Genomic DNA, 121,896 nt, shown 5'->3' on the forward strand with positions numbered 1-121,896 from the left:
TACTGCGAACTGGCCCTATTTGACTAAGCTTCTCGGAGTTTAAAAGATGGTGTTAGCAGCTTTTTCCTCATTGTAAAGGCTCCTCCTGGGCGATAGACGGGGAGCCAATACAAATGTTAGGGATACCACTAACTAGTTTGACCAGAACCTGTTGCCAGGATACCAAGAACTCTGCTATTATCAAAACATCCCTCCTGCCCTGTATACCGATCACATAAATCACCGCACCCGCTAGGTCATCTGTTGGGTGCTGCTTAATTATTGGATGAATGGATACTTGCGCACCTCAGCCTTGCTCCTGAAATTCCCCAGACTCCTACCTCTGGCCGCTCGTCCCTGTGAGCCGGTCTAGTAGCAGAATCGCTGAGAAAACCCAGCTTACTATCTGTGTGTTCCTGTTAGAACTTCTCCACCGAGACAGACACTTTTCTGAAGTGCTGTCCCGGCTCCTGCAAAATATTAAATAGCGCCGAAAACTCTGAGGGTTATCGATAACTGATCCTGACTCCTGAAAGTGGCAGAAATGGGGAACTTCCCAGAAAAAATAGGGCACACAGGGGCGCACACAGGGGGGGTTTCTGGTTCTCAAGAAACCCCTCCCCTGCGCGAAGAACGGGAGCTAAACAGCGCCCCTACATAGCGGCACTGTACTGTACAGCAGCCGCGGCGCTGTCAAAGAAGCGTGCTGTATTGTAGTACAATACAATACATGTGCATATCCTGCAATGTGTTCTCTCTGTCTACGTATCGCCAGAGCATTCTAATATCCATATTCAAATGGAAACGTATGCTGAGATCTTCTTGTATTTGAATGCGGGTGTGTAATATACGTGCATGTAAAAAAAAAAAAGCAATTTGAGCTCACATTGCGTTCGTAGATGAATCAGACCCTGCATGTCCCCCCCCCCCATATAGAGGGATATTTCTACATAGTGTATAACTTACCGCCCCCACAATATCTGTTCTTCTTTAAAAGTGGGAAAAACTTGACTGTGATAAAATAAAAAGCCCAAGAACAGGTGGAAATTAGCAGCAGGTAACCTGATCCAGTTAATGAGTGGTAGGAACTGATATATGTGGTCTGATCGTGTTAAGCGTGAAGTTCTCTGAGGAATGGGCTCAGATGGAGGCCCTCAGATGTATGTTCCATCACACGTGCAGCTTTAACAATGTGACCTGACCTACAACATTAGGACCACTCTGCAGCAGCAACAACCACCCGATATGGATTTATTGACGTCTGGTCCCCCCTTCCACACACAGCCCGGGCTGCCTGCTCCTTAGATCTTCAGATTCTTTCCCCTGACCTCTGACGTCACGTACCGTCCTAGAGAAGCACAAAGAGAACCTATAAAATTGGGGATAAGCAGTTTACATTACCGTTATGATCGTGTTCTCAAGCAATTATGTGAAATTAGGATGTTTAATAACCCGTATCACACACGCAGTTCCTGTGTTTATCCTGCAGAGGTTCAAGGCTAACACATTAACCAGTTCTTGCTGGCTGTACTTTATATATCTTGTCCTTTCTGATTCCCAAAGGGTTAAGAATGAGAGGCGGCGAAGGAAGAGCGGGGTTCACTGCGAATGCCGGGGGCCGCAGAAGTCTACACCCTGTGAAGGCAGCCATTTTGTCAGATGAATGAAAAGTCATGAGATTATAGCATACTTGCCAACTCTCCCGGAATGTCCAGGAGACTCCCGAAATTCGGGTAGGTCTTCCGGGCTCCCGCATATAGCAACATGCTCCTCAAAATGACGCAATTGTTTGCAGGTCGCTCGTCATATGTGGTGTATTTATTTGCTGTTCTTCTGCAACAGAATTTAAAATATCAACTGTTAGTTTGAGTTGAACGTGCTCATCGAATGTCAAACAGGATGGAACTGTGGTCAAATATTTCAAACTTGCAAAAGATTAGAGACTTTGCAGATTTTTTTTGATTTTTTTTAATAAAAACATGCATGATCTAGTAAAGGCAGCATCTGATTGGTTGTGTAGCTCACAACCAATCAGACATCACCCACTACAGCACTGAACCATCCTCCTAAATAATAATAAAAATAAATCATAAATAATAGCAATACATATAAATACATTTTGACAACACATATATTTCTCCTGTTCCTAATAAGTTTTGAGTATTACGTGAATAAGATCTTTGAGTGTTTTCTGACAAATTTCTGAGCTTAATTTGGTGGCATCTACCTGGAAGACCAGATTAGGTCATTACTACTTCCAGTGCACTCACAATACCCAAGGGGCACCGTAAAATCTACTTAATGCACTGTTCTCACAGATGGGACCATTTCTGTGATCGCTGTGAGTGTAATAAGTAGATTTGCTCATCTCTTAATGAATTAATGCATTTCTGAAGATGAGGTCATAAATGAAACTTGTACAATCACACATAGCAAACGGCAATTTAAATAAATCTGGCAGAAGACTCACACAGCATAGAGATAATACATCTCACTGTATTGAAATTTATTTTTATTATATTAGCCAATGAATCATTTTCTGCATACATTTTTTACATTTTATATATATATATATATATATATATATATATATATATACATACATACATACATATATATATATATATAAATATATATATAAAATCACAAAGCGGTCACAGTGTCACTATGAAAGTCAATACATTTTTCACACAGCGTTTATGAGCAGGGACGATTAATGCCCCTCAGATGTCCAGAGCTAGTTATTATGGCCATCTTTGATGTGGTGATTTTGTATTCCAGTCCAGTAGCGAGCACTTGAAGCTCGCAGTAATGTATAGGATTTGAGTTGTTTTCATTCCACAAAGGGATATTTTCATCGGACTGTTAAAACATTAGTGATCGATCGATCAAACGTTTCACTTATCTATGTGGGGCTTTGTGCAAAAAAAATACATAGTTCTGTGTCAGCTCCGAGCACTGTCGTCTGTGTGTAATTTACACAGCAATTTGGCAGAATTGACACCATTTCATGACAATCTTCACTCTGTTGTCATCCCCTCAGCTGCTTCCCCTGATACTGAAATCAATGGTGTGTTCTTGTTAGGAGGGGACAAATAGTCAGCGGCTGCCTGGGATGTGCTCACCCCGGCTGCCATTAACGAAAAAACTCTGGTACGGCAGCGTGCCATTTGTCTATATTCATTTTGCACAACACGATTGTCCTTTCCTTGTCATGCATTCATTATTGACACGTAACTATTCTGCAATCGCACCGTGAACATGGGAGCAGCCATTTTGAGAGCTAAATCAGCCTTCATGAGAATGTAAACGATTAATTTACTAGGAAACAGTGACATCCCTGAGGGCTGAAGTGGTGGCCATTTTGTTGCGATGATGGAAGCTTCATGGTTTCTGTGAATGGATCCTGGTTGAATATTGGCTCAGTTCACAAAACGGCTGCCTCCACTGTGTAAGGTGCTCTTTAAACAAAAATTAATCACCACAGCACAATTCTTTATAATGTTCCAAATGGAAAATAATATATATTGCATTAAAAAAAAATGACCCAGTGGATGAAATGGTTGGAGTCATCAATGCGTAAAGAATCACATACATGGTATGAGACGAGACTTGATAGAATAGGAATAGGTTAGAGATTGCCAAAAAAAGACAACAAAAATAATATTTACCTTAATATTAGACATATACCCCTTATACAAATTATATTCCTAAGATCATAATTCACAACAAATACATCATATAAGGTTACGATGCTAATTAAATGTGGCCACACTGGGAACGCATGTCAAAAACTGTGCTCAATCTACAAGAATATTGATCTGTATATGTAACCTATTGATATTTTGGTTACTGTTGATAGTATATTGCTCATCCATTCGTTTTGGTCATTGATTATTATTGCTTATTTGTTAATGCTTTATGCTACACTCAGATACATAATCTATTTTTGTATCATGTGATATGCTTTGTGATTTTTGTTGGATTTGTGTTACTCCAATAAAAAGTTGATAAAAAATTAAGATTAAAAAAAAAAGTGATCCAATGATAATGTTTACCTCAGACAAATCGGATCCATTACCACCCCCCTCAGGGGCAAACGCAGAATTTGTAGAGGGGGGGGGTTTCCACACACCACTTCACCAGTGGGCGTGACCAGCATGCATGGGGGCGTGGCTATAATATTAGACAGTGCTTGGCTGCTCTCCAACCTTTCCTATCCCTATAATATACATGGGCAATGCTGCGTGCACTACTGTTAGGTGCACACAGCTCTCCCTATTCAAGCAGAGCTGTGTGAAGCGGGTGAAGGGTCCAGCCACCTCAATTATACTGTGCCCCTAAAGACGATGCCCCCGTGACCACTGCCTCGACCCATCACTCTCTCCCCCACTTCTTAGCTCAGCGACAAGTTCTGTCAGATCGAGAGTGGGTTGGTGGGCTGTGGCATATTACACTCAGTGTGGGGGTACAGTAGGGAAAACCAGCTGGGATCGACTAGTAGTGGCGTCGGCCCTGCCAAAGCCCATGGTTCCAATAAAATGTCCATATAATATTTTACTTAAAAGTGGGTTTTGCCTTTAATAAAATCGCTGCTTTAAATTTGCAATTTGTAAAAACAGGCTGGGCTGGGGAGCTGGGAGTTACCCCCCCCCCCCCTCCAGGGGGCAATTCCCCCTCCCTTCCCCCCAGTTGATCATATAGTGGTCTACCTTGGGCTGGGTCAATGGGCCAGCTACATTTTTTTCCCTTTACAATAGGTTGCTGAGTGGAGTCTTGACCCCCATGGGCTAAAATTTGGCAGCCCTCCCCTGCCTGATGTCTTGTCTATGGTTGGTTGGATTTACCAGCATGTCCTAAAACATCCATCTGAACCCAATTGGATTTTTATCCGGTAAAACGTTTGTTTCGGCACAACGTGCAGAGTGACGTCAGGACAATCTGATGTTCGAGGAGGATGAAACGTAACGGTTGATCATTTAAGACAGGAAATAATGGCAATTCATGACATTTGTGGCCATATCTAGCCCAGTAAAAACCAGGATATCATCATAATCATCACCATTTATTTATATAGCGCCACTAATTCCACAGCGTTGTACAGAGAACTCATTCACATCAGTCCCTGCCCCCATTGAAGCTTACAGTCTAAATCCCCTAACATACACACACACACAGACAGAGAGAGACTAAGGGCAATTTAATAGCAACCAATTGACCTACCAGTATGTTTTTGAAGTGTGGGAGGAAACCGGAGCACCTGGAGGAAACCCACACAAACACATGGAGAACACACAAACTCCACACAGATAAAGCCATGGTCGGGAATTGAACTCATGACCCCAGTGCTGTGAGGCAGAAGTGCTAACCACCGAGCCACCGTGCGGCCCATAGGATATATGTACACATATGAAAATGAGAAATCAATTTTAGAGAATTCTAAATTTCTGGCGTAATATGTTGTTTATTGAGTACAGGCTGTAATATTTATCCATATTATCCCCATCAGTATGTTCCCAGGGATTACATGTAAATCACATAAACCTTTATGGCACATTTCCAAAAATGTTCACAGTGTATTTATTTAGATTCTTTTACAAACCATCTTGCAAACACATGTGTGGCCAGACGTTCAGTATTTATAGCAATATATTCATTCTTTTTTATATAGAGCATATCATTGGACAATATAAAGTAACTGTGGTGCCTTAACATAGGTCACACCAATCACCGCCATGCTCATCCTAGTGTAAAGACTAAAGAAAGCTGATGTCTGGGTTCTTAATGTGTTATCAGGTTGGTCCTTAATGCGATATTATTACTATTCCCACCCTGCGCCCCTTCAGGTTTATCGGCAACCTGCAAAACTAGCCGGATGGCTTTTACAAGGGTGTTTCCAAAGACGGTGGGCGTGCAACTTCAAAAGAACTTTACGCATAATTAGGCTTATTTGCACACATAAAGACATATTGCAGATACGCAGAATTTGTGGTTTACAAAACCTGTTGGCCAGAACTAGCAAATGTAAGAACACTCGGCGTAAAGATTTCTCCAGAACAACAAAAGGGAATGAATATATTGTGTACAGCAAGTGCTAATCACAGTAATATCGATGACCACTCTATCACTAGGAAGCTTAGACTATACCGTCTCTCGCAATAGACTGGGAGATGTTGCAGCCAGTTGAATTATTGATGCAGAGTAAGGCAAGTTACACATAACCATTGGCTGCCAGGGACAACTGTCCTGGGTCCTGGGTGATGGGGTTCTACTTGATACTAAATTGTCGTTCCAATTCTGCAGAGTGCATGCACACTGCAGAATTGGAACAACATTGTTCCATCGTTGAACAAGACTTTCAAGTCAGTTTGAAGATCTCAATTAAGGATTTTATGTGCTTTGGAACGATAATCGTTCATCCCTACAGGGTACACATTACTGTGATATCGGGCCAGTCAGCCATTTATTGTCTGATTGGCCGGATAATCGGTTGAAAAAACACTAGTGTGTACCCAGCCAAACACAGTTCAGAGCGCTGATATTGAATAATTCATGGTCCATTCGCCTATCCAATGAATACAATCATAAGAGTTTTTAAGGTGGGACTCAAAATCACATTTCATGTACAAGTAAAACACTACACAAAATATACTGTCACATGTCACCCACCCTCTAATTAATTCTCCTAATGCTCATTTGACCCTCGTTGATTTTTCATATAACTTTTGAAAGTGAATAGAAATCAGAGTCACCTTAACGTCAAATGCTTTTATTTCCTCTTTAAAATAAATAAATAAACAAACAATGTTTTATGTTTATTGTGCATTATTTGCCAAGTATTTGAGCCTTGATGGAGCAAGGTACAGAGAAACATATTAGAACAGTAATTATATTCTGCTATCTCCTAGGTGGTGTCATTGGTAGGTTAAGGAAAGGTACACACTGAAGGATTTTCCAACCGACATGTTAGCTCAAACGATTGTACTTAAGACTGAAGGTCCGATCAGTCTGATGATTCATCCATACACACTGACACGATTCACCTACAGATCTGCGCTCTTCATCTGGTCCTCTAGTCTTCAGAGAGAGACAGCACAATATTCATTCATTCATTCTTGTCACATTGTCACACTGATTAAAACCGCCTTGTTACAGCCAGGGCTGCCAAGAAGAATTCAGGGCCCGGGTACAACAAATTCATGGGGCCCCCCCTCATAGTCAAATAAGCCCCAAAAATTTTTTGCGCCGCCTTACGGCGGCGCAAGAAAATTGAGTTGTATGGTCATGCATTCAGGGGCGTAGCTAGCCAAACGGCGGTGCAAAAATTTTGGGAGGTGTGGTCATGCATTTTGGGGCGTGGCAAACGTGCCATTGGGGCGTGGCTAACATAAAAACCACTAGGCTCTCAATTCGCCGGAGCGTCACATATGTTCAAGCACTCCTGACTTTCAGGACATCTACCACCACAGTGTAGTATACAAACAATGCAGTGTGTACACAAACAGTTCAGTCTTGGCCTACACCTTACATTGGGCACAACATTCACCAAAAATTGGTATTGTCCCTACTAGAATCACAACATTTCACATACTGTCCTGCTCTCTCCTACCTGTTCTTCTCACTTTCTCCACCTGTGGCTGCATGTTTCTTTAGTTGCGGCTTGTCTGGATCCTGGAATGCTGGGGGCCCTATTTGGAAAAAAATAGCTACATTTAGATAATTCCAAACAACCCTGGCGTTAAATCAATACCATCCACGATTAATAATTAGGCCTTCCTCCAGCTCCAATATTACAATAATGTGCCCCTTCATCATCGCCATGCCTTATGATCACACTGTGCCCTCCATGCTGTTTTTGCCCCCTTCATCTGGCTCCCCTTCATCAGACTATACTATGCTGCTCCCCCCCTTTTTCAATCCCACTGTGCCATGCCTCCCCCCCTTTGTAACCCCACTGTGCCATGCTGCCCACCATTTTTTAACCCCACTGTGCCATGCTGACCCCTGTTTATTAACCCCACTGTGCCATACTGCCCCGTTTTTTAACCCATCTGTGCCCCTCTCATTTTTTCACCCCCTCTGTCATGCTGCCCCCCCCCCCCGTTTTTAACCCCTCTGACATGCTGCTTTCCCATTTTTTAACCCCTCTGTGCTCCCCCTCAATTTTTAACCCCTCTGACATGCTGCTTTCCCATTTTTTAACCCCTCTGTGCCCCCACTCATTTTTTAACCCCTCTGACATGCTGCTTCCCCGTTTTTTAACCCCTCTGTGCTCCCCCTCATTTTTTAACCCCTCTGACATGCTGCTTCCCCGTTTTTTAACCCCTCTGTGCTCCCCCTCATTTTTTAACCCCTCTGACATGCTGCTTTCCCGTTTTTTAACCCCTCTGTGCTCCCCCTCATTTTTTAACCCCTCTGACATGCTGCTTCCCCGTTTTTTAACCCCTCTGTGCTCCCCCTAATTGTTTAACCCCTCTGACATGCTGCTTCCCCGTTTTTAACCCCTCTGACATGCTGCTTCCCCGTTTTTAACCCCTTTGACATGCTGCTTTCCCGTTTTTTAACCCCTCTGTGCTCCCCCTAATTTTTTAACCCCTCTGACATGCTGCTTCCCCGTTTTTAACCCCTCTGACATGCTGCTTCCCCGTTTTTAACCCCTTTGACATGCTGCTTTCCCGTTTTTAACCCCTTTGACATGCTGCTTTCCCGTTTTTTAACCCCTCTGTGCTCCCCCTTATTTTTTAACCCCTCTGTCATGCTCCCCCCCCCGTTTTTTAACCCCTTTGTGCCCCCCTCGTTTTCCTCCCTTCACTTACCTTTTCTCCTCTCTTGGTCTTCTCTGCTGCTCTGTGCTCCATTGCTCCAGACTGACTGAATGCTGGGCATGACATGATGACATCACACCCAGCATTCAGACAGTCTGAATAGAGCACAGAGCAGCAGAGAGGAGGGATGCCGGCTCCGCGATCAGGTGAGTATGTTTTGTTTTTTTTTTAAACTAGCCTGCTCCCCCCACCAACGACCGAGCCCCCCCCCACCCCCCCCCCCCCCCCCCCCCCGCCAAAAAAAAAAAAAAGAAAAGGAAAAAAAACGTTTTGAAAAAAAATATTTGAAAATTAAAAAAAATCAGCAGCGCAAGGGCCCGGGCCGGGCCCCCTGACATGCCGGGCCCGGGTAATTAGTACCCGCTCCCCCCCCCTCTCGGCGGCCCTGGTTACAGCTATCCACATGTCCTAACGAATTTCGTTAGCTTCTGTGACTCTGAAACTAAACATTCTGTCTCAGAACGAACAAATGAATTATTCCTTCTACAGCGCTCTCTACATTTATTCACCGGGACATTCATCGCTAACATCGGCTGAAAAGAGAGCGACTCTGTAACCTCTATGGAGATGGTCAGCATGAGTGTATACACACTACATGATCGGTCGGAAAATATTAAACAGTGCGACCAACCACATGAAACGATGATCAACACTTTGGAACGACTTTCGACCACCGGGTCACTACACACACTCACCCGTCTTCCGACCAAACGGTCGTATGTCGGCTGATTTGCCCGATTATTGGAAGAAACTGCTCCAGTGTGTACCCAGCCTAAGAAAAGGCTGAAAGAAACACACATTGACTTTCAAAATCAGGAACACCTACTTGATCGTCTCTATATCTCACATTGCAAGAATATTGCTTCAGATTCCATCCTGCAACCACTCTATGACCATCCGTTTATCCATTTAAACATTTTTTTTTTATTTCAACTTCTCAATATTTCTCTTTTTTTCCTCATTTATGTCGACAATCATAAGAATGAGGGGACCATGGAACTGTCACTTTTGTTTGTCTTAAAGTTTATTTTAAATTCTCCAAAACCCACTTAGAAATGTGCTTTCCCATATTAAGGTACAAAGGGCTATGTAAGCCTATGCCTGTAATCCACCATCTCTGAGGGCATGGTACATTGTATAAATGGCATTTGCACTATGGGAGGTGCATTTCTGTGTTTTCGTATATATGACCCTTATTTTATTTTATTGAAGCCGGATGTGCGTGCTCCAAGTCGTTGAGTAAGTAGTCTCCTGGACAAAACCATGTTACAATGCAAGGGGTGCAAATTAGTTTTCTATTTTGTACATAAGTTAAATGCTGTCTGTTTTTCATGTAGCACAGACATATCAACTTTAAATTTCACTGTACAAATAAGCTATCAGGTATTTGTGTGCTACATGAAAAAACAGTCAGTATTTAACTTATGTGCAAAATAGAAAACTCATTTGGACCCCTTGCATTGTAACATGGTTTTGTCCAGGAGACTACTTATTCATTTTTTTTACTTAACTTTAATGAATCAGGCCCTATATCTGTAGTAACACCATATATCATTCATTTTCTCACATTTTCTCCCTTGTCAAGCATATACTTTACCAAGAAGTTGAGATCAGATTAATATCTTCACTCTGTACCCAGTCTCATTCTTTACTCAGATTTGAGAATTTGCATAAACGTATTAGGCAAATGTGTCTACCTTGAGCTGCTACTGTTTTGATGTTTGTCATTTGGCTGTTAAGAACAATGGTTGATGTTTAAGAGATTTAAAGCATTAGGACAAAGCCACAAGAATAACGAAGAACAGTAATTAGTAATTTTTTCCTAACACACTTGGAAAGACAACACACTAACTCTTTCCTTTGTTGATTTGAATACCACGTCGTTACAGTAAGCAGGAGTTCTTAATCCTTTAGTATAGTGTCACAGACCGGATATGGGACGGTGCTACAAATTAACACAGTATATTGCTGATTTATCAAAAAGGCTTTATAATCTTGTATAGACTGCTGAAAAAGAGGGGGAGGGGGCAACAGGGTATCAAGCAGCCTCCAGGACGAGATTAAGATACCCTTCAACCATCAGCACTTGGCCAACACAACCTATATTTACAAAACTATAAAACTAAGTATGACTTTTCTTTCCAGCTTCATGATGACCCCTCCATTTAAGTAGACAAGCCCTATGACTCCCTACCTAGTAGCCAATTAAAAATTGAGCACGCTCAAAGTCATCCTGGAAGTGACTCAAGAAGGTGCCCAGCTCAATGTAATTTAAAAGGATCCCGTTATTGCAAATCATGGGGCAGTTATCAGCCTCAGGTGTCTTATGGTGCTCTTTCATTTAGTTTAGGATCTCAAAAGCTTAGATATCTTTGTATTCAGCCCCCTTCTGCTATGTTCATTTGCCTTTGTGTTCTGGGCCCCAATCTAATTCTTTCTGGGGATGATCTCTGTCCACACGAAAATTACTTGGTTAAACAAGAACGTTAAACACTCTAAATCTGCCTTGATAAAACAACTCAAAGTCTTTGAAGGAGCAAACATCATTCCCTCCAGTAATGATCATTATAATGATAGGATCTGCAACTGATGTCCTTCAAGTCCCCACAGAAACTGCAGCCGAGGAAGGCCACAGACGCCACTCATCTGTACATTTATCTGTCATTCATCTGTTAGAATCCCAAAAATGACCCGCCTGCAGGACGAATCTAAGCCTGATGTAGACGTACTGTCTCACCTAGAGACGGGAGGAGAAACAAGGTGATCGGCCATTTTGCCCAACAACTTTGTTCAACTAATCAGCAAAAACAACTTAGTTTTCCTGAGACAATTTAAAACTTTCAGAGAAAAGAAGTTTGAACTCAAAATGAATGTCGAACTGACATGGTTTGGATACCAGACCCAACATGAGGCGCACTGGGAGAAAAGACGGGAGTAGGCCTGGCCTGCAGCAATGGGAGAGACACTGGGCTATAGGCCAGCATCACACATGGAGGAGGGGAAAAACCCCTGTGAGTGGTAGCCTCAATATGAATAATATCCATTGCTTACGGTGAAGGGGGCAGCAGATTGAACTAGCTGATGAGAGACCCTAACTTGACCAGGGCTCATGTGAGCAGGGTCGGCCTCAACCTAACAGGGTTTGCACTAACCATTTTCCTGCTTACTCAGGAACACCCATTCTTAACTGGAGACCAATCACCACCAACATCCAAAGCATTCAACCCAAGCCCCCTCTACAGAACCTATAGTTATCTTATGGACACACTTACTACCAACTTCAATTAAACTAAAATCTTTGTAGCTATGTGGTGCCCACCAACTTAATGCACTAAGCCCCACCCCCCCCCCCCTCAAAAAGCCACCAATCATCAGCCACCATCACATCTCTACTAAGTTTTTGATTTTTGTGAAATCAGGACAGCGTGCACTGGTGCGTACACAAGTAGAGTTTGTGGCCACATCATGTAATGGCGTGCACGTCGCACTGGGGAGGTCCCAGCACATCATCTGAGCTCTCTTGAGTTCCCCTAAAAACCCATCAGCTGAACACACCTTCATCATCATTATCATCTATTTATTTATATAGCGCCACTAATTCCGCAGAACTGTACAGAGAACTCATTCATATCAGTCCCTGCCCCATTGGAGCTTACAATCTAAATTCCCTAACATATACACACACAGACCGAGAGAGACTAAGGGAAATTTAGTAGCAGCCAATTAACCTACCAGTATGTTTTTGGAGTGTGGGAGAAAACTGGGGCACTCGGAGGAAACCCACGTAAATACGGGGAGAACATACAAACTCCACACAGATAAGGCCATGGTTGGGAATCGAACTCATGACCCTAGTGCTGTAAGGCAGAAGTGCTAACCACTAAGCCACCTTCCAACTGTCCTGGAATCAGGACAAAAGCACTGACCCACGGGATGTCGGGACAGCCCCCACAAAGAGAATTATGCCATTAACATTCAGGTCCAGCAAGCCTCCTGTACAGCAGATGAGGGACCTTCCTTAGACAGTCCAGTTCTTTACATAAGAGATATGGGCAAAGATTGATCATTCACCCGTAATGCACCATTCAAGATGATCTTTACATTGTGCCCAGTGTATACACACAGAGGGAGGCATTTTTTGGAATGAACCAATTTTAAGCCTATCAGGCGCAAAGTCACTCTGTTTGGTGTGATGTATAGATAAGTATGGATAAACTTTCATTGTGTTTCATTGCTTAAATTGGTATAGAATATGCTGTGTTATGTATGGTAATTTGTATTGGAAAGTTTGCAATAGTGGTGTGTGTGTGTCTGTGAACGGAATAAAAATGAAATAATAAGTACTTAAAAGATCGTTTATGAAAGTGCACAAAATACAGAGGATGTATAAATGACAGTTTCTTCCTTCTTTGTGACATTGAGTAATACATCTACATTCTGTTTATTCAAAAGTCAAATTACTGGTAGGCAAATGGATTAGTGTGATAAGTTTGGCGAACAATGCAGGGGAGAAAAATGTATCTCCTTTTTATTGGTGAAACTGAGCAGAACAAAGTATTGCAAGAGGTTTCTATATGCGGGACAAGATACTCTATGGGGAGAATTCAATTCCACCGCATACTTCGTAATTCTCCCCATAGAATATTATAGATATTACTGTTATTATGGTAATATTAACCTGGCTTTCTGAGCTGCGAGCAAAAGTTGGCGTTAGAACTACCGTAATAACGGTAATTACGCGCACTATTACCGTAATAACAGTAATAGTTTTAGCACGGTGGTACTTCGGGGGGAATTGAATTCCCCCTTAATTATTTAGGATTTCATAGGGTAGGGATGTTTGCAATTAGGGAGGTGTTCACAGCTGGTATCCGTAGAGCATTTTTAGCCCTCTATGGGGCAGATTTATGTGGCCGCGAGGGTCCGTGATGTGTTCCCGGAACAGTCCGCAGCGACACACCGCTTCTATGTTTTTACTCAAATCTCCCTGCTCATTTTCCCTCGCACCCCATAGAGATGGGAGGAGAAAATGAGTGGAGACTCCTTACAGTATTGGCCGGCAACGTGCGCAGCCGGACATCAAGTTGATGTCTGGCGGCACCTACCGGCCAATTGAATCTGCCCTCTTGTGTCTATGGTCTACTGAAAGCCATTACTTTCAGGGATGCCTTTTGCATAAATCATATTCCCACATAAAGAATTTTAATTAAAACATTAATATATACATATGTGACACATGAAGGACAATACCAATACTTTCTTAGGTCATATATCCACTTGTGTTTTAGTAGCTTTTTTACCATTACTATATCAAACGCAACGCTCTTGAAATGCGCTGTAAGTAGCATTTTTTCTAGCGTTTCAGAGCTCCCTTTTGGCTTCCCGATGTGTGTTTACATTCAATAAATGCACAATATTGCACAATAGCACTATGCAGAGCAATGAAAACACCAGTGGGTATGGTTTCCTGTCATTCATAGTCAAAGATAAAAAAGCGGTTGTATAGCAGAAAAATAGGGACAAATACACAAACTACGTATCTTTCTTTTCTCTGTGTTTTTTTCAGTTCCTAAATGACCAAGTTTTTGCACTTTTTGGGCTAGATTTACTAAACTGCGGGTTTCGAGAATTGGAGATGTTGCCTATAGCAACCAATCAGATCCTAGCTTTCATTTATTTAGTGCATTCTACAACATGACAGCTAGAATCTGATTGGTTGCTACAGGCAACATCTCCACTTTTTCAAACCCGCAGTTTAGTAAATATACCCCTTTGTCTTATTCAGCAAGTAAATCACTACAAATATATATTATTTTCAATTTAAGTTTTGTCCAATCTAATCTCTCTTTAACACAAGCCACAGAAAAACAGAAAGAACCCAAATCGTTTATGCATCAGTAAATGTTCATGTCAAAGTACCTAGAAGCTGAATAAATAATTAATCATTCTTATCTGTTTGAAAGCACAGGGATTGCAACATAGGATACAGTTAATAGTTGTCTGCTGACAAGCAGGCCTCCAGGATTAATTTAGTAGGTTCTAGTAGACCATGAAACTCCTGTTCCTTGTTTGGGGTTATGCAGTGACTTATAACAGACCAGCAGTGAACCGCAGATTAGACAGTTTGAGATAGCACGTTTTAGTAGTTCAACATTTTTCCTAAAATAATGTTCCCTTTTTTGGCATCAAGGCTCAATTACAAGACATATGCCACCTCTCTATGGGCCTGATACAAGTCTGAATGCAACTTGCACCCAATTTGTATTTTAAAAAAAGATCACGGAACTTGAGCGTAACTGAACAGGTTTTAACAATATAATCATTAAAAAAAATATGGTCTTGTAATATTTTTTCTGTAACATTAAATACATAAAGATGCTTTTAATGTGTACTGTGCATACAATGCCTTTTTAGCCTATCGTGCTTGCATACACATGTTCTGTGCTCTCCAGTGGCATGTATATGTCAGCTTATGGCAAGTATGATCCGGGAACTGCCAAGGGAAGGTGGGCTTGCAAGGGGGCGGGGCTCCAAAAATTGCGTCATTACAGGAAGTTTGGCATTTGGAACGCAAACTGGGTTCCAAATGGCGAACTTCCTGTCAGTGGACCGCACATGCGTTCCACGGCGGAACTTAACGCCTGAAGCATCAAACTCTGGTAAGTTATAATCTATCTCTCTTTCCGTCCTCCTACCCCCCCCCCCACACACAATTTTCCTTAGATGGGGGCGCCGTTGCCCGGTCTCGCCCAGGGCACCAAAATGTATAGTTACTGCATTGGCTTGTGTGACTATGAAACGAAACATTCTGTCTCAGAACGAACAAATGAATTATTCCTTCTACAGCACTATCTACATTTATTCACCTGGACATTCATCGCTAGCATCGGCTGAAAAGAGCACGACTCTGTAAACTCTATGGAGATCGTGAGCATGAGTGCATACACACTGCATGATCATTCGGTGATTGGTCAGAAAATATTAAACAGTACGACCAACCAAATGAGCCGACATTCGACACTTTGGAACGACTTTCGACCGTCGTGTCACTATACACACTAACCCCACTTCCGACCGAATGGTCATATGTCAGCTGATTATTGGATGAAAACGCTCCAGTGTGTACCCAGCCTAACTGGCTCTACCAGTTTCTTTAGAGACACTTTGATTGTGATGAGTATACTGGACAGATTAAACTAATGTTTGTTCACTTGATCATATGTTTATTCAGGTACTGATTTGATACTATATTCATACAGAACAAGGGTCGAGCACTTTCCAGTTCCTTTAGGCAAACATTTGTGACCTACCCCAAACCTACACTTTAACCGAAGATCCCTGTCCTTGTGCACTTATTTCCATCTTGAATATTTGTGCATATTTATTTAGGTGGGCTCAGACATGACCCCTGTGGATTGTTGCTGCATCCATACCATCATCATCATCACCATTTATTTATATAGTGCCACTGATCCGCAGCGCTGTACAGACTGAGAGAGACTAAGGGCAATTTCGATAGCAGCCAATTAACCTACCAGTATGTTTTTGGAGTGTGGGAGGAAACCGGAGCACCCGGAGGAAACCCACATAAACACGGGGAGAACATACAAACTCCACACAGATAAGGCCATGGTCGGGAATTGAACTCAAGACCACAGTGCTGTGAGGCAGAAGTGCTAACCACTGAGCCACCATACTGCCCCATCTCCCTATAAAAAAGTCTAGGTCTTCCCCTGTTGCTCTGTAGGTTTACATGTTTTCACTTTTACAAATGACCCTTCCTGTATACTTTTACAAGTCTCTTAAAGTGGATCCAACACTTACACATAGTGGAAGCGACTGTTTTGTTGGCTGAACCACTATATATATAAGAATGGAGCCTATCAATTCCACTAGAAACTAGCTCTCTGCTTTAGTGATGTCATAGGCCTTGTGAATTGATAGGCTGAATACTGGCTCAGCCCACAACACAGCTGCCTCCACTGTGTATAGATGATAGGTCCGAGGGTAGAACTACAGGGGGTATATGGGGTGCAGTCACTACGGGCCTGGGTTTGAGGGGGACACCAGCTCCCCCCCAGGGCCCCGCTCTGGAGGTCAATGTCTGTGCAGTGAACTGTTGAGCCAGACACATGCTCTGAAGAAGCTTCCAATATGTTCATTTCAGAGCAGAGTGTTAGTCCTGGAAGGTTAGAGCCCCTACTTAGATTTCGCTATGGGACCCGGCCTTTCTCTATTCTGTTTCTGGACGTGTCCACTTTCTAAATGACTCATGCCAAAAAGACAATTAAACAGAGGCTGCTGTATCTTTAGTAATTAACCAATTTGCTGCTCTGTGTATTGTAATGCAGAGACAATCAGCCCTACAGGCTTTCCAAGGATTTCAAAGAAATAATGATTGACAGGTCAGCAAATTAGCAGGACATTAAAGGTCCAAAGGGAAAAGTGCTATTTGCTGACACATATTAGCTCTGGTGACCACAGAAACCCCTCTGTCAGTGCACACGTCAAGGAGATTAGTCGTTATCCACAAACCAGGTGATTTGGGTTGGGGAATTGAGTTTCTTCTGTGACCTTGTAACATCCACTGGTAGATCACTATCTCTTCTTTCACTGAAAAAGCTGAACTGTAATAATACGATACTTTTCCATCATATTTCCTGGGCCGATGTCTTCAGCGTGTCCGATCGTAGGGTTTCTGATGATCCGTGAGTCACCACAAGCTGAAAAATTATCTCGAGGATAAGTAAATAAGTTTAATTTTAGGGCTGTTGACACAGAATGGAAACGATCAGCCGGCACCATATAGAGTATCAGGATCACAGAGCGTTCAGAAGATAATGTGAAAAATAAGCCTACAGACTCCTCCACTGAAAACAATTACTCATCCAACCTTCATAGACGTGCTGACATATGTGTACGACATTAGAGAAGAACTATGAAGTGTAGCAACTTCTTACACAAAAATATTAATGTCTTGAAATGTTCCAGGGACAATAAAAACAGTTAGCAAGACAAATGTATCAGAGAGAAAATAATTGGTGTTCCAATTTTCAATGAAGACTTTAAAAAAACCAACAAAGTTCTATGTAGTGCAGGAACTAAACTGAAAAAGATCATAGGAAGATCCTGTGTATTCAGAAAATCTTACCTATATTGTCCCACCAGACAGTTTTCTCTTCCTTCCCCAATACCCAGGAGTAAATATATTAAGCAGTGGATCCGTCAAATCATCGATATTCGGCGATTGTGACGGCCATATTTAAAACGGCAAATTTTATTAAAGGCAAAAGTCGCCTGGGTTTTGCCTTTAATAAAACTGCTGTTTTAAATATGGAAGTCACAAAACTTCACATTTAGCAAAACTGTCTGTTTAGCCCCCATATTTTATTTCTTCTAATAAACATTTTATTAATGGCATTGAGAAAATACGAACATGAGTCCCACGCAGATGACATCAATAAGCGTAAGAATAAACAAAGTATACTATACAGGTGTGTAATAAACAGCATATAAGTGCAAGGCATGAAAAATATCCAATGCCAGAATTTACCTATAGAAATAGGTGTGGTGGGAAGAGTTGAAAGGGGGAAAAATAGAGGTGTGGGAAGAGAAGAGAGAAAGGGAATGGAATACTCACGGGCAAAACAGTAACAATGTCATATAAGTGAGTAGAGGGCAGGTACTATTTTATAAGAAAAGAGGCATTGTTGGAGTGGGATCAAGCACTCCATCATCATCATCATCATCATCATTTATTTATATAGCACCAACATATTCAGTAGCGCTTTGGGGACAAACACAGTAAACTAATAAACAAACTGGGTAAAACAGACAAAGAGGTGAGAAGGCCCTGCTCGCAAGCTTACAATCTATGGGATAATGGGAGTTTAAAACATCAGGTTAAGTCTATATTTTGCATTTCGGCCCAGCCAGACTGCAAAGGTAAAAGTGACTCATAAGCTAAATGATCCTGTCACACAACAATGTTGGTCAGGGGGTAGTTGTCTTGTGTGAAATTGTGTAATGGATGGTAATAGGGTAATGTAGTGAGGTTAAGAGGGTGGTTGAGGAATATTATAAGCTTGTCTGAAGAGGTGGGTTTTCACAGAACGCTTGAAAGTTTCTAGATCTGAGGAGAGTCTTATTGTGCGAGGGAGAGAATTCCATAGAGTGGGTGCAGCCCGAAAAAAAGTCCTGTAACCGGAAATGGGAGGATGTGATGAGTGTGGATCAGAGACGCAGATCTTGTGCAGAACGGAGTTGCAGAGTTGGGAGATATTTTGAGACAAGAGAGGAGATGTATGTTGGTGCAGCTTTGTTGATGGCCTTGTAGGTTAGTAAAAGTACTTTAGATTGGATTCTGCAGAAAACAGGCAACCAGTGTAGAGACATACAGAGTGATTCAGCAGAGGAATAATGAATTGCAAGGAAACACAATTTTGCCGCTGCGTGCAAAATAGATTGTAGGGGTTTGAGTCTGTTTTGGGAAAGACCAGTAAGGAGGGAATTACATGTCCTGTGAAAGGAGACGGCTGAATTTCTCAGAATACTGGTCATCCGTTCCATCTCACAGATGTACCAGATTATTTTCTCAAGGCCAGTCATTGTGGTTGGGCCCTCTGTTTTCCAAAGTCTTGCTATAAGAAAAGTGGCTGCATGCAAAATATGTATGGAAAATTTATAGGGATATTTAAGGGTAGAGGAAGCAGTGCATGCTTCGGCTGGAAGGGAATATCCATATTTATTAGGGATACAATAAGAGAATGAATCTCAGACCACGATGTTGGAATGACAGGACAAGACAACCAAATATGCATACAAGAGACAGACTCCATGCAGCCTCTCCAGCAGAGGGGAGACAGAGGGATGTATTGTATGCAACCTGGGCGGAAAGCGGGTACCGTCGGTACAAGAGTTTGTACATGTTTTCTTTAACACGGATGCTAATGGAAGATTTGGCTGCTCTCAATCAGTCTTCTGCGTCCAAGTGCTCACTTTCCCAATTCTACTCATGGGGGAATCTTAGAGATTCAGTTGAGGTCCACATAGAATGATACAGGGAAGATATGAGTCTATTGAACGTGTGACTGCACAGACTGTGGAGTTCGAAGGAGGTCAGTGGTCTAACAGAGATCCTGGTCAAGATGTTTGAAAAAAAGGTCTTATATGTAGGTATAGGAGAAAAATAGAGTGGGGATTCCATTAGCTACTGAAATGTAGGAAATACTGGTCCTTTGACAAGGTTGTCAACAAAACCTAACAGTTAGGACTTGTGTCTTGGACTGTTCAGTGGTGTGCAGTACCTCTGTTCCACCAGAGGTGGTGCTGTTTTGGACCCTTTATCATCATCATCATTTATTTATATAGCGCCACTGATTCCGCAGCGCTGTACAGAGAACTCACTCACATCAGTCCCTGCTCCATTGGAGCTTACAGTCTAAATTCCCTAACATACACACACACACACACACACACACACACACACACACTAGGGTAAATTTTTGTTAGCAGCCAATTAACCTGTCAGTATGTTTTTGGAGTGTGGGAGGAAACCGGAGCACCCGGAGGAAACTCACGCAAACACAGGGAGAACATACAAACTCCACACAGATAAGGCCATGGTCAGGAATTGAACTCATGACCCCAGCGCTGTGACCCTCATGTGAGTCTCATGACTCTTTGCACTTTACCTGTAAGAAGTTACTCTCCTCTCCCAAATATGATAGCCGCACCTGTTTTCAGGAACTATATACCTTGCTCTCGCTCTGCCTGTTGGAGAGATGGGGGAGATGCATCACGTAAAATCAGATGCAATTGCGCAAAATTTGGTGCATGAGATCACAAAAGAGAAGAGAGCATTTGCTGTGTGATTTTGCACTTTTCGGGCACTAACTAACCTTTCTCTCTGTGATCACAATGAGGGTGGTGGACCGTTCAGCACTGACCTCTCAACACTTTCCCATATGTACAGTCATTGCCAAAAGTTTTGAGAAGGACACAAATATTGTTTTTCACAAAATCTGCTGCCTCAGTTTTTATGATGCCAATTTGTATATACTCCAGAATGTTAAGAAGAGTGATCAGATGAATTGCAATTAATTCAAAGTCCCTCTTTGCCATGGCAATGAACGTTATCCCAGTAACAACAATTCCACTGCATTTCAGCCCTGCCACAAAAGGACCTGCTGACATCAGGTCAGTGATTCTCTCGTTAACACAGATGAGAGTGTTGATGAGGACAAGGCTGGAGATCACTCTGTAATGCTGATTGAGTTAGAATAACTGACTGGAAGCTTTAAAAGGAGGGTGGTGCTTGAAATCATTTTTCTTCCTCTATTAACCGTGGTTATCTGCAAGGAAACACATACAGTATTTATTGTTTTTCACAAAAAGGGCGTCACAGGCAAGAATATTGCTGCTAGTAAGACTGGACCTAAATCAACCATTTATCGAATCATCAAGAACTTTAAGGAGAGAGGTTCAATAGTTGTGAAGAAGGCCTCATGGCTCCCAAGAATGTCCAGCAAGCACCAGAACTGTCTCCTAAAGTTGATTCAGCTGCGGGATCGGGGCACCGCCAGTGCAGAGCTTGCTCAGGAATGGCAGCAGGTAGGTGTGAGTGCATCTGTACGCACAGTGAGGCGAAGACTTTTGGAGGATGGCCTGGTGTCAAGAAGGCCAGCAAAGAAGCCACTGCTCTCCAGGAAAAACATCATGGACAGACTGATCTTCTGCAAAAGGTACAGGGATTGGACTGCTGATGACTGGGGTAAAGTCATTTTCTCAGATGAATCCCCTTTCAGGATAAGGAAATGTGAGTGCTACCATCAGTCCTGTGTCATGCCAACAGTAAAGTATCCTGAGACCATTCATGTGTGGGTTTGCTTCTCAGCCAAGGGAGTGGTCTCACTCACAATTTTGCCTAAAAACACAGCCATGAGTAAAGAATGGTACCAAAACATCCTCCAAGAGCAACTTCTCCCAACCATCCAAGAACAGTTTGGTGATGAACAATGCCTTTTGCAGCATGATGGAGCACCTTGCCTTAAGGCAAAAGTGATAACTAAGTGACTCGGGATCAAAACATCGAAATTTTGGGTCCATAGCCAGGAAACTCCCCAGACCTTAATCCCATTGAGAACTTGTGGTCAATCCTCAAGAGGCGGGTGGACAAATAAAAACCCACAAATTCTGAGAGACTCCAAGCATTGATTAGGTAAGAATGGGCGGCCATCAGTCAGTATGTGGCCCAGAAGTTGATTGACAGCATGCCAGGGCGAATTGCAGAGGTCTTCAAAAAGAAGGGTCAACACTGCAAATATTGACTTTTTGCATAAACTTAATGTAATTGTCAATAAAAGCTTTTGACACTTATGAAATTCTTGTAATTTTACTTCAGTATACCATAGCAACATCTGATATAAAGGTCTAATAACGCTGAAGCAGCAAACTTTGTGAAAATCAACACTTGTGTCATTCTCAAAACTTTTGGCCATGACTGTACACGTTTAACCTACATATTATGAATGTGCTAATGTTATCCAAACAGCTAATTGCTGAAATAAGAGAAACTTCTGTGTCGCTGTCATATGGGTCACTTAGTACTTGGCTTCCTATTAGCGCTGGGTGGAAATCCCAGGTAAACAGTGGCCTTCCCTAATCCCCCCTCCGCAGCAACATCCTGCAGTGTTCAGCTTTGTGGAACATTTTGGGCCTATATATATAAATAATAATTATACTTTAAAAAGAAATATGTTATGTGGTAAAATAATTATGTACTTTTTGGATTTGTGTTTCTCAAACCTCCTTCATTCTCTACAGCAGAAGGTATTTTTGTTCTACATTGTAATCACCAGTGCTACAATTCATTATTGCCTGACCGGAACAGAGATCCTGGAAGAAACTATTTGCAGGAACAAAGACTTGCTGGTTTGGTACTAAGGAGATACAATAATGACAGCTTTGAGGCTATTTATGACTGCTGAGTGTGAACTGCACAGCTCATGATTATCTGTCGTGGAGCATTATTAATCAGATTACTTAAAATAATTAATTTATCTGCAAAGAAATATTACAAAAAAGGCTTGATTATCCAGTAGAACACGAGGCTTTCGGGGGGTGCACAACATTGTTTTGGGTGTATAATTGTGAAAAGGAGAGGTGAAAACTGAAATTCATTTTACAATATAAGAGAATAGTTGTTCTCTAAAGTAAAAAGAAAAGACCAAAGAAAAATGTCGTAAGGTTCTAACGGTGACATATTCCCATGGTATGGGCTGAAGACCATCCTTGGGCCAGCACTTGAGGATGAGCCAGTAGGAGGACGGCGACGGTGCAGGTGTGACAGCCCCTCCCCCTTCACCCTCAGTAGCGCTCGTTACAAAAAAAATTGGTGACCCTTTCAAAAGCGAAGCCGAGTTTCGAAAACACGGGAACATAAACATTGGTGGGGAAGCTGGATTTTATATTAAGGACGTGTTTGACTGTATCTAACGTATATTAGGCTGGCGTAGAAGAGGCAGGGGGTCTTCAAGCATATAAGCCTACTGCAGCATCAATTATGACGATAGAATGGTAAAAGTTCATAGTACAAAATATCCATAAAATGTCCCCAGTTGTCCATCCACTGTTATGCCTATGGAACACTCCATATGTCAATCATATCTGCCAACAGTCCCGATTTTATAGAGACAGTCCTGATTTTTGACTACAAAAATGGCAGCAGCATGTCAACAAAATTGGGCGTGGACTTCCAGGAGAGGGCATGGTTTGGGAAGATCTGGGCTGTTGTCAATTTTGTCCTTAATTTCTAATCGAAAATGTTGGCAGGCATGCTGTATCTTTATTCAGGCATATTAGTCCAAGTGAGCTTACAATCTACATGACAATGAATGGGCCCGTACCTGGGGAAATGTAGCCACAATCTAATCAACCTACCGGTGTGTCTTTGGACTGAAACCTACCCGGATATAGAGAGAACATAGAAACACCACAGCAATGCTAACTACTGTGCCAACATACAGCACCGCAGAAAATACTGACACTCTATAGACAAGTGATAAAATCAGGCTCATGTCAGTGAGAATAAGGTGCATTCCTGTTTTTTCTCTTATTGGACGAAGTTAGATCTGCTAAAGCTAGGTACACACTACACTGTTTTCGTCCAATAATCGTCTCAAACAGCCGACATACGACCGCTCCTTCAAAAGTCGGGTCAGTGTGTGCAGTGACACGATGGTCAAAAGTCTGCTCAAATGGACGATTGTCGCCTCATTTGGTTGGTCGTACCGGTTAATATTTTCGTTCCAATCTCGTTTCCGCTGTGTAGTGTGTATAAACTAGAGATGGTCACTGACCCCCGTGTTTTGGTTTTGGATTCGGTTTTGGATCTGGATTACCGTCGTGTTTTGGTTTTGGTTTTGGTTTTGCAAAACCGCCATTGCGTGTTTTGGTTTTGGTTTTGGTTTTGTTTGGTTTTGTTTTGCTATTTTTTGGGAAAATCCATGTTTTTGGGCCTAAATTAACCCAATTTAGTGCTCCAACTGTTTTAGAGACAAGTAATCTAATTGTTGAGGTAATAAATCATCCAAAAAAACAGTTTAATTCTTCGTTGGTAGGCCTATTCTACACACAAAACAGATTGTCTTCCTCTCCATCTATGCATATTGGCAATGCAGCCATCGTCTTTGAATGTATATTACACCCTACACTTATAGTTAAATATGTAAAGAAATGGAAAAAGCCAGTTTGGTTTCTGTCTCTCAAGGCCCCCCTCCACTTGTATAAAATAGCAAAAAATTCAGCCATTATAGACTGTACAATATTAATTGACATGGAGAAAGCCAGTTTGGTTTCTGTCTCTCTAGGCCCCCCTCCACTTGTATAAAATACTAAAAAATTCAGCCATTATAGACTGTACAATATTAATTGACATGGAGAAAGACAGTTTGGGGTCACTCTGTCTCTCTAGGCCCCCCTCCACTTGTATAAAATACCAAAAAATTCAGCCATTATAGACTGTACAATATTAATTGACATGGAGAAAGCCAGTTTGGTTTCTGTCTCTCTAGGCCCCCCTCCACTTGTATAAAATACTAAAAAATTCAGCCATTATAGACTGTACAATATTAATTGACATGGAGAAAGACAGTTTGGGGTCACTCTGTCTCTCTAGGCCCCCCTCCACTTGTATAAAATACCAAAAAATTCAGCCATTATAGACTGTACAATATTAATTGACATGGAGAAAGCCAGTTTGGTTTCTGTCTCTCTAGGCCCCCCTCCACTTGTATAAAATACTAAAAAATTCAGCCATTATAGACTGTACAATATTAATTGACATGGAGAAAGACAGTTTGGGGTCACTCTGTCTCTCTAGGCCCCCCTCCACTTGTATAAAATACCAAAAAATTCAGCCATTATAGACTGTACAATATTAATTGACATGGAGAAAGCCAGTTTGGTTTCTGTCTCTCTAGGCCCCCCTCCACTTGTATAAAATACTAAAAAATTCAGCCATTATAGACTGTACAATATTAATTGACATGGAGAAAGACAGTTTGGGGTCACTCTGTCTCTCTAGGCCCCCCTCCACTTGTATAAAATACCAAAAAATTCAGCCATTATAGACTGTACAATATTAATTGACATGGAGAAAGCCAGTTTGGTTTCTGTCTCTCTAGGCCCCCCTCCACTTGTATAAAATACTAAAAAATTCAGCCATTATAGACTGTACAATATTATGAAAAATGGACAAAGCCAGTTTAGGGTCACTCTGTCTATAACACCCTACCCTTAAGGATAAATTGCCCTAACAGCAGCCTTTCAAGATGGTATGTGATATGGAAATGCCACAAGTCCCTTTCCTCTTTGGGGGTAGATTGCACCCTACACTTACATAGAAAGTTTTAAAAAGATGTTATCGGCATCATCTTCAGCTTCATCCTCACCCTCATCAGTGTGTACGTCATCATCACAGACTATCAATTCATCGCCGCTTGAATCCGCCATTAGAGAACAGTCAGTGCTTGGATGTCTTGGATGGTGAAGGCCTTCCTCGTGGAAGATGTAGTTCATTTTTATAAACATCATTTTCTCCACATTTTTGGGAAGTAACCTTCTACGGCGATCACTGACTAAGTTCCCTGCTGTGCTGAACACTCGTTCAGAGTACACACTGGAGGGTGGGCAGCTTAGGTATTGCAAAGCAAGTTTGTACATGGGTTTCCAAATGGCCTGCTTTTCTTCCCAGTAAGGAAAGGGACTGTCTGACATTTCCATATCAACTACCTCTTGAAAGTAATCCTCCACCATCCTTTGCATGTTTATACTCATATTGGATGGACTTATGGGCAAAGTGACACATTTTTTTGAAAAATCCTTCAAACCAGCCCAGATGTTAAATTGTTCTCGTCTGCCCCCTGTGTCTTCCCTGCTTCTTTTTTGGAAATTTAATTTTTTACGAGCAACAGCTTGAGAAAGTGAAGGAGGACACGTCGTCAAGCCGAGGCCCAGTTCAGCGGCCAACTTGCTGAGCAATAGCTCCTTGCAAAAGTTCACATCTCGCTCATTTACAAGTAAAGACTCAATGTAGGTTTTAAACCTTGGATCAAGCACAGTGGCCAAAACGTACTGATCCGAGTTCAAGATCTTAATAACTCGAGGATCATTGTGAAGCGAATTAAGTACTTGATCGACAAGGCCAACATACTTTGCTGAATTGCTTGCTTTCAGCTCCTCCTTCATTTTCTCAAGCTGCTTTTCCAATAGTCTAATTAAAGGAATGACTTGGCTCAAACTAGCAGAGTCTGCACTGACCTCACATGTCACAACTTCAAATGGTTTCAGCACCTTGCACAGCACTGAAAGGATTCCCCACTGTGCAAGAGTGAAATACATCCCCCCTCCTTTCCCAATGTCATGACTTGTGCAATATGCTTGGATGGCTTTGCGCTGTTCCTCCATCCTCTGAAGCATGTACAGGGTGGAATTCCACCGAGTTACCACCTCTTGCTTAAGTTGGTGGCAGGGCAAGTTAAACTGCTCTTGGAGCTGCTGTAATCTCCTACATGCTGTGGCTGAATGCCTGAAATGGCCTGAAATTTTACGGGCCACCGAAAGCATCTCCTGCACCTCACGGTTATTTCGTAGGAAGCTCTGCACCACCAAGTTGATGGTGTGAGCAAAACAGGGAATATGTTGGAAATCACCCAGCTGTAATGCTCGCACTATATTGTTGGCGTTATCTGAAATGACATACCCTGGGGAGAGTCCGAGTGGTATAAGCCATGCATCAATCACATCTCTCAGTTTGCGTAACAAATTGTCAGCCGTATGCCTGTTAGTGAAGCCGGTGATACAAAGAGTGGCCTGCCTGTGACAAATGTTACGTAGTGGTGTACATGCTGCTGCTGTTCCTGCTGGTGAAGGTGAATGACCAACCCAGTGGGCTGTCACAGTCATATAGTCTTTGGTTTGGCCACTTCCACTTGTCCACATATCTGTGGTTAAGTGAACAGTGGGCAGAATGGCATTTTTCAGCGCAATCTCTACATTTTTACACACTTTTTGGTATAGTTGTGGAATAGCTTTACGGGAGAAATGGTGTCGCGATGGAATTCTGTAACGCGGACACAAAACCTCAATTAACTGTGAAAAACCAGCTGCGTTTATTGTGGAGATTGGACGCAGATCTAACACTAACATTGCAGCCATGGCGTCTGTGATTCGCTTGGCGACTGGGTGACTGCTGTCATATTTGCTTCCCCTCGCAAATGATTGTTTCACAGTTAATTGCTGAAATGTAGGACTGCTCATTTTATTCACCTGCCTCTGGGATGACGATTCACCCCCAGCAGCAGCAACAGCAGCAGCAGGACTAACGCTTTCTTCAGAGGAATCAATAATAGTGCCGGAGTCATCCAGCCTTAAGTGGGATGCCGGGCTAACTCCGAGCGCTACTGAGGATATTGATGAGGATGGTGTGGTGGGTGTATTTTGTAGCCGTCGGTATGTCGGTGAGCGGAGGGTCTTAGCTGATGAGGGAGTGCTTGTATTCTTTTGGGAAGAACTTTCAGCTTTTCCCAACACTTTGCCATGAACTCTCGTTAGATGGCGTAACATAGACGAGGTTCCAAGATGGTTAAGGTCCCTCCCTCGACTGACTGTGGCTTCACATACACTACAAATGGCTATACAATTGTTGTCTGGATTTGGGTAGAAATAATTCCACACATAAGAAGTGGATTTTTTTGTTTTATGCCCAGGCATGACAATGGCCTTTTTCTTGTCACGTGCCAGAACTGCTGCCACTGGTGCAGGACTTACACAAACAACCTCATCCTCATCAACATCCTCATTAGCGCCCTCGTCGCCTACACAAATCTCCCCCTCATCCTCTTCTAATTCCAAAGTGGCATCCTCAATTTGGGTATCACCGGCTACACTCGGGCTATTAAGGCACACATCAGCAGAATGCTCACGATTAGACATCCCACTGTTGGATGGACTCTCCACAGGGATTGTTGTCATTTGTGAATCAGAGCAAATATTCTCCTGTAATGCCTCACTGGTATCTTGCAGCTCAGCTTTGACGCGTAACAGTAGTTGTGCACCAATTGTAGCCTGGGTAACTTTTTGGGATCTGCCACTAATAGCCAAAGGTGAAGGCCTCATTCTCTCTTTGCCACTGCGTGTGTAGAATGGCATGCTTGCAATTTTTTTTTTATCGTCACTTAACTTTTGCTCAGTTACACTTCTTTTTCGCTTCAATACAGTAAATTTTTTTTTGGTTTTTGTTTTTTGCACTAATTTGAAAACACTCTGTTGTTTGACATCGCCTTGGCCAGATGACGTACTGGGAACACTAACATCAGGACTGGTGACAGAACCTGGTTGCTCATTTAGATCATATGTGGACTGCTTTGAATCCATTCTGAGCGCAAACCACTGAGGAGTGCTAAAAATTATTGAGTAGATACTGCTGACAGATATGACTTTTGACAGCCAGAAATATTAATGCACAATTAGGGAGGACACCCCAAAAACACTGAGGAGTGCTAAAAATTATTGAGTAGATACTGCTGACAGATATGACTTTTGACAGCCAGAAATATTAATGCACAATTAGGGAGGACACCCCAAAAACACTGAGGAGTGCTAAAAATTATTGAGTAGATACTGCTGACAGATATGACTTTTGACAGCCAGAAATATTAATGCACAATTAGGGAGGACACCCCAAAAACACTGAGGAGTGCTAAAAATTATTGAGTAGATACTGCTGACAGATATGACTTTTGACAGCCAGAAATATTAATGCACAATTAGGGAGGACACCCCAAAAACACTGAGGAGTGCTAAAAATTATTGAGTAGATACTGCTGACAGATATGACTTTTGACAGCCAGAAATATTAATGCACAATTAGGGAGGACACCCCAAAAACACTGAGGAGTGCTAAAAATTATTGAGTAGATACTGCTGACAGATATGACTTTTGACAGCCAGAAATATTAATGCACAATTAGGGAGGACACCCCAAAAACACTGAGGAGTGCTAAAAATTATTGAGTAGATACTGCTGACAGATATGACTTTTGACAGCCAGAAATATTAATGCACAATTAGGGAGGACACCCCAAAAACACTGAGGAGTGCTAAAAATTATTGAGTAGATACTGCTGACAGATATGACTTTTGACAGCCAGAAATATTAATGCACAATTAGGGAGGACACCCCAAAAACACTGAGGAGTGCTAAAAATTATTGAGTAGATACTGCTGACAGATATGACTTTTGACAGCCAGAAATATTAATGCACAATTAGGGAGGACACCCCAAAAACACTGAGGAGTGCTAAAAATTATTGAGTAGATACTGCTGACAGATATGACTTTTGACAGCCAGAAATATTAATGCACAATTAGGGAGGACACCCCAAAAACACTGAGGAGTGCTAAAAATTATTGAGTAGATACTGCTGACAGATATGACTTTTGACAGCCAGAAATATTAATGCACAATTAGGGAGGACACCCCAAAAACACTGAGGTGTGCTACAAATTATTGAGTAGATACTGCTGACAGATATGACTTTTGACAGCCAGAAATATTAATGCACAATTAGGGAGGACACCCCAAAAACACTGAGGAGTGCTAAAAATTATTGAGTAGATACTGCTGACAGATATGACTTTTGACAGCCAGAAATATTAATGCACAATTAGGGAGGACACCCCAAAAACACTGAGGAGTGCTAAAAATTATTGAGTAGATACTGCTGACAGATATGACTTTTGACAGCCAGAAATATTAATGCACAATTAGGGAGGACACCCCAAAAACACTGAGGAGTGCTAAAAATTATTGAGTAGATACTGCTGACAGATATGACTTTTGACAGCCAGAAATATTAATGCACAATTAGGGAGGACACCCCAAAAACACTGAGGAGTGCTAAAAATTATTGAGTAGATACTGCTGACAGATATGACTTTTGACAGCCAGAAATATTAATGCACAATTAGGGAGGACACCCCAAAAACACTGAGGAGTGCTAAAAATTATTGAGTAGATACTGCTGACAGATATGACTTTTGACAGCCAGAAATATTAATGCACAATTAGGGAGGACACCCCAAAAACACTGAGGAGTGCTAAAAATTATTGAGTAGATACTGCTGACAGATATGACTTTTGACAGCCAGAAATATTAATGCACAATTAGGGAGGACACCCCAAAAACACTGAGGTGTGCTACAAATTATTGAGTAGATACTGCTGACAGATATGACTTTTGACAGCCAGAAATATTAATGCACAATTAGGGAGGACACCCCAAAAACACTGAGGAGTGCTAAAAATTATTGAGTAGATACTGCTGACAGATATGACTTTTGACAGCCAGAAATATTAATGCACAATTAGGGAGGACACCCCAAAAACACTGAGGAGTGCTAAAAATTATTGAGTAGATACTGCTGACAGATATGACTTTTGACAGCCAGAAATATTAATGCACAATTAGGGAGGACACCCCAAAAACACTGAGGAGTGCTAAAAATTATTGAGTAGATACTGCTGACAGATATGACTTTTGACAGCCAGAAATATTAATGCACAATTAGGGAGGACACCCCAAAAACACTGAGGAGTGCTAAAAATTATTGAGTAGATACTGCTGACAGATATGACTTTTGACAGCCAGAAATATTAATGCACAATTAGGGAGGACACCCCAAAAACACTGAGGAGTGCTAAAAATTATTGAGTAGATACTGCTGACAGATATGACTTTTGACAGCCAGAAATATTAATGCACAATTAGGGAGGACACCCCAAAAACACTGAGGAGTGCTAAAAATTATTGAGTAGATACTGCTGACAGATATGACTTTTGACAGCCAGAAATATTAATGCACAATTAGGGAGGACACCCCAAAAACACTGAGGTGTGCTACAAATTATTGAGTAGATACTGCTGACAGATATGACTTTTGACAGCCAGAAATATTAATGCACAATTAGGGAGGACACCCCAAAAACACTGAGGAGTGCTAAAAATTATTGAGTAGATACTGCTGACAGATATGACTTTTGACAGCCAGAAATATTAATGCACAATTAGGGAGGACACCCCAAAAACACTGAGGAGTGCTAAAAATTATTGAGTAGATACTGCTGACAGATATGACTTTTGACAGCCAGAAATATTAATGCACAATTAGGGAGGACACCCCAAAAACACTGAGGAGTGCTAAAAATTATTGAGTAGATACTGCTGACAGATATGACTTTTGACAGCCAGAAATATTAATGCACAATTAGGGAGGACACCCCAAAAACACTGAGGAGTGCTAAAAATTATTGAGTAGATACTGCTGACAGATATGACTTTTGACAGCCAGAAATATTAATGCACAATTAGGGAGGACACCCCAAAAACACTGAGGAGTGCTAAAAATTATTGAGTAGATACTGCTGACAGATATGACTTTTGACAGCCAGAAATATTAATGCACAATTAGGGAGGACACCCCAAAAACACTGAGGAGTGCTAAAAATTATTGAGTAGATACTGCTGACAGATATGACTTTTGACAGCCAGAAATATTAATGCACAATTAGGGAGGACACCCCAAAAACACTGAGGTGTGCTACAAATTATTGAGTAGATACTGCTGACAGATATGACTTTTGACAGCCAGAAATATTAATGCACAATTAGGGAGGACACCCCAAAAACACTGAGGAGTGCTAAAAATTATTGAGTAGATACTGCTGACAGATATGACTTTTGACAGCCAGAAATATTAATGCACAATTAGGGAGGACACCCCAAAAACACTGAGGAGTGCTAAAAATTATTGAGTAGATACTGCTGACAGATATGACTTTTGACAGCCAGAAATATTAATGCACAATTAGGGAGGACACCCCAAAAACACTGAGGTGTGCTACAAATTATTTAGTAGATACTGCTGACAGATATGACTTTTGACAGCCAGAAATATTAATGCACAATTAGGGAGGACACCCCAAAAACACTGAGGAGTGCTAAAAATTATTGAGTAGATACTGCTGACAGATATGACTTTTGACAGCCAGAAATATTAATGCACAATTAGGGAGGACACCCCAAAAACACTGAGGTGTGCTACAAATTATTTAGTAGATACTGCTGACAGATATGACTTTTGACAGCCAGAAATATTAATGCACAATTATGGGGGACACCCCAAAAGCGCTGGGGAGTGCCAAATATGAAGAAAAAATAATAAACCTCTATCCTCCTCTCTGCACTACCGATTTTGGTTAGAGCAATTGCAAGAACAATATGGTATTCTCTGTCCCTGCTCTAATTAGCCTATGACTACACCCTGCTCTCTCCCTCTGTCAAATGGCGATGGATTGCTGTGGAGGCGTGTATTTATAAAGTTGAAGTATCGCGAGAACCGAGTCCCGAGATCCGACGACGTCACAATGACGTTCGGCCTCGATTTGGATTCGGAATGGGCGGGAGAGTACCGAGCTGCTCAGCTCGGTACTCGGATACCCAAAGTTCGGGTGGGTTCGGTTCTCGGAGAACCGGACCCGCCCATCTCTAGTATAAACTTCCAACCGATCCACAACAGTGAGTACGAAATTACAGTCATTGCTCACGACAACATGGCTGTAAAAAGTCGCTAAAGGGACGTCCGCTCTTCCCTTTATCTTCTAAAACAAGGCTAGTGTGTATGCAGTCCATGGACCGAGCGATCGGAACATCGATCGCATGTAAAATCGCTCGGCATAAAAAGTTGGTCGAAATTTCTGTAGTGTGTACCTAGCTTAAGACTGTTAACATTAAATGGCTGCTCTCTCAGCTCAGCAATGATAAAATCTTCACTGCAAGCTTTACAGCCCTCGTCTACTTTCATCATCTGCACTTTGAACCCAGGAGACCTGACTTTATTGACGTCCGTGAAACCTATATGACTTCCTGTGACTGGCCAGCTGCCTCTGCAGATGTGAGGTGAGCGGGCTTTGGGATGACCTCACAACATATGGCAACACAACCCAAACTGTTCCTGTGCATGCTTTATCATCGTCTCAGGCAATGTGTGGCTCGCCAGCTGTTGTAGAACTACAAGGCCCAGCATGCCCTACCAGCCGAAGGTCACATGTTGCCCACCTCTACAGTGCAACAACATACTTTGCCAAAACTGACACCTCATATATTTCATAAACGTGACCTCATATCAATATACACGTTGTAAGGTTTCCAAGGTCATCATCATCATCCATTATTTTATATTGCGCCAGCAAATTCCGTAGTCAGACAAAATTAACCTTAATATAATCCAGAACCCAGATGCTTTGCACCACACAGCGAAACATCTCAACCCCCATCTCCGTTTTAAATTAATCAAAAATGCAAATCCTTTCAACGGTTATATTTTATTTGTTGTGTACAAATTCTGCATATTATCGCTAATCAACAGAGTAAAAAGTAAAGTGGTTACTTATGCAAAATAATAATATTAAAACAGTAGACTAATGATTAGTTTATTAGTTGGTAGTACTGCAAAAATCGGGACATGGTGACCTAATTTAAATAGCATAATGTGCCATGCTGGGGGTTCCCACCCAGAAGTTAAAAAACTGTTCTAGATACAATTCACTAACAATAGAGAACCAGACAGGAACTGGTAAAAACAGACACACCTATTTTTAAGATACAGTATTACACAATTGTGGTAGGCGCAACACACTGAGTGATAGGACAAGCGAGCAGCACAAATCTAGGTGCTCAACATACAACGCTAGGTACACACTACATGGTTTTCGTCCAATAATTGGCTGAATCAGCCGACATACGACCGCTCGTTCAAAGGTCGGGTCAGTGTGTGTAGTGACACGATGGTCGAAAGTCTGCCCAAATGGACGATTGTCGCCTCATTTGGTTGGTCGTACCGTTTAATATTTTCGTTCCAATCTCGTTTCCGCTGTGTAGTGTGTATAAACTTCCGACCGATCCACAACAGTGAGTACGAAATTACAGTCATTGCTCACGACAACATGGCTGTAAAAAGTCGCCAAAGGGACGTCCGCTCTTCCCTTTATCGTCCTAAACAAGGCTAGTGTGTATGCAGTCCATGGACCGAGCGATCAGACCATCGATCGCATGTAAAATCGCTCGGCATAAAAAGTTGGTGGAAAATTCTGTAGTGTGTACCCAGCTTTAGACAGCATTTCTTTCCTTTAATGCTGTCTTATATATTGAGCACCAATTCTATTGATTTTATGCACACCTATTCTTAACACAGAAAAGATTTTTCATGTACAACATTTATAAAGCTTAGAAAATCTAAATATTGACTATTGAGTACATATTTATATAATTATATATATATATATATATATATATATATATATATATATATATATATATATATATATATATGTGACAATGTAATTTATTTTGTCTTCCTATTTTTTTTTTGCTATTTATGCATTTTTCTTTTAACTCTGTACTCGCCCCTTTCAGTATAAAAGCACAATGACACAATGTAGGTTGAGCTTGTTTTGATCCCTTTACAGAGCCCTGGTTCCTCAGCACTCTTAATATTTGGTCAGCTGGAGCTAGGGGAGGACTGTTCCACCATATCAAACAGGATTGCAGAATGGGCCCATTAAGCTTACTGCCAGGAGACCGAACATGATATTACACTATCGGTTTTCTATAACAGCCCCCTGAAAGGATGGCCTCCACCAACTGCTCAAATAACCGCCATTCAATAGAGCATGCTGCAGCTTGACAACTATACTGCAAGACCCACACAATTATATACCTGGCTGAACCACGGGGAGCAGCTAAGCTCTGGTGCAAAATCTCAGCAAGGGTTCAACCTACACCAGCTCTGTCTCTCATCTGTCCTCCTTGGGGGGCATGAATGAAAGGTTGGGCGCAAGCAAAAACAAGTGCAAAACATACTCCGTATAAAGAAGCAGATTTTTTTTTTGCTTTGCAAACGGCACAACTTTTTTTTTAACTCCTGTCACACAAAGGGGGAGCCACTTGGGTAGAACCTCTCCAACATAGTTTTGAAGCATTTCGAGTCTAAAACAACTCTCCACCAACTTTATTGCCACCATATTACACAGCACTGTACAGAGAATATTTCTCGTTCACATCAGCCCCTGTCCCATTGGAGATTATAGTATACAAGTTAACCCGTGCATGATACTCATGCATTCTAGTCAAATCAAGCTACCTAAGGTGTTAAAAAGGTTCTTGTCATGCTTTTGGGCCATAGCCCAGGCCTCAACCACCAACCACTCCCCACTGTCATCCCCGGCAATCACCAACCACTCCCAACTGTCATTTCTCCTTCAAGAAATATATATATTTTTTTTTAATATCTTTATAAACACTTTTAACACTTAACAAATTAAATTAACAAATTAAAAACATCTTAGTATACCAAATTTCAGCCCTTTCTGATTTTTTTTTTCCACACACACTAAGAATTTAGTAGGTCAGTGTATAACTCCGCCCAGCAGGTGGCGCTGCAGCTTGGTTTTATATTTTCCACACACAGACAGACTAACACACGCCACTAGACATTTATATTATAGATAATTCTGGCTAAGTGGCTAGGACTTCTGCCTCACAGTGCTGGGGTCAACTTGTTGTGGCACAAATATCAACGTGTACTTTCAATTCTTTGCACTCTGTTTAAGATTACATTGTAATGGTATTTGAAATATATAGATACAAATATTATTTTTGATGTGAATGATTAAATATTCTCTGCAAAGTGCATAAATTTTAATAAACAAAAGAAAAATTCCCTCCAGATTCCATCTCCTTCTCCCTTGTTGTTTAAACTTTATGTTGTTATGTTTATTGTTTAAATCCCTACAAGACAGTTTTACAGTCTTTGAATTGTACACATTGGTCTAATAAGTTAATATATTGTCACATAGCCTGAAAACATCTGCAGATCTGATATAAACAGACGACTGTCCTATAAGATCTGCTTTATTCTTTGGATTACATCTAACGTCAGGATTATTGTGACTTTAAAATATCGGATGACATTTGAAGAGCGTTTTTGTCTTCACGTGGAAACATTTCTGATATATTTTGCATTTGGCTGCTAGTTAATATTTTTATTTTTTTCATTTACTTTGCCGTTATCTACTGTTGGAGAAGGAAAGAACAACAAACAGAGTTAGAGTCTGGCTGCTGCCAAGTAAAAAAGACGACACCTTTCATGTTATTGTTTTTGTGAAGATCCAGTAGAGTTTGTGTTGTTGGGGATGGGGTAGAAGGAAAGATGGCGAGAGAACAAGCACTCTTCAAGGACAAGCTTCCATTTGACACGGTTTAAACAATCAACACACAAATGTAAATTGCTCCCTCTCTCTCCCATTTCAACCTGAGAACAAACTGAGACTAAGTAAACGTTCCGGGCTAGTCATATAGACTCTCACAATGAAGTGCTGATTTGGTTGAAGAACTGGAAAGAAAATAACCCAAAACAAAGGTATTAATCGGTTTAATCAGGTAATGATGAACTGTTTGTCAAACAAAATACAGAAGGAGAACGATCTTCAAGGTAGACGTTTGTTCTAAAAGTGTCTGTTGCCTATATCATTATTATATGCAGATATGGAATCTGTATCTGGAACCAGGATAAGTAAAAGGTAAATGATTGCTGTGGCTCAGTGATAATATCATATCATCATCACCATTTATTTATATAGCGCCACTAATTCCGCAGCGCTGTACAGAGAACTCACTCACATCAGTACCTGCCCCATTGGAGCTTACAGTCTAAATTCCCTAACATACACACACACACAGAGTAGGGTCAATTTGTTAGCAGCCAATTAACCTACCAGTATGGTTTTTTTTTTGGAGTGTAGGAGGAAACCAGAGCACCCGGAGGAAACCCACGCAAACACGAGGAGAACATACAAACTCCATACAGATAAGGCCATGGTTGGGAATTGAACTCATGACCCCAGCGCTGTGAGGCAGAAGTGCTAACCACTGAGCCACTGTGCTGCCCATACACAGGCATGATCACTGAGCCCTTCTTCCAACAGTCACTGAGAGGAGCACTGGTAAACAATATAATGAGGTGGGGTCAGTATGGAAAATATAGGGGTATTTATAAATGTAATTTACTAGATTTTGGAGATGGTGTCACAAATTACAGAAAAACTGTTATTCAGATAAAGTCTGAAGCATTTAGAATAGGTAAACAACGAATATTTTGTTTACAATTGTACAATTTGCCAGTGATTACTTGTACCATACTTGTGCCTTCTTTCTGGACCACCTCTCCAGGGGATCCAAAGGGCAAGTGCGGGTGTAGGGAGATTTGGGTAAGGGGGACTGTGACGTCGCGAATCACGCCATCAGGACCCATCTGGCGGAGTTTGGGAGGGTGGGCAATTCTCCTTGGTGTCCGGGAGGATTCCCCAAAATTTGGGAGTCTCCTAGACATGGCGGAAAAGTGGGCTAAGTATCATCATCACCATTTATTTATATAGCGCCACTAATTCCGCAGCGCTGTACAGAGAACTCACTCACATCAGAGCTTACAGTCTAAATTCCCTAACATACACATACACACACACACACAGACACACAGATCAAGAGAGACTAAGGGAAATTTAATAGCAGCCAATTAACCTACCAGTATGCCATTTTCTCATATTGATTACGGTCTAATTCACTTGAACAAAGACACATCACTGAGAATGCAATTTATCAAATCACTAGCAAACACAGCACGAACAGCCCCAGTGACATGGACTAGGTGCACACTGAAGAAATCTCCAACCGTTGTGGTATCTGCAACGATTTCACTAACGACTGAAGGTCCGATCGGTCGGGGGATTCATACGTACGCACTGACATGCTTTACCTTCAGATCTGTGCTCTTCACCTGGTCCTTCATCTGGTCCTCTAGTGTTCAGAGAATGACAGCACAATATTCATTCATTGCTGTCGCACTGATTAAAACTGCCTTGTTATAGCTATCCAGATGCCATAATGAATTTCGTTAGCTTCTGTTGACTCTGAATCGAAATATTCAATCTCAGAACGAACAAACTATTCCATCTACAGCACTCTCTACATTTAGTCACCGAGACAAGTTCATTGCCGGCATAGGCTGAAAAGACCAGGGGTATATTTACTAAACTGCGGGTTTGAAAAAGTGGAGATGTTGCCTATAGCAACCAATCAGATTGTAGCTGTCATTTTGTAGAATGCACTAAATAAATGACAGCTAGAATCTGATTGGTTGCTGTAGGCAACATCTCCACATTTCCAAACCCACAGTTTAGTAAATATACCCCCATGACTCTACGGAGATCGTGATAGCGAGTGCATGCACATTACATGATCGGAAGGTGACTGGAACGAGATTATTACAGTACAACCAACTAAATGAAACGACAATCGGCACTTTGCAACGTCATTCATTGTGTGATTATACGCACTAACGCAATATGTGGCCGAGCAGTCGTTTTATCGGGAGATTGGCCCGATAATCGTCTGAAAAACCTCCAGTCTGTTCCTAGGTTAATTCCTAGTGAATTGACAGACTGCATCCTCATGAGGGCCTGATTCATTAAGGATCTTAAATGAAGAGGATCCTTATTTCAGTCTCCTGGACAAAACCATGTTACAATGCAAGGGGTGAAAATTAGTTTTCTGTTTTGCACATAAGTTAAATACTGACTGTTTTTTCATGTAGCACACAAATATCAACTTTAAAATTCAGTGTACAAATAAGCTATCAAGTATTTGTGTGCTACATGAAAAAACAGTCTTATGTGCAAAAGAGAAAACTCGTTTGCACCCCTTGCATTGTAACATGGTTTTGTCCAGGAGACTGAAATAAGATACCTCTTCATTTAAGATCCTTAATGAATCAGGCCCAAGGATTGCATCAGTTCACAAAATAGCTGCCCTCACTTTGTGTGGGCATTGGGTAAACTTTGATGGGACTCACTGTATGTCCGTTTATAAGTATGTATGAGCATAGATTTAATTAAAAGCAAATACATTATGTTGTATAAAATGATGCTGTCTGTAGAACCCTTTTAGTTACAGACTAAGAAAAATCTTCATGGAGAGCAACGGCAACAGTGACACCTGCAGATTAAGGAACAACACCTTGAGATGTCACTTATTATATTATTATAAGGACATCTTTGGTATCTACCTGCACATCTTTATATCACGCTGCCCTTAACACTCAAACCACTTACCGCACATGTAATGATTGAATCATTAGTTTTGTAACATATTGTACAAATATTGCTAAGGAATAAATTAGCTTAATACAAACAAATCTGTCAGGCCGAATGCTTGTCTACAAGTTTGATAGATAAGTTTTGCTAAGTTTCATACGTCAGCATCGGATTGGTGTATTATATAGAAACTGTTTTCTCGATTGCCTGTTGGGGGTGATTTGATCATTGAATTGATCATTTACAATTTGCTTCTTCTTTGTGTCCTATATTTAGTAGCTGGTCAGCAATCGTATCTTTTAAACAAAATTGAACAAATGAAAGAATGTGCAGCCAGTCAAAGTAGCTTTCAACTAAGAACATATCCTGGATATAGCTAAACTTTTTGGGCCTGATATAGAATTGTTCATAAGGTGCGCAGTTTGCATATGAGTAAAGGATGTGTCTACACAGTTGCGTTGCTGCGCGTCTTAAGATACAGTCAACCTTAACTCTAAAGCTGGACACACACTACAAAAAATGACTTCAGATTAGAGGTGCTCACTGACCCCCGTGAAGTGGTTTTGGATCTGGACTAGCTGCGTGTTTTGGTTCTGGTTTTGGCAAAACCGCCCTCATGTGTTTTGGTTTTGGATCTGTATTTTTTTAGAAAAATTGCAAAAATATGCTAAAGTCACATAATTTTGCTCTTTTTTTGATCCTACATTATTATTAACCTCAATAACACTATTTTCAAGTCATTTGCAGTCAATTTTGACCACCTAACAGATCACAATATTATTTTTATACACTTTCGGACAAATACTGCAGCGATGTAACAATGACGTTTTGCCTCATTTTCGATTCCGAAAAAGCGCGAAAGTACCGAGCCGGCTCGGTACTCGGATCCCGTCAGTTCGGGTGTGTTCAGTTCTCGAGGAACCGATCCTGAGCATCTCTACTTCAGATGCGATTTCTGTAATGATTTTACCAAGGACTGAAAGTCCCGATGATTGTTGCCCGACATTGTTGATTGTGAGTTTTAGGAAGTTTATAAAACCAAATCAAACGGTAGGTGGTGCTTTTGTACGATATAACCTGATCGTGGCAGCGTACACAGTAATGTCCTATCTGACCAAGCAGTCATTTATAATGCCCTCTGCGCGATAATTGCATAAGTTTGTGCCCAGCTTAACTTATAGATGGGTAGGGGCAAAGATGTGACAACCACCAGCATCAACGCCAAACTTGCTCTTGGTTTATGTGGGTGCAAACTTTACCTCTCGTAGATAACATATTTCAAGACAAAATAAGGTACATATCAAAGAGACGTGCTTAATGTGCGACTGCATGCCCTTCATTGCACTGTATTTGCTTTATTAACATACAATAGGCCTGATTTATCAAGAAAAGTAAGCAAAAAAAAAAAGTAGTACGTTTTCTCCTGGACAAACCATGTTTCAATGCAAGGAGTGCAATTTTTTTTATTATTTTGCACATAGTTAAATGCCTGCTACTTTATCCTGTAACACACAAATACTTGATAGCTTTATTTTTACATTGAAATTTAAAGTTGATCTATTACAGGCCCTACCCCAACTATAAATCTGCCATCACATTTTACATTTATCTCCCCCTCCAATGCAACATGGTTTTGCTAAGGTGCAAAGTTGCTCATTTTTTAAATTTCCTTCCCTTAATGAATCTGGCCCAAAGTGTTTATAAGTGTAGAGCGCGTATAAACATTGCGCAACACTCTTTACGTCACGTACTGTTTGTATGAATAAAACATACTCGCTCCATCTATATGTAACATTTACTGCTGTAAAAAATATGGTTTTATCAATTGCTTAGAAATTTCTTTGAAAACTTTTAACATTTCCAAATTGTCCGTTTATTCTCTTCTTCTGCGCAATTTATTATGACATAATGAACTATGTTCCACATATACCACTCGTTATAGTGCCTGTGGGACCCATTCACATAAAATTCACCTACTCTCTGATCATAGAAGTATATCACCCAAAATAGAAGTTTGTGATGTATCGTCATTTCACTTACAACAACTTCAAAGTTTTTGAGAACTTTCGAGAGGGTGAAAGATTGCTGTGTGTTCACAGCATGAGGTCTTTAAAATTACAGTAATTGTGCAGTGAATCATGTTTTTCCCAGTAATTTGTTTATTAGTAATCCATTGGCATCTCAAGCCCATCCACAGTCACCCTCTGAAGCTCGAATCCATTGATAATTGGACCTGCTGTACACCTCTCTCAGCTTTTCCCATCTGTCGGAGGAATGTTAATGATTTTTTCAGATGGGCGCAGGCCTGATGTTAAGAATGGCATTACAATCAGTGGGCTTTTTGGTGAGCGGAGTTGAGTTACGTGAATGTGACACTACCGTTTGTTGAAGAATTACAGTTCTTGCAAATGCCAATATTTCAACCATTTATTACAGAAGCAAAGAGCAATAATTGCAGAGCGATTATTCCCAGCTGCACCTATAAGCATATAGAATGACGACACAAATAAGAGAGTAGGACAGGTGGGCTTGTACCGCGTAATTAACTCTGATTATCCATACTTACAGCGCTAAGGTAATTATGTAAAGAAATAGTGTTTATGGGATACATTTTTTCGGCTAAGTCTGCAAAAGTAGATTGCAAGCTTTGGGAATACTTGTTTATTTGTCAGATAAGTTGTGATTCTGAAGCTGAATTGTTTTATTTGTATTTACTACCTTCATAGCTCTCTGCATATGTAGCTTCATTTTTTTGTAACAACAATTTACAGATTATTAGTTTACTAATCTGCATAGGAATTTACAGAACTTTTGACTGTTCTAATTAACCACTGCTTCATATAGGAGTGTACTGTGCATATAGAATAGTATAGATTATTATTATAATCATATTAGGCAGTGCTCTATAGAATGTGTAATCTATCACATCAGAACCCTGCTCCTTTGGAGCCTTCAATTCCCTAGAACACCCATACAAAGACACAGACTAGAAGCCAATGAACCTTCCAGTATATTTTTGGAGTATGAGAGGAAACCAGAGCACCCGGAGTAAACCACACAAACATGGGGAGAACATACAAACTCCACGCAGATAAGGCCATGGTCGAAATTGACCCCAGTTCTGTGGGGCAGCAATGCTAACTGTGTCACTGCTATATCAAGGTTTTAATTTAAAGAAAAAAGAAAAAAAAAAAAAGGCTTATTATTAAAAAGAATTCACTTACAATGTAATATTCACTTTAGAACATTTTGGGATCTATTTACTAATGTAATTAAAAAGTGACCAATCAACGCAATTTATTAATAAAATATCGCCAGGTCAGATGAGCTTTAATCAGCTGCCTCGGTATATTGGCCTGGAGCGGTAATGGTTAACTCATCGCTTCGCTGGGCCAGTCGGAGAGAATATTTGCACGCGTGAACTTGCTAGCCGGTTCAGCCATGCACAGTGTAAGTGCAAGACCAAACTTTCAGCTCCACTTGTTGTACGAAAGAAAAATATTGTTATGAATAGATCAGAAATATTTTTTAAAACAATTATTACACTGAGATGGCGATAAAAGAACAAATATTACAGCCTACTGCAGTGATCCTTGATAAGTAGACTTCCCCATACAAAGCAAAGTCTCTGGGTGACCTCTTGATGTATAAAGCGAATCCCTAGTACCCAAAAACACCTGTAGACTTTTCTCTCTATGATAAGTATACTCTTTAATCATACTTGCCTACTCTCCCGAAGTGTCTGGGACCCTCTTGGACCTGGGTGAAGGCGGGGCTTAATGTGTCAATCATGTCATCACGCTCCTTCCGGCACTTGCCACCTGACCTCTCCTCTGGGAGATTCGAGAGGGAAGTAACCAAATCTTCTAAAAACATGTTTCCATATGGATAAATGATATTTAACTGAAAATAAACTATTCCTTTCTTTTCAAAACAGGGCAGTAACAACCTCTCTAATCAAGCTGTACCTGTTCAATCCCAAAAGAAGCTGGATTACTATCATGTATCATACTTGCCAACTTTTCCTCATTGGCTTCAGGGAGATCCCGGGGGAGGTGGGCGTGTGGGGAAGGGGGGGGCTTGAGGAATCGCATCATTTTGGCCCTGCCCCTAAACGATTGTCACAATTGTGGCCAATTACAGCAGGGGGTGGGGATAAGGTGGCACAATGTTTGCGTCATTAAGCCCCAACCCCACCACTTATCTATTGCGGGGACGAGAACCGGGAGGTTGCCCTGGTCTCCCAGAAATGCGGGAGTCTCCGGACATTCCGGGAGAGTGGGCAACTATGCGTTAAAGAAAAGCAGCTAATGAATTTCTAGATACTGGAGTGTCTTATACATTTCTGTCTCCATTACTGAAGTCATGTTGTCTTACCTGTCAGTCTTTGATTAAATCTTGGTCTCCATGAAAATGGCCACCTCCATAGGCATCAATACATGGACATAGGACCAGGCCCGGCGCTCCCATTAGGCAAGGTTAGGCACTTGCCTAGGGCGCCGGGCTCTGGAGGGCGCCACAGTATTCTAAAATACTTTAAAACTGTGCGGCGACCGCTGACCATACCTGTCACGGCCGCCGCACAGCATTCAGATGGACGGGGAGGGGGGGAAGAGGCTATTTTGTCACCACCACCGCCGCCTCTCTGCTCCGTCTCCTCCCCTCCACTTACTAGTGTCAGTGAGTGGAGGGGAGGAGACGGAGCAGAGAGGTGGCGGTGGTGAGACAAGGTAAGGAGAGGAGGGAGGAGGGCGGCGATTTTTGCGGGGGGGGGGGTGCCGCTTTTTTAAAAATGCCTAGGGCGCCGTGGACCCTAGCACCGGCCCTGCATAGGACACAATTTCTGAACTGTGTCATCATGCCACAGTCTTGTACTGGCTCAGCATCAGGGAGAATGCCAGACTCTTCAGGGAGTGAGGGAGATCACCCCTATTTCAGGGAGTCTCCCTGACATTCAGGGAGAGTTCCAAGTATGTCATGTACTCTGTTCAAATACTGATCAATTTCATGAGTATTTGTTTTTATTCTAATATGTCTTTGATACTCATATAAGCAGTTGCCAAATTCTCAGATTGTTTTGCCAATATACATTAATCCACATGCCTACCTCCCAACATTTAGATTTATGAAATCGGGACAAAATAAGGCCTATCCTGATCAACTCAGAAACACTTTTTGATGAAACTCTACCTAGTTTTGTGTGAGCCACAGCTCTGTTAAGTTCTGCGAATCTGGAATGTCCCACCAAAAATGGGAGTTGGGTGGTACACACATAAGGACTTTAAAATATAAATAATATATGCATCACAAGAAACAATTTCTCTCACTTTAAAAATGGCCTTACCATTGGATTTTATCAATGAAAAAGTTGCACCACGTTTACATTTGTACCATGTGCAGCAATGGTACAAATGCAGAGGATCGGAAGGACATCTAATTGATGCATGTAGGTAGTTAGAAGTGAAGAATTAATAAAACGCATATTTATTAATTGTTGTACGACTTATTTAGTTGATGTATTAAAATGTCCCGGTTCCAGGTTTAGACCTCCCAAAATTTCAGAATCAGGAATCAGGACAGGCAGGGCCGTAACTAGGGCTGTGCGACAGGGGCGACCGCCCAGGGCGCAACGCTGAAGGGGGGTGCAATTTAGGAATATTTTAGGTTAATTTGGTTAAAATTGAGGGCTGGGGGGGTGCGGTATTTGTCTTTCTCGCCCAGGGCGCTAGAATTCTAAGTTACGGCTCTGGGGACAGGTGTCATGGTTGTATCATGTGAAGGTGTGTCTAGGGCTCATGAAGCGCCATGCTGTCTTTTACCACCTCCCCTGCCCTCCAAATACCCGCACATACCAGTAGCAGATGCACGTAACACCTGTTCCCTGCAGACCAGTGGTGAATAGGAGATACCTCCAAACGTTTCCACCCATTGGACGAAACCGTCCAGATCGGGAAGGTGGGACATAGCCCTCAAATAAATCGGGAGCGTTGTGAGGTATGCAGGCACCACACTGAACATCTGGATCTCACTGCAGACATGGACACCTGTCCTTCTGGATAAAGCGCTAACCACACGCAAAGGCGCCAACTGTGGAAACAGCAGGACAGTCCTCTGAAATTGGTACTGTCCTGTAGGGAGGTATGCATTTGTGGAGTGGGAAGGGCTGTGCGCCCTTCCGCATAGCAAGCAACACCCCTAAAAATTAAACAGCTACACCATTTTTGTTTTACTTAAATAATCTCACTCTGCAAAATTAAATCTAATTTTTTTGCCCTTCTCTACAGAACTAGGCACACTGGTGCACCGACTCCGAAATGCCCTCACTCAGCCAAACTCTTCCTATCAGCAGGCCCAAACTTCTGCTGCTCTGCAAACTCCACCTGGCCACTTACCCCCACGCGTTTTGACAGAAATCTAGGCGCATATGAGTAAATTGAGGCGCACAGCCCCAACCAAGGGGGGTTTTGCTCTGCACTTAGGCAGTTTTGCACTTTAGAAATGACCCCCAAGGTAAATAGAGAGCTGTGCTGTAGGTTAGTATCTCCCCATATCAGTCATGTGCTAGATTTCCCCCATGCTCTGCTCTAATGTCAGGCGGAATCTTATATATCCGGAACTGAAGCTCCCTAGCTGAGTTCCCGCCCGAGCCGTGCTGGTTGCACTCCCCCTCATACGCTGCAGTGTGTCCCAGTGATTACCTTCCCCCTTTCCATTTTCGTGCACGTTGCTGGCGGAAGCCGGGATTTGAGGTTGGTTCGGGACAGTCCGTGACATCTGTCATCGCCATGACCAAGGAGGAGAACAAGGGGTAAGATGGCGCCGGGACCATTATTAACCCCTTACCTGTGGGGGGCATCGATGGCAAACAAAGGGTTAACACCCGGGCACAACCTGGTGCGGAGCAACAAGTCCCAGCATGCCCTGGCAGGTCGTAGGCATGCTTGGACTTGTAGTCCCTACAGCTGCATGGGTGGCCTTTGGAATCTAGTCACTTAATTGCCCCCAGTAGCCATTATCTGCCCTTGTCATCCAGCAACAGGGCAGTTATATATATATAGCCCGTATGGAACTGGTCAGTGGGGTTGTCCCATCCTGGGATGCAGCCCCCCCATAATACATATGTTAATGTATATACCACCACTTTTTATTGATTGCTTTTATAATAGTTTTTAGTTTACAAATGTGCACTGTTCACTCCCTGTTGGTCAAATTACTTTCACTTTTTTTTTTAACTGTTGCTTCCCACCCCGAAGAGATGAATATATATATATATATATATATATATATATATATATATATATATATATATATATATCCCTGTTCCTGGGTGTGTTGTAATGTACATTTGAAGTGTCCCCCATATACATGATTTATCCCAATTTTTGCAGTAGGAGTGTGTCAAGCAGCCTTGGGCAAGTTGCTGGGGATTGCATCATGCTGTCCTCCTGCTATTGGGATAGTGCAGTGAATTTGTGAGAAGCTGATGTCTGCTTCTAGTGGACACGGAAATAAGTGTGTATACAGAAATTGCACTTTTAAGTACTGGCTATAATAAAACGTCAAATTATAGAAATGTAAAAGTAGCTAATCTTAGGTGAAGCATGATTATAGAGCAGAAAATCTGTATAACCCTTCTGTAGTACCTGACAGAGTGACCATGTAATTTCTATGTAGAACCAGGGGTGAGATAAGACAGTGGTGGGTACAGGTTAACATTAGTGGGCACCCAACGGCCCCCTTGACAAACAAGAGAGGTAACTTTCAAACGTATCCTAACAGTAGAGTGTAACAGGTTTTCTCCAGGGAGCTGTATATGTCAAAAGAAATCATATCATGCTGTGTTTTAGTATTGGGGAAGATGAGATCAGGGCTGTGTTATGACTCTGGCTAGTCTTGTAATTTGAGCTAAGTTTGTTTATTATTATTATTATTATTATTATTATTATTAATATCTTTTATTTATAAGGTGTAACAAAACCCAGTGTGATACATGACATAAACAGAAGCAGTGATACATAACATGATACATATAGAACAAAATACAAAGACCAGACATTATTAATAAACAAATGTACAGATAAGACATTAATGCAGATCAAAAATTTTTTAGGACAGAGAGAAAGAGTGATGGTATTGACTAGCGTGACATAAAACAGGGCTAGGGAAGCAGGCCAAGAGGTACAAAGGGTGATGGCATATGAGAAGGAGAACACAAGGAGGGCTCTGCTCATGAGAGCTTACATTCTAAAGGAAAGGGGGAGACACAAATAATGAGGTATTGAGTGGGGGTGAAACCCGGGACAAGGGAGTTAGGAGGAAGGCTGATAGGTTTGAATAAAGAATTGAGTCTGAAGGGCACGCTTGAAGCCGTTAAGAGTATAGGCTAACCTGATAGGGTGTGGGAGATTATTCCACAACTGGAGAGCGACCTGGGCAAACTCCTGGAGGATGGAGTGAGAAGAAGAGGTAATAAGTGAAGTAGTGAGGCGGAGGGAGCAGCAAGGAGTGAGGTTGGAGATGTAAGGGCGGAGAGGATTGATTGAGAACTTTGAAGGTGAGGATGAGCACTTTAATTCAATTGTAGGCGATGGGGAGCCAATGTAGCGACTGGCAGAGAGGGACAGCAGGGATAGAGCGGCAGGAGAGATAAATGAGGTGGACCTCAACACTGAGGATAAATTTAAGAGGGGCAAGGTGAGAATCAGGTAGGCCAGAGAGAAGATGGTTACAGTAATCAAGGCAAAAATTACAAGTAAGGAAATACTGAGTTTAAGAAAGCGCTGGGACATCCAAGATGAGATGGCCAAGATACAAGAGGAGGCACAAGACATAAGGGAAGGGGAGAGGTCAGGGGATGAAAGATAGATTTGGGTATAGAGATAGAGGTGGTACTGGAGGCCAAAGGAGCGGATGAGGTCACCAAGGGAGGAGGTGTAGAGGAAGAAGAGCAGTGGGCCAATAATGGAACCTTGGGGAAAAGGAGCGGTGGGTGAGGTAAGAGGAAAACCAGGAGAGTACAGTGTTACAGAAGCCAATAGATTTGAGAGTTTGCGAAAGGAGGGTGTGGTCAACCGTATCAAAGGCAGCAAAAAGAGGGATAACAGTATCAAAGGCAGCAGGGAGGTTGTGAGGGATAAGAAGAGAGTAGTGTCCTTTAGATTTAGCGAAGAGAAGATCATTAGTGACCTTAGTGAGGACAGTTTTGGTGGAGTGGAGGGGACAAAAACCGTATTGGAGTGGGTCAAGGAGGGAGTGTGTAGATAGCATCGAGATGAGACGGTTGTAGACAACCCATTTGAGAAGTTTGTAGGCAAATGGAAATAGGGCGATAATTAGAGAGGCAGGGTCCAGGGATGGTTTTTGAGTATAGGGGAGGGGATCGGGTCATGTGGAGAGGGGTGAGGAGGAGAGGGGTGCGGACTTTATCTGAGTGAAGTTAGCGAAGGACGGTGGGTTAGGAAGTAGGGAGAAAGAGGTGGAGATAGTGTCTTTGGAGATGAAGTGTGTAGCAAAGTTGACAGCAGAGAGTGGGGGAGAGGAGGGAGTTTGAAGATGGCAAAGAGGAAGTGGGGTTAGAAGATTGGGAGGAAATAAGAGCCTTAAAGAAGGATTGTTTAGAGAATGATAGGGCAGAACTGTAAGAGGTAAGTATGAATTTGAACTGAAGGAAGTCAGTATAATTTTGTGACTTTCTCCAGAGCCGTTCTGCATTACGGGAGCATTTTTGAAGATAGCGGGTAAGCTTGGAGTGCCACGGTTGAGGCAGGGGTCAACAATGCTTGATGTTGATTGCTGGGACAACAGAATCAAGAGCAGTGGTAAGGGTGTGATTATAGAAGGAGACAGCCTCATTGGCGCAGGAAAGAGTGGTAATGGGGGAGAGGGGCGATGCCAGGGAGGAGGAGAACGTGGCTGGGGAAAGTGAGAGGGGTGGAGAGATACTAAAAGAGAGTAGATGGTGGTCAGAGAGAGGGAAAGATGAATTGTTGAGGTCAGAGACAGTGCAGAGATGTGAGAAGACCAGATCCAGGGAGTGGCCACTGTGGTGGGACTGACAGGAGGTCCAATGAGAGAGACCAAGTGAGGAGGAGAGGGAGAGAAGTTTGGAAGCAGCAGGGTCTGAGGGATTGTCTATGAGGATGGAGAATGTGAGGGAGCCAGGCGGCAAAGTGATCAAGGAATTGAGAGCCGGGACCAGGAGGACAGTAGATAACAGCAACATGGAGGTGGGCTGGGTAGAAGAGGCAGATAGAGTGTACCTCAAAGGAAGAGAAAGAGAGGGAGGGTTCAAGGTGAATAACCTGGAAAAAGCAGCAGAGGAAAGAAGTATACCAACGCACCCACCTTGCCGGTCCTCAGGTCTAGTTGTGTGGGAGAAGGACAAGCCTCCGAAAAGAGAGAGCAGCAGAAGAGCTAGTATTCTTACGGGATGGCCAGGTTTCAGTAATGTCAAGCAGGTTGAAGGATAAAGAGATCATGGATAGAGGTCAGTTTGTTACAGACTGACCTGGAATTCCAGAGACCCCAGGATAGAGTAAAAGAGGGGAGAGGAGAAATGTGGATGAGGTTGTTGGGGTTTCTGGACTGGTTGTGTTAGGTCAGTTGTTGAAGCTAGGGCTAAGTTCAAGTTTAGAGTCGTATGTAATATTAATACTATGCAAATGTTATGATTAAGGTTTTAAGCTAAGGTCTCATTTATTCTTGCATTAAGTTTGCTAGCTGTGGTTTCAAAACCGCAGGATTTAGTAAAGGCCACACAGCCAGTAAAACGTCTGAAAACAACAGTTTACTAAACCACCGCTTTACAATTCGCTGTCACGATTTTTAAAATACAAACAGTCAGATTTACTAAGCTGCTGCTTAACCAACCTCCGGGAAACACAGCAGCTAAACAGCCAAAACAAAAGAGGTGGCTCGAACTGCGCGCTGTTTGAGTGATCTCGCCATTCAGTGACCTATGAATTATGGGGACAATCATTATTAAGGGGCAAAATTTATTTATAATGAACTTATGAGGTCAGATGGTATTTTTAATTATATTATGGGACAATATTATTGTATTGTTGTATTATAGAGAAATATGTAGTACCACATGTGCATCATAAATATTGATTGCCCCCATTAGCAATTAAATAGTATTGTACCTTTTAATATAATTATATATTCATATTAGCCCCATAATTATGATACAATAATAAAAACCGCCACCAAACACAATTTTTTTAGTAAATCTTCCCCCAGGAGTAATTTTAGTGTAATGACTGTATAGTTTCTGGTATTTTTTCAGCTATGATGTACTCTACAAACCTCACAGGCTGGACGTGTGATTAGATTAGCTGACCTTGTGTGGCCCCATCCTGGCAGACTAAAATCTGATTAAATTGGGTTGCCCAATGAGCTCCATCGCAGTATGTGAGCTTATTGTCTGATACAGAAGAGGATGGGTGGTAGTACAAAGAGGCCAGATGCACAGTATATTCCGGTCATTTGTCATTGTGCATATCATCATCATCACCATTTATTTATATAGCGCCACTAATTCCGCAGCGCTGTACAGAGAACTCATTCACATCAGTCCCTGCCCCATTGGAGCTTACAGTCTAAATTCCCTAATATATACACACAGACAGACAGAGAGACTAGGGTCAATCTTGATAGAAGTCAATTAACCTACCAGTATGTTTTTGGAGTGTGGGAGGAAACCGGAGCACCCGGAGGAAACCCACGCAAACACGGGGAGAACATACAAACTCCACACAGATAAGGCCATGGTCGGGAATCAAACTCATGACCCCAGTGCTGTGAGGCAGAAGTGCTAACCACTGAGCCACTGTACTGCCTTGACAGGTGTTTATGTTTTCTATCTTAAAAAGATTCTTGCAAATTTATCATATGGAGATAGAGGGTTAAAGTAATGCGTTTTCCTCTCCAAGTGCTTCTTTATTTGTATGGTATAAAGTACTGCATGTGTGTTTCCTTTGTCACGGACAGTTCCTATGAAACAAAAATTATATGTAGGACCATATAAAAGTTTCATAAGGACCATGAGTGAGACAGCTCACTTATGAACATCCTTAGTGCCCTGGAAGCCTGTAACTGCTGTGACAATGTTTGTTGTTGTTGTTTTTAAAATATTGTTTTTTGTTTCTTTTTCCTTTTTACCAGTACATGGTATAAAGGATAGTTTGGAGTAGGGACGTATGATGGGAATGTGATATACAGATGTTATTTGCATGTAAAATTAGTAAGCACAGAGTAATATAAACATTGTAACACTATATATGCTGTGTACAAGTTTTCTCAAATTAGCTGCGGAAACTACAAAATATTTTTACAAAAGTTGAGATTGCGAAACCCCTTGAGTCACCAGCACGAGTTAAGTGACAGTGACGTCTGTGTAGTGGCAAGCTTCTGGCATTTGATTGACGGGCACACGTGGGATCTTCTTCATTGCTGGTACAGCAGACTGAGCTGTTCAGATTATCATCAGAAATTCAGTTCATTAGTCATGTGTGATTGACAGACATCTGTGGGTGACATTCTTGCATTTCTATAAATCCCCTGTGTGGATTTGTGCTTTTAAATCCTAATCTAAAATGGCAAGAGTCAAAATTTTTTGGGGGCGAGACACCCAGAGGTGAGGATTGGGTCCTGTCAAACATAACAGCTGCAAAGTAGTGTTGCTTGGAGTACATTAAAGTTCAGATGGCTTATGGTTATGTATACGGTTACACTAAAAGCTATAATTAGTTCTTTGAAGGCCTGAGACACATAAGAGAATGGGACTATGAGCTGCAGTTACCAAGTGTTTTATAAGTATTTAAATTGGTGCAAATCTTAACTCCCAATACAAATTATAACATTATAAAACATTTTTTACCTTTACTTAAATGGCATAGAAGCTCTATTTAATAAGGAAATTATTCAGTAAATGCTTATTGCACATATCGTCCTATTTTTGCAAAAGTCTCCCACATTCCTAATCACTGACTTCAATCAATAAAATGTCCTTTTTGGAACATCGTGAGCTCTTTACAACAATTTCTTTTATTATACTGTTTTCGTTGCTCTCAGCTTGTCTCCAACTGTTCTCTACGCTTTGAGATATTATCGTGGAAAGTTAAGTTATATCAGCACATAACAAAATCTGTGGCTCAGCAAAAGTTAAGGGCAAAGGAAAAGTGCATCCAAGGGTGAGACTTGTTCAATTTATCCCTCAAATTCTGCAGACTTTTCTGTAGATTTATTAAAAGATGCCATGGCCTACACAACGAGGACAGCCATAGGCCTGGGAATACAGCCTATAATTTCATTAGGACCTAGTGATATCGCTGAGGCATGGTGCAATTTGTACAGTGCTGGGCTGCACGATCATTAATGTTAGGTCAGCTCAGAATTGCTGCCTCTGCTATCTAAGCGATGAGACGCTTTAATTTTACAGGGCAAACATGTACTTCGGAAGAGTTACAAGTAGTAACATGTATTCAGGCATTTTAATAAAACATGATATATATTTTCCACCACTGCATATGTTGTGAGCAACTGTATTAAACAGATCTGGCTAGGAACCCATAGCATGCCCTCTGTATTCCGTTGTGTGTGCAGGTGTTCCAGTTCTGTTATCAGGATTACAGATTGAGACGCTGTGGTTTAGAGTAGGTTTGTGTGCTTGGCACTCGCTATAGACCCTCTTGTTCCCCCCTCCACCCTGTTGTCTTTTGTTGTGTAACCACTGACGTCACGTCACACACCTGTACCGGCTGCACTTGGGGGGCTATATGTGGGCGTGCGGTGTTCTGCCACTCTAATCAGTTTAATCACCTGACTGCAGGCAGATCGCTCCATCCCTCGCGCTCACTGTGGCTTTCACCAGCTCTTACTTTTGAAGCCTTGTTGTCAGAATTTTGTTTAAAGGGCTCCTGTCGCTTACACATAATGTAAGCAGTCATATTGTGGGCTGTACCGTTATTCATGAGCATGAAGCCTATTGGCACGGTGGCTCAGTGGTTAGCACTTCTGCCTCACAGCACTGGGGTCATGAGTTCGATTCCCGACCATGACCTTATCAGTGTGGAGTTTGTATGTTCTCCCCGTGTTTGCGTGGGTTTCCTCCGGGTGCTCTGGTTTCCTCCCACACTCCAAAAACATACTGGTAGGTTAATTGGCTGCTCTCAAAATTTACCCTAGTCTGTCTCTGTCAGTCTGTGTGTATATTAGGGAATTTAGACTGTAAGCTCCAATGGGGCAGGAACTGATGTGAATGAGTTCTCTGTACAGCGCTGCGGAATCAGTGGCGCTATTTAAATAAATGATGATGATATCAATATTTTTTAAGAACAGCTTATTGAAGTAAAATCAACTAAACCAATATAACAAGTCAGGGAATATAACCTATTGTACATTACTTGACACATCATTCATGTGGATTGGGATATAGCAGAACAGAGTAAACATTAGTATAGGAAGTCAAAGGATAGAGCCTGGAAGGGGCCGTTGTGATCATCTCCCTCAAAGTGGCACCTACGCTCTAATATAGGTTAATCTATTGGCTGTTACGTCAAATGGAATGTTCAAGGACATTTTAATCCATTCATATCTTTTATCAGGTTCTTATATTCATGGGCAGCATTTATTCGTCATAGCCGTTCTCTTGCATTAGAGGCATCAGGGGCCTGAGAAGAGTTGTGAAATAACTTTTCATCTGTGTGTCTATTTTGGTTTATGTTAGACCTATGTGTACACCCATGTTATCATGGAGAACGTGGGTCATTTGCATCTGCAGGACAGGACCATATCAGATGTCAGGGATGACCAGGAGTAGTGCCGCATTATAGGGGATTACCTGAGCTAAGCGTACCATGGAGAGGAATGCTGTATGCAGCGTGTGTTTTTTTGTACACTGTGTCAGTGTAGCATTAATGCATCTTTTGTGGCGCACTAGAGGCTCCTACAGGTCATCGTCATCATCCAACCTCACCTGGTCCTCCTCCCAGCTGACACTAGATGGATTGCAGACAACTTTGTAATTGGCAAATAATCCCTTTGGTGGTCTCCCGTCCAATCAGACTTCTCTTCGCTGTTCGCTTTTTTTCATTCAAAGTTTTCCAAGGCGTAGTGGACCCTGGAGAGCAGACACTTGTCAGGGGAAGCGTTTTGTATTTTATTGTTGAAACTATGCATTTGCCTGGAGTTCATCTTTAATTTTAGTTGGCTGATTAAATACCAAATTCACATCTCCAATCACACACACATTTGTAGGCAACTTAATTGTCAGGAAAAGTCTAGGTCACTTGTGAGTTTTCAAAGAGGGATTTCTTTTTGCTAAATAATGCATCAATCATCGCCCCGGAGCTGGCTGTTATGATGTTTAAAAAAAGGACGAAGAGAATCCGCGATGACTGCGGGCGCATTGTTTTAGTAGTCTGTTAATACAAGGTCATCTGTACATTTAATAGGCAGTCTGTTAACACAAGGACATCTGTACATTTCATTCTTTGTTGTCTGATGAGACCGATATGACACTGACCCCCGTCTACATTCCTGGCTGCTCGGATTTAGGGACAATAGAGTTGGCCGTGGTGGGTTCGTGCTCAGAGGGGGCTCAGTCTGAATTTTTCCTATGGAGGCTAAAGGGCAAAGCAGTCTGGTCTATTAGCCACATGGGAATAATCAGCGCAAGTGCGGTCACTCTTAATAATATCTCCACTGCTGGACCGTAGTGGCAGGCTTGGGGCCATCTTGCCCTTTTTGTGGTTTACAATTCAGTCATATTCTTCTGTGTCCTTTGTGTGTACGTTTTAAGCATGGTCGGCACCAGTTACTGAATGCTTTCCTTTCAGCTGGGTATAGGGCTCGGAACAAGAGCTTTCGTTCACATGAAGCCGCGTGAAGTCAGCCCGAGTTAAATCTTCGCCAGACTTCTGAAATACGCACCCTGGTCGCCTATCAGTCAATCTGTGTTGTTTTGTGATTCTGGGGGTTAGCTAATGTGGAGGATTACATTCTGTTCCAGGATGTGGTGAGATTTTGACTCTGTTTACATACATATGTTATGAACCGTGTCACATGCGGTGATGTCACGTCTAGTTTTATGTAATGTATTTCTTCATCTAGCTGAAGCAGATTTGAATTTCTGCAAACTCCTGAGGCGTGGTGAGGTTCCTACATAAAGCAAATGGTCACGCGTGTAACCGCTGCTTGCATGTGTATGACGGCACAGCTGATTGGACAAGCCATGACAGCCAATCAGCTGCATTGACAACATTGAATGCCGTTTTGTACTTTGCAACTTTTCCAGGAGAAGCGACACAGGTGGGGCTGAGTGGCTCCTGAATTATTTTGGTGGAAATAGGTTTATTTGCAACATTTTATTTTTATACATCTTCGTTTTTTAAGTACCTTCTGAAGTCAATGGGTAGTAAATGATATTTCAGCCGATATAGCTAAGCAAACTGGATGTTAAGTGATTGGTCAGTGTTTGTCTCCAACGCCTGGATCGCTAGGTATTCAGACACAGTACTACTCACCTTCACTACTGTCCCAATCTCCACTCGCCTCTGTTGCCCGCTTCCAATTAGACTGTGAGCTCTCTCATCAGAGGGACCCTAAATGGCCTTTATTTTCACATCTGAATTTATTTTGATTAACTTGCATTCCCTTGTTTTATGTTAATTCATATTTTCCCCAGTGGTTGGTTATAATATTAGAAAATCAGTTAACATTATTATTATCATTATTATTTTTATTATCCTTTATTTATAAAGTGCCAACATATTATGCATTGCTTTATATTGGTGAGATCATGATACAAACTAGTCGTCTATATATATTGGCCTTGCCCACGTGAGCTTACAATCTAAGAGTGGTTCTTAACATGGAAGTAGATAGTAGTTTTGTACAGAAAGATTTAGACAAAATAGCAAACTGAGCCATGAAATGACAGATGAGTTTAATGGTGATATAGGAATCGCAGGGTTATACACTTAGATTGCAGTAATAATTGTGCTACTTACACATCAAAATTGCATGGGTTTCCTCCCGGTGCTCCGGTTTCCTCCCACACTCCAAAAACATACTGGTAGGTTAATTGGCTTCTGTTAAATTGTCCTTAGTCTCTCTCGGTCTGTGTCTGTATGTTAGGGGATTTAGATTGTAAGCTCCAATGGGGCAGGGACTGATGTGAATGAGTTTTCTGTACAGCGCTGCGGAATTAGTGGCGCTATATAAATAGATGGATAATGATGATCAAATGTAATACAGTTGGTGAAAACAGATGGGAACAGGCTCAGAAATCTGAATAGTAGCACCAGTGTCAGGCAGTGGCTGTAAAGGCAAATACATAAAGTAGTTCATATTGTCATTAAATTGTGTGTTAAGTTTAATGAACTCTATCTTAAAATATCACATTTCTCACATGTTACACATCCATCCTCCCTCCACATACACAGTAATATAGTATACCTTGCATTATCATCATACATAGTATGTTACACGTCTCATACATCACATATTACACCATCATCTACATTATATGTTGCCATGTGCCTTCTCAATACCTGCATGTCTAAAACTCTGCCATTGCACATTTAAATGTCCAGTACAGCTATAATATATAAATTAATCCAATATGTAAAGGTATCTTGTAATATTCCTAAATATATAAACAGTCCCTATACCGTTAGAGAACTGGAGACACTTGATATTGTATTTAAACGTCCTTTACAGCTGAGAGTGAGCTATTGCTCTCTGCTATCAAGTATTGCAAACTCGGAGGCCCACTGTCTCTGTCCTTCAATATAATTAAACACAGGAAGTGTAGTTGCTCTATAGGAACAATCGCCCCAAAAATCTCTTCAGTTATGATAAACTTCTGTAACATTTCCATATATATTTTTGTAGCTGTTTTATATAAAAAGTAATTTCGTTCGGTTTTGTAATCCAGTACTGTTTGTTATATTTTGTGTTCAGCTTCAGCGTGAATCTCCCTATATATTGGAAGCTACAAAGCATATTAACTAGAAAAAACAACTGATTACATGTATGTAACTATGTATATAGGGGTATACAATGGCAGTTGTTGTAGCAAGATAAGAATAGAGTTTCCCGCACTCCTCCGTGTAGTTTAGTTTCCTTGCTGATCAGTGTGTACAGTGTAAATGTAATTTCTCTTATATTACTGACACTGTACATATACTACCAGTGGGGATACATTGTGCCCCTGACCCTGTGCCTAGAGGCTGCCATGGAGACCTGGCATCATCATAGGTATGTTTCAGTAAATATTTAATCAATTTGCATATGTGGAGAAGCCTTTTATTGTGTGCACAAAGCTTGTACCTCCCGTTCTGCAGCATGCAGGCAGATGGGTTTAGCCATCGCTGCCAGCATCATGAAGCTTATTCCATTGTCTAAGGAGAGTCTACTTGTAATCGTCCCAACTTAGCGTCATGTGCAAATCTACAAGGCCCATTATTAGCGAGTCAGTATCGTATGTGTCTGTGTTTAGTCTCCAAGTACTTGACGTCCGTCACTATCCAGCACCCAGGACCCTCTGTCTGGTGTTGTGTGGTTTATAACATACATAGAGAACGTTACATAATCTGCTTTATGCAACATATTAGTGCTACAGTAACTGTGTGGTATACCATTGTGTTGGAGGGGGTGAAACTGAACCCAAGTGTAGAAACAAGATTATAAGTCACCTTCTGTGTCTTGCGGGTGTCACTTGTATGTCCACTATCTAGTGACTGAGTCCATTCACTTGTCGGAGGCTTTCCCAGAGGTACTTAATGGGCATATCTGATGAGCTGATGTATATTAATGTAGTATTGTTTAGAGCTAGGCTTCCACTGTATCCTAATTTCTTGTGCTTAAGCTGGGAACGATGTCAACCTTGAGATATCCCCTGAGCTAGATGGGAGTCTCTCATCGGGGACCCATTGATTTTGGGAATGAAAAGCAAGTAAGCTTTTTCAGTCCTTCAGCCTGGAGGACCCATCAACTAGCAGAGGGAGGACTTAACGTCAGCCCTGTGAATAATGAGAGAACAGTTTTAATCTATAACGTTAAATACTACTCTGTGAGGCTGTTAATGATTATATCCTTAGCCCTTCTTTTATCAAACTTCATATACAATTAGGAGTTGTTTGATCTGAAACACTCTGCGCTGCTGGCTTCGGGTTGTGTGTCCCCAGTTTTAGAAAACTAATGTAATAGTTGCTCTGAGCCTGTTCAAACACAACTAAATGCATCTGTGGCGCAAAGAGAAAGAACGATGCACGAGGAAGCTTAATATATGCAGCTGAATCAGGACATGTTAATTCATGGTATTGGATGATATCGTGTTCTACAGCAGATGTAGACAACCAGCTGGTGTGGAACTACATGTCCCAGCATGTCCTGTTAGCCAGAACGTGACTTTAGAGCAGACTTTGATAACCTGTGGCTCTCCAGCTGCTGTGGAACTACAAGTTTCAGCATGACCTGCCAGCCACAGATAGTCCAAGCCTAAAGTGCTGCTTGCTATACAAATGTCAGCATCCTATTGGGAGAAAAGCGCTATGTTAATAAAATTATTATTATTAATTATTAGCACAGTCATAGTTTTCTTAAATCCAATTTGTAATTCTGTATTTTGTGGCTGGTGGTAATTGCAAATGAACATTCCTTACCCTGATTTGTTACAAGTAATTAGCGACGACTAGATAAATGGCTGAAATGAAATAATTGTAACTGGGTAAGTAAATTATTTATTAATGTTCCAGAGCTTTTCTGCCAATGCCTGGCGTATAATCAGTATGAAAGACAAAGGCGTATTGTTTTGCACATAAGTGTTGAAAGTATTAAAAGACGTAATTGACTGAATCTCGCTGAAATGCGATTTCAGATTGTGATGTTAATGGGATGTAAATCTGCTGATACAACGGAGGCAGGATCTGCGCACAAAGCAAGTGCTGCAAGACTGGGTCCCAGCTTTTGTTGTACAACACATCAATCATTCCGCTCTGCCATTGTCCAGCCGCTTACATTTAGCCCCATGCAGCTTGAGAGGCATCCGTTTATATAATATACATTTGTTTTTTTGGTAGTTTAAATTAATATGCTTGTCAGCGAAACCCAAACACAGATGCACCAACTACCTGCTTTTCTTCCTGGGTGTTTTTTGATTTTTTTCATAGTGTTTTCAGGATTCTTTAAAACAAAAACTTTCTATTTCTCTGTCTATTGAGAACTGATATTGGGACCCATATACTCCAGCGGGTGATGTGGCATTACAGCAGTTCCTCGCAAGCTTTCATCATCATCAACAACATTTATTTATATAGCGCCAGCAAATTCCGTAGCACTTTACAATTGGGAACAAACATTAATAAGACAATACTGGGTAATACATACAGACAGAGAGGTAAGAGAACCCTGCTCGCTAGCTTACAAGCTTTAAGGACATAAACGCAAGTCAATAAGAAAGTTGCTTGTTAAAAGGGTTTGCCGTTCCTTATAATTCATAGAACAATCAGAAGTAGCTGTATGTCTGTCTGTCTGTCACTTGCAAAAAATACAGGTTGTGGAAATTGTGGTCTCTGTCCTATACAGAGCTATAAATGGCATACTTATTCTTTACAAATAAAATATAAACCTGTATAAAGCGCTTCGCTCCCAATAGCAGCACAGATAATAACCCAAAAAATCAACTGTACACTAGTTGAAAGGTAAAATGCCATAGAAAGAAAATATTGGAAATAAGTCCGGCGCTACTAGTTCTTCAAATATAGGTAGAAAATACTTAATTTTACTTATTCTTTACACGCCCACAAGAAACCTCCTCGTATTTGTGACTCTTGCTCTCTACTGTATTCTCAACAGCGTCCAATTATAAATCAATTAATTGTGTGGCTCCAGAGTGCTAGGATTACCCTTTAATTCAGTGATGTGCAAAATTTCCAGGCTATATTAATAAGAAAGGGCTCCATGTCCCAGTATAATCTGCCACAAAGTGAAGATGACATAAGGAAAATAATTTCTTCCAATTTCTTATAATTTGGGTGGTGTTGTCCTAGATTTAGTTTATTAAATCCCCCTGCCCCCCATTGAACAGCAGACACATGGCAGTCCTCACCTATAGCTCCCAAGATACTTTCCTGAACTTGAGACTCTCCAGGGTCTGTCGTGAGTGGCAGTAGCATCTGATTAGACAGGTGTTGTAGGCCAACCTGTAATTATAATGACACCCATCCAGCCTGCAGGAGACATATCACAGGGTGTTCCGCCCAGGGAAAGGCAGTAATTTAGATGACTAAACCACAAAATTTAAATCTTCAGATGAACCATGAAGGAATAATACGTTGTTCGGTTTTACCCTAACATTCCACTGCAGATCTGTTAAAAAGTAAAATGTTACCTTCCCCATTCCGTTATAAATGACTTAAGCCCCGCCCTCATATTTATTGCAATGTCCTAATAGGATCTGATACAGGGCCAAAGGTTGAGACTGAGCTGTGGTATCGCTGGTCTGCCTCGGTGTATAAATCAACCAATCCATTTAAGCAAGTCTGCCATGCTGTCAGTCACTCTATGCCTGCTGAGTTAGAGAAGCATCTCCCTCCTAACACGGTAACCTACTGCAGCTGAGTGAGAGCAGAATGGACATATTTCATCATCATCATTTATTTATATAGCGGTAGCAAATTCCTGGGTGCTACAAACAGACAGAGAGGTAAGAGGGCCCTGCTCACAAGCTTACAGTCTATGGGACAAATTTAGTTAAGTATGAAACTTAAAGTTATTTCATGCTAATTATTCAGCTCAGGAATACACACATAGGCAGGGCCGCCGAGAGGGGGGGGGAGCGGGTACAGTTTACCCGGGCCCGGCCATGCCAGGGGGCCCGGGCCGGGCCCTCGCTGCTAATTAAATTTATTTTTATTTTTTTATTATTTTTCTCTGTTGCGCTATTTTTTTTAAAACTTTTTTTATTTTTTTTTCCCGCCGGGGGGGGGGGGGGGGGGGGGGTGGGGGTTCATGGGAGCTGGAAGAAAAAAAAATAAAAATAAAAAATACTCACGTGATCGCGCGGCGCCGTGTCCCTCCTCTCCTCCATTCACACTGACTGCTGGGCGTGACGTCATCAAGTCACGCCTGTCAGTCAGTGAGGAGCGCCGCAGCCAGCAGGAAGAAAGAAGACAGAAGAGGAGACAGAAGAGCAGAAAAGAAAAGAAAGAAGTTGACAAAAGGTAAGTAAAGAAACGGAGAGGCAAGGGGAGGAAAACAGGGAGGGACAGTACTATAAAGAAAGGGGACAGAGAAACAGAGGAGGAAAAAAAGGAGAGAGCCACAGAGTAATAAAAAAAAAAGTGGGAGAGAGGAACAGAGGAGGAAAAAAAGGAGAGAGCCACAGGGGAATAAAAAAAAATTGGGGAGAGAGGAACAGAGGAGGGAAAAAAAGTGGGAGAGAGGAACAGAGGAGGAAAAAAAAGTGGGAGAGAGGAACAGAGGAGGAAAAAAGTGGGAGAGAGGAACAGAGGAATAAAAAAAGTGGGAGAGAGGCACAAAGTAAAAAAGAAGGGGGAAAAGCAGCATGGAGGTCGCAGTGTGAGCATAAGGGGGTACAGTGTAGTTGTGATGTAGGGGCACAGTATTGTGTGTGTGATGGCACAGGGGGCTTGTTGCAATGTAGTGTGTGTGAGGTAGGTGGCGGCTAATTAATGGGCGCTATTTTGTTTGTAGGGTGATGGTGAGGCAATTTAATAGTAGGGACTATTAATTTAAGATGGGGTGGTTTGGGGGCTATTGAATCTTGGGGTGAGTTTAGGGAGAATGAGGTCTATTTATTAAATGTGACTATGAATTATTTAATGGCAGTGATGGTTGCGGGAAATAGGTATTGCTGGGGCTGTTTGCAGGAAGTGAAATAGGTTTATTTATTAAATGTAAATAGTATTATTTTAATGTTGGGGCTGGAGGAAGGCCTAATTATTAATCGTGGGTGCTATTGATTTAACGCCGGGGCTGGCTGTAATTTTCTAAATGTAGCCATTTTTTTTTCAAAATAGGTCCTTCAACATTTCTGGATCCGGACAAGCCACAACTAAAGAAACCAGCAGCCACAGGTGGAGAAAGTGAGAAGAACAGGTAGGAGAGAGCAGCACAGTGTGTGAAATGTTGTGATTCTAGTAGGGACAATACCAATTTTTGGTGAATGTTGTGCCCAATGTAAGGTGTAGGCCAAGACTGAACTGTTTGTGTACACACTGCATTGTTTGTATACTACACTGTGGTGGTAGATGTCCTGAAAGTCAGGAGTGCTTGAACATATGTGACGCTCCGGCGAATTGAGAGCCTAGTGGTTTTTATGTTAGCCACGCCCCAAAATGCATGACCACACCTCCCAAAATTTTTGCACCGCCGTTTGGCTAGCTACGCCCCTGAATGCATGACCATACTTCTAAACTTCGCAAAAAATTTTTGGGGCTTATTTGACTATGAGGGGGGCCCCATGAATTTGTTGTACCCGGGCCCTGAATTCTTCTTGGCAGCCCTGCACATAGGTGGTTAAATTGGACAAGATCTGTTAGTTTGGCTCAGAACACCGCACCGCTTCCGACATCATTGGGCCTGTAAATGCGGTCAGAAGTTGAACCCCCAAAGAGCAGTAATGATCATCCGCTGTCATCTTCCAACTGCATTTATTACATGTCTGATAATGACCCTATAGATTTCTGCTGGAGCACCATACAGCACTATAGTCGTTTCTAGGCCATGAACTCAGCGATATCGAACCATTTGCCTGAGACCAGTTATTGCACAGTGTATGGTTAGCATCACATGTTCCTGAGCACCGATTTAGGTTGAATAAAGTAAAGGCAAACAGTGGATTCTGTGTAAGCTCTCACTTAGGCTGGGTACACACTACAGGGTTTTCAGCCAAGTATCGGGCCACTCACACGATAAACGACTGTTCGGCCCGATATCGCATTAGGGTTTACACTTCAACGATGAGCGATTATCGTTCCAAAGCACATCGTATTGATTGATTTTGAAACCGGACTAAGAATCTCGTTTAACGATGGAACGATGTTGTTCCAATCTTGCAGTGTGTAAGCACTCCGCACCGGTAGTGTCCATAGATCTCTATGGAGTGTGCAGAGTCACCATCTCTTCAGCCGATGGTTTTGACGGATGAAGAGCACAGATCTGAAGGTAAATTTTCTAAAATGTGTATAGTGTTTTCATCTATCGCCATGCTGATCAGGATTTTAGGTTTTTTTCGTTGGTAAAATCGTTAAACATGTCACATCGGGAGAAATTTTCTGTGTGTACCCAGCCTAAGGCTGGAGGCTCCGATGTAATTGTTGACATAACCACCCATTGTTACTGTAGCTTCAGAGAGCAGAATGGGAAAAATACAGCACAAAACTTTATTAATAATAATAATAAAAGGTGATTTCTAAGATTACTTTCCTTCACTATGAAACAAATCTACTGTACTCACCTTAATGGGACATTGCTATTTGCACACATGTAAAAAGCTATTTGGTCTTAAAGTTTACATTTATTCATTATTTGGAAAGGAAATGAGAAGGCAACGTGCCATTTTCCCTTCTATTGTTTCCCTCTGCTGAGGCTTATATGCTTATACTATAAAGAAGCCTAGATATAAAATAAAAGTAATATGTGATGATTCTGTGCAGATGATTATGCACAATGTTGTTGCATCCCCCGTGTATAAACCTAATCAGAGAGATTGACACATTAGCTGAGCCGCCACCTCGTACCAACCTTCAGGCGCCGGGATCATTCTCTAAGGAATCAAAAGTCAAGTGCCGACGGGAATCTCCTCACTGTACAGATGGTGCCCTGTTGACAGCTGAATATAAGACTTGAATCAATTAAGTAGTTTGCCCTAATATAGAGTCCAGGAATCTAAGGTAATCCAGCATAAAGGCCTTGAGGTCTGGGAGTACGATATGACCCACTGAGTGACGGACAGATTCATGCCGAGTTCCATACATTCCTGCTCGTCCGTTCTCACCAGTCGCCCACAGCTGAGCCCTGAGCCTCCATATGCGATGGTCGGAGAGATTGGCTGTTAATTATGAAATTTAAAGTACAAGGATAGCCCGGCAGACAGCAGCCATTGTCTTGTTCACATCTTGAAGGTCAAAGGATCCTGTAAATTCTCTGCCAAAGTAAAGGAGCAGCGATTGGACGAACCTATCCCACTTCGTCCTGAATTGATGTTCTCGGAATATATATGGATTTAAAGGATCAATAAGTTTAACATAGATGCAGATTGTTATTTAATAAAATAATTCAAAATGTATGAACAATTATGAATCGATTTTCTTTGCAACTTTAACGATTATTGCAGAAGAGGTGTTAGAATTGTTTTTCAGGCTCATGCAGATGTCTCCGTTTGTGGTGTTTTTATTGTTTGGATTCCAGAGTGTTTACTGAGATTTCCTTGGTGACTAATACGTATTGTTGTTTACCCGTCCGTGTAGCGTGTTGGAGGATACTAGACTGGCACGACTGGCTGTGATTCAGAGAGAAGTGACCAGCATCACGCAGGTGCATTGCACGAGTCAGTCTCTTCATAGTGTCACCTGCTGATGTTCTCCTGGCTGCTGGCATTGTGGCTCGGACGCTATTGTCAGGATCACATCCTCTGTCTCGGCGTTCCTGGAAGTGCATGGTCTGGCAGTGTGCTCTGTCACCACTGCCCCTAATGATCTCCAAAGGTTGTTTACACAGATTCTAAATGCATATGACTCAGGAGAATTCTGTAAATGACAGGAGTATCCAGTACAAGAAAAGTACAGTGTCTGTATTTAAACTAGGTCAATTATACTGATGTTATTAAACTTTACACAGCAAGCACCACAGGGTCTAAATATAAATATAAACCCTTTAGTTCTATTGTTTTATCCCATTAATCCTGTGTTTCCCACTATTTCCCAATACTGCCAATCGGTAGGAAGCTTTGCATGTTTTCTATGTCATTGCACAGTTACACTTGTGCTTTATGATTCAAATTTCAATAAACAGAAGTTATTTGAAAAAGTGTCAGTAGAAATCTTAACTGGCAGGACATTTATATAACTTTATCAGTAAAAAATAAACGCAGGACTCTGTGTTGCAAGTAACTTAGTTGGACTTATTTTTAAAAGTGCAATCACCTCTTAAAATGAGGTGTTTCCTTAGTATAAATCACTCTGGTTACCTGTAAGTAGACACGTGGTGTTTTTTTTTTTTTTTTTTCTTTGACTCAAGCTGCTATTAATGATTGACAGTTGCTAAGTATCAGGCGAATACAATAACAATCGCAGTCACATGACACAGTGTAGGGAGCAGAGAAGCTTTGGAACACACATAGCATAAAACCCCGCCCCTGTTTGCCGTGGTGTGACTGCTAAGGAGCTTGGTGACTGATTGGCTCGGATTAAGAGATAAAAGTTAAACTCCAGAGAACAAGCAGAATCCAGGAGAGGAGAGGCATATTTTTTTTGCAGTGGTGGCAATGTAAATATACAGAATACAGTGATTTTACAAAGGGAAGACTAAGTTATAGGAGAACGACCTGGTAAAATGAAATCCAACTTTATGTTAAAGAAGGACAAAACTTTGCACCTTTAAGTAACCATATCCGTCTACAGTTAAGGAAGCCAGTTGAAATTAAATTGTAATGTTAAAAGTACATTAATATGTTCGTTGTACCTGTTATGTATTATTTTAGTTGAGGCCACCATTTGACCAGTATACACAAGTTTACAGTCTCCAGCGTCCCTATGTGTGTTGCCTGCCGCACCTTTCCTAATGCTCGCGTCACAAATGAGACCGTTTCGTGCACTGAACTGATCATGGAGAGATGGATCAGACAGAAGCGTTAGCACAGTATGTGTCAGATCTGTGGTGCAGTGACATCCGTTCTTGTCTGCCTGAATTGGGCAAGCAGTACTCTGCCTATGGCACCAAAGGCACGTTAGAATCTGTGACTGGCAAATATTGGTTGTATAGTGGCAACAATTTACAGTACATTTAAGTAGGACCAGTAACCTTTTATTTATGTTTATTTACATTAATGTGTTTGATTACTAGAAACAATTTTTTTTTACCATTTGCATATCGGACATGCCAGCTTTGAAGCAATCCTCCTGGAGGAATGGGGTTTGTGATGGAGAGGGGTGAATACATGTAGTCATTCGTTTTTTGTTTACTTATTTTATCAGTATTTATTTGTAGAGCTCCAGGATAATATGCAATGCTTTCCAAAAAATTATGTAATCGTTCACATCCGTCCTTGCCCCATTGGAGCTCACAGTCTAAATTCCCTACCACAAACACGCATTGGGTTCATTTTGGCAGAGGCCAGTTAACCTACCAATTTTGTTTTTGGAGTGTGAAAGGAAACCTTTGGAAAACCAGACATATAAGGGGGGATAACGGAGAACGTGCAAACTCCACCCATATGGTGCCCTGGTCGGAATTGAGCCCACGACTCCAGTTCTGTGAGTCAAGTATTCGTTTCTGAACGGGCTGCTGTCTCATGCACGGTGGTACAGCCACAAACTGCCCCCTATGTTTGGGCAATAGGTGCACTTTAAAACAGGATTTGAATGGTGGAGAGGAGAGAGAGATGAGGGGGATGTTTAGTAAGGAGATGAATGAAGCACAGGAGTAAAAGTAAGTGCACATCAGACAGTCTGTAAATCACTGATGGTAAACAGGCGGCCCCAGGGCCACATGTGGCCCTTCACACTTCCACTTGCGGCCCCCAACTCATTCTTGCTTTGTTGTCAAATTTGTTTCTTATAGCGTGTAACAGTTGTTTAATGCCTGCTGATATGTTATTACAGATAGGCGTTTTTTTTATTAAATGTTTTTGTTTTATCGTTACACTGTGATTAAGTGTAATGTGCGGCCTTTTTGAAGACTAGAGGGCCGCTCGGTGGCCCCTGTAGTATATCCGGTTGCCTATCACTGCTGTAAACACTGATGATCCAAGGTCACTGGCCCCTGTTATATTGTATCACCATTGCCAAATTATTTTCCTGTGCTTATACTGGTCCAATCTGTATCATTACCTCCAGATATCATTACTGGTGCCAAATTGGGGTCACAGAGTCATACAGGTTCACATAATGCACCACTATTGTCTGCGTCCTAATTGGAAGAGGATACTTCTTCATGTTATGTATGAAATACGTGTTAAAAGAAGTATCCCATGCTTGTTATTTCCAAACACACGCTTCCCCCTGAAATTTCCTGTTTTTATTTTCTGGAAGAGGCAAAAAAAAGAAAAAGCATTGAATGAATAAAAGCCGAACAAGTCATTCTGCCAGACAAAGGGATTAAATGCTGCCCCCGTGGTGCTATGAATGGGGCCTGAGTTTCCCATTGACTAAAAACTTCCTCCGGGAAGTGGAATAAATAGCGTATGGAAGAGGCAAGGTCACCTTTTAATACCGTGCTCACCGCTGGGCACTCTCTTTCTCTCTTTGTGTTTTGTAGTTCGGCCGAGGAACAGGCTCAGTCTAAGAAAGCTCTGAAGAAACAACAGAAGGAAGCCGAGAAAGCGGCAAAGAAAGCTGAGAAACAGGCCAAGTTGGTCAGTCCCGGAGGCTGCTATATTCATTTAATCCTTAAACAAACACCACTGAGAAAACAATGACACGTAATATTTTTATATAAACTAGATTGCATTGTAGATAGAGTAGCCCTTTACATGTACAACGGAGCAGACGTGGCACAGTATAGAAGTGTGCCTTTCCAATTCCATATTCCTAGTCCACTTTTTCCCCCAGGGTTGCTCCGAATTTATTTTGTGTATTCTGTTCACATTACAGAAATAATAGATTTAAATGTTAATAAAATTGTCAGGAGAAAATCCTGTTAAAGGCATTTGAATCTGAACCCATCATTTAAATAACTTAATAAGCACTTATTTTATTATTTATGAGCGCTTGTTTCTTACATGTAGCCATCTATATCCAGTTTTTACTTTACATTCTGCTATTCATAATAGCATGATTTGCAAGCAATAATTTATTGCTAAGTTTTCTGCTGCCTTATGGTTGAAATTCAGCACTTCTGCTTAAATCTTTTATCCACTAAAATGAAGGTATTCTACTGTAAGGGGGGGGGGGATCTTGGGTAATTTTTATGCTTTCACAATTTATGTGCCCACCAAATTAGAAAGGTAGCTATGGTAGATTGCATAGCAACCCAGTGCCTTTGGTAAAGGAAGGGCAACAGGAATGCAGAAAATAAATCCACTATCCACCACGAGAGATTTAATATAACTAGGTGGCAATGCTCTTTGCTTACTGTTTTCCTGCAGTCAAAATACTGAGCTGCTTGCAAAGGTCTGTGGTAAAGTGAATCACTGGTATGGCATCATTATCAACATTTATTTATATAGCGCCAGCAAATTCCGTAGCGCTTTACAATTTTGAACAAATATTAATAAAACAATACTGGGTAATACAGACAGACAGACAGAGAGGTAAGAGGGCCCTGCTTGCAAGCTTACAATTTATGGCAAAGTGGGAATGTTAAAAACTGTATTCATAATAGATTTATCTCAACCAAAGGGCAGCACACAATGAATATTATTATTATTATCGTAGATTTGTAATGTACCACAGTGCTCCGCAGCGCCATACAGTAGGGATTACAGGACATACATAAAACGGACAAGGCAGACAAAATAAATGCAGACATGAAAACAAAGGTTATGGAGGACCCTGCTCATTACAGAGCTTACATTCTAAGTGGAAGAGGGCACAGTTGAAACAAAATGAGCGAGTGTGGCTCAGAGTGGAGATTGGGACGGTTGTGAGGGTGCATTAGAGTGTGGAGTATCATCAGGGATAAGGTAAACTCTAATAAACAGATGGGGTTTTAGAGAATGTCTAAAGATTTGAAGGCTGTGGGAAAGCCTTATTAGGCGAGGTAGGGAATTCCATAAGTGGGGAGCAGCACGGGAGAAGTCTTGTAGGCGGGAGTGAGAGGTGGTTACCAGAGACGAGACGAGGCGCAGGTCAGAGGTAGATCTAAGAGGGTGGGAGGGAGAGTATTTTGATGGGTGATTTGAGATGTATGAAGGGGTGTTGTTGAGGGCTTTGTAGGTAAGGGTGAGTAATTTGAATTGGATTCTGGAGGACACAGGGAGCCAGTGTAGGGATTTGTAAAGTGGTGCAGCAGATGTGGAGCGGTGAGAGAGGAAGATCAGTCTTGCAGCAGCATTTAGGATGGATTGAAGTGTGGCTATATGGGTGTCAGGAATGCCTGATAGCAGTAGAGTGCAATAGTCAAGATGGGAGATGATGAGAGAATGGATAATATTTTTGGTTGCGTGTTGAGTAAGAAAAGGGCGTTTTCTGGCAATGTTTTTAAGGTGTAATCGACAGGACTGGGAGAGAATATTGATGTGTGGAATAAAGCACAGGGTGGAATCAAGTGGGACACCAAGCCAGCAGGCTTGGGAGACTGAGGCAATTGTGGCCTTATTGTTAGTGAGGGTGACTCTGGCAGGAGGGAAGATAAGAAGCTCTATTTTGGACATGTTGAGCTTTAGGTAGCGTTGGGACATCCATATGGAGATAGCTGAAAGACAGTTGGTTACATAAGATAGTACAGAAGGGGAGAGGTCAGGAGAAGAGATATAGATTTGGGTGTCATCAGCGTATGAATAAATGTAATCTGCAAATCATCTTATCATTACACAGAATGCACAGTGTTCTAATCATAATGCTGGTTATGGAACGTTTGCTCACGTTGCTAACTGATGTTTCTGTATTTACTCCAGGTATCTGAGCAGCAGGCGGATGAAGGAGAGGTGAGTGTCAGTTTGTGGGTAATGTAGGTGTCGCTTGCACATCCATGTGGTTTTCAAAATGCAATAATAACAAAGGTATATGTGTTGTGTTATTACATTGTTATATAATGCCAGCAGCATAGAAGCCTGTCGGTAAAGCTGCCTCATGGGGTTCCCAGATGCTGAGGGATAATTTGTCCTCTAAGTTCTCTGCAGACAGGGAACGATGTCTGTGTTCTCTCTTATCTAGACTTAAATTGAAATGTTCATAGAAAATCCTCTCTAAGTTTGATCTCATCCTGGTACTGGCCTGCAAGTATATCCATTATTAAATTACCTACAAGATAATTTCACTGCAATGTTTCCAGTTCAGATTAAAGTTGTTCTTTTTAAAGGGAAAATCCAGATTTGAAGAACTCTATGGTCTATGGACTGTTACGTTGCTACAACAATAGATCTACTGTTTAGATACAATGGTTTCCAATGCACGGACTGTAGCTTCTCTGCTGTTCTGTCCAATGACAATAAACAAATCAACCTGGAGAATAGAATTCATTGAAAGTGGATTTCCCCTTTAAATGTATGCGCCACCTACTTACAGGGAAGACAGCCACTTTCATTCATGGCAATGCAATCTGTTGGTTGACTAGGGACATCACGTTAGTAAATTGAGACGCTGAATATTGACTCAGATCGCAAACTGGCTACCTCTACTGAGCCTCAATAATCTAGCGCGTCACTTGTACACCGCGAGGCGCTGTGGTTTTGCACAAGTGTTCCCTAGATGGTCCTCCTATCGCTCACTTCCTCTCCGCTTAATCGTGAGTGAGGGGATAGAAGAGTTGTCTTTATACATGAAGCTTTTTTGTTTCTTTACATTGGGTACAGTCTAGGATGAGACCCAAACTCCGCCTCTACAAAGCGGGTACAAAAATCAGGTTGTTTTGCGTATTGGAAATGGCTGGACACCCTTTTGCACAGCAAGAAATACCCGTAAAAACACACCCTCTCCACCCCTCTTATTTCAGTAGTCTGATTCTGCACAATGGAACTCCATTTTTGACCTGCTCCGTTTAAACTAGGTGCATCTGCCGCCGACCTTGTACATGACAAAGAACTCCCTCGATCTACTCAACCCCCTCCCATCAGCCGGAACAAACTTCTTTCCTCTGCAATCTCCAATATCTTTGTCTCGTGTGGAAATCTAAGTGTCCCTGTGCAAACCGATATCATAAGTGAGGCTCACTCTGTGTAGGCGACAGGAACACTTTAACGTTAGGAATAATGCAGAAATTGGAGCCAATATTAAGACTGTGCCAACTACATAATAAGGGCATTTCTGTTTGCATATAATAACTTGGCCTTTTCAAATAAAAGGTCAATTGCAGTGCAAGTACCTGTTCTTTGTTCTGTGGAGGCCAGAGACATTGCAGATAAATCATTTTTGGCAGTGATACTGAGCTATCTCATCTCCAGAACATGGTTTGTGGCACATCTGACTGAAGAATACAAATCTTGGATTATTCACAGTGCTTGTCAGGTTTTGCTGGGGCCTGTAGATTTCTGGTTTTATCTGGTACAGTTTTCAGGTTCAGCAAGTATAAAGTATCAGTTCATCAGATGTCCTCATTGTTTACTAGTAATTAATTTTCCGCACAGTTGTATTAATTTCTCTTTCTTTGTAGGACTTTGCTAAGGACAGATATGGGGTACCCACAATGATACAGTCTCAAGAGAGACCAGGTATGTATCTATGTGGGGTTTTCAATTAAAGATACCAACCCCTGTTTCTCCTGGTATATCTTTAGAATTGTTAACTCAACGCTTTTGCTGCTAAATATATTGACTAACATTCTATCATTGTTCAAAGGTGTAAATGTGAACCATAGGGACCAATCAGGCATTTGCTTTCAGGGTCTAACTTGCACATGACAGCTGATTGGTTGCTGTGGTTTTGGTGTCAGTACGGCGACCGTGTATCTGGTCTCTGATTGGAAGTCTTAAAGCTGCGCAGTTGGATCTCCCCCTCTACAGAGAGACTTTAGCAGGGATAAAGATGGTTGATAGAGGTCCTGGCTATATATAGGTGCCGATACCCTGCTTAATGAAGCAAATGGGATGGGACCCCTGCGAAGTACAATTATCTGATAGGAAATTGAGTGGACATAGTATGGGGTTAATTAAAATAAAAATAAAAAAACCTTTAAAACTTGTACATGCCTTATCCATTTATAGCAAACACAAATGATTAAACTCTCGGTTTCAACTTTCAGAGTGCCAGCTGCTGGTTTTATAAATGTCCTTTAATATCTTCAGTCTTTGGGCAAAGTCACCAATATTGTATGTTAAAGCAGTAACACTCCATTGGGTAAATGTATGAACTTTGAATTTTTTCAACTCACTGCTATTCGATGAGTTTGCAGTGAACATTTAAAGCAATGGCTTTAAAGGCAAAACTTTAAATTTAATTTTTCACTGCAAACTCACCGAATAGCGGCAGAATTGATAGTGATAAATGTTCTAATCGGCAAAAAGATCCCTGGATACACTGCGAAATGTCACATTCAAATGGGTGTAATTTTGTAATTGCACATTGTGTGCTAGATTGTCGTCATTGATTCATAACTGAGATTGTGAATGGAGCATTTGGCCATTGGACGTTGGTGTAGAATGATTTTATACATATTATTTGATCTCTTTTTTATAATAGCCAGGAGCAATCGGGGAAATTCCACCATTCACCCTCTTGTTTTAATAGCTTTACTTGTTCATACAGGAAGTGTAATGTTCCAGACTGTTATCACCTGCGAGGTGTCTTTCACACTTTATGTTCTAATAGGGTGGAATCAAAGAAGAACTAAAGCCAACATATAATGTTTCTTATATTGCTGTATTATGCTTACCCAGAAAATGATTTAATTATCCACATTGCCCACTTCCAAACTGAATCTTACCATGACTGCGGAGATCAGTCTCTCACGTTTTAGTTTGAGTGTAGCGTCCAGATTAGGAACTCTGTGAGTGGAAATAGCTCATAACTCCAACATTCTGTTTCCATGGAAACAGCTTTACGCTCACTGTTCTGGATGTTCCGTATCCGCTGTAGATTCCTATGGGTGTTGGGGTTGTTCCCTACATTTCCAAAAACACATTGTGGGAACCCAATGGTTGTACACCTCTTGGACTAGTGGTGCTCAATTTTTTTTAGTTTAGTAACTGTGAGGCACTGTTTGGATCCCCAAGTGCCAGACTGCCATTGCTTTGGAACCCCAAATTATCCCAATAGAAAGAATTGTATATCTGACCATCAAGGGATCCCTGAAACAAATTCTGTGACCCCCCCCCCCATCCGCCGGTTGTGTACCTCTGATCTCAGGACAGTGTATTAGCTTTATATATGAATACTTGTTTCTAATATTCCTTTTTAATATACATTTCTTTTGCTATAGTCTTTCTGTTACACAGTGTTTTATGTGTGGTTATATAGAAAAAGAAAAAGGTGTTTATTAGTAGAATTTTAATTTCCCTGGACAGTATGGAAAGCTTATATTCAGAGTGGAGTAAGTGCCATATGACTTGTGTTTTATATCTGTGCAATAATCAGTTGATGATGGTAAATAAGAATAGCACCCCATGCTTCCAATTAGCTCTGGCAAGTGTAATCACACTCAACCCCCCCACTGGCTTTATTACCAGACTCCAGAATATACACATAAAACCATTGACTGATATAGATGCTGTGTGTCTGCTACTGAATGCTGCACAGCAACGTCAGTCACCCTCCTAGTGCACGAAATAACGGTCCTGACGCGTTCCACTCCACGCTGAGACCACAGGATCTCAGCTGCAGATAGTTGTGTGGGAGATCAAAGTAGGGAAACGATGTTGCCTTTAGCACCTCAGTGCATCGTTCACTCTGCATGTGTCACATTTGCAAAACTGCAAAAACATCTGTTCTGGTAAAACCTAACTGTGACTGAAGCCACGTGAATAGATACCCATGTTCTGGCAGAGTTTGTTTATTTTATTTTTGCATTTCCGCCTCTGTTTTCACTTCTACATCGTGTGCTCACTGCTTGGACAATCCTGGACTTTGTTACCCTATATAAAGTCTTTGCTCCCTATAGCATTGGTGGTGGAACATGCACATTGCTGTCTCTGTGGCAGAAGTCACTGTGAGGGGCAAGAGGCTTATTAGTGCAGCCCTCTAAATCAGGCTCAGAGACAACCTGTGGCTCTACAGTAGTTTTGAAACTGCAAAGCATGCTGGGGCTTGTAGTTTCATAACACCTGGAGAGTTTGTATGTGGGTTTCCTCCGGGTGCTCCAGTTGCTTCCCACACTCCAAAGACATATTTAATTGGCTGCTGACAAAATTAACTCTAGGGTGTCTGTGCATTAAGGAATATAGATTGTAAGCTCCACGGGGTACAGGGACCTGTGACTGATGAAATATTCTCTGTGAAGCCATGTAGGCGCTATATAAATAACAGCACGCTGGAATCCTGGGCTTCTCGTGATCAGAAATACAGACTCTGCACCAAGTGAGATCTGTATAGACCCATAGACCTAATGCAGTTACCTGGTACCTCCAGGTGGCCGGCATCCCACATGATTACTGGGTATGAACGTTCCATTATACGTCCGCCAAACAATTACACAGTTAAATCAAAATGTATTTAGAACCTAGTAAGCAAATATGGTAAAAAAAAAAAAAATTGACAAATTTTGCAGCAGGGATCGGTGGCCGGATCCCATCTATGTACATTGCTAGGGCGGATAGCCACATGACCGATCCTGCACATTAGTACTGATAGAAACTGCCAATCCGCCCTCTTCTTTTTACATGTTAAAAGAGATGTTTTATTTTACATTACTTTGCAGATCTACTCTGGTAGACCGAAATTAGTGCACAACCTTGTCTGTCAGATGCTGGGGGTTATTTAAAATGCACAATACAGGCACTTCTCAACACAGAATTGTCTTTGGCCCTGTGCACATTTCTGGCCAGATTTCCGCCATAGCACAGGGTATTTCGAAGTAACATGGCGGTGTTTGTGTATTTTGCACCAGCCGTTAGAGGGTTCAAGGATATTCTTAGTTTTGCACTCTAGTGCAAGATTTCATTGTGTGCTGCAACATTCTCGAAATGAGATATAAGGGAGGACAGGAAGGATTTTAAGGGACACTTCTGGCTGTGCGCATCTTCAGATATTTCCGACCCCTTCCCAAGAGCGTAAAGTAGGTGGACTCAATGCAGAGGAGCAAAAAATGTGTGCGCTTTGTAAATGGGTTCCGGTGTGTTCAAGTCTTAGAATACATGTATGATATAAGCATGCAGTCATGATATACATTCCCCATCATGTCACTGAGGCATGAGGCACTGTCTGAATTTATCAGGAACATTGTTTCACATTATAGAAAGGCCGCCTCCACTGTGTGTAAGTAGTAGAAGTCATTTACCACCAGCTGAGCTGTTTCTCTGTGCGCGGTGCTGTGGTCTGCTGTGTTGGTGTTTTGCATTGTGCATGTACTATAGAGGCCAGTATACTGTCATATAAAGCGGTCAGGTGGTGTAAGCAAAACTTATGACAGATGCAATTTCTCTCTCGATCCTCCAGAGAGGGTTCTGGTGAGAGTCAAGGACCTGACGTTACAGAAAGCCGATGAAGTCGTCTGGATCCGCGCCCGTGTCCACACCAGCCGAGCCAAAGGTAAGAACCGCTTCTCTCGTCGCACAGTGCGATCCGATCACAGACTCTGTACTGTAGTTTTATGTAACAAGACGTTCTGGGGTCCTTTGCGGTTTTGCTGGGATTAATATCCATCTGTTTTCAAGGTCATGTTTACGAGTTCATTGTCCCCTGGTAAACTCCGTTCTGCAGAATTGTGTAACCCCTCAGAACAATCTAAAAAGCCTCTGGACACAAATACATTTTAAAATCTCTGAATCTTGAAATCTTAAATGAACTTGTTGTTTTTCTGGACGGATGCATCTTTTTTTTTGTTAGTTCAATGAAATAAATATATTTTTTTTAAAGTACACGATACAAGAGGTCAAAGCTTGTAAGATACTTTTCCATGATTTTTCCCATAGATACTTTGACCTAGTTTGTGCGACCCTAGACATGTACACCAAGAAGCGAAGGTCTAGTTCTCCCGAACATAGAGATACCAAATATGTGTACAGGGTTATGGGAAATAAAGTTAGTTTTTCTGTTTTTGTTGGCTGTTGTTTTTTTTTTTTTTTGTTTGTTTTTTAATACTTTAAAAATGTATTTGTTTATATGTAACCAGGGAGCAGTCTCGGGTATCCCCTATTGACAGCATCTATAGATTCAGGCTGTTAGGTTCATATTACACTGATTATACCAGGAGGGGAAATCTTCTCTACAGCAAATCTCCCTTACAGCACCGAGGGCTTCCCTACACTTTAGAAAATTCCCTGTAAAACAATATTAAATAAACAGTTACTTAGATACATTATCTTAGGGGTCGCTGTGGAAAAGAATCTCAACCGTTACAGGAAATCCAGCCAGCAATGTAAACGTTCTTGACCAGAGAACACAGGTAACACGTAGGTTGGGGTTATCCCCTAGAAAACCCTCCCGTCCCCCTGTCCTCAATCATTGAGTAACCGGAGACTAGAAGGATGTTGTAGTAAATACATTTAGCACTTAAATTGTAAATAAAAAAACATATTGAACCACAACTTGTTGAAGTTATTCTAATCATCTTTTACTTTGAATATTTTGACAGCCAATTCCTTTCAAACTGCCTTCCCCACTTTTAATCTGCAGCCAGATGAATCCTTACTTGATGGAGGCACTGTGTGATTGTTCACAGGTCCATTGTTTTGTTTTTAATGGACTTTTTTCAAAGATGAGCGTGTTACAGCAATTGGCAAATGTAGACAAGTTGTCGAACACACCAATGCACCAATACAATCATTACACATGTAGCATTATCATAGGCAAACCGAGAGGGGGTTTTCTAGTGCCTGGAAACCCTCCTCCAAGCCTGAGGCACTGTATAATTGAGGTAGCTGGACCCTGCCCCCGCTTCACACGGCTCTGCTTGAAAAGAGAGAGCTGCGTGCACCTAACAGTAGTGCACGCAGCATTGCCCATGTATATTATGGGGATAGGAAGAGTTGGAGAGCAGCCAAGGACTACAATTATAGATACGCCCCCCTGCATGCTGGTCACACCCACTGGCAGCGTGGTGTGGAAACCCCCCCTCTGCAAATCCTGCGTTTGCCCCTGCGTATAAAATGAGTGAATCGGTCTAAGGAACTGAAAATAATATTTAATGACCTAGTTTTAATAGTTTAGGGTGATGGTGTGGCTTGCCAACAGAGAGGGGGGAGGGTTAGTGGGCTTAGACATTACAGAATTATACTGAAAAGGGAAGATGAATGTGGAAGTAGGAGGCACGTGGTTCCCACATTTTGCTGAATGATTTAGAGATATTATGGACAATACTAGTCCTCATGTAATAACATGATTGGCTGAAAGATCTGTCCATCGCTGTCTTAATAGATTCAACATAAAACATTTCATTAATGTTAGTTTACACATCACGATGAAAGACCTGTAACAATTCCCTATATCCTAGACAAAGGCTCGGCCCAGCTGTACAATGACGTGCTGCCATTGCTCAGCCTCCCAGACTGTACTCTGCAGGCGTGGTACACGCTTCCCAAATGTCATGTTATTTTAGTCTTGCAAAATAAACATTCCTCGACTTTACCAGCCCAGGAATCCATTGTCATAGAAAGGGTATATGCCATTAGTGATTGTCAGCCAGGCTGAGTGACGGAAGACAAACACCGGCATCCTGGGAGAGCAGCGTCTGTGGTCTGTTGGTGCACTAGCCGAGAGTACAAGACATTCATTTTTGGCTTTTTATCTTTTCTTTTGAGAAAATGTGCAGAGATGCTGAATTTTATTGAGCAATTTGACCTAGGGGGGTGATAATATTGTGGTTTTATTTTTTTCTTGCGCAGGTATTAAATTGCTATATTGCTCACAATTCAGCCCCGAAGACGCTACCAGGATTTATGTTTTAAGAATGGGCTGGATGGCCCTCAAGCGTTTTTTGTGGTTCTCCCCCCCACCTTCCATGAGAGCCTCCACACGCTCTCTATGGCTTAATTGGTTTTTCTTTTTTATATCCTGCCTGCAGGCACCTAATTATAGGCGCCCTCATCTTCTAACGAAATGTTATGGGAAAGGTACCATATTTGAGCTACAACCACTAACAATATTTTCCTGCTTCCCTATCCTTAATACTGCCACACGGAACATATTATGGTTCTGCTGCCGAAATATGGACTACAGTACTTTCTTATTGGCCTTTGATCTATGTTATTACCTAACAAATGTTTTTAGATAATCTTGCTACATGTTTACTCTTATATTATTGGTACACATGATGTTACATATATGGAGGGGGTACTTACAAAAGGAAACTTGCAGAATGTGATTTGTGTTTTGGGGGTTAATACACATAAGAAAGGAAACTGGAAGAGTAGAAGAAGAATTTGGAGGAACAAACCACAGATAGGATTCTGCTAACAGAGAGCAGTAGCTGTAGGAAAACAAGTCACACTGGCATCTGCTTAGAGGTCTTTATACAGCGAAATGCGGTTTTCCACTTTTGGGGATGTATTTTGTACAACACCTCCCCTTAGACTTGGCTTAAGTATCTGCAGTTTGAACTATGCAGCTGTCCGTGGTGCTCACTTGTACAGTGTACCGTCGTCCGAGAGCTACAGGAATCCGACACACGGACTAAGATGACAGTTGTGTGGATGATTGCTGATCCCATCCAATCAGGAGCTGGCTGTCATGTCTACCAGCCAATCAGGTCCTGTGCTCTTTAGGCAACGCTCATGCAACTCTCTAGCAGAACTGCACTGTACGACTGAGTATTTTGGCAGTGGGGCAGCTACTTTGTGCAAAGTGGAAGGTGATCCCTACTGACGTAATAATATAAAGGAGAAGGATAAACCTATTTTAATTTAATAAGTACCATGTTCCTAAAAGTGTTGTTCATTATTGTCCATTTAGAATGTTGGCCTTTACATTCTCCTAATCACATTATAGCTTTTTTTTTTTTTTTTTCAAAACAATTGTTTGTTAGACAACTTCTCCATTCTTTTCACGCGTAGTACGAGAGTTTGTGTCTGTTGTGTAACTGTGATCAACAAGTGCACCGGCGCACCTGTACTCTGTTTCCTCTCGCCAGGGAAGCAGTGTTTTCTGGTCCTACGTCAGCAGCAGTTCAACATCCAGGCTCTGGTGGCTGTGGGAGACTGGGCGAGCAAGCAGATGGTTAAGTTCTCTGCCAAGTAAGTAAGCAATTATATCCTGTTGTCACAGCTAACAATGCTGGGAACTCAAGACTGTGAGGGTTGGGACCATTTTCACACATTCTCCTCAATGCTCCATTTGTTTAAGAAGGATAAGAAAGGGGAGAAGAGGGAGGGGGGGCGGTTGCACTTGTTTAAAATTGTCACTTCACTATTGCGCTGAATATATTACGCTCACAATGGATTCCAGACCTGAAATTCATTGGAAGCCAATGAAGCGGCAGTCAATCCAGCAAACTGGCCACATTACTTAAAGATCCAGCAACAAAAGCCCTGTCTGTCTTCAGGGCTGGGGGGCTTCAGGGTTTTGTGCATATGTAGATTTGCTAAGTTTTTGTTGTAACTTCCCTGTCACTTGCTGGGCGTTCACGTTGCAGAGTTCAAGCTGGACAGGAAAAAGGGTTCTAGATAATTTGAACATTTAATGTAAGCACCAAAGTCATTCGTAATTTCAATCGCCTCTTTGTGTTGTGAGCATTGTCTTATTTTTGTATAAATATACATTGTATTGTGCACCTTGTGCTATTACCTTGTCACTCGTAAACAGCGTATCGATTCCACAAATAAACTGATGGCCGAATTATCACTGTCTGTTCCAGTGTGTGTCTGAACGTTTGCATGTGGCCCCAGAAGAGAAATAAAGGGCGTTATTTAGAGATAAGAGCACGTCTAGCCTAATTTTGCACATTGGCAAAACCATGTTGCGGTGCAATGGGGTGCAAATGTAATTTTATTTTTCACCCAGGAAAAATGTTTTCTATTTTTGCATCTGGCACACAGTTATGGGGAAGATTTACTTTAAAACCATGATTTATCATTGAGCTAGGAAGCTAAATCGGGTTGCACATTTTAAAATTGCTTCCCCTGCAGCACAACATGATTTAGCTCTTAACTCTGTAGGAGTCTCAAAATGAACGTCATGGGGTAGATTTATCAAACATTCTAAAAAGGAAAAACAGAAGTGTTGCCCATAGCAACCAATCAGATTCTAGAGATCATATATCGACTACATTCTAGAATATGATAGCTAGAATCTGATTGGCTGCTGTGGGAAACATGTCCACTTTTCAATGCTATGACCCGCCGCCTGTGTAATCAAATCTAACAGTTCAGGTTAGGATTAGGGATTACACATTATACAGGTGCTGGGTCCACCCATTAATTGTTATACATGGAATATATACTGAAGAGAATATGCCTTTAAATCTTGTTGACTTTTTAATACTTTGTGTGCAAGATGTGTAAGTGCAGTATTTCATTCTGTAGGTTTGTTTCGTATAATGGAGCATTTCCTCCCTTCTCCATGATAAACCGAAATTTAAACATCCCACCGATGGTTAAATGGGTGTTAATAGGGAAATGGAAGTTCAAATAGCAAAGTGTACATACATGCTGGTTAGGCTTACTATGACATCACTGGTCAAATGACTGCGTCTTAATCACCCAATGTACAGCTAGTGCTGCCGCTGAAGGGGGGGGGGGGGGGGGGGGAGTTTAGACTGTAAGCTCCAGGGACTGATGTGTGTTCTCTGTACAGCGCTGCGGAATAAGTGGCGCTATATAAATAAATGATGATGATGGGTCAGGGCTGTCACATGTTTTTGTACTTTTTGTTTTTTTAAATGGTGCCAGTACCTGTGAAATAGATCTCTCGTTTTTTGTCTGTGGGGGTATTTTGTTGTATGCGACAAGATAAAATACATTTAATATTTATATAAATTCTGTAAAAAGAAAACGAAAAAGAAAGCAAAAAGTAATTTCCCCAATTACCAGCTGTTTATGTACTTACAAAGGTCTAACCACAACATAAGAAGATTTGTAATTTTCGTTTCTGCCGCTCCGAGAGAGGTGATTAAATATACAATTAAAATCAGATTTGTGAAGACCGCTGGCATGAATTGGATGAGTGGGGATTTGCCTGCAATCTGTCGTAGCCACGAAGAGTTAAACTCGCTATGTTTAGTGTATGATCACTATAGTGATCCCTGTGCGGCAGGTCTGACTTCTTATCGTACACATTGTAACTTAAAGGAGATTATGTCTTACTCGTTTCCAGGATCAGCCACACACCAGGGCAGTGATTTGTCGGATGAACCCATGTTCAGCCAATCGGTTCACTAGTAACCAGTGACATCACAGCCTTATAATGATGGTTCTTATTTGGTTATACTGTATGCCTGTAATGATGTATCTTCTGTATTTCTTCCTTGTCGCCCTTATAGTAATCGCCATTTTTCTGTCTGTATAACTTTTGTCGCAATTCTGACAATAGAAAAAACGTGCCCCACCCACCTTTTAGCTGTAGTTCGTGAGCTCAAGTCTTTTGAATTGGAAATAACCTTTTAGATGTCGGTGTTTACTCGGTTTTGTCAAGTGGATAAAATTATTGTTTCCATCTAATCTGCATTGAGACTAAATTGAGGGGCTTTTTTTAATTTTTATTTTCATTTCTGTCAAACACATTGTGGGATTGTAGTATGCATTCATTGTTATACATGGAATATAGACAGAAGTGAATATGCCTTTAAAAATTGTTGACTTTTTATTACTTTGTGTGCAAGATGTGTAAGTGCAGTATTTCATTCTGTAGGTTTATTTCTTCAAAATTAGTATAATGAAGCATTTTACTCCCCTCTCCATGATAAAGCGAAATTTAAACATCCCACAGATGGCTAAATGGGTGCTGATAGGGAAATGGAAGTTCAAATAGCAAAGTGTACATGCTGGTTAGGTGTACTATGACATCACTGGTCAAATTATTGTGTATTAATAATCCAATGTACAGCTGGTGCCGCCGCTGGTGGAGAGTGGCACTTACTGGTAGATTAATTGGCTGCTATCAAAATTGACCCTAGTCTGTCTGTCTGTCTGTCTGTCTGTGTGTGTGTATGTTAGGGAGTTTAGACTGTAAGCTCCATTGGGGCAGGAACTGATGTGAGTGTGTTCTCTGTACAGCGCTGCGGAATAAGTGGCGCTATATAAATAGATAATGTTGATGGGTCATGGCTGTCTCATGTTTTTGTACTTTTTGTTGTTTTTTTTAAATGGTGCCAGTACCTGTGAAATTGATCTCTCGTTTTTTTTTCTGTGGGGTATTTTGTTGTATGCGACAAGATGAAATACATTTAATATTTATATAAGTTCTGTAAAAAGAAAACGAAAAAGAAAAAAGTCATTTCCCCAACGCAAAGCCCTGTTTGGGGATTACCAGCTGTTTATGTACTTACAAAGGTCTAACCACAAGATAAGAAGGTTTGTAATTTTCGTTTCTGCCGCTCCAAAAGAGGCGATTAAATATAAAATTTATATCCGATTTGCCTGAAATCTGTCGTAGCCATGAAGAGTTAAACTCTGTAGTATGTTTAATGTATGATCACTATAGTGATCCCTGTGAGGCAGGTCTAGCTTCTTATCGTACACATTGTAACTTAAAGGAGATTACGGCAGAGGCAGTCATTTGTCGGATGAACCCATGTTCAGCCAATTGGTTCACTAGTAACCAGTGACATCACAGCCTTATAATGATAGTTATTATTTGGTTATACTGTATGCCTGTAATGATGTATCTTCAATGATAAACAAGCATGTTGGTGTTGTAACAATGTATTTGCTGGCATTGTCTCGCTTTCTTCCATTTCCTTAGTTTTTCTATGTCCAGAGATAGAGGAAAAGCCAGTTATAGATGTTTGGTCTCCAGATGCTCCATAGATCTATGTTTAGGATGACCTGTGTCTCATTTGTGGGAGTGAGAGAGTGACTAAGTCACCAAAACAAAGTTCTGTGTCTGCCTAAATGTGGTGACGTCACCGTCCAGGACTCGGCCTGTCAGCTAACCCCACAGTGAGACAGGGAAAGAAGATTGTTTTCATCTAGGATGCTTCCTCTTTGTAGCCGCTGAAAGCACATGACAGATCTGGAGATAGTGTTGTTATCAAGGAGACATAATGGAATGGATACATTGTAATGCAGCTTTGTACAGAGAATATACCTTATAGTAAGGGAGCGTTATAACGGATGGTGGTGTACATGCATGTGTATGGGCACCTTCCTTCCTTAGCACGGTGGCTCAGTGGTTAGCACTTCTGCCTCACAGCACTGGGGTCATGAGTTCAATTCCCGACCATGGCCTTATCTGTGTGGAGTTTGTATGTTCTCCCCGTGTTTGTGTGGGTTTCCTCCGGGTGCTCCGGTTTCCTCCCACACTCCAAAAACATACTGGTAGCTTAATTGGCTGCTATTAATTTGCCCTTAGTCTCTCTCTCTCTTCTCTCCCTCCCTCCCTCCCTCCCTCCCTCCCTCCCTCCCTCCCTCCCTCCCTCCCTCTCTCCCTCCCTCCCTCCCTCCCTCCCTCTCTCCCTCTCTCCCTCTCTCCCTCTCTCCCTCTCTCCCTCTCTCCCTCTCTCCCTCCTGTAAGCCCCAATGGGACAGAGACTGATGTGAGTGAGTTCTCTGTACAGCGCTGCGGAATCGGTGCGCTATATAAATAAATGGTGATGATGATGGGCAGCCAGATCTTTGCTTTAGCTAATACAACTGATCTGGTCCCTCAACCCAAGTGTTAATCAGCTGAATCTCTATCAGACTTGGCCATACATGTAAATAGGCATGTAGCGCCAAGCGTCCGTGTCTGCAAGCGCCACTAGCGATTGACTAGATCTACTGTCCATTGCGGATGACATATAATGGCTCGTTATGGTATTTAGTCTCCTTGTGCCAATAGACGTGGGGATTTGCGACCAATTAGGAGTAAACGGGCTAATTGTATGTCTAAATCATAGCGCATATGGGCACCATTAGGCTGCCACGTGCAACCATGTATTCAAGCCGTGCGCTCAAAATTATAAATTTTTATAACATGAAGTTACCGCTGTGCTACCCGCAGTATGATCTACAGATCCTGCATTGCAGCAGTCACAGATTTTATCACTAGTATGGGGGTTTTTATTGCAGACATAAAATGCATCATGTTCTAGCACATAAGTATTTGCCCCTTAACACAAAATGCGTCTACCAGCATGGCTCCTGGTGGTGATATACCGCAGACTGATATTTATAAATATCATTAAGTAGATGGGGGATTGTCCCAACCCTCATGTCCTGACCACAGTCGCTGTGGGAACCGCTTAATTTGTGTCTCGGATCAGCACTTATAGCACCGCGCTATTGTTGTATAAACACAGGAATTGGTCCCTTTATTAAAGGAGCCATATATTCAGTGTCCCTATCCTCCAGAGGACTGGGTGAATGCTAGATCATTTTCTGGATTCAATTTAATATTTAAATGTAACCCTGCAAAAGTATTTTTTGTTGCTTGTCCCTAGCTAATGGATGTAACATTTAGTTATTTATTTTAAAATCCCGTGTAACTGACTGTCTTTCTGCCATAGCATCTTGGATGTCCTCTCGCCAACTCAAACTTAATCTTTCTAAAACAGAGTTAATAATATTCCTACCCACCAACAAGAGCATACCTGACATTTCTATCTCTGTTGATAACATGACCATAAATCCCACCCCACAAGCTCGCTGCCTAGGTGTAATACTTGACTCACACCTATCCTTTGTTCCCCACATTGACTCTATATCTAAATCATGTTCTATACATCTAAAGAACACTTCCAGAATTCGCACATATCTCGGGCAAGACACTGCAAAAACCTTAATTCATGCACTTAACTCCCGCATTGATTATTGCAATTTCCTCCTTACTGGTCTTCCCAAAAACAGACTCAAACCCCTACAATCTATTTTGCACGCTGCGGCAAGACTGATTTTCTTTGCAAATCGTTCTTCCTCTGTTGAATCACTCTGTATGTCTCTACACTGGTTGCCTGTTTTCTACCGAATCCAATATAAAATACTTTTACTAACCTATAAGGCCATCAACAAAGCTGCACCAACATACATCTCCTCTCGTGTCTCAAAATATCTCCCAACGCAGCAACTCCGTTCTACACAAGATCTGCGTCTCTCATCCACCCTCATTACATCCTCCCATTCCCGGTTACAGGACTTTTTTCAGGCTGCACCCACTTTATGGAATTCTCTCCCTCGCACAATAAGACTCTCCTCTGGTCTACAAACTTTCAAGCGTTCTCTGAAAACCCACCTCTTCAGATAAGCTTATAATATTCCTCAACCACCCTGTTAACCTCACTACCTTAGCCTATTACCACCCGTTACACAATTTCACACAAGACAACTACCCCCTGACCAACATTGTTGTGTGACAGGATCATTTAGCTTATGAGTCACTTTTACCTTTGCAGTCTGGCTGGGCCAAAATTCAAAATGTAGACTTAACCTCATGTATCAAACTCCCATTGTCCCACAGATTGTAAGCTTGTGAGCAGGACATTCTCACCTCTTTGTCTGTTTTACCCAGTTTGTTTATTAGTTTACTATGTGTGTCCTCAATTGTAAAGCGCTACGGAATATGTTGGCGCTATATAAATAAATGATGATGATGATAATCATCATCATCATCATCATTTATTTATATAGCGCCACTAATTCCGCAGCGCTGTACAGAGAACTCATTCACATCAGTCCCTGCCCCATTGGAGCTTACAGTCTAAATTCCCTAATATATACACACACTCACACAAAGACAGACAGAGAGGGAGACAGACAGAGACTAGGGTCAATTTTTTTTTTTTGATTGCAGCCAATTAACCTACCAGTATGTTTTTGGAGCGTGGGAGGAAACCGGAGCACCCGGAGGAAACCCACGCAAACACAGGGAGAACATACAAACTCCACACAGATAAGGCCATGGTCGGGAATTGAACTCATGACCCCAGTGCTGTGAGGCAGACGTGCTAACCACTAGGCCACTGTGCTGCCCTAATAATGATTTCAAAGTAAACCCAGATATGTACCGAACAAAACAATATCAAATTTGCTTCTGTACCGTAGACTAGGAAGTTACTGAGTAATTGTCTGCAAAACTGCCGCAGAGCAAAACGATGAAAATCGGTCATAGAGGTGTAAACCAACCCCCGGAACTGAAGACATAATATACCTTCTAAAAAGCTTTGTTCACAGTCAGACAACCTTTATATATGGTACATGCTGCCCTGCAACTTAGTACATGATTGTATCTTCATTGCTTCCTTTTGTGCTGTTCACCAAGTCTCATATTTTATCCAAGCAGATCTGTTTATAGTTGTTGCCTTTGGATATGACACAGAACTGTCCTGTGTATATTGTTATATCCGATACCCACAGCCGTTATGTGATAAACAATCACGCCTCGCTCCGAAGCAGGGTTTATTTCTCTCTAAATATATAATATAGTAGTTGGAGCTAATTTCACTCCCTAGTCTAACAGTTACCTGTTTCTGTGCTGAGAGTCCTAGCGGTGGTAATGGGAAACCCCGTAAGCAACATCTTCAACCATCTCTCACCTTCTCGGGCTCACCAGATTTCAGAAACTGGCTTTTCTCAGAAACGCTTTAATGTGGCTGATTATTTTATCTCCTGTCACTTGGAAAGTGAAATATAAAAATGTGAAGGATGAGTGTCTTAGGCCACAAGCAACACTTTCACATCCTTCCCACCACATCTGTCATTTACACTGAAATTGTCGTTTTCATAGACGTGTCAGTGTGTCATTTACAATAATGAGAATCCTGCAATGAATGACATTGGAAAATAGAACAAGATATATGTATGACCGTTGGTTCTTAGAGGTGTGATTCACACCATTATACCCCTGCGTGACAGGATCCTTACATTACTGTGCTGCTTGGGGACCCTGCTCATTTCTATATCGAACACTCACTCTGTGGCTTCCTGCTGCCAATCCCCCTCCTCACATCATGTCACTGCTCCTGTCACATGCAGCCCTGTCCTCACTAACACATCACACATCACCTGATATACTCTGTGCTGCTGGGGGACTCTGCTCTTTACACTATATAACTCTGTCTGTGGCTTCCTGTCCTCACATCATGCCACTGCTCCTGTCACATGCAGCCTTGTCCTCACCAAGACATCACACATCACCTGATATACTCTGTGCTGCTGGAGGACCCTGCTCCTTCCACTATATAACTCATAATCATCATCACCATTTATTTATATAGCGCCACTGATTCCGCAGTGCTGTACAGAGAACTCATTCACATCAGTCCCTGCCCCATTGGAGCTTACAGTCTAGATTCCCTAACACACACACACACACACACACACACACACAGACTAGGGTCAATTTTGATAGCAGCCAATTAACCTACTAATATGTTTTTGCAGCGTGGGATGAAACCCACGCAAACACGAGGAGAACATACAAACTCCACACAGATTAGGCCATGGTCGGGAATTGAACTCATGAGCCCAGTGCTGTGGGGCAGAAGTGCTAACCTCTAAGCCACCGTGCTGCCCACTCTCAAACTGTGGCTTCCTGCTGCCTCCATTCCTCTCCTCACATCATGTCACATGCAGTCCTGTCCTCACTAATATAATGACATGACCGGGCATTGTCTCCCACTGACCGTTACGCTGATCTGATAACGATATGACTAACAAGCATAATGACATGCAGGAGATGAAGATTGAATATGATAAGGTGCTCAGACTCCAGTCACACACAATCTGTAGTTGACAATTCCATTTTTCATACTACATTAATTATTTATATGATATTAAATAATTGTAGATGGGAAATTGCAAAGTTCTAACTTTTTATAGCCTTGAAGTGAAACCATCCAAATTTTCTATCGATTCAGTTCTTATTATCAATTTTTTATACACCTCTGCGGAGCGTTCTCTAACCAGTATAGTGCTGAAGTGCAGGAGAAGGTTACAGATGATAATATGCACATTTGAGTTTATGTCCCTACTTTAATTTCCACTATGATGTTTTATCTCTCACTATATGACATGTAGTGTAGGTACGACCCAACTCCCTGTGGTATTTTGTGGTCATGTGATTCCTAATATAGCCTCATTTCTAATCAGTAATTATGTAGGTGTGAGTCTGTTTTGCTTATGACATAGGCAATCCGAGGGGGGGTACCTAGTGCTTGGAAACCCCCCTCCAAGCCTGGGGCACTGTATAATTGAGGTGGCTGGACCCTGCTCCCACTTCACACAGCTCTGCTTGAAAAAGGAGAGCTGCGTGCACCTAACAGTAGTGCACGCAGCATTGCCCATGTATATTATGGGGATAGGAAGAGTTGGAGAGCAGCCAAGCACTGTCTAAAATTATAGCCACGCCCCCATGCTTGCTGGTCACGCCCACTGGCGGCGGGATGTGGAAACCCCCCTCTACAAATCCTGCGTTTGCTCCTGTATGAGTACAACTTATATTCTAGAAATGGTAGAAGACGACACCATTCTGAAAACCACCTTTGTGGCAACGCTCTGATAATCATCCACTCTGTGCCGACCTCTCACGTCACCTGTTTAGAACAACTTTTTAATTGGATCGTTCAGAGTAACGGTCTTCTCAGAGCTGCCATCTGATGCCGCCCACTGTTATTGATTGGTAAAGGCAAGGTGTTCTACTAGGTCACATGATACTTTATAAACTGGGAGCGTTGTTCTATTGGAGTCTATCGATGATGTTTAATAATAATTCTGCTAAGCGATAGCATTGCAGCAACCAGAATTGCTTAATGAGTACAAATAAGGCTAATTCTACCCAAACTAAACAATTTATTTTAGGTGTAATTAGGGTGACCTAGAATAAAATAAATAAATCAATTAAAAAAAATTGGTGCCTTTTGTCATTGAAAATGTATTATTTATTATTATTTTCATTTGGCTTGTAATGAAGACCTTTAGGATGCCATATATTTGTATTTGTGTTTTTATTTTACGAGGTAATTTCCATCGATTCAGTAGGAATACATTATACCATTGACTTGTTATAACTAAAACGAGGTACATAGACTTCAAAGGCCTTTGAAAAGACGGCATCAATGGTGGAACCTGACCTGTGTCTGGTAATATTGTGTCAGGCTTGATTACAAGGCCGTGCAGATTCAAACTGAGCGCATGACGTCGCCTCCGTTACACATTTTCACCTGTGTGGAGGCTTTTCAATAGTTTCCGGGAAGAAGTTTCACTTCTTAAATAATTTGGAACTCATCTTATTATATTTTCCCTAAAATAAAAGTCGGTTCTCGCAGCACAAGTATATTTCTTCTAATGCCAAAATGCACATAACCTGTTTCATCACCATTCTTGTACAAATAGAGACATATTAGCTGCTGTTTCAGTGATCCCCTGAAAATGTATATAGCAAATGTAAAGAAAATGTTAAAATGAGTGTGCAACACGGTGGCTCAGTGGTTAGCACTTCTGCCTCACAGCACTGGGGTCATGAGTTGGATTCCCAACCATGGCCTTATCTGTGTGGAGTTTGTATGTTCTCCCCGTGTTTGCGTGGGTTTCCTCCGGGTGCTCCGGTTTCCTCCCACACTCCAAAAACATACTGGTAGCTTAATTGGCTGCTATTAATTTGCCCTTAGTCTCTCTCTGTCTGTGTGTGTGTGTGTTAGGAGATTTAGACTGTAAGCTCCAATGGTGCAGGGACTGATGTGAATGAGTTCTCTGTACAGCGCTGCGGAATTAGTGGAGCTATATAAATAGATGATGATGAGTTATTGTAATCTTACCCTATAGAAGAGTTTTAGAACTATCTCTTAAATGACACTCATTTGTCCTTCCTCCTCTCTCCTCACACATCTGTAATCTGTTAGTTTCAAGAAAAAACACAAAGGCTCCTTAATAGGCCACTGTGCCAAATTTGTCATGTATATTGTCACTATCTTCAAGGCGCTCATTAATTCTTGACTAATGACGTTTGTGACACTGTACATGACAAAGAGACCAGTGAAGGCATTGGGGAAGCTGTACCCCGAGGGTCTGAGATGCTGGAACACCCCGCAGCCCCTCTGCATTGATGAGAAGAGTGATGTTCTATCATTACTGCTGACTACACACCAGCCTCATCCCCCCCCTCACATTGAACTGGTTTACAGAATGACCCCTTTTTATTGGGGACAGGTCTGCAAATTGCAGAGGCTGCTTTGATCATTGCCGGAGTGCTGTGTCTTCAGTCATACTAATTAGCCTGACGAGTTTTCTGTGGCCTTGTTAATCTCCTGTAATCACAGGCCTATGTTACGCTTAATGCATTGAAAACAGCACTGTCCCTGCAGGCACCAGGCCGGGGGTTCAGGGGACAATATGTGAATTGAGGCACTTTCAGTAGAGGTATGGATGTGATTTCAGTTTAATGGCTGCTGTACAGTGTCTACTGTAGGTCATGTCGCGTCTTTCTTCAGCTCATCTCACCACCTGCCGGCTTCATCCTGTTCTCTTTAAACTCCTTCATAATCACAATGCCCCATTACAGTACTATTATACGCAGAATTCATTATATTTTCTCCCACTTACCCCTGTTCTCCCGCTGTGTGGCGCAAGGCTTCTACTGTTAATATTGTAAGGGGAATCGCTCATACCTAAAGTAAAGCTGGGAACACACAGCACGTTGGTTGGAAAAATTCTGCAATCTCAAACGATTGTACCTACGACTGAAGGTCTGATCAGTCTGGCGATTCACACTGCATACACACTGACACGATATGTGCTCTTCATCTGGTCCTCTAGTCCGGAGAATGACACATTATTCATTCATTCACTACTGTCACAATGATTAAAACCGCCTTGGTATTGCTATCCACATGTCCTAACAAATTTCGTTAGCATCTGTGACTCTGAAACAAAATATTCTGTCTCAGAACGAACAAATGAATTATTCCTTCTACAGCACTCTCTACATTTATTCACCGGGACATTCATCGCTAACATCGGCTGAAAATAACACGCCTCTGTAACCTCTATGTAGATCGTGAGCATGAGTGTATACATACTGCATGATCGTTAGGTGATTGGTCGGAAAATACTATACAGTGCGACCAACCAGATGAAACGATGATCAGCACTTTGGAAGGACTTTAGATCATCGTGTCACTATACACACTCACACGATATCTGACCAAACTGTAGGATGTCGGCTGAGTTGTCCAATTATTGGACGAAAATCCTGTAGTGTGTACCCAGCTTAAGACAGAGCCCATACAATGAACGATCAGCTGACCAGGTAGAGATCCGAAACCGTATCCCTATCTTGAATGAACAGGTCCACTTTTACGGTGTGGCCACAGTGGGATATCTTCGTGAAGAAGGTGGTCATTTGACTTTACCATTTGCATGGGTGTTAGGTTCTTCGTACCCTCTAGATAATTCCTAAGCAAACAAATACAGTCATTGTCATTCTGTTTTATTTGGGTATCGCCACCATATTACACAGGGCTCAATCTTGTTGCTCACCATTGCCTTCTGTGGCTATTCCGCTAACCTGACGACTACACAGATTAAGCACAACAACCAGTACCCTCCAGCATCGCGGATATCAGCACAGTGCAGTTATATCGACAAGCTGCCAATATGTACCCTCCCGAATCACTCATTCCGCTAATTAGTGTAACTTTTACTTTCAGGCTCTTTTAGCTGTGTGCAATTAGTAAAGCCAGTTTAAACCAGGATGTGACCTTTTGCTTCCTATTAGATAGATATCTGCGTTCTTTTGCTTGTTTGTTTGTTCTGGCTAATGAAGCTATTTTGATGCCATCTTTCCTGTATTTGTTTACCCTGGCTTTGATGGGTAAGAGTTGATCTGCACAGAACATTAATTTCTGACCTGCCCCAATAAAAACTGTTTTGATGCTATTAATAGACAGAGTGGTATTTCTGTACAGCCACAAGAAGGATCCACAGTCTCACAGATGAAAGTAAATAATGTGGGTAATAAGTAGTTATTATTATGTATTCTGTAGCATGAGCTTCAGATCTGACCACAGTATTGCCTCAGTCCTATAGTCTCGTGGTTTGTAGACTTGTCGTCTCTTTCTCGAACCTCTTATAACTAACTGCCTGGGAATCCGTTGTACATCTCTTATTTCATCTATTGCTCTTTCTATCACTAATGACCTGTATTAAAGGGAAATCATCACAATTGTATCATTTGAATCCACATTTAAGCAGAACCATTATAAGTGTATGGTTAATGGGTTTTGTTATGTGGAAAACAATTCTGTACAGAAAGTTTTCCTTGGAGCTGCAGCCGTACACTGGGACTTCTCTCCCTGATTCTCACTGGTTTGTTGCTGTTACTATGTTGCAAAATGTAGGTGCTTGATATCACTAAGTAACATAGATTAGAGGACCTCAAACTCACAAATGTAATTTTCCATGTATTCAGCCAGCTGCTCTTGTAGGAACACAGGACCTGTATATAGACTGGTGTCAAATAAATACTAAAGAGTGATAAACATCTTTAAAATGTTATTGTTCTATCATTGATGACACAGAGCGTCTTATGTTAGAAGTGTGATCATGTTGCTATTATGGGGTTATTGCACACTACGTTGCCATAGCACTGAGAGAACTGTACTATATCTCTCTCCATGCCGCTGATATGACCTGTGACATTGCGGAGATTGCTCCAGAGTGTGACTGATGGTTTGAGAGTTGTTCATCAAATCATCTCTCTTGGGCACCAAACTTCATTTTTCTTTTTTTTGCAGTATCACCAAGGAAAGTATTGTAGACGTGGAGGGCGTCATGCGTAAGGTCGACCAGAAAATCGAGAGCTGCACTCAGCAAGATGTTGAGCTTCACATTGGGAGAGTAAGTGTCCTCTGCTGGCCAATACATTTCTCACTCTGTTCCCTACTGTTGTATATCATGGAGAAGACTACATTATTATTTGCTTTTAAAGTTTGACAGGTGGTTTTAACTTCATAGAATATATTTGCTTAATTGTTGTTTATATTCTATACATGTGTTTGTTATCACTCTCTACATAGGCTTTGAGCAAACTTAGGTTCTTTCTGTCTCCTGTTTGCCCGTTTTTTGTTTTTTATTTTCATGGGAACTATCAAACCTGAATAAGATTGACAGGAAGGAGATAAATGGATTATGGGAAATACACAAAATCATTGGCTCTGTAGGAAAGCTAAACTCTGCCAGTACACCTGTATAGAAGCTAGGAATATACCTGCAGCATGAATATTACACATTATCAATAATTACAGTGGACAAATAAATATATAAAATATAGCATGTAGGGTTAATGTAACTTTTAGTTCTAGCAAGATGACATTGTGAGAAAAAATAAAAAGTGCTGAGATATCGGGCAAGTTGTCATTGATCTTTTTCAATCTGACATTTGATCACTAATTTAAGAAGTCCTTAAAAGATGACAACCGAAAAAAGGTCAAGCAAGAGAACACCTAAATAATATTTGTATAGCATGTATCTAACTGTACCCCAGGAGCTACATATTTTGAATTCTTAGGGGCATATTCAATTGTTCCGAATCCCTGCGGCGTTAAAAGTATTACCGTTATTATGGTAATAGTAAGCTGGATTTTAGGGGACCCGCGAGCTGAAATCCAGCGAGAAAACTACCGTAATAACGGTATTTACGCGCACTATTACCGTAATAACGCAAGATTTTTGGCGTTTCCGCCAGCAATTGAATATGCCCCTTAAACTCTCCTTTACACTCAATATACCACATTTATGGAAAGTAACTGTGCAGAAACTATGGTATTGCCTGTAGCAGCCAGACATTGTCTAAGCTACTAGAAACTTTGTAGTTAGAATCTGATTGGATGCTATGGCCGGCACCTCCATTTTTACACACTTGCTTAGAATATTGTTCATAAATGTCCCCACCTAAATTTTCTCATGGAGATCTCAATTGTCTTCTTCAGAACGGAACTTAATGCCCGTGTCAGTCAGGTGCATTATACCATCTGTGTAACACCACAATCTCTGTTCCTGCTAATCCTGCTATTTTTTTTCCTGACTTTCAGATCTTCGTTATCAGCGCAGCTGAACCGCGTCTGCCGCTGCAGCTGGAGGATGCGATGAGGCCCGAAGGAGAGGGGGAAGAGGTGAGGGGCGTTCCACGCACCTCTATTTAAATTAATTCAAAATGCAGACCTGTTCATTTACCTATGTGATATGCCCTGGCATGACAGAACCACAGCTAATATATAAACTGCATGAAAGGTGTCAAAAACATGGCCTTATGTGCCTTTATCTACGGGGAAAGAATATTTCTATGCAGTGTATGAGTTTGTTGATCACGGTTTCCCTCGTGAACTTTAGTAGGAGATTGTAATGTCATTATACCATTGACTGCTGAAGGACATCCTTCATCTGCACACAGTAGACAGACACAAGTCGCAATTGAAAATAATGTAGTAACAACATGCCGTTGTTAGTGGGGATCGAGATTTCTGATCAGACTGCCGCCCACTTGATCTGTCATTCTTAAGGTCAGTCCTCCTTTCTTGTAAGTCGGCTAAGTCATTTTCGTTTTGGTACCATCGTGGTAGTCACTGTCTGTGACACCACCACCTAAATTTCGTACCCCACCCCACTCAATGATGACGTGAACATTTGCTTAGGATTGAGCATCCCTTGCAAAACAAATATCATTTTAAATAAAGGGTTAACTTTCAAAGAGCCAAACTTGAAGTGTTCCGTAGATCGCAACAAGTTTCTGAGTGTCATATAATATACATGATACTTGTAATGTGGGGTGTACGACGATAGCTGGGGAGTCTGAATTGAGGACTCTTTGGTCTTCCATACTAAGAAAACTGTTTAGCAGTGTTGCAAATCTTTATATTCTTCACATTCATATAGAGTCTACCATGCTTGTAGTCATTTCAGGTCTACTTGTTCCCTTTATATTGCATTTAATGTAGTCAGTCAATTTATTAAAATACATTGAAGAATTCACCCTTTAGCCCTGGCATTGCCCTCCATGTTAAATCGCTTAGTAGAGCTCCTCAGAGTGACTATAAGAACACCCGGTGATCATGTTTGTGTGTATGACAAAATCACAATAATTTACCTTCTTTCCTTTACATATTTTGGAACTTTCGGGATGATGCTTTTCCAGATAAGAGAACAATATTTTTACCCCAATAGCAGCTTTTAATGCTTTAATTTAAAAGCGTATATAAGACAAACATACTCCTAAGCCTTTTCTGACAATTGTTACTAATAGAGTCCGTCTCTCCTGACCTGCCCCCAGGGACGGGACCCCCCAGTCTATTGTATTAACGTCACACAAGTTGCACGGAAGTCATTATGCTGCATCGCTCTACGGCCTCAGCATCTCCTGTTTACATTGACGTATACACAATGCAGAGAGGAGTTTTTTCCTGTGTAAACAAGTCTCCCACATCTCGGAGTTTGGTTCCATAGTGAATTTCTGGCTATATTTAGACACCGTGTAGTTTTATTACAGATTTCTGAGTGTGCCTAGCGAGGAGAAACTACAATATAACCAGCAACGTTTCCTGAAAGTGTTCATTAATAATTGTGTTATGATAAATGATTTCAGCTCAAGTCCAGTTACAAAACGTAATGTATTAGAAGTCAGAAGATTCTTAGGGATGGGTAGTTTAAATGTTAACCCCCACCTTAAAATACTACTACGTTCTTATCATCCCTACACCTGTGGAAGACTAGATTGTTTTCTATTTGTAACGTGCGATGATCCGTTGTACCAGGAGGCCTGTTCCGGCATTGAGCGCTAACGGCGATCGCTGCAGTCTCCGTGGCCCCTGGTTCTCATTGCCCTGTGGTCGGGCATGGTGTAGTAAAGCTAGTTAGATATTAGTTGGAGCCCTGTGGTTTCTTTTAAGTGACTGCAGGTATCTGTGCTGGAATCTGCCTGTTGGGAATGTACTGCCAATAATCCCATGTTACTAACGGATGTATTTCTAAAGGGGATGATGATGAGAAATTATTATTATTATAAGATGGAGATAAGATTATGAATGTCTGCTGTAATGGAAGGTAATTATGTGATATCAGAGCTTCTTTGTATAATGTGACTTTATTAATAAAATGGTCCATTTCTAAAACCTACATATCCATTAAAGTCCTTAGAAAAATAACAAATCATTGATTGTTTCTCTGCTGCCTAATAGCGGAAGTACTGCCACATTCAGGCTGTGTACACACTGTGACGTGTGCAGCGTTTGTCAACGTGTAAAAAGTAAAAGCACATAGAATCTGCGCTGCGGTTAGATGATCTGACAAGTCCATTAAATCTGCATTTTGTAAACATGAGTCTGACAAAACAGGAAGTTTTCATATTGACCAAGGCAATTACACACATGTAGTTAAACGCACTTAAAATGCTGGCTCGTTTGGTGCAATGATTTTTATCTTAACATCCATTTACTTGTGCTTAATTTGCGTTAGAAACAGGTCTTAAATTCAGAATTTTAACGCCAGTGTGTATCTAGACTAAGGGATTTGATCTGGCATTTATAATAATTAGGTCAGCCAATGAAATCCATCGGTGCATCTCTGAGGTCATCGATCTACGCAGAAGAGACGGCGCAGGGCAGTCACATGAACATTGTGATCCGTTCTTTTGTCTTAGAAATGTAACGGCTGATCTGGCCGATTCCATGGCCAGGTTATGAGTAATCTGGTAGCTACAAGTCTGTTATAGGGAATCAATCAACGTAACTGTGAAAGACCATTATAATATAATATATTATTAAAGTACATTATATGTTGTTTGTCACTTTCTTCTCTTTTAGTAAATCGTTACTATTTGTAACTGTGCTTCCTCCCATAACCCGATAAACTTGCTAGATTTGCCATGGAGAATTTTCACAGTGATAACAAAACATTTCAGTGTATTTGACTTTATTAGTATTATTTTATGCTGCAGGGACCCTCTAAACTACACACACAACATCTCCAGCCTGTACTGTACGTTACCCAGCAGGATAGTGTCACTCCTTACTGTATTATGTTTCTCTGCTTGATGTTTTGTGTATGTTTTCTTTGTTTTGTTTTCCTGCTTTAGGAAGGAAGAGCTACTGTAAACCAGGATACTCGGCTGGACAATAGAGTCATTGATTTAAGGGTAAGGATTGAATTCCAGTGCACGCAAATCTCAACCTTTTGTTTTATTTATTTTTTTATGGTACTTCTCCGACAAACAAGTCTCATACAGGTGTTTGTAAGACTACGGGACGGTCCCGCGTATCGTGTCACTTTGCTAGTAGCGGAGGCAGCCGCTGTTTGGCCTGAACCAATGAGAGTGCAGCCTGTCGATACACCAGGAACTAGCGATATTACACAAGGGCCCTCCTACTTTAGTGATGTCACTGGTTCCTGGGGAGGTGATTGGCTCAGCGTAGATCACTGCATGTAGACACCGGTACACTTGATGGAGCGTGACTTTAATGCTAATAATGTTGTGTGCTGCCTCTTGCTGGTTAAGTAATATTTAGCGCACACAGTCTAGTTGGTTGCTATCAGTACTATATTCATTATGCAATCTGTCATCTGTTATGATGAGACGGGAGCTGTAGTTGCTGCTTAGCAGAGACTTGTGGTCACAGAGTGATCTTCTGTAACACTGGATGACGGAGCCGGTCACTCAGCCAAGTGTCCACATCATAAGACCCCCCCTCGCACAGTCATCCTGAGAATAATTGTGCAATCTCTTCTCAACAGTCAGCTTTTCTTTTCATAATGTGATGACAAAATAAGGAATGACCTATAGTGCCTGATGGGCCGAATGATGGAATTTGCAGAACATGTTGACACTATTTTTTTTTCTCTTTTTCTTTTTTAAAACCGTATCACGACGTTAGAATACATATTTTTTTTTATTTTTTTTTAATACTTCATTTGTAAAAAAAATTGTCACATGTTATAAAGATTTGATATAATTCAATAAAGACTTAATTAAATAACATCTTACAATGTAAATAGGAATACAAATACCGATCTTACATGGGGTGATAACATAATATAAATATATAGACAACATATATCAATTGAAAGTTATTATTAAGTTATGTTAAGAGATCTAAGGAAGTGTGACTATAAATAAGGTATTAAATGGGGCAGGTAAGTAAGGTAAAGGAGGGGGGGATTGAGACTGATTCTGGGACTCTCGGTGGAACGATATTTTGGAATATGATTTGATTTTGTGTTCATTCATATTCAATATTATTTATAGGAAACGGGATGATATATTTTGAGTTTGGTCAGAAGAAATTAGAAGAAATGTAAAAATAATTATATATGTGTGTATGTATGTGTGTGTGTGTGTATATATATATATATATATATATATATATATATATATATATATATATATATATATATATATATTATGCATTATTATTAAACATTTAACATTCATTGAAGTGGGAAAGGTTAGAAGCTCCCTGCCTAAGGATTCATACATTACATTTTGATAAGGTTTACAATGGGTTCGCACAAAAGCAGACAGTTACGCCTATACGCTGATCAGTCATTGTGTGTGACGTCTGCTGGTATCACCATGCTGTTGGTGAACCAGTCATTATTATAATCATGATCATAAAGACTAGTTTTTCAATGTAGGGGTAGGGGGAAATGTTGTCCCCCATCCCCCAAATGTGTCGCCAGCGGTCACAGGCCAGGCTGGTAGCGGTTTTACACACCCTCATGCACCTGCAAAACATACGGCTACTGCCGGGTGTAACTGGGCATCTTTGCAGCTCAGCATTATTCACAATTACAACAATACGCTCATCCTCTGCCCGGCCTGCATGTGCGCACTCTTTCCCTCTCCTGTTCCACCTCTCCAGTCGTAAAGAAGACATACGTGTCCGATAAAAGCGATTATGCATACAGACGTATGCTCGTGCTACTGCGTGAGGGCATGTGCTGAGAAATTTGACTTATTTTAGGACATTCAAGTAGGCGTACGTCCAATTTAGCATCGGCCCCCGTGACGTTAAAGTGCGCTCATCACTTGCAAAGTATTTGTGGCACCTGTTTCGTGAGCTCAGCCAAAACTGATGACAATGCAGCTGTTGAAGTCATAGGTTGCACTGATTAAAATAATAACCTATAGAAAAAAGAATGCACTTAAATGTCCGAGCGCTACTTCACCGGCAATTGAATCTCCCCCAATGACTTCATACCTCGCCCCTATGATGTCACACACACATCCCTTGCTTTCAGCCAAGCCCCCAAGCTATTGTGTTGCGAGAGGATTATCACTCCTCCATTAGATTGACAGAAGACCTCTGGATGGATTCAAAGGAAGAGAAGGCAAATAATGTAAATGGACTAAAACTATCCAAACAGACCTACTAGTACCATCATAAAAGCTAGCTAGTCATAAAGTCTGTTGTATTCTGTCACAGCACATCATCATTTGTTTATATAGCGCCACTAAATCCGCAGCGCAGTACAAAGAACTCACTCGCATCAGTCCCTGCCGCATTGGGGCTTACAGTCTAAATTCCCTAACACACACACAGACTAGTGTTCATTTTGTCTGTAGCTAATTAACCTACTAGTTTGTTTTTGGTGTGTAGGAGGAAACCCACGCAAACACGGGGGGTAGTCATGTCAAAGTATTAATCCTTCAAGGGTCAGAACACATTTACAACATTTTTGCGTCCAGGGGGCAAACAGTAATATATGAAAGGTATCACAGTTTAATAAAGGCCGGGAACTGCTTTAAGGCTTGTGTATTTATTTGAAATAATACAATATCTGCACAGCTGCGAATAATACCAGCCTTTGATCCCACTACTATGGTACATTGTAAACAGGAAGAGAAAACACTTGCTATTATTTGCATGTGCAACAAAATACATTTATATTTTGCCTTTAACGCAAGTTCCTTTGAAGCATTGTTCTGCCCCAGTGAATACATCTGCCGGGAGGCCGCTTCTATAATGTACTCACTGTATCACTCGGTGTTCTTACAGTAGCTGAAACTTGACCCAGAGGAAACCGTTGTGCATACATCGCTGTGGGTTTCATGTGGTTATGATTTGTGTTTATAACAAAGTCGTATATTCTGGCTTCGCAGTGTGTATAGAAAGTGTCTCCTTAGCAGTTTCCTTCACAAACGATTTTCAAGGGTCCCAAATAATCATGCAGCGCTCATTTAAAGCGGCTCTTTCCTCTCATTGTGGACAAAGGTCAAACAATACCTGCAAAGTGTTTATGTATTTAAGGAGCGGAGTCACAGGCTATTGTTAAAGCGGAGAATATGGAATCTTGAGTGTTTAGAATGATCAGAAAATTCTTGAGGATATTCCAGCACAATAATGGCCAGGGCATGTGGGGAAACATTCACCAAATAATGCCTCCGATCTATGATGGCACTAGAGATGCTCAGGCTCGGTTCCCCGAGAACCGAACACACCCGAACTTAGCAGATCCGAGTACCGCGCCCAGCCGACTCAGTACTTTCACGCGCCCTCGGAATTCAAAACGAGGCAAAACATCATCGTTTACGTCGTTGAATCTTGAGAGCTTTGGATTCTATAAGTACCACCCTCCACGGCGATCCAGCACCATTTCACAGAGGGACACAGAAGGGGTAGCGCAGTCTCTAGTGCAATTGGGCAGCGTCATAGGTAGAAAAGAAAAAGGAAGGGTAGAAGTGTTCTTCAAAGTCTCCAGTGACATTCAGGAGAGCTCCATTGCTAATTGTCATTGCTGAAATATAATATAATAGGTCTGGCAGGCTTGGTCTTCTAAATCTGCAGTCTTTGTTTGAAAGTGTATGAAAATAATATTGTGACCTGTGAGGTGGTCAAAATTGATTGCAAATGACTTGAAATTAGTGTTATTGAGGTTAACAATAATGTAGGGGGAAAAAAAAGCAAAAATATGTGATTTTAGCAAAAAAAAATTAAAAAAATAGGGACTTTAGAAAAAAAAATCGGAAACTAAAACCAAAACACGCAAGAGCGGTTTTACCAAAACACGAAGTTAATCCAGACACAAAACCAGAACATGGGGGTCAATGAACATCTCTAGATGGCACTAGTTTCTAGTGAACCGATTGGCTGAATTATCATTGATATTGATTGGTGCACTGTCTCATACCTCAGTGCTGCCTCTAGTCTCTAATGTAAATATGAATTGGTTCAGTGGCTGACGGCTCAGCGATATCACTACTCCCCAGTGAACCAATAGGATGCATTCTAATGACTATTGATTGGTTCAGAGCAGCATGACTCAGCGGTCATGTGTTCCTTACAGTATCATGAATATAGGCAACAAAGTTCTGTAGTAACCTCGCGGCTATGTTTCTGTGCACAAATACTGCAATTACGGTAATGCAAACATCGCTCTTTTTTTATTGCAGCCCTGTGAGGTGCGAGGAAAAAGGTTTTAAATGAATCTGCCCCATTGGTTGCAAAAAAAAAAAGTAAATTGTTCAGTGTAATCTCCTTGAACAGTAACGGAAGCCTTTGAAAAAGTAACATGAGCTCCTTAAGATTAGATATACTCTGTACTGTACACTCTATACAGCAGTGGTCAGGGAGTGGGGGTAAATTACCCCAAATGGGGTAAAAATGAAATCCCTGGGGGTAATGCTGCTGATTCACTTGCTGTCAGTTGGATTGTAGACCCCTTTAAATGTGAAATTGCTGTTGTACCAGAAGAGCCTCAAGGGTTGGCAGAGGCACTTCTTGAGCTTTGATGCAACAATGAAGCACGTATTGCATTTGAAAACAAAGCAGATCTGTCATATTTTTGGATGTCAACAGCTGCAAAGGCATCAAAATTGCACATGAGGAGGCAGTCAAAAAGTTGCTGCCTTCTGCAACAACCTACCCTTGCGAACAAGGATTTTTCACTCTAACGAACATAAAAACAAAGCAAAGAAATCGATTGGACGCTGAAGACTGTATCCATATTGCTCTGACATCAAAATGCCCCAATATTGATGCTCTCGTATCAAAAATGAAGCAACATCATTTCTCCAAAACCTGAAGTTTTGAAGCTGAAGCTTTCAAAGAAATTTTGAATAGATTCAATAAAATATTGAATTCCATTAATTAATAATATATGATTTCCTTCCTTTCAAGTCAAGGGGGTAACGTCGGGGTATCTAAATATATTTGGGGGTAAAAGGTAAAAAAGTTCCCTGACCGCTGATATACAGTATCTCTCTGGAGTGGTTTATAAGGTTTTATAGATTCTCCTTCTTGGCTTATCGATGTGCTGTCACTTAAAAATAGTGCAGTCCTGGAGCTGGGACAATGACCAGGAGCTGATCTAGCAGATTGCCAGCAGTTCCTTTTGGGACGAAATACGTTTAGTGGTTCAGAGCTCACCCCTCTCTCAGATCTCACTGTACCTTTCATAGGGTGAGATTCAATTAGACCCGAGGTGTTTCCAGAACATCTACCAGACACCCTTTGACAGAAATCTCAGCTCATCTTTCCTCGCACCTCTACCATAATTGCCGCCAATTGTCCCACATCGCCGTCAGTTGAATCTCCCCCATAGGCTGCACTGTATGAAAGCTCTCTGATTAGCCAGCCACAGGAACGGCTCTTGACCAATCGGCTTTCTTACAAACAGACCAGCGGACAGTCTGCTCAAGTGACCTCAATACGACCTCTAAGAATTTTTTTTATTAAACAACTCTTTAATAAAACTGATTCTCACAGAGAGAGATCAATGATTCTATTTATTTTCATGTGTTTCAGTGTAATTGATTGCGTCTCCTGGACATTCCTGCAATGCATAGAATGCCGGCTCTCAGTTTGTAAAGCAGCCTCTTCCTCTCTTTGTGCAGAAGGGACAGAAAATAACTGCAATATGTTTGTAAGAGTAGGGTAAGTGGTTGACCGGACATGGTAGTAAAGCAATATGAAGTCCTGCACAAGTGGTAAGACCTAAGAGAGGGTTCATGTTTGGGGCAGTGAGAGGAGCGCGGTCCAGGCATAGCGGCACTTATCACTAAGACATCCGGCATACAGCACAACGTGCAGTTTCCCATCTAACGCTGCTCTCCAGGATATTTATATTAGTAAATAATTCTCAGCTCTTTTGTTTACCCTCGGGAGGATATCACTATCCTGTAGTGTTTACAGCACTTTGTGTGTGATATGTGGTAGAAGCACATAACATATAAGGCCATTAATAGTACAGATACCGACCCACCTTCTGCACTTCCACGATCTGTCCCTCGCTCCGTATTTATACAAGAAGCAGGTCACGTAATCTCCATACATAACACCCACTGAATCAGTGACACCCTCAGATATGTTTTGTGGGATATGCAATACTGTATTTTATCTTTTATTAACTTAGACAACAAATTCAGCTATGGAATCTATTATCAAGAGCAGGATTGGGATTAGGGTTCTCCAGATAAGAGTTTCCTTATATAATTTGGGGTCCTGAGTTCATTAAACAAGGGCCCTATCTGTGTGGAGTTTGTATGTTCTCCCTGTGTTGGATCTAGAACAGGGGTGTCCAACCTTTTAGCTTCCCTGGGCCACATCGGAAGACGACGAGTTGGTTTGGGCCGCACATAAAATACACTAACACGAACGATAGCTGATCATCCAAAAAACCATAGAAAACATAGTTAACATATTAAACTTACTTGGAAATGAAGTTAGTAAGAGTTAGGAAACCTGTTGCAGAATCATGATTAAAGCAGTAGTCTGTTGCAGAATCATGATTAAAGCAGTAGTCCCATTACCAGCTGCAATTTAACTTACCTGCATCTGCCCCTTAGTGGGGTTCGGGGAATTAAATGCCAAAAACTTTTTTTTCCTCTCTTTCTGAACCCAGGAATCATTTTTTTTATTGACCAGTTTGAAATGGTCACGGATATAGGCAGCATCAGGAGGACTAATAGAAATCTACAGAGATTTAAAGATAGGGTGGCGGGAAAAATGGCCTCCGATGAGGGTAACAGTGGGTGATAATTTCACCCTACTCAGCACTGCACATTTAAAATGGTTTAAAATATTAAAAATACAATCATCTCTTAATATTTATATTAGATACATACAGAGAACACAGCTAGTTCATAATTGCATGGTGCAGAAAGTCCAAATTCAGAGTAACAACAATAAGATACTGGATAATCTTTTACTGCTGCTGATAGATCGCGCGGGTGACTCCTCTGTGTTGCGCTACGCAATGGATGTCTGGTGTGATGACGTCACCCCCGACATTCACTGAGAGCGCCACACAGAGGAGGAGACCAGGGAGGGAGCCAGAGCGCCAGCTGACGTGACCGCAAGGTAAGTATTTTCTTTTTTTTTTTTTTTTCCAGGATATTTTTTTCATTAACAGCGCTGCCCCCTTACCACAGCCGCTGGGCCACATTTACAGGCGGGCTGGGCCGCATGCGGGCCGCAGGTTGGATAACCCTGGTCTAGAACATACTTATAATTAGTTAGTTAATTGGCTTATGACCAAATGGACCCTAGTGTATGTTTGTTTGTGTGGGAAAGGGTGGGGGGAGGGGGGGCATTTAGATTGTAAGCTCCTGAGCACAGGGGCTGAGTGATTAAACTTTTCCTGTACAGGACTGTGTAATATGATTGGCGCTATATAAATAAATGTAAATGATAATAAATTAGAAACACCATGTCTAAAATATACTAAATTACATTTAAATATGACCGCTGCCTTTCCCTACACGGTCCCTCCTCATGATATTGTGTATCAGAGCTCCTCACAGTGATTCAGTGCTTATGTCTGTGATTACTGAGTCGCTACAATGATTTACTTTTGAATTCTGAATAACCGGTTACAGGATGAGAGATCTCTTACCTGTACAACTGCTAAAGGGTCATTGTACACACCGTGAACAGGAGACAATACTGAATTTTTTTTCTCACTTGTTTCCTTTCATTTGCATCTATTTATATTTAGCGTGTTTTGTTCTGTACGTGTAGCAGATAAACGTTAGGCACCTGCATGTGTCTGTGACAGATTGCAGCGTTGTCACTCTTTTCACTTAGGTTTTTGGGCAGGGAGGATGAGGGTTGATTTATTGAACAATTTTGCTGACTGATAAACCACAACCACCAAATGGGGACTTCCGACCGTCTCCCCATATTTATGGCTCAGTGTGACAGGTGAACTAAAGGTGAATTTGAAGCCGTTCATCCTTTCACATAGAACAGCAGGGGCTACAGGTATAAATATAGTAGGAGAGAGGGGTCCGCAGAACCGGACTGTAGGAAAACATGTAGAAACTGCACCAGCGGGTAATTGTTACTGAATAATACGCTGCTGTGTATCCTTTATATTCTCTATTAGTCTCTTCTCTAAAGAAACATAGGAGCACAGATTATGAAAAAGAACTGAATCATGTAGGAAAAGCTAATTAACATATTATACCATTGCTTTAAACTTTAAAGAATAATGCAGTTTTTATAAAGGACCCCCAATGCTTTTACAAGCAATAAAACATACTTCTTTATTTTAATTATTTATAAATACATTTCAAAATCAATTAACACATTCATTTATGTATGTATATTCAGGGCCGGATTAAGGGAACGGAGGCCCCTGAGCTAAGGGGGCCTCCATTCCCCCGTGAGGCCCCCAATGTGAGCCGCCCGCCGCCCCCCGTGAGGCCCCCCCCCTCCCAAGCACTTACCTGTCACTGCAGTCCTCCTTCCGCGGCGCGCTGTAAGCTCCTTACTGAGGAGATCTCGCGAGAGTTCGTGAACTCTTGCGAGATCTCCTCCGTAAACAGATTACTGGGCGGGGACGGAGGACTGCACTGACAGTGCTCAGCAGTATTGATTGGGATGGGGGCGCCCCCGCCCCCGGACCGATCAATAATGCTGCTTAGGACTTTGAAGGGCCCCCTGGATGCCCGAGGCCCCTGGGCTATAGCCCAGTTAGCCCTAGGGTTAATCCGGCCCTGACGAGGTGACGTGACTTAGCCTGATCATCCTATCAAAATGTTTATGTAAAGGGTAAACTAGCAAGAATAATGTTTTGTTTGATTGTTCCCAAACGTGATGCCATAAACTTTTTTATAATGGGTTATTTTTCAAGAAAGTTAATAACTTCCATCCAGGACTGATTCTCTAAAGCAGGATTGGGCAACCGGGGGAACTACATGTCCCATCTTGGCGAAGAAGCAAAGGCTGCCTATTCCTGTGCTGAAGAATATTTGTTTTTCTACAGCTGGTACAATTCTTCTTACATGCGGTTTCGTGTTGACTGGTGTTTTTGAACAGTCTGATCTTAAATCAGGAGGTTACGTCATTCGTGTTACTGAGATAAAGGCTGACTTGTTTGTAGCAAATAAGTAGAAAAAGTTCAACTTATGTTACCCTCAAGTAGAATATAGGGAAGTGTAACATTTTCTGACGTCTATGAAAAGAAGTTTAAAAAAAAAAAAAGAAAAGGTTTAAGCTTGTTCTGCGCGGCTGTTTGTTGAACTTTACCGGGTGTCTTGTGGTTATGGCCTGTTTATCTAGAAAAGATGAGGTGAAAGTAATCTCACTTTGTACAACGATCAGTGTGTTATGTGGTATCCGTTAATCTCCATCAGATCACTACAAAAATGCAATTTAAAACCTCTCTGGGGAGATGTGGCCTGAATGTAGGAGTACACAAAGTTCTTACCGCAGTCCTCTGAGGTTTAAACTCAACCCTAAAACATCCGGGTACCGGGATAGCTCCCCTGAGGCAGATCTTGGAGGCAGTAGCAAAGCTAGACTGCTGTCGGCAGGTAAACAATGATGCTTCTAGCAGTCTCGGACAGAGAGTGGGTCTAAGACCGGTAGCTCAGGAAGAAATTCTCCTCTAAGTCTGGATGGATTCATCTTATGTTAACTGGCCCCTTTTCGGTCAGGTGAACCAGTGTACGTGTCTTGCTACAGCCTCGGAGGTCTCTTCTGGTTGGTCAGTGCTAGCAACTAAATCCGTTCCGACTCTACCTCTTTACTGACGGAGATCGGTTAGCAGAGATGTGGGCTATGTTTTTCCAGCTCAGTCATAGTTCTACCTCCAGATGTTCATTTCAGATCCCTTATCATCAAGCAGCTGCTCATTAATGACATAGAGGGGCACGCAAGCCCTGAAGTCCAAGGCTGAGAAATGTGCTGCAGTTTGTACGAGGCCCCATGCCCTTTCACGAAATCCAATGGAAACTGAAATTTAGGGCTCTTGCTGTGACATTAACCTCGAAAAACTAGCAGAAACATCGTTATTCCCTATTGAGGATATAGAAACAAGAGGAAAGATCTGGGAAAGTATTAGCTAATATATCTAGGGACCATCTTAAATGTTAAAAGTACCCACATTTTAAAATAGAGTACACACTATTTGTCTGAGATTGTGTTTACTTATCTAACATAGGGACCTCCGTGACGCCAACATAACACAGCAAGAGATTGTAGATGATACATATAGTTCCAAATCGGAAGGTCCCCATTGTAGATGGAATTCTGCTAAACTTTTGAGAGTGTTGGCACCACTCCCCTTAACCTAACCACACTGACAGCTGTGTGTAAGGCTGGAGAATTTCCCTCCTGAGTCATACAAGCTGATATCACTTTCGAACTGGCCTAACCAATGTATTATTTCAATCTTTCATTCCGACCAATCAGGTTTTATTCCAGGTCAACATCCGTTGTCTGTACTTTAGTGCACAGGCAGAGTTATGACCAGATCGAGCCAGGGTCATTGTCAATTTGGATGTGACCAAGGCCTTTGACTTGGTTTAATGAGTATAGCTTTTTTTTTTTTTTTTGCGAAGCATCAAAAACTTGGTTTGGGCCCGAAATATAATTGGGGGCAGCAGGTGTTCACCTGAGCCGTTTCTATTGCAGCAACGCAAGGCTGCCTCCATTGTTATCCTCGTCACAGCGCGTCTTAAAGGCGGTATTCAAAGGGAAACCAGTTGCTTCTGTCTCGGCAAGGCTGTTGGATGAAAAGACAGCCTGTACATGTCCATGTGGTCCTATATCTCTGAGGCCTAGGACCTTCTATAACCAGTTCTATCCTATTAGTAACATCTTTTTGAACAACTCAGATTGACAGTAGTTAAATTTCAGGCTTTAGATTTGAGGAGCAAGTGATCTTTCCCTTACAATGGTTTGATACTATTACTATTTTGTAGGGGTGGTTATGTCACTGCTTGCATAAGTCTTCATACCATTAAATGTCTCTCTCCTTGAGTATGTCAAGGCAAGAACCCCATACTTGTGGGAAGCAATCAGCCCGGTAAAAATGATAGTGCTCCCTAAGATGCTATCTACTGATGGACGATCTCACATAGATTTGCGATTTAGAATCTTCAAAGTGTTGTCTAGAATCCTGTCTTCAAGGTCACGAGTGACAGGTGCATGGCGCAAACGCTGCACAGGTTCATAGACTGCAAGATATGACAATGAGTGAAGAGGATCTTATTACGTCCCCACAGATCAGGAAAACCTTCAAGGAGGATTTGTAATCATGAATAACCTGTGTGTCATACTATCAATTTATAAAATACATTTTAATCTGCAGTCCTAATCTATATTGTTTGCAGGATATTCCAACATCAGTGGTCTTATTTATTAAGCTGTAAAAGGCGATCGATTCAGCAGGCATTATGGTTGTATAAAAAGAAAGATGGTTCCTACCATTGTAGCTTTGTTAATCACAAAAAGTTTTGGGGTAATTTTTTTTTTTTTTTTTTTTAAATGCATCTTCACTTAAAGAAAACAATATTTATTACCATTTATTCATTATTATGCATTGCATCATTCACATTAATACCCGCCCCTGTGCAGCTTGCAGTCTAGTGTCTCTACCACAGGCATACACAAGCACATACCACGACTTATTTATTGCTAAGCCAATCAAGCCAATATTATGTTTTGGTTTTGGACCAGAGCACACAAAGTAGAACATATCGACTCCACACAAATAGAACCCAGGGCCCCAGCGCTGAAAGGCAGCAGTGCTAACCACAGTGCAACCATGGCTCCCAAAGTAGAAGGGAAGAGCTGTAAATATTCAGTAAATCCAATCAATGTTGCACAGCGTTGTGAATAATTGTAGGTGATATGACCATACGTATGGCCACAGTGTTGTTTGCTGTATGTCCAATAACTGCCTTGTGCTTATTCCAGACATCCACCAGTCATGCTGTGTTCGCGCTCCAGTCCGGCGTGTGTCAGCTCTTCCGCGAGACTCTGAGCAAAAAGGGGTTTGTGGAGATACAGACTCCCAAAATTATATCTGGTATGTCATGCTAACTGAATGTGTAATGCTCTAGACAAGAGCTCCCAAGCGGTGCTTGGCAGAGAGCATTATGGGTACTGTCGTTCCACACAGCCAGAGAGCTGCCAGTTGCCTATATCTGCTCTGTAGTGTATATTGTGTGTCCCTTTGTTACTCACACACATTTGGATGTATCAGAAGTGCCTTTGTTTCACCCACTTACAGCCAAATGCTTGCAGCACTCTTAATTATGGTGCAACTGCAACAAACAAGGGAATTCCCCGTACGATACGTCTCTGCTGACATTGAAGGCTGGGTGCTTAGCTTATAGTCATTACTTTGGGAATAAACCCATGATTTCAGTGTACGTGCCCTGTCTGGTGTAGGGTGCAGCCTAACTGCCAAAAGTCAGCTGTCTTCATAACTCATCAGATATCAACGTCTGCTTATTAGTCTTTATTAAAATGACTACATAAACCAGATACAATAAGGTTACACTTTATGTGGAATAAACTCGGCCCTAGGAGAAGTGTATGGTAAAAATGATGAACAGATTCAGGGAAAAACCTAAATAGTTTTAGATTTTGCTTTGGAAGTATATCTGTAACACACGCCCTTTATCGTCTGGTTTATATTCCTCTTCCAGCGGCCAGCGAAGGGGGAGCCAATGTATTCACCGTCTCCTACTTCAAAACCAGCGCCTACCTCGCCCAATCACCGCAACTCTACAAGCAAATGTGTATCTGTGCCGATTTCGAGAAGGTGTTTTGTATCGGGCCAGGTAAGAGATCAACCCTTCATCTAATTTACCTAGAAAGGAGATCAATGTTTAACATCCTGGATAATCCCAGCTATGGAGATTCAGCCGAGGAGCGTCGTCACGGCGCCGTCAGTCCTATAGCAGTGATTTAGGAGTTAAAGGACAATTTGTTCTGTGTCTATTCCTAGGCTCTGACATTTCTCCAGGCTAAAACAAGTGAGAAACCACAAAGTGTGTCTGCATAATTGCCAACTGTTAACAAGTCTAATGGTTCTATAATTACCCTGGTGCCTGAAGGAAAAATAATTGGCATTAAAAATATTAGCACATTGGAAGTCTAAACTAATTTAATCGTTTTAAATAGTGTGCAGAAACATTGGGGAGGGGGGGTGTAATTTTAATTATTTGAATATTCTACAATCTTGCCTATCATTGTAATATTTGATCTCTTTTTAGAAAGCCTTATTCATCTTGTATTGTGTCGTAGTTATCTCTGAATCTCTCCAAGTGAAGCAGCGGCACTATATGTGCAAAATGACCGTTCAGGAATTGTCTGGTTTTAGTATATCAGTTAGACTTTTTAGGGGACTTTGTAGGGTTGTCTAATCCACTCCTGGGGGGCTGGGACCTTTTCAGTGTTCCATGAAGTCCGTAATTAAGAAGCAATCGATCAGATACTAAATAAATCACTGCACGCAGAGCCTGGCCTGCGTTTTCTCCAGGAGGAGCGCGGTATACGGTATAGCCTACAGGGGCAGCTTCGTAGGATCTACCCACCACATTTGAGAGTCAGCGGAGTGAGTCAGAGGGGAACAGATCGGGCTGACCACATGTCTTCTATGGGTTATGGGCCTTGATTCTCAGAGGCTGGATTGTGCCTTCAAATCTTAGTGTTAACTCTTCTTTATAGCCGTTATGAATCATCAGGGAGCTTTAATCAATGTTAAACTAGTTGCATATATGTTTTGTGTTTTTGTACCGCTGGAGAAGCGCGATCTGTCCGTAGAGGGACAGCTGGGCGGTACGGACAGTCCTACCAAAATTAAATTTATTTTTACAGCTTGATTCTTTGATATCCATTAGCAGTGGCAGCAAAGGGTTAACCTACCACACCGAACATAGTATGGCGCTGGGGCGTAATGTAGAGAACTGTATAGCATAGTCAGTTACGTAAATATTTACCATGTGTGGTATGGCTATAAAGCAAATACAATTGCCCAGGATAATACATAGCCTCATGTCCATCCCCTGCCACCCAATAACAGCCCCCATCCTGATGCCTACCCTATGGGCTGAGGAGTAGGGGGTCATTTGCCCCTCTGGCCGGTCCCATAGGGGGCTACCTTGGAGTTGGGTCACTGCGCTACAGCATTTCCCCCCCCCCCCCCCCCACCAAGCTAAAATTAGCCAGCCAGCCCCCGGTTCAACCCCCACAGTCCCCTCTGATAGTAAACCTCTTAGCGCGTTCATTGGTTGCAGCGCTAAGCTTGCTAGAAGTCACAGTAGAAGGTACAGCTTCAGCACCGTAACCAACAGTAGCGCTAAGGTCGCTTCCCATTGGTGGAGCCGTCTGTCTGTCAGTGACCTCCCGCCCCTCTGTGGGAGTTACCAGCTATATTATCGCTACAACCTCACACTGGAGCTTATACTCTCCAAACGTTATTGGAAATGCCCACTGTGTATTGTATATATTTTATATTCTGGGATGTGCAGCTTACGGATATTTTTTGCCATTGTTTTAAAAGTTGTTCTCGTGTCAATCAGACTAGTGGAACCTGGCGCCCTCTCATGGGCCCTCCTAGTAACTGCAAAGGACCATCACTGTTGTGCTGTTACACCGTTTGAATATTTTATAATACTGCTATTTTCAGTTACGACATTTCCTCTCTAACAGCTTCCAAATTATCTTTGTACCTAATGCTCATTAGAGTGAATCTCACTGTGGGGATTTTGCCTCCTGTGGACTAAATGTGTGCAGCTTTTTTCTCAATCACAATCTAATGGGTTTGAAATGGCAAAGTTCTCACTGATGGCCTTCTCAAAAGGAATACTAAATGGCATTACACAGAGGGGTGAAGACTGATGTATTATTGCTAAGTGGTGTTCCCTCCCTCCTCCATAATTTTAAATTGCAGATAAAGTTGATTTTATATCAATTTTAAAATACATATATTTTTTATTATTGTTAAAGGCTCTCAGATTTCTCCTCTAAACAGCGTTGTTAATTGCATTAATATTTATTCAGGCTATTTAGATTTTTGGCTAATATAGTCGGACCTGTATGAGCGTCAGCTCTTGGTTTCCAGCTGACAGACTGTCTGTTTTACAGTGTTCCGTGCAGAAGATTCCAACACTCATCGGCACCTGACGGAGTTTGTTGGGCTGGATATTGAGATGGCGTTTAACTATCACTATCACGAGGTTGTAGACGCCATCGCAGACACCCTGGTTCAGATATTTAAGGGATTGCAGGAAAGGTAACGGAAGTCGCAACTTAATACAGTGACGATCCTGGATAGATACTGACAGGTGGAAACCTCTTTTTCCCAGAAGTAACTAGTAACTAGCAATACTTCCAGTGACATCATTTGTATATCATACAGAGGATAAGAGGTCATCAGCTGCAAATAGATTAAATACGTTTTCACCATTAGCATAGGAAAGGGTTCTTTACTGTAAGGGAATTAAAGCTGTGAAATGTCTTTTCTATCAGTACTCATCCCCACCAGCACTAACAGTATTCCCTTCTCCAGGGGAGAACCACTGTACCTGAATAATCATGTACACTTCCACAGGATATTGAGTCCTGGAAGCAGGACTGATGCCAGCACCGAAGAGGATTTGTAGCTCAGGAACTGCAGACGTGAGGCCCCCAAAACTCTGCCCCGTGTAGTTCTATGTTAATTGTTCATTTTAACAGCTATCTGTATACTGGATGATGATTTCAAATGTTGACGACTTATTTGTAACACATAACATTCATCCAACATTACAACAGCGCCCTCTAGTGCCCAAGACCTGTCAGTAAAGTAGAGTCATGCAAGTGATGAAGGCAACACTGCATATTGAGATGGAAGTAGTTAATGTTCCAGGTCAGCAATGAGCGCCTGTGGCCACATTATGTATATATAGAGATCTTCCAAATCCTGATTCTGATGGACTGTCCGGTGTCCGACATGGAATGGTGTAATAGAGATTCAGAATGAACTTTCTACCACAGCTGCTTGTATATTTATTTACAGACCAGTTCCAGTATGGACACGCTCATATAATTATTGCATCTTGTGATATATTGATCAGTCCTGGCCTTTAATACATTGCCAGTATGCCATGAGCCCTCTGAAAAGTTTTGTCTTGATCAGATACAACTGATGACAAATCTACGGCTAACGTCTATGTGGCCTTTTGTGTAAGAGACGGCAGACTGGCTCGTTCTTTGAATCTTCAAAAAGTACTAATGTTTCCGCAGGTTTCAGACTGAAATCCAGACAGTGTGCAAACAGTTTCCTTGTGAGCCGTTCAAGTTTCTGGAACCCACCTTACACCTGGAGTACCGCGAGGGGCTGGCTATGCTGCGGGAGGCCGGCGTGGAAATGGGAGATGAGGAAGATCTCAGGTGGCTGCTGTTCATTAATAATCACATTGATTGTAGATAGTAACAATGTTTGCAGAAACTGTTGTCGTATATTGTCATTGTTTGGAGATCCGGTGGAGAGGAGTGATTTAGTGTACATGTCCTCCCTGGGCACAGAGCCTGATTAGTGACCTGTAATCTCATCTGTCTTTCAGCACTCCTAACGAGAAACTTCTTGGACGGTTGGTCAAAGAGAAGGTAACTAACTGACTTCTCACATGTCATACATCTTGCTATCATTTGTTAATATTATTAATATTGCCCATGTACCATAACATTTCTTAAAGCCCTTAGGCAGCCCTAGAGCCAAAAATCTAGTCTGGTTGCCTATGTTAAGATTATAATGGGTTTAAATCTCACCTGGATCTTTTAGATGACCATTAAGTACCTCCTTCTTTAATATTGAATATGCCCTTGCAACATTGTAACATCGGTAACCTATAGCAACAGACCAGAATGGAACTCCAATGGAGTCCAGTGGTGTATAATGACAGGTGCATGCCTAATATTCTGAATTTAACATGCGTGACCCATTAGACACCGTAGAGGAGTTGTGCACTGTAGCAGTCGCAATTTGGGGTATGAGCTCTGACACACATTACTGATACTGTTATATCCTCTTCATCTCTCAGTATGACACAGATTTTTACATCCTTGATAAGTACCCATTGGCCGTGAGACCATTCTACACAATGCCGGACCCCCAGGACCCTGTGAGTATTGTGTGCTGCATAAATATTACTGAATACTCACAAGGAGCTTCCGAATAACTGAGTTGACTAATAAAAGAAATACTTACCGTTCTCTGCTAGAAACCTGAAAATATACTCATGTGACCTCCCTGCGCTGTGCACTCCCTCCTCCAGGTATACCATGTGACCTCCCTGCACTGTGCACTCCCTCCTCCTCCAGGTATACCATGTGACCTCCCTGCGCTGTGCACTCCTCCTCCTCCTCCAGGTATACCATGTGACCTCCCTGCGCTGTGCACTCCTCCTCCTCCTCCAGGTATACCATGTGACCTCCCTGCGCTGTGCACTCCTCCTCCTCCTCCAGGTATACCATGTGACCTCCCTGCACTGTGCACTCCCTCCTCCTCCTCCAGGTATACCATGTGACCTCCCTGCACTGTGCACTCCCTCCTCCAGGTATACCATGTGACCTCCCTGCACTGTACACTCCCTCCTCCAGGTATACCATGTGACCTCCCTGCACTGTGCACTCCCTCCTCCTCTAGGTATACCATGTGACCTCCCTACACTGTGCACTCCCTCCTCCAGGTATACCATGTGACCTCCCTGCGCTGTGCACTCCCTCCTCCAGGTATACCATGTGACCTCCCTGCGCTGTGCACTCCCTCCTCCAGGTATACCATGTGACCTCCCTGCACTGTGCACTCCCTCCTCCAGGTATACCATGTGACCTGCCTGCACTGTGCCCCCCTCCTCCTCCAGGTATACCATGTGACCTGCCTGCACTGTGCCCCCCTCCTCCTCCAGGTATACCATGTGACCTCCCTGCACTGTGCACTCCCTCCTCCAGGTATACCATGTGACCTCCCTGCACTGTGCACTCCCTCCTCCAGGTATACCATGTGACCTCCCTGCACTGTGCACTCCCTCCTCCAGGTATACCATGTGACCTCCCTGCGCTGTGCACTCCCTCCTCCTCCTCCAGGTATACTATGTGACCTCCCTGCGCTGTGCACTCCCTCCTCCAGGTATACCATGTGACCTCCCTGCGCTGTGCACTCCCTCCTCCAGGTATACCATGTGACCTCCCTGCACTGTGCCCCCCTCCCCCAGGTATACCATGTGACCTCCCTGCACTGTGCACTCCCTCCTCCAGGTATACCATGTGACCTCCCTGCACTGTGCACTCCCTCCTCCAGGTATACCATGTGACCTCCCTGCACTGTGCACTTCCTCCTCCTCCAGGTATACCATGTGACCTCCCTGCACTGTGCACTCCTCCTCCAGGTATACCATGTGACCTCCCTGCACTGTACACTCCCTCCTCCAGGTATACCATGTGACCTCCCTGCACTGTGCACTCCCTCCTCCAGGTATACCATGTGACCTCCCTGCACTGTGCACTCCCTCCTCCAGGTATACCATGTGACCTCCCTGCACTGTGAACTCCCTCCTCCAGGTATACCATGTGACCTCCCTGCACTGTGCACTCCCTCCTCCAGGTATACCATGTGACCTCCCTACACTGTACACTCCCTCCTCCTCCAGGTATACCATGTGACCTCCCTGCGCTGTGCACTCCCTCCTCCAGGTATACCATGTGATCTCCCTGCACTGTGCACTCCCTCCTCCTCCTCCAGGTATACCATGTGACCTCCCTGCGCTGTGCACTCCCTCCTCCAGGTATACCATGTGACCTCCCTGCGCTGTGCACTCCCTCCTCCAGGTATACCATGTGACCTCCCTGCACTGTGCACTCCCTCCTCCAGGTATACCATGTGACCTGCCTGCACTGTGCCCCCCTCCTCCTCCAGGTATACCATGTGACCTGCCTGCACTGTGCCCCCCTCCTCCTCCAGGTATACCATGTGACCTCCCTGCACTGTGCACTCCCTCCTCCAGGTATACCATGTGACCTCCCTGCACTGTGCACTCCCTCCTCCAGGTATACCATGTGACCTCCCTGCACTGTGCACTCCCTCCTCCAGGTATACCATGTGACCTCCCTGCGCTGTGCACTCCCTCCTCCTCCTCCAGGTATACTATGTGACCTCCCTGCGCTGTGCACTCCCTCCTCCAGGTATACCATGTGACCTCCCTGCGCTGTGCACTCCCTCCTCCAGGTATACCATGTGACCTCCCTGCACTGTGCCCCCCTCCCCCAGGTATACCATGTGACCTCCCTGCACTGTGCACTCCCTCCTCCAGGTATACCATGTGACCTCCCTGCACTGTGCACTCCCTCCTCCAGGTATACCATGTGACCTCCCTGCACTGTGCACTTCCTCCTCCTCCAGGTATACCATGTGACCTCCCTGCACTGTGCACTCCTCCTCCAGGTATACCATGTGACCTCCCTGCACTGTACACTCCCTCCTCCAGGTATACCATGTGACCTCCCTGCACTGTGCACTCCCTCCTCCAGGTATACCATGTGACCTCCCTGCACTGTGCACTCCCTCCTCCAGGTATACCATGTGACCTCCCTGCACTGTGCACTCCCTCCTCCAGGTATACCATGTGACCTCCCTGCACTGTGCACTCCCTCCTCCAGGTATACCATGTGACCTCCCTACACTGTACACTCCCTCCTCCTCCAGGTATACCATGTGACCTCCCTGCGCTGTGCACTCCCTCCTCCAGGTATACCATGTGATCTCCCTGCACTGTGCACTCCCTCCTCCTCCTCCAGGTATACCATGTGACCTCCCTGCACTGTGCCCCCCCTCCCCCAGGTATACCATGTGACCTCCCTGCACTGTGCAGAGGAGAACACATAACACGAAAGTTAGTGGCCCCCTGCTGTAATAAGGTCAAGAGCCGCCGGCTGGAGGGCCACAGGTGAAGGCTTGGCAGGCGACGGGCAACCTTTTTCTCACTACTGTGTACCAAAATGTGTGTGTATCTTAGCCGTGTGGCCCCTTAAGGTGAGTACAGAAAGTGTAGCACGGCCCTAGTGATGCAACCTAACGAGACATCCCCAGATACGCTTCTTAAGGGAGGCAGGTACTGGAGGCCTGGGGTAAGGATACACAATGAGGATAATGACAATAGCAGAACTATCCCCTCCAGCTGATAGTACTTCATGAGGTCCATGTCAGTGTTTTGTTCTGTGCATACTGTACCATGTAGTTATGCAGCATTTAAATGACCTGCGCTGATCCAGCTTTTTAGCATTTATGTCACCTCTGTCTGACAAAGTCTTTTTGTTTTTTGCCTAGAAATATTCCAACTCCTATGACATGTTTATGAGAGGCGAGGAGATCTTGTCTGGCGCTCAGAGAGTGCATGATGCTCAACTGCTGACGGAGAGAGCGCAGCATCACGGGATTGGTGAGACATAGATACCTGTTCACTATTCATGTATTACAGCTGGGATATAGGATGCTCGGCTGCTTCACAGAGAAGTCTTCCCCCTCGGTGGATGTACATTTAGCTCAAGTTCTGATCTGAAGCTAAATACAAATCATTATGCCTTCCAGTTCAGACTCTGAGTGGTTCCTCTCAGTGCCCTGCAGTAGACTTACAGACAGGAAGTCTGGTGTGCATACAAAAAATACTTCCCCCAAACTTTAAATTTTTTCCTTAAATATCTGAAGTTCTAAAAAGTTCCGAAACTTTTACGTATCTGTGAATGTTGCTAGTATCTCGATACTGTATACTAACTGCTTCACATTTTCAATGGCAACTCTACCCTAGAAAATTAAAGGCTTTATCGCCTTTAAAATGTGAACTTTTACCTTCTATCCTTAGTGAGTGTTTTTGTTTTAATTAAATAATATTAATTTGAAAAGATATTTTACCTGCCTATAGACTTCGTTTAAGATAATCCATTGATATAATGTGTTCCATGTACAATACAATAATCCATTTTAGTTATTTTGTTTTTAGATCTCCGTTAGTTAAACAGTTTCCTATTCCTTATAGCTCATAAAGTCCATGGTCAATTTTAGTCTCTTGTCGTTTTATGCTGCAAGTAGTTATATACAGAATATGTATGTATGTATGGTCACATGGTATGTATGTATGTATGGTCACATGGTATGTATGTATGGTCACATGGTATGTATGTATGTATGGTCACATGGTATGTATGTATGTATGGTCACATGGTATGTATGTATGGTCACATGGTATGTATGTATGTATGGTCACATGGTATGTATGTATGGTCACATGGTATGTATGTATGGTCACATGGTATGTATGTATGGTCACATGGTATGTATGTATGGTCACATGGTATGTATGTATGTATGGTCACATGGTATGTATGTATGTATGTATGGTCACATGGTATGTAACATGTGACATCATTGCATTTTCTTCTCTTTATCTTAAGACTTAGAAAAAATCAAGTCCTACATCGACTCCTTCCGGTACGGAGCTCCACCTCACGCCGGCGGTGGCATTGGTAACTGGTTTTATTCCTCTGTATTCTATATGCAACTACAATAGATTTATAGTGGCTAGAAAAATGATTCACCCCATTGTGTCAAGTGTTTCTTTTCTTTCATCAAATTAGATTTATTTGGAAATTTTTACCTTCTCCTCGAGGAGCGATGGAAAATGAGCATAATAAAGCGCTATATCTAGGCGCGACGAGCATTGTATGTCCTGGAATTGAATAGGCCCCCACGTATTCGGCATGTATAAAAGACGTGTGTTAATGAGCTCTGCATTAATCCCCCCTTATGATGTAAGGAAATAAAATGTGAAAAATGGCAAAGTGGGTGGACACTTTTTATAGCCACAAATATATCACTAAATACTCGTTGTTACTCTTCTTTCCCATGACTCCATCTGTTTTTGTATTCCAGGCCTGGAGCGAGTCACTATGCTGTTTCTAGGGTTGCACAATGTCCGTCAAACCTCCATGTTCCCTCGTGACCCCAAGAGGCTTACCCCATAAGGACCCCCTAGTCTGAAGTCACCTGCTACCAACCACCTTAACCTAGACCATAAACTGCACCTTGTAACGTAATCTCACTGTCCAAGCTGTCCTTCTAGAGTCCATTGTTCTGACAGCGTTATGTGTTCTGAAGATACTATGTAACGGGCCCATTAAAACCGTAACCTAACCTGGGTTTTCTCTCTGGCCCAGAAGCCAACGACCTCCTAGAGTAACAGGACAGGACAGAAAATTGACGTATTTTATAATAAAAGATAGCAACGCTCGCTCCTACAGGACTTTAACATGTTTTATGACCATACTGTTTTGTAAAGGTAACATTAAGTGCAGATCACTGTAATATAATGGCAAGTGAATTCTAACAATGCAAAAATTAAACTGTTGAATAATTTCAAGGTCAAATTTATTTTCTTTTGTTGCGGGGACATTGGGTGGGTCTGTATTTTTGCTGTTCGTGTCCGGAGTAAAATGCACCTGTCAGCTACGCAGAGTGGAGACAGCGGTTTGTGAGCGCAGCTTATCAATACCTTTGGAACTAGTGATGTCACTGTTTTCTATTAAATGGACAGGCTGAATGCTTATTAATATTGATTCATCATCGAAGTGACAAAAGCATTGTCCAAATTGGCCACCCAGCCATCTTTGGTTTGATCTGTAAGTGTTTGGAGAAAAAAGGGGTATTGGAGTTAGGGAGGATAGCTAAATGCAAAAGTGTAACTCTGAAAAATATCAAAATTCTTTATTTTAAAACTCCACATTAGATGAAACTGCATTCATATAAAAGTGAAGTATTTTATCCTTCACATATGATGTTAATAAGTGTATAGACTTGCCTTACCCCATAGCAGTCTCATGGATTTCTTTGGCTTTTTAATACCCTTGACTGTGAGTGCTCAAGACAATTTTATTATAAATTACAAGTCTGCAACAAGATGTTTGATATGCAGAACACTGTACATCAAAGAAAGACGTAATACAGTAATATATTTAAACCTCTGAAGGAGATGTTGGCAGTTAAATGTCATATCTCCTCCACCTATGATGCTGCTGTCAAAGCCGGTTTATTTTCTAGGAATAGTTTTTCTGCAGGCATGCAGCACCCAGATAACTCCAGATTTACGAGTTGCTTCTCAATGTCATCGAGCCAGAGTTATAAACATTTCATCTCCTTGTCATTCCTATCTGTGACTCTGGTATATTGTATCCTATTTAATGGGGAAGCTAGGTTGATTTAGAAATGAAACCGTTTATTTTAAATGGCAAGTAATAATTCATGTTCTGACAAGTCTTTCCAGAATGGAGAACGATAATTCCATCCAAAATGAGAATCCAGTTTTGGATGGAATATCAGAAGTATGTCCCAAAAGATTACTCATATCATCATCATCACCATTTATTTATATAGCACCACTAATTCCGCAGCGCTGTACAGAGAACTCACTCACATCAGTCCCTGCCCCATTGGAGCTTACAGTGTAAATTCCCTAACACATACAAGGACTAGGGTCAATTTGATAGCAGCCAATTAACCTACTAGTATGTTTTTGGAGTGTGGGAGGACACCGGAGCACCCGGAGGAAACCTACGCAAACACGGGGAGAACATACAAACTCCACATAGATCTGTAAGGCAGAAGTGCTAACCACTTAGCCAACCGTGCTGCTCATATGGGGCTCAGCACTCGCGCAATCCAGCGGGACCCCCAACACTTTGAGCGTGCCCCCAATTGCTATGCTCATTGCCACTGGCAACCTGTTGTCGGTGGTTAACCTGCTGGTAAGTAGAAAAGTTTGCACTGTTCTTATGACCAGTTATGTCAAGAAAGTAGATCAGTTCCATCCTGTGTTCACCAATAATTGAAAAGCAAATCCTCTCCACGTACATCAATTTCAGATGGCATCAGAGCGCCACACAAACTTGACCCAGCGATAATCGCACCTTGAGAAAGCCAAACATGCAAACATTAAGGCTAAACTATCATTCCCTACAAATTGGTTCAAGTCACGAGAAGAGATACTCGCGGTGGGTCTATAGTTCTGCGGA

At 41.9% G+C, this 121,896-nt stretch overlaps 1 protein-coding gene across 1 annotated transcript; it reads left to right on the forward strand.

Moving 5' to 3' along the window:
* Positions 1–46,231: 46,231 nt before the first annotated feature.
* Positions 46,232–120,248, forward strand: DARS1 (aspartyl-tRNA synthetase 1). Its single transcript, XM_075180949.1, has 18 exons — positions 46,232–46,378; positions 68,077–68,173; positions 70,376–70,405; positions 72,070–72,127; positions 76,005–76,097; positions 79,636–79,738; positions 93,364–93,466; positions 94,660–94,740; positions 97,695–97,754; positions 109,765–109,876; positions 110,502–110,636; positions 112,945–113,092; positions 114,085–114,231; positions 114,405–114,447; positions 114,882–114,962; positions 118,163–118,274; positions 119,284–119,355; positions 119,762–120,248. The coding sequence occupies exons 1-18, from the start codon at positions 46,356–46,358 to the stop codon at positions 119,851–119,853; spliced, it is 1,590 nt and encodes a 529-aa protein (XP_075037050.1). The 5' UTR covers positions 46,232–46,355; the 3' UTR covers positions 119,854–120,248.
* Positions 120,249–121,896: the final 1,648 nt, after the last annotated feature.

This window comes from Mixophyes fleayi, chromosome 7 (assembly GCF_038048845.1).
Source record: "Mixophyes fleayi isolate aMixFle1 chromosome 7, aMixFle1.hap1, whole genome shotgun sequence".
Taxonomy (NCBI): Eukaryota; Metazoa; Chordata; class Amphibia; order Anura; family Limnodynastidae; genus Mixophyes; species Mixophyes fleayi.

What these genes read in the sequence shown, in the direction of transcription:
- DARS1 (XM_075180949.1), top strand. Translation starts at nt 46,356, where the DNA reads ATGACCAAGGAGGAGAACAAGGG. An exon ending in ATGGTTAAGTTCTCTGCCAA is followed by an intron (nt 79,739 to 93,363) that starts GTAAGTAAGCAA and finishes TTTTTTTTGCAG; the next exon opens with TATCACCAAGGAAAGTATTG. An exon ending in CCGAAGGAGAGGGGGAAGAG is followed by an intron (nt 94,741 to 97,694) that starts GTGAGGGGCGTT and finishes TTCCTGCTTTAG; the next exon opens with GAAGGAAGAGCTACTGTAAA.